This window comes from Polypterus senegalus, chromosome 3 (assembly GCF_016835505.1).
Source record: "Polypterus senegalus isolate Bchr_013 chromosome 3, ASM1683550v1, whole genome shotgun sequence".
Lineage (NCBI taxonomy): Eukaryota > Metazoa > Chordata > Cladistia > Polypteriformes > Polypteridae > Polypterus > Polypterus senegalus.
In genome coordinates this window covers 39,669,577-39,813,755 of record NC_053156.1, presented here as the reverse complement: position 1 = coordinate 39,813,755, position 144,179 = coordinate 39,669,577, and the positions used below count along the sequence as shown (strand labels likewise).

General features: G+C 39.7%; 1 protein-coding gene across 1 annotated transcript; it reads left to right on the top strand.

Annotated features, from left to right (window-relative positions):
- Positions 1-54,469: 54,469 nt before the first annotated feature.
- On the top strand, positions 54,470-122,481 carry grk1b (G protein-coupled receptor kinase 1 b). The gene is made up of 7 exons (XM_039749626.1): positions 54,470-55,168; positions 89,935-90,062; positions 93,649-93,806; positions 108,579-108,662; positions 112,318-112,442; positions 117,999-118,200; positions 122,192-122,481. The coding sequence occupies exons 1-7, from the start codon at positions 54,470-54,472 to the stop codon at positions 122,479-122,481; spliced, it is 1,686 nt and encodes a 561-aa protein (XP_039605560.1).
- The last annotated feature ends 21,698 nt before the right edge of the window (positions 122,482-144,179 follow it).

Genomic DNA, 144,179 nt, shown 5'->3' with positions numbered 1-144,179 from the left:
ATCTCCATTTAAAATCAATGGAGGTAACCAGGAGTCTGTCCCCAGTTTTACATTTCTGGCAACGTACATCACCAAGACTTTACATTTTATCATGTGAAGTACTGTTAACTGAGTTCAATTTATCATAAGTGCAATGCTTTTATTTTCTAAATGTATATTTATTGTGCATTTATAGTTAGTCTGTGAATGTTCTATCTATCTATCTATCTATCTATCTATCTATCTATCTATCTATCTATCTATCTATCTATCTATCTATCTATCTATCTATCTATCTATCTATCTATTTGGTATATAGTGCCTTTGCCTCTCAAATCATCTGACCATAACATTGGACTTACCTTTAGAGACTTAAAAACAAGGTAATGAAAATGTGCTAAACAAATAAATGTTCTGTGATGGTCTGGTGTCCTGTCCAGGGTTTCTTTCTGCCTTGTGCCCCATGCTAGCTGGGCTAGGTTCTAGCAACCCAAACCCGTGACCTTGGTTTGGATTAAACAGGTTAGAAAATTAAATGATTTATTGTTGTTTTTACAGTACTTTCTTTGTTAAATCCTTGTAAAGATCTGAAGTTCCATGGATCTGGAAAATGAGAGTGAGGTTTGAAGGTTTTTAAAGGTTTTAAAAAAACAAAAGAAAAAGCAACATACTGTGCTCCTTAAAAGTAGTAAATTAAATTGTTTCCATATTTCCCAAGTGTGACCCCTGGATGTTAAATGAATTCTTGTCAACATCACATTATGTTTTAGGGCTGTTAATGTAAGCTGATTGGAGACATGGTCAGTCTATTACTGGGACTGTTGGCTGTATAAAGGTGTATTTTGAGGTAGTTCAGTGGGCAAACCAATCTGCTCATAAGACTGGGACAGAAGTTAACTAGGGGTGTGAATGTGTAGTTGAATAACTCTGTCGTAACCAGTATTAGAGTACTGAGGTCAGGGAGAAAATATGTTAAGGAAAAAAAAACTTGCAATAGAGATTCATGTGCTCACTGACCACAATGATGCAGAACATGACACTCCAGCCCCAACAAGAAAAAAGATGTTGGTTGAAGATGCAATTGCAAATTATTCTGCAAATCATTATCAAATTATATTGCAGTGGGCTGTGCTGCTCAGGTTGAGTTGTTGCTTTTCACAATCTAGCTCTGCATTCTGCAAGATAAACTTCCAATTTTAGGGTGTAGAAACAATACAAAATGGTTCCCAAAAATGAGTTCCCACAACCTCAGTGCTCTTTATAAGGGTTTTTTTTTTCGCTGCTGCTATTTCTACCAACAGACTGAGACGTAGACTTTCTTCCAAGCAAAAATAAAGTAAACAAAACAGACCAAGAGTTGGGGAGTTGTGCCAGTCTTAAAGATTATGCTTCTGAGGGTCAGGAGCTCTTGTTTCAAAATGTCTGCCACAGTGTCTGGTTGGGGCAGAACATTATGGTCACTGGTCTAAGTAAGGCCCAGTATCTTCCTATGGCTTCTACCACATTCTAAATAAAGGAATGGAAGATGCATCCTTAGTCTTCCACCTTATGTTTCCCTTAACCAGCACTTGTGAGACCAAGTGGATATGCTGGCTTCCATAAACAGGAGTTTGTAATTTCACATACTGGAAAAAATAGTGCTAGTTTGCCTGCATTTGTGTGAGTCATGAGTGTGAGAAGTGCACGTGGCCTATAACAAGGCTATATCCATTTTGACATTCAGTAAAGACTGATTGGTTTACGGTATATTTTATATTCTGATGCATTATTTCTCTACATTACTATTTTTAAACACCATTTGCATTCAAATCAATTTATGAAACACTGATAATTGGCGGAAATCTTTTTGTTTTTCTCGTGGTTAGCTTAAAGTTCATTTTTAAAATCTTGTACTCCAAATCAGATCAAGGATGTCCAACTCCAATCCTGGAGGGCTGCGGTGGCTGCATGTTTTTTTATTCTAACCCTTTTCTTAATTTGTGACCAGTTCTGGCTGCAAATTCACTTATTTTGCCCTAATTTTAAATTGAGATGCTATTTACGATTCAGAATCCTTAATTGTTTCTTTTTTCCTTGATTAGAATCCAAATAATAATGAGATACAAAGCGAGCCATCACATGACCAGCTCACCTGTGCCCATTTTGCAATTTTTGAAAATAAAAAAAGGTGAAGGTCTCAATAATGCTGATCTGCTCAAGTCCACAAAACACTTTGATGGTGTTCTTAGATAAACCATTTTGGAAATGTCTGCTGTGACAGAATTAGAGCGCTAACTGGCCATGGAGTTAAATGCATTTAATTAACAGCAAGAATCCACTTCTAATTAAGAAACTGGTTGGTGTGAAATTAGCTGGAGTTAGAGACCCCTACTTAGTTGGCCATCTGTTGGCTCACTTTATATTTAATTTCTGTTTGAGGAAAAAAGAAGCAATTCAGAGGACTGAGTCTTAAAAAACAAGGCAGTTAAAATGAAGGGAAAATAATTAATTAACAAAAATTCAAGAATGTGGCAGGATGGAAAACCAGTGTTGTGGAGAAATTTTCAGTAAAATCAAGCAGAGTCTTCAGAATTGCAGTCAGAATTTAGACTTTATTGCAGAGCACATGAAGCCTGTCTCAGTTCATGAAGTGAGCCCTGAGTGTTTGGTGAGCCCCAAATTTATTACAATTCTTATCACAAAATGTCCCTCTTTCACATCAGTTTCCCAACATCTACTGTACAGGGTTTTTCATGTTGATGACCTTGCTCAGCACCTTTTCTCATAACAATCACTTGGTGTAGCAGACCTTCTCATACCAATACCCTTGCCCCTGTGGACATCCCCATAATAATCTTCTTTCTAGTCGACCTTCTCATAACAAATTTCCTTCCCAGTCCATCTTCTCATAACAACTACTTTGGCTCGAAAGACATATTGGCCACCTGGAGGTGAACATCACCTAATTACCCCTCCCTTTGTTCTCTCGTCTTAATCCTAAGCTTTTAAAGATCAATGACATTTTGGTGAATCAATTCTTACAATTAAGTTCGGATCAGGAGGACCCACATGTGAAAACTGGCCTGCCTAATTAATAATTTAATTAATTGTTCCTTATTGCACTAGCATCCCTGTGAGGCTATAATAACAGGCAACTGTGCCAGTAAGCAGCAGCATGCAGCTTCACTGATAAGGGCCAAGCTGCGGACAGCCTTGACGTTGTGCTTCATGCTTGGAAGAAGGAAAGACGACAAGCCTTTAACAGTTGATTCTTTTAGCTAACTAATGTGTTCTGCTGTAACTTTATTTATTATCATTAGGATATACAAAGAAGCATTGGCATATAAACTTAAAAGCTAATCTAAAATATATATGTGTGTGTCAATATAAAAGCCTGTGAATGTCTAACAGATGCTAAGCTGCTGCTTACTTCATGGACATCTATGTGCAGGGAAAGGTCCCTAACCTTGAATAATCAGCTCTTAAGCCTGACTAGGTATCATAATGCATTTTATTTTACCTTTATTGCCCAAAGTATTGATGAGTCCTAATAAATCTAAATGCCATTTAAGTGCTTAAGTGTTTTATGTGCTAGCCCAAGAGTATTCACACAAGCAAAGGCTCTGCATGCAGTTTCTTCAGTCTTCTGTCAGTGAGAAGCTCAGAACTTGCGTTCCCCAAACAAAATCTGCCTGCTTGCTTCTTCAGACAGCATAGCGACCTTGACTAGCAGAAGTTAAAAAACAAAGCAAGTGAAAAGGCAGGCTGGCTAAAATAAATGGTGTCCTTTTAAAGCTGCCTTAGGCCTAGACGTTTCATAGCTAATAGCACTAAAACTAATAATAAAGCATATTGATCTTTAAATGAAATTCTCAACACCTGCTGTCACTGCAGCCTTCCAGGATAGGAGATGGACATCCACATGATGTCTTTATGATAGTTCTCATTGTGAAATCATCAATAAAAGTGAATAAGACTTGTTCGTTCTGCACATTTAATTAATATGCTACATTTTTTCCTTTCCACTATTTTGAACCATGATATTTTCCTTGTATCCCTAGTCCAAACAGAAGAATTAGATAAAAGTGGAAAGCTGGTTGAGAAAAAAAAAAAAAACAGTGGTATAATCTACATAAAAAGTAAACCAAAGAATGATGAAAGCTGAGTGAAAGTTGAGCACTGGGAGATACTAAGAGGTGACTAGCAGAGATCCTCTGTGGGAAATCCATCTGGCAGCCATAAATAAACGTCCTCTGCCCCTTCTCTATCAGGATTGGGCTATACTTGTATTCATTAGAAAGTGGCTTGACCGATGACTTTCACAGAATTACCTTTAATTCGCTTATGTAAAACTTGGGCTCGCCGTGTGATGTGTTTTAAGGACGACCAGCCTTGCAGTAGTTTCATTCTACTCAATCCAGGATCCTGTATATCCCATTAGAGCATTACGGGGCACGTCAAGCTGATTCAGAAAATTGGACAGGGCGTTACTATTTTTAAGTCATAGCCTATAAAAGAGAAGGATCAAACTCTGGGGGGTGAACAAAATCATCAATTTACCATTTCATTAAAGACATGGGATTGTGCAATGTGGTAATTAAGCACAGAAGTACTACAGACTTGCTTTAAGTGTGTTTGAGAATTTCATGTTGTAATATGGAAAGCTGTCACCTGTCACACAGCTTTATGGATGTGGAGATGGCAGACTCTCATTTTCTTCTTTTGTGGCTTTCGTTAATGCACTTCTTTAGCCATTCATGTTGTTTGATTTCCTCTGATTGCAAGGTCAGCTTCCCTATTGCCATATTTTGCAAGTTTTTATTTTTCTCTCCTTTTTCATCCACCATATATGTATATTACCTATGCTCAGGCCTTTTGATTTGTTCATAGGGTCAAGAGTGATCTTTTTATAACATTAAAAAAGTGTTGGTCACCAAAATACAGCATGCCAAGTTCCAGTGCGGTCTAAGTACACTAAATTATTTTAATAGTGTGACTCAGCTGTCAGCATCTAGCGATGCTTTTAAACTTTTCACACTCTCAATCTCCTTCCCTTTTACTTCAGTGACATAAGGCACTAGTCATTGTTTTTGAAGCTAATGCCAGTTAAGGGTTTCTCTCAAAATTTAAGGTTTATTATTTCCTCATCTTCCTTTTTCTGTTACTAAGAATTTACCATATAAACTCACGGATAAGTTCCCCCACAGATAAGTCGGGACTTGATTGTACAGTATAATTTCTGGTATTTTATAATATTGGTCATATAAGTCGAATGTGGAAAACTCACGCTATTGGTCAAAGAGATTATGATATGCTAACGCCTACCTTCGAGAGTAACCGCAGAGCACGCTGCCTTTTTGTTCTATGTGGGTGTGGCAATGCACTGTATCAGCTCTGCTCCTAACCTCTCTCTGTCTTTATTGGGCCTAATACCTAAACTATTCCGAAGCAACATTTGCACTGATTTGTGTTTTTTTGTATCTCACACCATTATACACCTTTATCGTAAGAGCTTCCCTTATCTACGATGGAGAGTTCGATCAGAAGAAAATATGAAACTGGTTTTAAATTAAATGTTGTTGATGTACCAAAAGAAATTGGTAACTGCGCTGCTGTAACAAAATTCAATGCGTCTGAGAAACTGATGTGAGATTGGAGGAGGAAAATTTAATTGTCGCATTTTTGAACGTACGTATAAGCCGGGGTCTGATTTTCTGATCGATTTTTTGGGTTTCAAGACCTGACTAATACCTCTCCTTTTCTTACTTCCATTCCTTTGCTTCCCCACATTTTTGTACTTCTAGACTTTTCTTCATTTCATTTATCTGTTATCCAGCAGAGGCTATTTGTTTTAGGGACAATTTCAGCAAATGATGCCCTTACCTCTTGCTGGAAATTACTCCATTCCTTTTCTCCTTCTGTCTTTTTTAATTTGATCCTTTTGGAACTGTTAGTAGTGAGGATCAATGGGGCATCTGGCTCATACGTTGATAAATGGTCTTATGTGGATGCCTCACAGTCCTCAACTTTGCTTCTGATGCTGTGTTATTCCCTTGAATGGCAGGTCTGCTCAGCTCTTTTACTCTCCTTGTTGTTCTTAAGTTGAATTTGGCAGTGTTGGGTGGTGCTGTGTTAAGGGGTGAGGATGTGGGTTTTTATTGTAATTCTTGTTAAAATGACTTATGTTTGTGTTTAAAATGCTGGCTTTTGTACTTCAGTAAAAATTTTAATCACAAAAAACAAAATTATTATTATTATTAATATTATTTACCAGATGTCTTTATCCAAGATGACTTTCAAAGTTATAATATACTAGATAGCTGACGGCGTAGCATACGGTAGGTGTAAGAATAGGAACAGAAAACGGTGAGAAAGGAATTCAGAAATCAAGAAGAAAGAAATAGTTCTTGAAAGACGCGGTTGTGACTAGGTGTTTTGCTAGAGATGACAGATAATAAGTCGAAAGATATAATCTCGGAAAGAGCTTGAATTTCAGCTTCACCACTATAAACTCCAGATTTTGCCATGTATTGATAGCACTCTTGACTTGTTGTGATAACTCGACTTGCGGTGGAAAGAACAACAGGAAGAACGTCTTCAAATCTGTCCCAATGTGATGCAACGAAATCTATAGCCCTATGTCGTAGTGAAAGTGCATTGCCTTCGTCAACCTTTGTGTCAAGAAATAACCTACTGATAGGAACAGGCAGTTGCCGGATCCCGGAATACGGATGACGTTGTACAAAAACCCATCGAAAGAGAAGATACTATCGTTCATTTTATTACAAAGGCTTAGGAAACAACTGTTGCAGTATAACGAAAATAGCAAGGAGCAAAACCAATGGCAATGGTCGAGAGAGAACCTTCCTGTAGCAGGCTATGGAAAAGACTCCCAGACGCAGACATAGCCGAAGTGAAAGGTCACGCGGTCAGGCTAGATATCGGGCGGTGATGTGACACCAATGGGGTCATGAGAGAGGAGTGGGGAATGCGGTAGTCCGAAGGAGGAACAGAACTCGAGAAAAGTGGCGTGGGGGTGTATGGAACTTGGAAAAAGACATCAGTCACATAATAAATAGTAATAATATTGAGTCACTAAAGTTCATACTTTTGAACATGCTCTACACAATTTGCCATGAGTAAAACATTCCTGCATTTGTTCAATTCCTGTTTTTCCTGGTGACCTGGCTTTAGTTGATGGTCATTACAAAAAATAGTTTTACAGGAATGTGTATTGTTTTCAATTGAAATGGGTAATCAACTATGTTCATGCTAAGATGTGCACTTTTTTCATAGCACTTTTGAAATGCTGCACATCTGGTATTGCGCTGCTCACTCCCCCATAACTGCGCAGCACTGTGGAAGATCTGAACTGCTGTTATGGCTCCTTTTGCCCTTTGTCAGGGCTGGCTCAAGGGTACATGTTGCTCCTTGGCAGTGTTGGGTGCAAGCAGCCACAATTCATAAACGACATTTTGAGATCACGATTCTAAGTAAAATTGAAGAAACGGGGGTGGCTTTTTGAGACTGGTGCGCTTGCATCCTCTTACTTGGATTAAGCTGGTTTTATAATGTGAGTATATATGTCAGTGCTGTCTTATCTTTTCTGCATTCCTAAAATGCAATGGCATTTAACAGTTGTATCCAGCAGGGAGTGTTAGCTCCAAAGACGGAGTGGGTACAATGCTGGGAATTGCACTGCACAAAGATCAAAGCTACAACAGCAACAAAGTAACCAAAAACACAAATTAAATCACAACAAAATACTGTAATTATCCTTAGTTTGTATTAAAGAAACGTTTGGAATACAAATCCACACTCAGGCATTGTGGATAATCTGACGATAAAACCAGTGGAAGAGACTGTTGCCTTAAGACCCCGTCGAGTCAATACAGTATATATATTGACAGCAGTCGGTTAAGGGAATGTCCTCTGAGCAGATTTGTCACAGAATGGTCCCAGAGCAAAGTTACAGTCCCATATTTATAAAGGAATTAATTTACATAACAGTGCTGAATTAAAACTTACAACACATCTGACATTTATTCTGATTGGTTCATTAGCTTACACACCACTTATACATCTAAATTAAAGTCTCATTCTGCTACATTCTTTGCCCTTCTTAATATCTCTTAAGTTCAGCTCATTCCCTTCTATGGAATTCTGGTGTACATAACAACAATCAAGTCTTATAGTTACCACTTTCTTTCATTGTGACCTAAAATATTCTGTCTCCATGTTGCTCACACACCCTTGATCTGCTTTCTTAACCTTTCATGCTACTTTTAAGATACGTGATATAGTTTAATGTGGAAAGAATACCAAAACACTTTGTACGCAATAACTATATTACCCCTTAATAATGACATTACTCTTTGATTGCCTTTATTTTCTTTCACAAAGTTGACATACGTGAACACGGGAGTTAGAGGTGCCCTCAGTGCTCCTGCCCTTATCTTCTCCAGATCCTGCCAGAGAGTGCAGAAGACTCAAGGCTAGAAACTCAATTCAAACGTCCTGGGGTTGGACAGGTCAGCAGCTGTGGTGCTCTGGAATGTCTGGGATCCAGCAGTTCTGGGGGTCTCAAAAACAGTGCATAGTAACACCTTTTGTAACTTTAAGATAGCATTATTTTTGGTATAATAAAACAATTAATATGTAACTAACAGCCTCCTCACCCCTTTTCAGAAATGGATGTTTTTTGTCAGATTTTCAGAAATGGTTTCTCACAGATATGTAGTACAGAGCACAAGAATTAAAACAAAGGGCTTGCAATGCATAATCAAAATGTAAATGAAGCACAGTGATAATAATAATGATATTAAAAACACATTCATTGCATATGAAAGAATAAAATGTGATAAGCAGGATATTTATTTGAAAGTTTTTTTAATACTTCAACCACAGTGACACACTGAATGTTATTGATGTTCATTGCTGCCAAAGCTGGATTAAGATTCCCATGGGCCCCAGGGTTTCAAAAGACCCCCTCTTCACCCCACCAGGCACATGCATATGTATAATCACAAATAATGACCACCACATGTGTCAATAATAAATCAGATACAGGGATTAAAGTAGACAAAATGAACTAAAACTTTATATTGGGTTTTCCTTTTTGGTTCTTTACTGTATTACAATGAATCTAACTAACTGATAAGTGAAACATCACACATGTGGAAAATCAGCTTTATTCTGTAGTGCAGCTAATAAACAACAATTAAACATTTCTTTTAAAGCCTATGTCACTTTGTGGCAAAATTTTGGGTGCAACTGTCTTCATGACATCCACCATTAACCCCGAGCCTTAGGGAAAAGGAACATTTGTGAGCTGTGATACTGTAAGCCTCCTGGCAGGGACTTTTGAGTTCGCAAAAGCCAATTGCAAGCTATGGTCGCCTGTGAGAGATTTGGCTAATATCCCCTGACAAGTCTCCTTCCTAAAGATACAGAAGCCTAATCCCTTCAGCTAATGAACTATCAGCTAGGATTTCAGGTTCAGATGCACTGCTTTTACCGATGAGTATAGAGCAGAGATTGAGAGACAGAGTGAAGGAGAGCCAGGAAGGGCAACGTGAGGCATGAGCAGGCCAAGAAGATTGTGGCACGTTGAATGTAATTAAAAGATATGGCCCTATAGAAAAATAAATTAACAACTACAGACGATCAAAACATTCCATTTTGGATTAAAATCCAAAAGAACACTTGATTTTTCATTGATTATTTGGATCTACAAGACAACTTTAGGTAAGCTTTAACACTCTCTATCTATTTATGTGTCCATAATATAGTGCCTTTTCATCCTATCTTTATTATAGTGCCTTATTTATCTATATTGAGTATTTCATTATCTGTTTATTTTGGAATGTTGTGTCTGTATGAACATTATATGATGTTATCATGAATATCGTAAACAGGTATCAGAATTGTACAGCTTTCAGCTAGTGTCAATCCAAAAATACATAGGGGTTAGTAGCCGATCGATATACTATAACTATAGTGTAAATCAGATGACAGCATTACAACTTTTATATTATTACTGTTAAAATGACCGGGTCTCATAAGGTGATCTCTAAAGATTCATTTTTCCATTTACTACAATATGTACAGTTTCCTTTAAAAATTCTGTAAAATTAATACTATGTTTGCCACTTTGGCTTTCCACTTTTTAAAATTAAAATGGACACAGTTTTAATATTTTTCACATACACAAAACACTGAGATCACTAATTTCTGGTGTTTAATCGTGGACATTAACTGAAGCTCTAGACCTGCATCTGTATGATTTTATGCATTATGCTGCTGCCACGTGATTGGCTGATTAGATAATTGCATGGATAAGGAAGTATGAAGCTTTTCCTAATAATCTGCCTAGTGAGTATAGTCATGGCAAACAGATGTTGGTGGGGTCTCGGAGGGTTCAAAGGACTAATCTGCAAGTGCAAGTTATCCCTAAGAAATATTTTAACCAATCTGAAATAAATAAATAAACTTACTTAACCTAAAAATGTTGCATTTTATGGATTTTGGGATGCTTATAATTTTGTTTCAGTTTGGTTAAAATTATTTTATTATTACTATAAATTCTGAGGAAAGTCCAAGTGTTCCAACTTCCACAAATGGGCAGTTTGTCCTCCTTGTACAACAGCACTTGCTCAGCTCGGAACCACAGAAAACTTCAGAGGGTGGTGAAGTCAACAGTGGCACAAGGCTGTCTTCAGTTCGAACATATACAATGTATGTCAAATGCTACTCTTAAAGATCTCAACCACAATGCACAGTCACTCTTCTCTTTTCTGTATATAAGCACTTCACATACAATAGACCAGAAAACAGTTCTTATTCTGAAATTCTAAGGCTACAAAAGGGTCACTCAAATTGACAACAACCTGAGTGTTTCATCAGAGGAAATTATAGCCATTTGTCTTATTTATTTAGGATGGTTATATTTTCAACTATTAAGTAAATAATAGGTGACATCACGTTTGTTGGCATATTGTGAAATGTGTGCACATGGGCTGTGTAGATGCTTTGTTCTGCCAGACAGAGAATTTAGCAAACCTCAAGGGCAAAGGAGAGGTTTTTATAGCAAATGGGAGATAAAGGTCTTTGGAAAGAGCTAATTGCATACAGAATTGAGTACGAGGCAAATGTCTAATGCAGAAAATCAATGAGAGAAATGAGCAGCATAGATCAAAAAACAAGGAGTAACAAAATAAAGTCTTAGGTCTGCTCTATTGGCCTTTCCCTGACTATATATAAAGTTGCTTGTGATGTTTAAAGTGGATTTTGTATTTCTTTATGTTTTGTTCCTTTTCATTCATTTAATGTCCTATCCTATTTTTAGTTCCTTTGTTAGCTGATGTTTGTTAATGAATTATCTTTTGGTAATCCATTTTAAAATGCATTTGGTTTCTGTTAACAATGAAATGAATTGTCAAACAGCTTTTGATACAATTGAGACAAAGGCCTTAAATAGACTCTACAGGGGTCTATATACAGGTTTAAGCCTCAGTTAAGCCCTTATAGAGACATTTAATTTTTTGTACATTTTTCTAGTCTCAGTTTTTTTTTTATATTTGTGTTATTAGCTTTTTATTTATTGGTATGACATGGAGTCTCAAACATGGCAAATAAGGGGTGTAGGGCTTGCAAAAGGCTTCACTAAAGATTTACAAGCCAGGCCAGGTCTCCTTCACTTGCCTGGAAAAAAGTGTGGCCCTCAATGGGGCTTAATCCCTGCACCAATAGCCTGCCTTAGGCCTAGCAAGCCCAAAAGAGATTGAAGCCTTTAAATTAAACTTAAAAGTTCTAAAAATATATCAAAAAGAACTGACCCCAAGGAACACAACTCTTAACATCAGCCGATTCTGATAAGAATTCTCACATGTTTACCCTCTGCTTCCTGTGTCTATGTCAATTCTGCACCCATCTACACACCACACCCCAAACTAACAATTATTTTAGTTTGATGCCCAGTCTCTTATGTGGGTCCTTCTCAAATGCTGTCCAAAAGCCGAGATAAATAAAATCCCATGCTCCACTCTGATCTGCTGACTGTTCAGTAAAACGTCTGTTCTTGCCATGTGATGCTCAATCATCTCCTTAACAATCCCTTCCATTAATTTACCTGTGATGCACATTAAGCCTAATGGCCTATAGTTGCTTGGATCTGCTCAATCCCCCTTTTTGTACAATGGGATAATATTTGCTATCTTCCAGTCCTTAGGAATTTTGAAAAATATGAGTGAAGGGTTTCCATTTGTACTCATTAATCTCACTTGAGGATAAATGCTATCTGATCCTGGTGGTGTGTTAGATGTCAGCCTATTTAATCTAAGCGCCACGTCTTCCTCTACAATTTCCTAATCCTGCAGTATCTCCTTAGTAATCCCTGTTACTGCTGGGAAGATATCCACTTCTTCACAAAACGTTCGAAAAATCCAAGTTTAGAACTGTGTGTATTCTGGCTCATTTTTACCGTCCCTAATGGTTTTCACCTTTGCCTTGACTGTTCATTTTCTACTAAAATACTGCAAGAATCTCTTTGGGTCATCTTTCACTTTATCTGAAATACTCCTCCCTAACTGCCTTTTAGTTCCCTTAATATCCTATTTAATGGTTATTCTGATAAGCTCTATGATTAGCCCTGAAGATATTAGTTTTATACACATTATAATATGGCTGTGAATTGTTACCTATAAATAACAGGGTACCCAAGGCAAGTTCCAGGATGAGTTCTGACCCCATGTGGCTAATGAGATGAGATGTAAAAGCTTAAATAAGATATGGTGCAATGGCTACCACTCTAGTGGGTGATAATAATGGAAACATTTGTGAGACAGCACACTAGTCACAGTGCCAGAAAAAAAAACAACAACATTTATTTATATAGCACATTTTCATACAGGACAAATCTAGCTCAAAGTGCTTTGCATAATGAAGAATAGAAAAATAAAAGACACAGTAAGAAAAATAAAATGAGTCAACATTAATTAACATAGAATAAGAGTAAGGTCCGATGGCCAGGGAGGACAGAAAAAACAAAACAAAAAAAAACTCCAGACGGCAGGAGAAAAAAATAAAATCTGCAGGGGTTCCAGGCCATTAGACTGCCCAGTCCCCTCTGAGGAAGAGAAATCCAGGGCAGCTACTTAAGTAGAAAACATTCTGTAAAATAAAATTAGCATTAGTAGAAAGATACAAGGCAAAAGGCTCAAAAACCAGAGGGTATACGATGTAAAATTAACATACATGAAAGGGTTGGGCAGGTAAACTGGTCAAAAGTTAGACATAAGAGGAAAAGAAATCTGGTACCAGCAAACCTAAAAAGCACACAAATTCATAAAATTTAGGAACCAAGGTAACAAACTGAAAGAGGCGTTTGCCCATGTCTGCATTGCAGCTTAATTAATGATCTGAGACTGCAAGAGCTGATAACTTGAGATGTCACAAAGCAATGATAGAGGACACAGAAGATTGAAGGACAAGGTAGGGAGCACATGGCAAGGATGTTATCATTTGTTGAATGAATAAATATTAGAGGAGATACAGGTGACAGTGGAAGCCCACAGGCCGAAGCAGAGTGCAGTTCTGCCTGTAACTTCACCCTTCCAGTACTCATACTTTTATTTTAACCTGCACTTTTATTTCAAGGGTATCACAACTATCTAGGATGCAAGAAAATTTGATAGCTACCATTGTTAGTGTTGTTAAAATTTTTGTGAGACTGTACGAGAGCAGCACCATATGGCACACCATAGTAGGTGAATAAAATTGAGAGTCATTATGCAAGAGAGATCAACAATGGACCATTTATTCTGAACCATTCAGTTCAACGCTTAGGGGCTTGCATTAAAGTTTATCTATACTTTGACAAACATGGCCTATACATTTACAAGTCATCTTTCAATGGAACAGAAAGGCTTTGTTTGCAAGCAAGTTTGATTCTTTGGAAAAAAATCTGTGCAAACTAAAATGCGTCTATTTATACTTTGTGGTGTTCTCTGTCACCAGTTCAGACTGTCATTAAGTGCTGCAATGGAAACCCATCCTGCATTGTTCCTGTTCCAAAGAAGGCAGACAACTCTTCACCTAATGACCTCAGACCGGTGGCACTTACATCTCACTTTGATGGAATGGTGCCCGGTCTAGAGAAGGCTGCTGGGATAGACTTAGACTCATAATGATCCTGAATTGGGTCTGACAATGCTATATTTTCAGTTACTGGAAATGTCAGAGTGTGGCATTGTGGTAGTCACAGACAAAGTTACAATAGATATAAGCAGCATGTTGTTCAATTTTGGGAAACTTTCATAACGAATTTGCCTTCAGTCCTAAAATTATTTGTGAAATAATTATCAAAGCATTTATCCGTTTTAAAAATACAAAAAACAAGGAAGAGGGTTTGTTTACCGCAGAGGAGTGCTCTGCATAATGATTAAAAGGAAAATCAGTAAATAACAAAAATGACCACACAGGACAAATCACCTCTGGCATGTTTATTCTCACATTCTGATGCAGAATCACGTTTGTTAAATGGAATGATTTGTAAAGCATTGCATTTGTCAGACCTGCTTAATAAGCAGGTTTTCTAGATTCTTCACAGTAAGAAACTCTTCATCCATCATTTTCTCTATATATTGTATCTAATTCAGGACTTCTTTTGGGGGAGATAGGGATATTAAATGTTAATTGCCATGGACTCACACCACGAAGCATCTCAGTTCAAAGATCCGCATCGTCACATGTGGTCATCCGCAAAACTGCAATATTTGACTCAGAAGCTGAATCCATGCAGAATGAGCTAACAGGGGAGCTCATTTAGTCAGCTGTGCAGACTTCTGAACACTGTGAGTGTCTTCTATTGACATCAGATGATCATTCTCTAGGTCAGCCTACATCATTTTTGCACAGCATTGCCACTACAAGGCATAAAACAGGGAGAGCATCTGAACACTGAGAGCAGAGCACTTCCTGGTGATGTCAGCTGCCAACTTTACCGTGCAGTGTTGTCACTACATTCCACCCGTCCACAGTGCAAATCCCATCCTCATCGCCAAGTGAATTGCTGTGGACCACAGCTCATCTCAGTTCAAAGACTTGTGCTCTGGTCAGCTGCGAAACTGCAACATCTGGCTCAGAAGCTGTTTCCTTGAAGCATGAGCTAAATAGAGAACTTGAGCATGGGAAAGGCACTATATAAATAAAAGGTATTATTATTATTATTTAACTCCTTAAGTCAGCTGTACGGAGACCGCGTCTGAACACTGTGAGCAGAGCTTCTCCAGTGCCACCACCACCTAATCAACCCACCATGATGTTCCCACATTGATGGATTAAAGGCCAGAAATCCACATGACCATCATCAATTCCTTCCATGAGAACCCTGAATACAATGAAGACTGATCATTTATATTAGGTAGAATGCCCAGAGGGGGCTGGGTGGTCTTGTGGCCTCTGAACCCCTGCAGATTTTATTTTTTCTCCAGCTGTCTGGAGTTTTTTTTGTTTTTTCTGTCCTCCCTGGCCATCAGACCTTACTTTTATTCTATGATAATGAGTTTTGTCTTATTTTAATTCTTATTTATTTTGTCCTTTTTATCTTTCTTCATCATGTAAAGCACTTTGAGCTACATTATTTGTATGAAAATATGCTATAGAAATAAATGTTCTTGTTGTTGTTGTTGATGTCAGTTGCTCATTCTCAAGGTCAGCCCCTACTTTTTCTGCACAGCATCCCCACAGCAGAGTGCAAAGCAGGGACTAAACCTGGACTGGGCATTAGTAATAATAATAGGCAGAGATACTCACTTTTTGGGGCCAATTTAATTACAAACAGTCCTAAATGGAATGTGTACTCTAAGAGACAGAGAAAGTAAGAAGTGGAAGTATATGTATTTTATGAATAAGTCCAGTCCATAAATTAAAGCTGGAATGTCAATGTCTGAATGCACTTTCCAAATCTATACCATTGTACACGATTTCCAGTGTCACTAGTGAGAAATTTGCTCAGGGCACGTTGGTCCTGCCTCCCTCACAGCCATTACGGGTCCACCATGAGATATTTTGTAAGTGCGCTTCTATCACAGCGCCTGTTTTAACATGCTGAAACAAAAAGAAAACTCCCTCAGCTAGCTGCCAGTAAGGTTTCTGACCTTGCAAGGGTTGATGTCATGTGCAGCTGCAAATTCTTTCAGTCCACCACTCCCAGTCCAGGCAGATTATGAAGCCAAATATATTTTTTTTTTCTGGATGATCTTTACATATGCTGGCCTTCAGTGAACTAAAATAAAGAAATTCTCACGTAACATTCTCAAACACCCCTAAATTGATTCAGAGATGTAACTGTTGCTTATTCTGCAAAGAGGGAAGTAAAATCCTGGACAGGACAGCAGTTCTTCTAATGACTCACACAGAACAAAGTTACTGTAGATGCAGGGAGAAATGCAAACAGTACACATATAGGCATGTAATATGAACCTACAAAGGTGAAATAGTACTAACAACTGCACCAGAAAATATTTTAAAGAGTTATTGTGACAGATAGGGGGCATTGTCGTCCCCTTGAACCCTCAGACTAGACGCCAGACACCAGATAAAAGTCCAAATATAATTTTTATTCAGACAAATAAGTGCCCAAAGCACCCTCCACTCCACTATACAGTATTCATAAACTCTAATAAATCCACAATAACAATAATCCTCCACTCTCCCAGACGAGTTGCCACGCTTCCTCCCAGCTCAGCTCAACTCTGGGATTTCCCATAGTCCTTTTCATAGTCCGAGACACGGGACAAAATGAGTTATTTTATAGGGATTTTCCATTAAATCCATGGCACGTACATTGTGATGGTCGTCCTTCTCCGGAGGCCCCTTTCGACTTGTGTGGCCGCTCCGTAGCTTATCCCGAGCGTCAGCAATGATGAGCTCAGATCCTCCACTGGTGCTGTCGCTCTGCTTACTCCTTTTCTTCCCCATGATGGACTTGGTGAAGGTGGGTTCAGGCGATTTTTTCTGCATGCCTTGATGCTGTCCTCTTTGGGTTCTCTGTCCACAGAAATTTATTTTCAGGTCCTCTGCCAAACCGACGGCCAGAGAATCCTGCCGACTACGCCACTGTGACAGATAGGGGGCGCTGTCGTCCCCTTGAATCCTCAGACTAGACGCCACACACCAGATAAAAGTCGAAATATAATTTTTATTCAGACAAATAAGTGCCCAAAACACCCTCCACTCCACTATATTCATAAACTCTAATAAATCCACAATAACAATAATCCTCCACTCTCCCAGATGCATTGCCACCCTTCCTCCCAGCTCAGCTCATTTCTGGGATCTCCCATAGTCCTTTTTATAGTCCGTGACCTGGAAGTATTTTCTGTCTCTGTCCATGTGACTGGTAACACTTCCGGGTCAGATAAAAACTCCTCTTCTTCAACCCGGAAGCACGTCATTTCCTCTGTCCATGTGACTAGGATGCACTTCCGAGTTGTAGGCAAAACACTCGCTGCTCTTCCCTGCAGTGCCTTCTAGCGGCCCCTGTGGTATCCAGCAGGGCTGTGGATGAAAACTCCAATGTCCATAATTGCCTTCTGGCATTTGGGACACCTCCATGCTGTAGGGAGGGCTCCACCTGGTGGCCTGGGGGTATTGATCGGGATGACTGGCCGGCCATAGTCCACATTACAAATACATTTTTTACTTCAGAGAACGCACACCACAACTTTAGGGTTCATAGTATTATGAAGAATTTTCCTTCATTATCCCAAATCTTTTTATTTTTTTGTTCAATTTAAATTTCATCTCATTAAAGCAGTTGGCTAATGAAACCCCTTTTACTGTATATTAAGCAACTGCTGTAATGACCTGAAATCACAAACATAAGATGGGTGTTGTGGGGTACAAAATCTGTAAATTTTGTTCTGTATTTTCATTATATTTTTCTCAAGACAACAACAGATGAACTTATTTCAGGACAAATTAAAGCATATCCTCTTCTCAATTATACCTCACTTAACAGGTGTTCCAACAAAAAACGGAAGACATGCTGGTGCCTAAAGCGATCCATTAGCTTATAACCTGGGCATCTGGGACAACAAGTTGCTAAACTGGTTTACAGCCTGGTAAAGGAAGACATGCCAGTAGTACTAAGCAACATCAAAAGTTTTATTATTTGGGAAAAACTGACATGTTAAAGATTAAAGAATCTGAGCAAAATTCATCCATCATATTGACAGCCAGCCACTCAGGTGTATGCAACAATCATGTGTTGTGAAACCCCGACATGAAATTTTATAATAAATATGCCTTGTCTGAAGAGTGACATTAGATGTCAGGAGGGAAGAAGAGAACATAGCGATGTCAGAAGAAAAGCGACGTTAATGTGTGGCTGTTTCCATCTGATCGTCAGAAAAGCATCTAATGAATAATTACACTAAATCACAAGTCACCTGCAACATTCATCCTTGTCATCTTTAATTTTTCGTAAGCTTTTTCTAAAGACTATATATATTCAGACTTTACTATCAGTCCTATTTTCTGGTATTCTTTGTTCTACTATGATTATTATTATTCCTGTAATAAATACCATGCTGTTTTTAACTTTCTATGCTTTGTCTTAATGTCTAGAGTGATTGAAATAATAAGGTAGATTTCTTTGAGCACCTGGTGCAGCCAAAGGTTTGCCATTACCTCTGTGCTGCGAGGTTTATTAAGGGCTGAGGGTGTAAGCTCCACCCAATAGTAGGGAACAGTACGTAAAGTAAGGGATTCTTGGTAGATAAATGGCCTATAGTCAGGGATGCTGAGCCTTTGTATGTTTAAATATATTCTTGGAGACCAAAAAGTAATATTTAGGTCTGAGATATGTTTAAAACATTGTATGTTGTTCATGCCGATAATAAGTAAGTCTCTTGAAGTGCCAGAAGAGTGATAGGCTGTGTTATTCCTAAGGTACTTGTGTGTTTTAAAGTGCTAGAGGCTAACCAGCTGTGTGTGTGTGTGATTCATGGAGCACTGTTTTGGTTAGGGTCTGTGTGTATCTGTATATCTAAGTATGTGTGTCATAGTCTTAAGATGCGACAGTAGACCAACCCAGTAACAAATCTGATGAGTATACTTATACCTAGGTAAAGGGTAAGTAGAGGGATATACCATGATAATACAATGGGAGATGGATGTTGTGTCTTTGAACACTCTTTTCATTCTGTTAGCTGGCTGTAGGGAGCCCAGTCGGGACCAGCATTGTGGATGTCATTAGGATAACAACTAAGACTACACTGACAAAGACTACTAATTTGACTGTGTCAGAGTAGTCAAATTGTTGCCACTTAGGGATGAAAAAATATACAGGAAGAATACTATGGGATGAATAATTAAGGCAATGGGAATTTCTCAATGCAATATGTAGCAGCAGGAAGTATGTAACACATTCAGGAAAATGCATCTAAGTTTTAGGAAAAACTGAGAGCACTTGGAAGACGTTAAGCAAACATTCACAACTCAGACTGAAACAGACGGACATCTGGCATCTACTGCAGATGGGACAGCAATGGCTGCAAATTCCGAATGCAAAAAACTCGGAGACAGACTTGCTGCACTGGAAGATGGATGCAGAAGGAGTAATATTAGAATCACAGGTCTCCCAGAGAATCGTGAAAGTCCAAACCCAGTGAAATCTGTAGCTGAGCTATTGTCTAAAATAATTGGAGAGGACTCTAAATCTGACACTGAAATAGCAGCAGTTTACCACATACGGGGTTCAAATACTGCTAAACCTAGGAGTCTTATCATGCACTTCGAGAAATTATAATTTAAATTACATGTAATGTCACTTCTCAGACAGAAATAAGAGATTATATTTGAAAATAACGACATTTACATTTTCCTGGATTTCTCACCCTCAACAGCTGCAAAGTGTGTAGCGTTTTACAACATTAAACAGCACTTACAGAAAGCCGAGATCAGATACAGCCTCTTGTACCCTGCCAAACTGAAAGTGGATATTCAAGACAAGCATTACATCTTTACCACTACAGAAGAAGCAGAAAAAGAGTTAAGAAAGCTGATCCCAACACTTTTTTGAAATACTATTGTGAGTCACATCTTTGTCATGGCATGGCAAAGAAAATCTTGCCGCTTATTTGATCTGCTTGCAATGATACTGGTACTGTAATTATACATCCTTTTCCCTTCTCAGACACTTTTTGTTAATGCTTTAGTAACAATTATATGCGTATTATATATGCTGGGGGGCTTGTTGTGTTTTGGACGTGCTCTGTCTCTAGGTATGTCAGAGGACTGGGACTTTGGGAAGTGGGGTCCAGCCTCACGTGGGGAGGCAAAACAGGGGTGGGGGGGTTACTAGGGGGAGAGAGAAATAAGTGCAAACTTTATAAACTTCTTTAATGAGAAAATTGACAGTATAAAATCCCAGATTTCAGCGTCACCTCCTAAACTTAATACTAGATTAGCAAACCCTGTCTCATCTGGTGTACACCACTTTAGACATTTAATTTGGTAACAAAACAGGATGTCATATCTTTAATTTCTTAAATGAAACCTACTACAGGTAGTCCCCAGGTAACAGACATCCGACCTACAACATATAAACGGGGCTGCAGCTGCGATGCATGTACCTCAGTAACTGCTGCTCTGTCATCTTCTGCCTGGGGACGCTGCAAGCGGTGGCTGGACGGAGGCTGGAGGGGGGTGATTTCGCTGCTCGCGCAGGGTAGCGTTACCTCGGATGGCTCCCGGCTGCAAGCTGTTTCACTGTCCACCTACCACACACGGCTGCCTGTTCATTCTAGGTGGGTGGCTGGTAATGCTGCAAGCGGTGACCCGGTTGTGGCTGAACGGAGGCCATTTAGGGTGAACGGGGCAGCGTGGGGTAGCATTGTAGTGTGCCTCAGATGGCTGTGTGTTTAATGGTGGCGGTGGTGCAGCGGACATTGCAGGCAGCATGCTGTAGTGGAGGTGACTGTGAGGTGGGTTGGTGAACCACCCCTCGCTGCCCCCATTCATGCTCAATAGCAAGCCTGCTTGTACTTTTACGCACATAGCAGGAAGTTGTCTCTTGCCAGTATAGGGTGGCCCAGATCTAATTATGCAGATCCAGATCGTCTGGATGACTTTGATTTATGCAGGGACGATTGCAGTTCAGCGCAAAGACGATTTTTCATGTCGTCAGTTCACACACTTCTCGATGGTCTGGGATTTTTCGGGTGATTTTCTATGTAGTAAACTGAATAAGTTATAGCGTAATGAAAATTGCATAATTGCATAATTAGATCTGGACCACCCTATACATGTGTTGATGTCTGGTGCCTTCCTGCTGTGATAACGTGCACAGTGCTGTGCAGAAGAGCTCATCTTAATCTTTTGTCTTCACCCTTCAAGAATGTCTCTGAAACACAAATCTGATGCAAGTGCTGGTGATACAGTAAAGAAGGGAAAAAACATTATCATTGAAAATAAATTAGAAATAATAAAAAGGTCAGAAAGAGGTTAAACTCCATCATTCATTGGCAGAGCACTTGGTTACAGTTGGTCAACAATAGCATTTATTAAAATAATGTACCTGTTCCGACTTACATACAAATTCAACTTAAGTACATTCGTATGTAACCCGGGGACTGCCTGTATTTGTTACTTAGACAGTACCAACTAAACAAGTAAAAAGCTCAGTGGTTGTTCTGGCAGTACCCATTTTTAGCATATGCAGTTAATTGCTGAATGCCACAGTAGTATCAGTTATCAAACCATTACTTAAAAGGTCAGAGCTAGACCAACATATGCTTAATAATTATAGAGTTATTTCAAATTTTCTCTTTCTCTCTAAAATACTTGACAAAGTAGTTACCAGTCAGCTCCAGTCTCACCTAACACAAACACATTTATTTAAGAAATTCCAGTCTGGCTTTCGCAGTGGTCACAGTATAGAAACAGTGCTAACACACGTTCAAAATGACATTCTGATATCGTTTGACGAAGGAAATTGAACAGTAATGATGCTGTTAGATTTGAACCCAGCATTTGACACCATTAACCATTCTATTTAGCTGGTAAATGACATTGGGCTCACAGGCACTGTCCTTGCCTGGTTTAGTTTTTATTTATCAGATCATTACCATACATACAGGAGTGTGCTGATAGTATTCCATCATTTTATTCAGAAGTTAAATATGGTGTCCTGCAGAGCTCATTACTGAGACTTTTACTCTTTTCACTTTACATGCTTCCATTGGGAGCTATCATTAGAAAGGTTACGACTAATTTCAATATCCTCCTTTTAACTTATAAAACCTTAATTTACCAAGGCCCTGCAAACATATCTGGACATATCATTACTTTCAAACCAGAGTGCACATTGGGATCTGAACATACAGGCCTGCTTATGATTTCAAAGGTTAATAAAATAATAGCAGGAGATCAAACTTTTAGTTACAGGGCCCCAAAGTTATGGAATGATCTGCCTGCCACTATAATAGGCATCCCTTCAGTCTCTGCTTTTAAATCCTGGCTCAAGACTCATTACTTCAGTTTAGCATACCCTGACTAGAGCTGCTGATTTAGTGGTGCATACTGCACCTCTGTTTGTTTGTCATTTGTACAGAAATATAAGTCAGAAATAATTATTACTCTGCGCCTGCACTCAGTGAAGAGCACTATACAAAAATAAGCTTTTGTTTTTGTTGAATACATTCTGAAGGCACTGCAATTTAAAATACAATTTGAACTGTGGCCATGTCAGGTAAATTGACCTTACACTTAAAAATTGTCACACACTCACCTTTCAGGTACTGACAATTATGGGACACGTGCTGTCTCTGCTGACACATCACTCAGCGTGAAGGTTTTGGTTTTTTTTTTCTTTTACCATTGTTATTATTTTTTATCCTTGCTGTATTGCCATTTTGTACTTGTACTTTGTGCTGTTTTTCATGTCCATGGCCATCTTGCTTAACATTCCTGTGACTTATTTTTAATGACATGATAGGCAGTAATACATCATGGGGATGTCACTTCCTGATGCTCTAAATGATAGAGGGACACAGCTCATGATGTCAAGTTTTTGTTTCACGTGATATTTAGTTTGCAACAAAATCTCTTTAGGCAGTGAGGACTATGTGCGCTTTTTGATATAGAGTTTGGTATTTTTGGTGGGATTGATGCTTTTTTTCATTAGACCTCAAGTTGTTTCAACTTTCGAGCTCATCTCATTCTTGTTCTTTCATAATTTTGCTTTCATAATTTCACCCCAAAACCAGTTCTTGCTTTTTACAGGTTTCTTCTGCTTTGTTATGGTAAGCCATTCTGGAAAAAACTCCAGAATTTTTGTAACACTGATACATATAGTAATTAACGATACTTTAAATAGAAAATAAAATTTAAGAGTTCCTTGGAGTCAAATAAAAGCCCCAAAACACCAAAATAAAATTCATTCAATGATAACATTAGTCATCAAAACAAAAAAGCGATAAGGTGTCCTTCATTAAATCCTGTTGAAGAATGCTGTTTGGCTACGCTTCATCACTTCAGGTTTGGTATTTGGTATTTCTTTGGCCTTTCCAACTATTTATTATCCTTTTTTGGAGCTAGTACAGCCAAGATAATATGAGAAGGTACAGTCATGTGAAAAACTAAGTACACCCTACATACCCCCTGTGTAATATTTTTTTTAACATGTGGATATCTCAAGATTTGATCTTCATTTAAACAGTACCATAGATAAAAGTGATGCAGTTTAAAAACAGCAACAAAAAATGAACAGATACGGCATTTCTGTCATGTGAAAAAGTAACTCCCCTGGCTGTAAATAGCTGGTTTTGCCACCTCAAACAGGCGCTCCCTCTAAATGTCTACCAGTCTCCCACATCAACTGGTAGAAAGCATTTTCCACTCCTCCATGCAGAGTTCTATCAATTGTGTGATGTTTAAGGGGTGTTTTACATGCACAACCCATTTCAAACCCCCCTACAGCATCTTGATGGGATTTTTTTTTATATCTAAATTTTTATAAAGTGTTTGCTCATAGTTCAGGGGATGCCTGAATTTTGTTGTTAATCTGTATGTTATCATTCCTGTATGTATGGCCTTGTTTACACCTTTGTGGTCCCATTTGTCTCATATGCTTTTTAGAGCTGCTGCTCATCAGCACCCTCTACAGCTTTTTGTTTTAACGAAATACAGTTATCCTATTTGATTTATGGGGTTAAGAGCACAGGACTGAATGCGAAAATCTGCAAATTCATTTTGGTGCCTCTACCTTACCTTCTAATACTGTAATGTTCACTACAAGCCTTATCAATAACATACAGTTGATTATTTAACAAATTCTAGACAATGCACTACTTTTATATATACACTGCTCACAAAAATTAAAGGAACACTTTAAAGAAACACATTAGATTCATCAGATCTCAATATGAAGTTGGATATCTATACAAATAACGACAGGGCAATGTCTTAGGAACAAAAGGATGCCAAGTCTTTTAATGGAAATAAAAGTTTTCTGCCTACAGAGGGCTCAATTGTGTAGACACCCTAAAATCAGAGTGAAATGAAGATGTGGCAGGCTAGTCCATTTTTTCAAAAACTTAATTTCAGCTACTCAAAATGCTTTTCAGTATCTTGTGTGGCGCCCACGAGCTTGTATGCATGCTTGACAACGTCGGGGCATGCTCCTAATGAGACGACGGATGGTGTCTTGTGGCATTTCCTCCCAGATCTGTATGAGGGCATCCCTGAGCTGTTGTACAGTCTGAGGAGCAACCTGGCGCCTAATGGACCGAAACATAATGTCCCACAGATGTTCTATTGGGTTTAAGTCAGGGGATCGTGAAGGCCATTCAATTGTTTCAATTCCTTCATCCTCCAGGTACTGCCTGCATACTCTTGCCACATGAGGCCGGGCATTGTCGTGCATTAGGAGGAAACCAGGACCTACTGCACCAGCGTAGGGTCTGACAATGGGTTCAAGGATTTCATCTCGATACCTTATGGCAGTCAGAGCACCATTTCCTACGCAGTAGATGTCTGTGCGTCCCTCCATGGATATGCCTCCCCAGACCATCACTGACCCACCACCAAACCTGTCATGTTGAACGACGTTGCAGGCAGCATATCGTTCTCCTTGTCTTCTCCAGACTCTTTCACGTCTATCACAGCTGCTCAGGGTGAACCTGCTCGTCTGTAAAAGTACAGGGCGCCAGTGGCGGACTTGCCAATTCTGGTTTTCTTGAGCAAATGCCAGTCGAGCTCCACGGTGCTGGGCAGTGAGCACAGGGCCCACTACAGGACGTCGGGCCCTCAGGCCATCTTCATGAAGTCTGTTCCTGATTGTTTGGGTAGAGACATTCACACCAGTGGCCCTCTGGAGGTCATTCTGTAGGGCACGAGCAGTGCTCAGCCTGTTCCGCCTTGCACAAAGGAGCAGGTATCAGTCCTGCTGATGGGGTGAGGACCTTCTACAGCCCTGTCCAGCTCTCCGAGAATAACAGCCAGTCTCCTGAAATCTCCTCTATGTTCTGGAGATTGTGCTGGGAGACACATTAAACCTTCTTGCTGCAGCACGTGTGGATGTGCCATCCTGGAGAAGTTGGACAACCTGTGCAACTTCTGTAGGGTTAAGGAATCGCCTCATACTGCCAGTAGAGATGATTACTCAAGCCAAAACTAGCACGAGTGGAAATCCAGCCAAAAAAGATCAAGAGGGAGAAACTTGAAATGACCTCCACATGTAAAACCAGTCCTGTTTTGAGGGTTTTGTAATTGTTGCCACTTTAGTGCACCTGTCGTTAAGTCCATGAACACCAATACAGCTGAAAGTGATTAACAATGACCTCAGCTGCTTAACCAACCTGAAAATTATCAGACAGGTTTAATTAATTTCATGCCAGGCCCAATAAAAAAAGTGTTCCTTTAATTTTTGTGAGCAGTGTATAACACCAAAAAATAGTAAAATGATATGTAATTACTGTACGCTGTACTTTACTGTACTGAAACAGCAACATACAGAGCTGGCGTAGCTGCATTGATGCCTTTAAGAATTTCCTGCTTTTTTCTTGATGTACCTTACTGTCAACTTGTTAAAAGTACACTCCACCTAAAAATGAAATGAAATGTTACTTACACCAAGTAGTTTATAGAGGTGGCTGAGAAAAAATTTCAGTCTTATATTTTTGTAGAGGAATTATATCTTGAATGTTCAAACTCAATGGCACCCAGTGGAGACAAATTCTGGACAATAACAAATGATGTGAAAGAAACATCCATGGGAAAACAAAAACATAACTTGTTCAATATCCAATGATATGGTCAAAATGTGCAAAATGTGTGCATTTTTGCTAATGTATTATTACCAGTTACTTTGCATTTGTCGCCACTTGCTTTTGTCATGCCAGCATTGGAAAAAATGAGATTGTGAGAACAAGTGGTCCAAATGAGGTTCCTAGCCCCTCTCTCCATAACAATTCAGCAGCATATGTAGAAGGACCATACGCAGAATTATTGAACACCAGTAACGGCGCAATGCAAGATAACGTGCAGTGATTACACTTGACTTGAGCATTCGTAGTTTTCATCCTCTTTCTCTGTACGTTTAGCATTCGTTTGCTCAGAGGTTGATGCGCTTGCTGCTTCCTGAGCAGCTCCTCTTTTCTCCACCCTAGCAGCCTGCTGCTTCTCTTCTTTTCATGTTAAAACTGATTAAGTCAGTGTTTGTGTTGCAATTACTTAGTACGTTTTCTTTAATTTTTCACTTTTTTCAATCTGCCTTAACAATGATTTAAGATATGAACATTTAGGGGAAGTGACAGCAAAAGTGTAAGGGATGAGAACGGCGCCAATACTCATGCGCCCGCACGACCGTCCTGCTGGCTGCTGCAGAGAGTTGATTCTACAATGAAATAAAATAAAGATAAAAAGAGGAATAACCTTGGAGGTCAATCATCACCCTGATAGCGGACAGTAGACGTCACGTAGTATATTTGTACCAAATTTCAGGTCAAAAGTTCAAACAGTTTGCAAGCTACAGATGATTTAACATCCTGGAAAGACAAACGAACAGCCACAGTAGCGTATTTTATATATAAAGATAAGTAATCACTAAGTCTAATGTATGACTGGCGTCCTTGAGAACACGATTCACGGCTTACTTGGAAGAATTTTGTTGGACGTACTTCATCAGTGCCTTTGAGGATTTTAAATACCTGGATGTGGCCCCCATGCTGTCGCCTCTGCTTGAGACTAAATACGTTTAATTCTCTGAGTCTGTCAGAGTAGGACATCTCTTTAAGTCCAAGTGTGTATCTTGGTTGCTCTCCTCTGCACAGCTTCAAGTTCTGCTATGTCTTTCTGGTAGCGTGGTGACCAGAATTGCACATAATATTCCAGATGTGGTCTCATGTAGGCATTGTATAGTCTACACATGACATCCCTTGATTTATATTTAACACTATGACCTAACATTTTATTTGCCTTTTTAATTGGTTCTGCACATTGAGTAGACAATGAAAATGTGGTGTCAACATAAACCCCTACATTTTCTGGATCAAACGCAACCTTTTCCAAAGGACTGAATCAGGATCCATTAATACTTTTGTTTAAATTTCTTCAAACTGTATTATTTAAGTTGTTGTTTATAATTATAATAATTAATTTTGTGACCGTTCTCATCCTCATTTTGTTTATTGGGCACCAGTGTTCAGTTCTTTTTTTTCCATGGTCACCACCACATTGTTTATAGCAATGGCACCCTTGCTAGCCATGGCATATGATGTCATCAAGCTGCTACTATGAAACATGGTGGCACATACACAGAAGTGTCAGGACATGGGCTAATCCTCAAAGAAAACGACTAGAGTAGCAGAGGCTAAAGGGCGCTTCCAAAAACATTTCATAGAATAGGATATTGGTTTTTAATTTGTTTTTTTAAATTGCTTTGTCTCTCTGTTTTGTATTTTTGACATTTTTGTCATGGCTTTCTTCTTTATGTACATCAATTCCAGGTTGCTTTATCACAACATCTTTAAAGTCTCATTTTGAAAACCTTTAAGTTACAAATACTTCTTTTGAAATACGTGATCTTAACAGTTCGGGCATATACTGTAGTTAGAATGCCCCCATTGCACCTCCATGAAATGTTTACCAAGTATGACCTGCTAGGAGAAGATGCAGTCGGAGACCCAGGGCATGATGGAGGACATCATTTTTTCAACTAGACTTGGGGCTTCTGGAATTCCAAGAAGCTTTTGTAAGATGTTTCTGAGTGAAAATGATAAGGCTTTCTAAATTTAACTGTGTCTGTTTTGTGAGAAGTTACATCAGTCAAAGCCTGCTGTCAATCTGGTTACAGCTCTTTTTATTACAGTACATAGTGTTGCTTATACTGTATCATAGAACTACATTCTCAAAGCTACTTAATCTAATTCAGGGTCACAAAGGCTCCACAAGACATCATTAGGCATCAAAATACTGTTACATTACAGTTTTCGCACATTGTACTGGTTCTTACTTTGCATGATAAAACATAACTAAGTGCAAAACTGTTTCATTTAAAACATGAAATATACTAGTCACAGAAACCCGAAGTGGTTTAACTGGCCCGCAGCACAGATGTTAGCCGCCTGCATTTTTATCTAGACGAGAACAGAGAGAAAGAAAGCAACTGTTAAAATTTAACACAAAAAAAAGTTTCTCCAGAGACTGTTATCTGCTATGAAAGCCAGAGAGCTACGCCATTACAGTAGTCAGGCGCTAACTGCAAGGAGTTATTTACTTGAGCACCAGATCCAAAAAGCTGAGACAGAGAACTGAGTAGAGATTAGAAAGATATGAACTGTAAATTGTAAACCAGGATGGCAGAACCTAAATCACTAAACTGCACTTTTTCACCGTTTGACCAAACGGCTACTGATGTTGTGCTGAAATTTATAAGTGAGTCTTCATAATGTAAAATATGCGTAGTAAATAGCAAGATCTCCTAGTAAGTCTTAATGGTAAATGGTGGTGTGATGCGCTTAAAAATTAAATGAAAAAAAAAAAGATTTCAGACAATTTAAGAAAATTAAAACACACACATTAAAGTAAAACCTAAAATTTTTGTTTTCAGAATATTAAACTCTTATGAACAGAAAACAAAGCAACAATATAATAACTAGACCTACTATATGTGTGACTTTAGATGTAGTTTTAGGAGGGATCTGAAGTGTCATCATTCAATTTTATTAATTATTAATCAATTATAAACAAAAATAGTTCTTTTCATTTTGTTATGTTTAAATAAATTTAAGTTTATTATAGGGTGGTATGGTGGCACAGTGGGTAGCGCTGCTGCCTTGCAGTTAAGAGACCCGGGTTCGCTTCCTTGCATGTTCTCCCCATGTCTGCGTGGGTTTCCTCCCACAGTCCAAAGACATGCAGGTCAGGTGCACTGGCAATCCTAAATTGTCCCTAATGTGTGTGTGCCCTGTGGTGGGCTGGCACCCTGCCCAGGGTTTGTTTCCTGCCTTGCACCCTGTATTGGCTAGGATTGGCTCCCTGTAGTTAGGATATAGCGGGTTGGATGAAAAAAAGGTTATTACACAGATTTTATTTAAATTTTATAAAGGTAGCCTAGTTAATTTTATACTGATCTATTTTTTGACCGGCTGATGTGAAAAAGAAAAAGGTGCATCAAAGACACATACATCAAAATAAATTATCGGGTCAGTGAACTGAAAACAAAAAAAGCTGGTTCTGGTGTAGCGGGCGCATATGCTCATAAACAGTACAATACTGATGGGTGAAATTGGCCAAAGTGTTTTTTGCAGCAATTTTTGTAGGCTCACTGATGACCTTGTTCATTGAATTTTTCCTTAAAAATTGACCATGCTGCTGGCTCAGGCAAACTTTTATCCTTTATCACCCCATGATGCTTTGCAAGGCCACTGTGATATTACAGAGCTCTAGTTTTCATAGCAAATACTAGTCTCTTATGGATACTTTCCCTCCAGAGATAGAGATGTCTTTGTTAAATCTTAGCACTTTCTTTCTTTCTTTCTTTCTTTCTTTCTTTCTTTCTTTCTTTCTTTCTTTCTTTCTTTCTTTCTTTCTCTTCTTATGAGTCAGATTATTATAAAGGGGAAATTGGAGATAAAAAGGTAGACGGTTAACATTCATGCTACAGTAAAGCCAATTTTTTTTTTCCCATCGCCCCATGATGCTTTATGAGGCCAGAGCAACATGACACACTCTAGTACCTAAAGTTTTACAGGGATGTTACTACCCACTCTGTCCCACCGCCCAAATTTATGTCATGCATGTGAAGAACTTCAACTCGTGTGCACTGTAAACATACACCACCTCATGCTTTACGGTGATGCCTGATCTTTTCACACATATGTGAATAATTTATGGCATATAAACACATGCGTGATGTCACAAACAGTTTTTCTTTACACAAAGAACCATAATCACATGGAATAAGCTACCATGTAGTGTGGTAGACTGTAGGGCTTTAGGGACCTTCAAAACTCAACAATTAAATGAATAGGAAAGTGAGCTTTGCTGAGCTGAATGGCCTGTTTGTTTTAATATTCTAAGGTTCTAATTAGCCTTTGTTTAGTTTTATCCTGTTTAATACCTCTTGCTTGCTCCGTTGGTGTCTCCTGTTGCCAGTTCTGGGTCCAAAATTGCAAAACACCGTATTTAAATGTAACTGTCCATTCACTTTAATATTTGATATCATAAACATTTAGAAATTTCCATAAAACAATGGAGATCAAACATTTTGATACTTTAAAGATATGCTGCAGACATCAGAGCTAAAATAATAAGCATTGTTAGGAAATTAAGAAGGAGAAATCATTTGCCAAATATTAGTGGGCAAAAGTTGCAAGATGGCTCAAAGTCAATCACTGACCTTACTCTCTTCTTGTTTGCAAACTTAAAAAAAGCATATGAAGATTGCCTTCATCCTTAATTTATACACTTGCATTCAGTCCCAGTACGCTGGCATTAGGCAAAGTGTTGTAATCAGCACTGCTCAGGAAGGCAAGGAGGTCTGATGATCGATGGAGTGAAGGCTACGCAGGGTTCACAGGGATGCCATGTCTAAAGAGCACATATAAATGAAATTAATGTGTCCATCCTACTCGTATAGGAGGCCGTGCAAATCAAACACAAACTAAAAAATAGGTTATCTCAGTTATGTTGACCTCTTTTGTAAGTTACTTTGAATAAAAGCATCGATTAATCAAATACATGTAAAATATAGATGTAAATATGGCTTACATATTAAAATGTGCCACACAAGTTAGGCAAGTGCGGTTCTTTCCCAATTAGAAGTTACATAAAGGCAAGTGCAGCTTTTCTATAATTCACTAGCCATGATTTTTGAGGTGTACTGACTCAAAACCCACAAATCCAAGGAGCAAATTAGTGAAATTAAAAAGAAAAGGCAAAAGTAGCATAAGCCTTTAAGGCTATGACAATAGCCATTCTCGTATTTCTTGGAAACTTACGCAGGCCAGTTAATTAAACAATGTGACTAATTCAAAGAAAGAATGACGTTCTGATTGTGAAACTGTTTGTAATAAAACCTGCAGCCATGGGGTCTCCAAAATGGAAGCTGACCACCAGTGGCCTAAAGGATTAGGGAATGAGAGAAAGCTGTGAGACAGATAATGAGTTTGCAAAACAGTTATATATATTATACAGTTATATATTATATATAACTAGCAGATTACCCGCGCTTCGCAGCGGAGAAGTAGTGTGTTAAAGAAGTTATGAAAAAGAAAAGGAAAAATTTTAAAAATAACGTAACATGATTGTCAATGTAATTGTTTTGTCATTGATATGAGTGTTGTTGTCATATCTATATATATATAGTGTGGCATCCGGCCTGAGATGCCCAGGAGGACCGGAGGAGGGCTTGTACCTCCTCCAGACCGCGAGGGGGCGTCCGCCCTGGTTATGTTGGGGGCCACGGGTAAAGGGCTTAGAAGCCCAGCCCTGTAGGGACCCGTGGCCACCACCAGGCAGCGCCCCGGTGCCTGACTATCCCTGGAGCCCAGCACTTCCGCCACACCAGGAAGTGCTGGGGGGGAAGACGACAGGGGACACCCGGACAACTTCCGGGTGCGCAGCTGGCACTTCCGCCACACTGGGGCGTGGCTATGGAGGAGTGCCGGGAAGCAGCTGGAGCCCATCCGGGTTCCTATTTAAGGGGCCGCCTCCCTTCAGTCGAGAGCAGAAGTCGGGTGGAAGAGAGACGGAGCTGGAGAGAGGACTGGAGGCGGCCAGGAGAGAGGCATTGAGACTGTGAGGTCTGGACATTGGGGAAACGGTGCTGGAGGCACTGGGGTTTGTGGTGCATGTGACTTGTAAATATTGTAAATAAACAGTGTGTGGTGGAGCCAACGAGTCATTCCCGAATATATAAAGTCAAAACTTGAATATATAAAGTCAGCGCTGGAATATATAATGTCAAAACTTGAATATATAAAGTCAGCGTCGGAATTTATAAAGTCATTGCTGATTATATAAAGTCAAAGTCAAAATATATTGATTGAAACGACTCTGAACTAAACTAAGTTAACAAAGACGTATTCAGAAAAATAAATAAAAAAAAAACTGTTCGGTTAATGTTTTGAAAATGATGCATGTGCCCTGCCCAGGATTGGTTCCTGCCTTGCGCCCAGTGTTGGCTGGGATTGGCTCCAGCAGACCCCCCGTGACCCTGTAGTCGGATTCAACAGGTTTGGAAGTGGATGGATATTCCAGCGCTGATTTTGTATATTCCGACACTGACTTTATATATTCAAGTTTTGACTTTGTATATTCCAGCGCTGACTTTATATATTCAAGTTTTGACTTTATTTATTCCGACAGTGACTTTATATAATCAAGTTTTGACTTTATATATTCGGGAATGACTTTATATATACAAGTTTTGACTTTATATAGTTAAATTTAGTCATCATTGCATAACTTTTTCTTTACCATAGAAATATAAAGACTAAATTCAACTTCCATTCCTACCAAAGATATTTCTGGCGACTTAATAGAACCTACTTATATCCAAATTAGAGCTATTGAGCTGTTGCCTGCCTGCCTGAATAAGTCACCCTCGCTTCGCTCTTACTTTTTTACCGTTCATTTAATCATGGCTAGTGGTGGAAAAATTATAAAATGGAAGGAGGATTACACTGAGTATGGCTTTACCAAAACAATTACTGATGGCGAATCAATTATTCATAAATCTTCAATTGATGATTTGTTTTTCTGTGTTAACGTCATATTTTTTCATACTTCTTCTCAAACCAAGGGGGTGCGAGGGTAAAATGAATCGGGTATCGCTGATCATTGTAATCGGTGTACCAGGAAATCTTGAATTGACAGAAGTTCCCCTTTGCTTGTAATGCAAAGTGTGATTAAATGCATTATTTTTTAACGCGTTATGGAGCACATGCATCGAAGCTTCTCAGCTATGCTTGTGCTAAGAAAAGGAAAGATTTTAAAAATAACGTAACACGATTGTCAATGTGACCTTTTGTAAGTAGTGCCTGGAGGATTCAGTGTGTAGAAACTCTAGAGACAGCGTGTGTATTAACTTGTGGATTTTTCTGTGAATATTTGGTGGCAGCGTCACAAAGTCGCTTCCGTAACACTGCGTGCGTTAGCCGCGGAGCTCAGCTCAGAGCGAAATGAGGTGAATGGGAGGGGAGATGATGACGTGACTCCCCCACCTGCCTTAACTGTCAATCCCCCACAAACACAGTCTCGGAATTTGCATAAGCACACCCCTTCACCTACAATTTTAACTTAGTTACAAAGTGATCAAAACTCTTGTTTATATCCTGCGTCCTCTCATTAAACTTGTATCCCACATTACCCATGGGCATGACAAACGCCAGCCGCAGCCTGTCTATGAACTTAATTTAAACTTTAGGTTTACACCTTGCTTTCTTTCCGAGGTAGCAGCACTCATGAATATGGTAGTATATGTCACTCTCTCGCTTCTTATTGTTTCACTGCCTTCTCAATTGTGTAATGCATGTTTTCTTCAGCGCTTTTTGGAGGTCTTCCTGGTTTTCTACGCACTGCGTTGACAGTCAGTTCACGTGATTATGTGGGAGGCGTGATGATGTCACACGAAACTCCGCCCCCCACGGCTTTCGAGCTCAACTCCATTACAGTATATGGAGAAAAATAGCTTCCAGTTATGACCATTAGGCGTAGAATTTTGGAATGAAACCTGCCCAACTTTTGTAAGTAAGCTGTAAGGAATGAACCTGCCAAATTTCAGCCTTCCACCCACACGGGAAGTTGGAGAATTAGTGATGAGTGAGTGAGTGAGTGAGTCAGTCAGTCAGTCAGTCAGTGAGTGCTTTGCCTTTTATTAGTATAGATAACCATACAAACATATGGTTTCTTCTTTGTGGATTTTCATCTATAACGGGGGGGTTCTGGAACGCAACCCCTGCGATCGAGGGGGGATTACTGTATAACCAAATATTGTTGGTGCACAAGTTTGTGTTCAATAAATGTAATTAATACATGACAAGTGGTTTTATGAGTTTTGTAGACTTTTCCATGCCTAAATTCTGAAAGGTTTTTTATTGCTTTTTTCATAGGAGAATGTCTGTGTGGTGAAGGGAAATTAAGGTTAGGGGCAGTGGGAATATTTTAAAGAAATAAAAGCAGTGTGTTCAGGCTCCAGAGGGTTGTAGGTGCATATTGTAGTTTGAATCAGTGTTCCCGGGGTGTTAATGAAGGAATTGGTGGAGTCTGCATTCACATGCAGACATGTGCAGTTCAACCAATTTCCTCATTAGTGCTATGGGGTCTGTAATTAAGGCACCGGTGCCCACTCAAGTATAAGAAGAGCCTGAATAGGACAGAGAAAGTTGAGATCAAAAGATCCAGAAACAAATGAAAAGATATAGATTAGGAGGTTAAAGGAGAGAAAAATCAAAAGAGAGACAAAAGGTAAGAGCGTGGAGATGCTCAGTGCATCTACCAATGTCCAGGGTTCAAGGACAGCTGCGGCAACCTGAGCATCACTGTCTAATGGGTTAGAAACTTCAACTTTATTTTTTCATTGCATTTAAAAAAGTAAGCATAATTTGAACATTTCTGGTACAATATCTATGTGTGTATATGAGTGGCGTCCCAAAAATTCCTGGAAATGGTCAATAGCATGGGAGTATGTTGTAATTATCAAAAATGCCACTAGACAGTATATGCTAATGCTATATGCTAACTGTCTGGTTAATCAGTCTGCCCAGTGGCAATGTGCTGTATTGATTGATTTCATATTTCTGCCATTTATTCTGCAATTGTGCTGCTGGCTCTTGAGGTTTTTTTCTCCAACCCACCACAAAAGATTTTTGAGAGACAATGGTGATCGAGTTTTTCGACAATGACAGACTCAAAGAGTTTGTTCCATGTGGACAGACTGTTACTCAGCATTACATTGAGGTGCAGAGGCGTCAGTCAGAGGTTTTGATCTCAAAAACAATGTGGTTGTAGATTTGCACTCCTCATATTTGCCAAATTTTGCTCCCTATAACTTCTTTTTATTTCCAAAATTAAAACTAAGACAGAACTTAAGAAGATTTGCTACTGTGAAAGAAATAATAATAAAAGATATGTACAAGAAATGTAAAGAATCTCAAGGAGAGTATTTTGAAGATGACTAAAAGGGAATTGCTGTGAATTTTTTTAAGTGAAGGTTTTTTTAAACAATTCTGGGAATTTTGGGCGCTCTTTCATATGTGTACCATGTGTAACTGGTGAATGAATCAATCAAATATGCTTTAGTTGTACACCCTTGTTATACTCCAGAAATACTACACACTATTGATTTGGAGAAAAATCTACTCACAGAAGCTGTACATTTAACTCAACTTTTCTCAAAGTACAGTCCGCGGCACACCAAATTTTTTAACAAAGTAAATATCTGATCTGGTCTCTTCTTACTAAGCGTTCTTTATGTTTATTGCTGCCATGCGCCCAAGGGGCACCAAGTTTCAGGTGGACCGAATAGCTCATCACCTGGGAACCCCCAACCGCAGATGATTTCTTGTGCCATTGTGAGACGTTAGTTTACATCGCTTAGTGAGAAAACCACGCGGTATTCAGTCGTACCACACTTACCATACATTGTTTTTATCAGTGTTGATGGAAGCGTAGTTCGGAATAGTTGTCTGTTTGTGTCTCATGTTTTAGAGGATTGAGAGTTTACTTGTGTCAGTACTCACTGTAAGTACTGTAAGTCTATTAATTTAAATTTGGTTTATTAATATCTAAGTGGTTTGGTTCATTAATATCACTATTAATTTAAATAAACTAATTTGTAGTGATAATATTATGGAATACTGGATTAAAACTGGTACGTTGAAGGGTAAATATAGCGAAGGTTGTGAAGAGAATAGTGAAAAAATATTCCAAATAGTGGGAACACAAGGAACAGTCAAGATAAACATGAGCAAAACATGGTGAATACAATGAACAGCCAAGAGAAAAATGTGCTGAATGTAAATGATTATTATCCTGTTTGCGAAAATGAGCGTGAAAAGATTTTTACGGGGATATTGCAATGAATAGTAATCACCAAAACAATAAAACGACAGTTGAAAAGAAAAACAAAAAAGTAAAGAGAAATAACAGTGATTTTTTAAAACTGGGATTTTCCTGTATAGGAGATAAAAAAGATCCCAGCCCACACTGTGTTTTATGTTACAAAACTCTTTCAAATGAGGTAATAAAAGTTTCCCAATTAAAGCATCATTTTGAAGCTAAACATAAGGAGTGCATTGGAAAGACTCTGCAGTTTTTCAGAGCAAATGCAAACAGCTCAAACACAATAAGAATTGAATGGATTTCATTGCTGCTGGTGGAGAAAATGTTAATGCTACGGAGGCTTCATGCAGAGTATCGCTACTGGTAGTCAGGTACTTGAAAGATCACAAAGTGGCTGAAAACTTGATAACACCTGCTGCAAACCTAATGGCAAAGATTATGCTTAGGAAAAAGCAAAAAAATGCAATCTCGAAAGTATTCCTTTTTAATAATTGAATTAAACATTGAATAACATGCATGGCTGAAAATGTGAAATGTCAGGTGTTATTGCAATTACATTAACTTTTCACTTTGACTTGATAAGTACACCAATTTGGTTGGCAAAGCTCATCTCCTTGCATATGTCAGACATGAATGTTGAAAGTACACAGTGATTTTTTATTCTGCCAAACCCTACCTGGTAGGACTGCAGAAGCAGATATTTTCAAAGTATTAAATGATTTTCTGATAAGTGCTGAAGTTGACTAGACATGATATGTCAGTCTTTATAGGTTGTTGGATAGTTTGATTAGTTACTTGGTGGTTTTCCTGTCTACTGTTTCACTGCTGTTGGCTTCTCAGGTATGAACAGACGCACCCAGGCATAGGTAAAATATTAGAGTAAAATATTCTTGTAACTTACTTGTCTTCGAACAGTCAACATTGTAGTTCTGCCATGGAAAAACAACAAAAATGGGTTCAAGTCTCAAAAGCAAAAGCCAGACCTGCTCTACAACAGAGGTCTGAACCAACGAAGCAGGCCTCACCACCAAAGACGACCTAGCCTCAAACTGAAATGGCAGCCTTCCGGCCTGTACAGACTCAAAAACTGAGTTAAGGCTTCTAAACAGTAATAGCTTCTAAATGTTCTGATATGCAGGAGAGGAAAAACACAAAACTTGTGATTATAATATGGACCAAACAGTGTTACATTATATTAAATAATATATTCAAGGAAGACAAAAAATGTAAGGCAGAACTAAAGAAGCAAAGCATAGGTTTTGCGTAAAAGCAAACAAATCAAAATAATTTACATCCAGACAAAAATACTTTTAGACAGATAGATAGATAGATAGATAGATAGATAGATAGATAGATAGATAGATAGATAGATAGATAGATAGTCTTGAAAGGCAATATATTATAGATACTGTGGATAGATAGATAGATAGATAGATAGATAGATAGATAGATAGATAGATAGATAGATAGATTTGAAAGGCAGTATATAACAGATAGATGGATAGATGGATAGATAGATAGATAGATAGATAGATAGATAGATAGATAGATTTGAAAGGCAGTATATAACAGATAGATGGATAGATGGATAGATAGATAGATAGATAGATAGATAGATAGATAGATAGATAGATAGATAGATAGATAGATAGATAGATACTTTATTAATCCCAAGGGGAAATTCACATAATCCAGCAGAAGTATACGGATACAAAGAAACAATATTAAATTAAATAGTAATAAAAATGAAAAAAAATAATAGCACCTTCACCAGCCATTCCAGAAGAGGCTGACACAACATCAGCGAGCTCCAATTACCACTTATCAGCTCTAACATAAGCAGGCCCAAAAAGTGGAGCAGGCCTTATAAAGGTGAAAGTGCAATAAAAATTTCAAAAGATATGAAAAAGATAGAAAACAATAAAACGTTGGCTTGTAGAGAGGATTCAAACAGGAATTTTATCAAATGAGGCAAATATTCAGAAAATTTGAAAAATTAGGAAAAGGTGTAAAAATATGTTCAAATGGATTTGCCTAAAAGGAAATCCAAAGCTAACAAGTCCCAATACACAATCCAAACAGCAGAATCAAAGAACACAAGCAATAATCCCCTAAAAGCAGTAATATTTGAGGAAAATAATCCTCACAGGAATTTCCACAAACTCAGTGCTTCACTGCTGGATTAATCTTTATGACTGAATATAAAACCAGGAACAGGACCCAGCATCAATGCCATCAGGGTGGCCCTGCCTACTTGGGCTCAACCCACAAAGTGCAGAAAATCTCAGCACATTAAAAGAGACAGAATTTAAATAATAATTAATAAACAAATCTAAAATCACGAACAATAATAATCCATTATTAACAAAACCATCCATAAAACACAAAATAAATACAAGCCAGGCAAAAAACCCTGGCTGTAACATAATAATGAGCAGCGGTCAAAAACCAGGATACCCAAATGTCAAAGAACCGCAAAACCAAAAGACAGGAATCAAACAAATAGCAACGGCCAAGTTGTGGTTGACACTTCCACTTCTGTACTTATACTGCTGGGTGCCTTTCTACAGGGTGCTGCAATATCAGGTGGCCACACATCCTTGGGTTCAACATAAAAGAGAGAGGGCAGAAAACAGAGAAAACCACTACATACTGTACAGTATATTGTTAATTCAATGCCAAATTGTACATCAATCAATAGACACAATAGCAATAAAAATCATATTACATAAATATAACAAAAACAGAATTCACACTCTGGCTACCACAGGCCGATTGTTACCCCTCCAACATGAACCAGCAACATTTGCGTTACTAAGTTGCAAAGAAACTTCTTGCATAGTGGAGAGGATTAAGAGAATTTCCAATGTAGTACAAGGTGCAGCTCCTAACCTTCATGCCGAGTGCTTTCATGTGTGAGACCTGAGGCTGAGCTCCCCTAATTCTCCAAATGCCCCCTTCCCCTACACCTGCGCTCACCTCCATTCAGTGTTTAAATGAGTTTTTCAAACACTCTGGTCCCCATGAAAGGTGACATTGAATATTATGATTCTCCATCCATCCTCAGACCTTCTAATTCAGAATTGTAAGGCCAGAGGCTCTAACTGCATGAACAGAGAAAGGCAGCAGCCAAAACCCTGGATTGGTTATCACGGTACAAGGTACACTCATTCAAACACCTACATGGGGACAGCTTCTGTCCATTCTTCTATTTCAAAAGCTGCATACCGTATGCCATTCAGACTTTTTGTATGGACATTATTAGCCTTCAATTAACCTAAAATGCACATCTTTAGGACAGGAAAGGAAAATCCAGTTTTCCAAAAGAAAACAGTAACGTTAAAGCAACATAAAAGACACAGTATATAAAAATTAATTGTATTCCTTTTTTTAAAGAGCTTCTGTTAAAAAGTCAGATTTCCCCCAGGGACAAATAAAGTTCTATCTATCTATCTATCTATCTATCTATCTATCTATCTATCTATCTATCTATCTATCTATCTATCTATCTATCTATTTATCTATCTATCTGTCTATCTATCTATCTGTCTGTCATATAGTGCCTTTCACATCTATCTATCTATCTATCTATCTATCTATCTATCTATCTATCTATCTATCTATCTGTCTGTCATATAGTGCTTTTCACATCTATCTATCTATCTATCTATCTATCTATCTATCTATCTATCTATCTATCTATCTATCTATCTATCTGTCTGTTATATAGTGCCTTTCACATCTATCTATCTATCTATCTATCTATCTATCTATCTATCTATCTATCTATCTATCTATCTATCTATCTATCTATCTATCTAAACTTATGCCATATTAGATGGCTTCAATCTATTGTGGCTTACATTTACATAATCTTAGCAAGTCCAAGGTTAGGCAGTTAGCAGTGTGTTCCCATGAGCACCAGAGCAGGCTCTAGAAAGATACAAAAGGGTTCAGATTGCTGCTGAACTCTCCACAGCTGATAGCCCGTTGGCTGTCACAAAAAGGGGTGAACGTGACTCTGCTCGATGGTGATCACTACTGTGACAAAGCCTGTGATTTTCATTTGTTTAGATTGATATGGTCCTGTGACAAGATCTGCAACTGTGGTCGTCAAGTTTGACATGCCCCATAACTAAAAGTCACATGGTGTGACATCAGCTTTAAACTCATGAGGCCTAGCTAAAGTAAAAATGCTAACCTTGATTTGTTGTTTCTAGCACTCGCCTCACACGTCTTAATTACAATATGAAGTTCTGCTTTAAATACAAAGGGCTTTGAGGTGGTGCTCAACATAAGCAGTGAAATAAAATGAGAACATGGCTGCCACTCAATTATTGCTTCTACATCTAAGACATAAAAAGATTTTAAAGTTTACTATGTTTTTTTAAATTTCTTATTAGAAGAGAATTTATTTTCTCAAACAGTGACCATGTCTTCTTTTTTACACCAGACCCAGTACTTTTCTTCACTCAGTCACCATGCTGCAGAGACTCCATCCCCCTTCCATCATGGAGGTGCTCATACTAATGAGTGTTTCAGTTAATCTGTGGCTGGTGAGCTAATGACCACTGCACACTTAATCCCAGCTTTAGCAGTGGGGGGCCGGCAGTAGTGCCTTGTATAGTAGACCTTTTCAGGATCATCTGCTCTTTGATCAGGATTCTCACTCTTATGGCTGTGGAGAGCCTCACATGAGGTTTAGAAAGTCTGCTGTACACAGATCTGGCAAAATAAACTGTCTGCAAAACCTTGAACAAATTCAGAATGCCATGGCCCACCTTCATAATGACTTTTCTTTAAACCCATATGTCAAAGCACCAATACAATGAAAGGTTTCATGGGGAAGGCACTATCTAAGTACTAAAAATTTTTTATTATTATTATTATCTACCCAGATTAATGTAAAAGTGTCCGTGTGTTCATCTGTTGCTATGTCTCTGTCATTCCAACAAAATAAAATGCATTGAATTTGTCATTCCAACAGATGGCTCTTTACAAACATTAAAACTGTTTTTACGAACCCCATACCAAATGGCATATGACGACACAAGCATTGCATGGTGCACTGCAAATGTGATTACTTGGATTCAAACCTGTCTTAGCTTACTAGTTTCTTTTAATTTAGCACGTGAAGGCTACTAAACCTTTACAACTGAGTGATCATAAGTAGTATATATTTACAGTTTTCTTAAAGACGTAGATGTAAAAGGTGGGCTCTGATTTGGATGTCTCTTTTTTGCCCACATGCAACCAACTCTGCCAAGGGGCGCAATGTACCCTTAAGCTGGCCCAGTGCAATACGCTTTGAGCAGACATAAAATAGTATAAAATAGGTACTGTAAACCTTTAGATGCAGTGATGACTGAGGAGCAACTATTTAAAATAATCCATCCATCCATCCATTATCCAACCCGCTATATCCCAACTACAGGGTCACGGAGGTCTGCCGGAGCCAATCCCAGCCAACACAGGGCGCAAGGCAGGAAACAAACCCCGGGCAGGGTGCCAGCCCACTGCAGGGCACACACACACACACACCCCAGGCACACACTAGGGACAATTCAGGATCGCCTAACATGCATGTCTTAATCCTTCACTAAATGAAAGATTATTTTATATCACAAAACATAAACACTATGGTTAACTGTTAGATTTCCTTAGGAGATGAGTAATATAATAAATGTGAAATGATAACTTTTTAACATATATATGAAAAAATAAGTCTTTTTAATTAATGAATAAACCCAGCTTTAGTAGTGAAATTGAAATTACTCAAAGAAAGTCTGAGAATATTACTGCTATGAAAGTTGCTCCAGGGGTGCTATACAATGGCTGACCACAAAGGTTATGCGAAAAGAAAATTTCCCCTTGAGGATTAACAAATATATCCAAAATAATAATAATAATAATAATAATAATAATAATTTTGCTAAAGTCAATTCTAAGTGATTTTTAATATATCTATATTAAGTGAACTGTCAAGGAGCACTTTATTTAAAAGAAGGCTCACCCACAAGTGGTATCTTTTTCGATGTTGCCCATGTAATCTGTAGAGATGGCAAAGAAAAATGTTTTCATGCAGAACAGAGATAACAAAGTTTCACTTAGAATAGACATCTATGGAGATCAACACTGGACAACAGCAAAAAATATTAAAAATGTCCATAAAAAAAATCTCACGTTACTTGTGTTGCACAATCCATCCATGTGTCAGTCATTCCATTGTATACTCACAGCATCCCAAACACATGAAATTTAAGATAAGAGAAACACTCTTGTAAATGAAAATGGAACGCTAAAATGCACCCAAGCATTTGAATTGTAGACCCGCCTCCCTGCCTCATTCATTGGTCAGGAGTCCAGCCCAGTCGTATGATGTCACCAAAAGAATGTGCACTGAGAAAGGAGTACAAATAAAGATTAAAAGTACGAAAAAATGAATGAAAATATTAACAGGAAGGGATTATGCCTCTTACTTGTTCATATCCAAGGGACTTCTGTAAGCAGAAGGTCATTTCACCTGTTCAGTTTGATCGACAAACGTTAAATAATCCCAAGGTACTTAAGTTGTGGATGTGAATGTCCGTGAGGTAGCACACTATTGGCTATTAGAGAAAGGGGCCAGCATGACTGTACGGGTAAATGTGACATGGCAAGTGATTTTCCATCATTTAAGATGACATGGTCTGCTGATGAGATCAGTGATTGCGGTTGACAAATCTAATTAAATGTTGCATAATGTGACATTTGCTTTAAGCATTTTAGGTTTTGGCAAAAATGCCCATATTTCAGAATTTTTTAGAACAGGAAGTTGGAAAATGTAGAAGTGACATAACATTAAGGTGTGTTCAGGGATTCAGTTGACTGTATGGACAGCTGGAGCAGTTATAATTTTTTAATTGTCATTCATCAGAGAGACAAATAGTACTGTTTTTTTAAAAATAATTTTTAACACTGTAAAATCCAAAAATAACAGTGAGAAGAGAAGGCAATTACAAGTATTAATAGAGTACATAAAATGTGTGTATTTTTGAACATTTTAAAATATCATGTACTTAAAAATAAGTCAAATCTTTCACGGACATCACATTACAAATCAAGTAATGTAAAAATTGCACTGTATTATTAGCTGTTGACTGTTAATAATAATAATAATAATAATGTTTGATTTATGTAGCACCTTTCATACACTGAAGGACACTTTACAATTCAACACACACATTAACAAGACAGTAGAAATTACATACACGAAAAAGAATAATACTCATTGAAAAGATGTGTTTTTAACAGAAGTTTGAAATTAATAATAGATTTTTCCTCACAAAGGCTGAGAGGGAGAGAATTCCAAATTTTAGGGGCTATCACTCGGAAAGCTCTGCCACCCATAGTTATTAACCTGTATTTAGGTACAGTGAGTAACTTAGCATCCGATGATCGTAATGCACGGGCAGGAGTGTAAGGAAGCAGCATTTCTGACAGAGGGGCTAACCCATGAAGGGCTTTAAAGGTGAGAAGGATAATTTTATATTTGATTCTTGAAGAAACTGGTAAGCAATGTAAATCATAGAGGACAGGAGTGATGTGAGCAGATTTTTTAGTGTATGTAAGTAAACGAGCAGCAGAATTCTGAACATATTGTAATCTATTGATATATTTAGTCAGGAGGCCATAAAACAAAGCATTGCAATGGCCCAGACGGGGAGTGATGAAAGCGTGAATAAGTGTCTCAGTATCTTTCACACTGAGGAAAGAATACAGATGAGCAATGTTGCGAAGATGAAAAAAGGCTGTCTGTACTATTGAGCTAATGTGTGATTGAAAAGGAAGAAGCTGATCAAAGATGACACCCAAATTATGGACTGATGCTGAGGGCTCAACCAGGATCCCATTGATGTCAACTTTTATCCCATAAAAGGTAGAGAGGGCAGATTTGGTATCAACTAATAAGATTTATGTTTAATCAGGATTGAGTTGTAAAAAATGATCTGCAATCCAATGATTGATTTCCCAAATGCAGTCAGTCAGTTGCATCAACACTTACATAAAATTGTGTGTCATCGGCATAGCAGTGGACGCTCAGACAATTCCGATGAATAATCTCACCTAATGGGAGCATAGAGATGTTGAAGAGTATTGGACTATGAACTGACCCTTGAGGGATACCCTGTGTGAATGAAGTAGTGGCAGATTTGTATTGAAGACGTAATACTGGCGATCACTGAGGTATGATGTGAACCAAGAAAGAGCAGCACCAGAGATACCAGTAGCTGAGACTGTTGATGGTGCATGGCGAATCTGCAGTACTTCCTAAACATTAAAGACTTTGAAAAAATTATCTAATGGAGAAGTTAAATCATTGTTTAAATTTCCAGCTAAATGTTTGATTGCAACAGACCATGATGGAAAACTGGGCATTGTGATGCTTTGCCAATAAATTATAATGTCACAGAAATATTGAAAAATTATGATTATTCCACTAAGAGGTTTTCTTAGTGCAACATACTGTAAATATTGAGGATATTTTTATTCATTGGATACATTACGGCTTACAGAGTTTTTTCTAATGTTCCACACATTTCTTGATTGGTGGCTTTTGCTTTCCTCATTTGCATTTTTTACTTTTATGTTTATGAAGGTCATTTAACTGCCCTGGTATGGCTGCAAACAACAGCAGAAGTGAGTCGGCATTAAAAAAGTTGCTGCTGCAGTTTATACAGGCATCATGAAGCACAAGGCCGCTGTACTGGGGATCTGTTTAGCCAACAGGAACAGCTTTCATACATGTTAAAGAGCAACATATACTAAATATAAAAGTTGAAGTAACCCCTCTCAAACCTTTGAAGCAATAAAAAAATTGTAATTGAAGTTGGACAGAATGTTTCACTGTTTAGTGTTCAAAAAGATTTTCTTCTATATGAGTTTTTGAAATTTGAAAAATGTGTACAGCACTTTCTAGTTGAGATATCTCACCAAAACATTGCATTTTTATGGTAAATTTCTTAGATAAATAAGGGCCCTTTCACACTTAAATTTCTACTTTTTGTTTAGAATGTTTCAAGAATTGTAATGGCTTTTTCAAGCATTTCTCCAGCATTTTCAAAGAAACGTTTTGCAGGGAAGATTTGATTGACATCATTTCCATTTTGTAGGTTGTGAGGTGATGGTTGTGTCTCCAGAATGACTTCTATGACTTTAGTGCTTGTAATCCTGGCAATCACAGTATCGAAGAGTAGGTGTCATCAATGTCGTGATCGTACATATTGGGTTCACGATGTTCGTCAGGAAAGGGGGTCAAAATAGCAATTCTGGACTTTCTATGAAACAGGCAGCATCCTCAAAAAATTTCAGGAGAACACACAACTGTTGATAAATACGTAAGAAGTGATATGTGACAAAAAAAAATCATTGTGTCATTTCTCAAAAAAATGTCTGCTGTTGTCAGTGCAACATCATGTAAGCTTGTGAATCAGTCATCTAGTGACTGCTGTTGAAGAAGGGTTCATTGTGCACAGTGGTAATCAGCACAAAGAGTTAAGCCTACTGTACATTGTATTCATATACTATGAATCCTCCATGTGCTGAGGGGTACATTTAATATGGCCAGTTTAGTGTCTCTGGGAGCCAGTGGTCATCACAACAACACTGGGTTTAAAACAAGAAGCAAATGTGGTGGATGGTGCACCGATCATTTTCAGGGTTCAGTTGCCCAGCCAAACAGAAAAGAGTGTGCTGTGTCCAATCCGGTAATAGAAACATGTTAATAAAGTTAGTTGCTTAAGATATCTTGAAACAGTGTGATGTGGTGGCGGTGTGGCCAATGTTCTCTCATGGGCTTGAATTGAGAATGTATACTATTAAAATACATTTTCTTAATTGATAAGTAACACTGATATATTTTATGTATTTAGTGTTAAAACTGGTAATAACACTCAGCTAAATACACTCAATAATACCCATTGATCCAGAAATGCTTGAACACATGCGAATCCCATATGGCACTGTGAAGAACTGGAAGAACTCCAAGCTCCCACTTGAGCCACGTGAATGAGGTTTATAGCTGTAATGCTAATGATAACTTTGTGTGGTGGACAATGAATGAGTGACAGTAATAATAAATCGATGTGCACGTCGAGAGACCAAAGACTTGAAATGACTAGTAGAGTCACTAAACATTGCCAATGTGGTAGCAGACAACGCTGCATTTTCCAAGTAAAACACTTCAAATATAAGAGTGGTCAGTTTAAAAAGTGGCACAGAGAGAATCTGATTAAAAATGACAGCTTTGTCTGAAGAGGAAAATGTCACAGTGAGAGAAATGGATCTGGTGTGTATTATTATACCAGACCAAATGGACAACCCATGTATTAAATAAAAAACATGAGGTGTGTTTGGATTACTTAGGTTTCAATCCATCTTCAACGGCTAGCACAGCTAGTTTATTTTAAAGTAACAGCTGGGATCCACTGTATTAATCTTTTCATAATTGTAAATACAGTGGAACCTCGGTTTGAGAGCATAATTCGTTCCAGAAATGTGCTCGCAGTCCAAAGCACTCATATATCAAAGTGAATTTCCCCATAAGAAATAATGGAAACTCAGATGATTCGTTCCACAACCCAAAACTATTCATATAAAAATGATTAATACAAAATATAAAGTAAAAATACATAAATCAAATTAACCTGCACTTTACTTTTGAAAAGAATCATGGCTGGTGTGAGTGAGTTTCTAAACTCTTGTGGGATTCCACCCAACGGGACAACACACGGAAGAGTGTCCCAAAGCAATCGCAGTCTCCCAGCGCTGTAGCAGTTCACCGTATAAGTGTATCCAAAAAAATCGTGGACATGCTGTAAGCGCCTGCCGTTGATGGGTGATACAAGGAACATTATAAAGATCCCGCTACAATAAATAACCGAGCTGTTGCTATTTCAAGTTGAATAAAGCTGGTGTTTCTAAAGTACTGAGACTCAGCTTCATGTTTTGGGGTGCAAGACGGGGACTCGCACTTCACAGCACACACACACACACACACACAGTCACAATGCTGTAGTAAACAGTATACACTCGTACGGCTGTTGACTATATGAGTGAGGCACGCAGACTCAGATGGAGAATAGGAGACGATTGCCAAGAGAGAGAGAGAGTGAAAGAGAGAGAGAGACAGCGCGCGAGAGAGAGAGAGACACCCCCGCTCGCGAGTAAGAGAAGAACCATCAGCTCAGTTGTGATCACATGACGCTCAGCAGACAAAGTGTATCCATACTACTCGTATTGCAAGACGTTACTCGTTTATCAAGTCAAAATTTAGTAAAAAATTTAGGTCGTCTTGCAAAACACTCGTAAACCAAGTTATTCGCAAACCGAGGTTCCACTGAACTTCAGTCACGTCATCTCTGTTTGCTTAAATTGATAAGGTTCAGCTCCTTCGGTCTCTTCTCATGTCTCCCACCTCTTAGTCCTGGAATGTGCCTAGTTGTTGTTCTCTGAACTTTCTCTAGTGCCGCTATAATGGTTTGTAATGTGGAGAGATAAACAAAACACAGCACTGCAGATGGGGCCTCACTAGTGTGTTATATGACATACCATGAGTACAGTATTACTTGCTTTCACTTATATTCCATATACCATAAAATATAACATAACACCTCATTAGCTTTCCTGATCGCTTTAGTGCATTGTCTGGATATAGACAATGGTGAGTCCTAGGCTCCTTCTCATGAAGTGTACTTTCAATTGTGTATTAAAATCTAACATTTCTCCTTTCTACATGGAATATGTTACATTTACTTACATTAAACTTCAGCTGCCAGGCCTGTGCTCCGTCCAGGTCCCTTTGTAACAATTCAACTGATCTTCCATTTCTTTGCCCCTCCACCCAGTTTAACATCTTTGGCGTACTTGACTAGCATGTTATTTATATTTTTATTCTGATCACTTATGTATATAAACATTTGCATATATGAGACTTTCAACAAACACTATTACATACTTAGGGTCTTTAGAGGCATTTATATATATATCAAGCCACAAATAATCATAACTGTCCAAACGTTTGTTGGAAAATCATCCCTGAACACTATTTTTCTTTATAAACTAATTTTTATTACTTTAATATTTTTAAATCATAGTCTGCTACTCACCAAAATAATCAGAGCACAGTTACATCGTTTTTGTGGTCATTGCAATGTGGCTCCTAGCCTCGTCTGATCTCTGCCCCTCTACTGTTTACTGCCCACAGCATTCGTAATCTGATGGCATCAGAAACGTCCCTCTGGATTGCATCTCATCTGTAATCTGCTATCAACAACATCGACTCTTTCAAGGGCTTGCTGTGTTGATAAGTCTTGTGGGATTTCTTTTATCTCTCACCTCGCTGAACTCTTAAATGCTTACATTAAAAGTAACAAGATAGTAACAAAGGTGTAATGAACATATAAAGATGCAAAAAAATCCTGAAAAAAACATGTTTTGCTCATTTGCCATTTACAAACACCACTTAAATTACACATGTAAGTTGACGTCATTCACAGTCAATAGTGACCCCATATGTTTTAGGCGAATAAATGATCATAATAAAATATTTTAATCATTATGGCATATTTATGGTAGTAAATTGTCACAAATGGAATTAATGAGGTATACCCGGGGAATTGTGTTCACACTGTATTTTATGATCCTGTGAGAGCTTTAAACATGACGTCATGGTTTTACTAGAGACCCAAGCATAGTTTCACGAGGGTTTTAAAATAGCTGTGGCCCCAATACTCATCCCAAAGGGACGTCACTTTTAACATAATCTAATTCTGAAAAGGTTGCTCTCACCATAATGACTTCTTTCTGGTTTAAGCCAAATTTGAAAAAAAATTCAAAATCAGCACCCTGAATGACCCCTTCTTTATAATAATACTCTCCCCATCTGAGTCCATATTAACTGTTCCCTAAAACTCCTGTTCTTGCCATGTGTTGCTCAATCTTTTCCTTAATAAATAATTCCAGTAATTGATCTGTAATGTATGTTAACCTTACTAAAATTATTGGGACCAGCCCAATTGGCCTTTTTATGCACAGGAATAATATTTGTTGGCCTCTAGTTCCTAGGGATTTCTCCAGTTTGTAGAGATTTTTGAAAGATACATCAGGGTTTGTACTACATACTGTACGTACTCACTAACCAACTTAAAGAGTCAAGGATACATGTTATTCAGTCTCAGTGGTTTGTTACTTCTCAGCCTATTTAGACTAAGCAGCACTTATCTGTCTACAACTTCCAAATCACCTCCTTATCAGCCACTGTTACTGTTGGGAATTATCAACTTCTTCACATGTGAAAATGTCAGAACAATGCAGTTCACAACATTTCCTATTTCACTGCCTGTATATTCTAGCTTGCCTTTATCATTGATAATCTTCTTTTGTTCTTTCACTACTACAATATCTTTGGGCCATCTTGTGCCTTTTCAGCAATATTTCAGTCCAACTGCATCTTAACTTCCCTAATAATTAATTTATTCAAGGTCACTATAAACAATGAAGATTTTGAAACATCACATGCATGGTAATATGGCACCATTAAACTAAATACATCTGGAATATAACAGGCCAGTTACCGTAGTTTACCTGATATTTCATATAAATGAAAAAATAACTAGAGTTGTCGCTAACCAGCACTGCTGTAACAACATATTGGGTGAACAGGTTTAGACAAGGAACATCCTGTTTCATTTTATTATCCGGGACTTAGTAGGAATTAACTAAAACACTGGTTAACATCAGAGCTCATTGAATAATCCCTTCACTCTTTTGATGTGGTAGAGAAAGTCAATAGCTGGTAAGAGGGCAGGATTTACAGTGTGATTCATAAAATGGTGCAGAACAATGAATCATCATACAAGGATTTTTTACTGAAATAAGAAATGTCAGCAGTGGTGTCTTGATGGGCCTACTCCTCTATTTTGTATAACTGAATTCAATGCAAGTGTAGCAAAGACAAGAGTAAGTGCGAAGTTAGGCAAGTTAGTGGATACCCTTTAGTTGGACCTGATGGAAAACAGATTCGGGTAGTTACTGCATGTTGCAAATGTAAGTAAATGTATATTCTTCTGGCATATAGCCGGTACATTTTCAACATTAAGCGCATCAGGGTGGTTTGAAACTAGTTGCATTCCTCTTGAGAAAGACACAGAGGACCTGCTGGACATCTAGGCCCCATTAACAGTGTACTGAAGAAATTAAAAAGGCTAGTAAGTTGATGGATATTAGTCCAGATGTTTATGATAATTAATACCATAGCAAATACACACGTCGTGGAACTATGAACATAAAAATAATTTTGATAAGAACATGCCATTCTACCCAAAATAGCTTGTCGATTAAATTCACTTAACTTTTTCAAAGTATAATTTGTTGAATATTTGCACTACTATTACATCAGAATGTATATAACCTCCATTAACTTGTACTCCATACACCATGAAATACAATCTACTGCAACATCCTATTAGCCTTGTTGATCCTCTACCTGAAGGTCGATTTTTCAGACCTCCTACTGTGTATTCAAACCTCACATTTTTACTCCATACATGTAATACTTTACATTTCCTTACATTAAATTTCAACTGCCACAAATCTGCCCAAGCCTGTATGCTGTCCAAGTCCCTCTGTAATGATTGAACACATTCTAGATTATCTGCTGCAATAAAAAGGCAAAACAAAGATTAAAGGCTGAAGTTAAAGTTCTCCATGACTATAATATCCCCCTTGCCTTTTTAATATTACTAAAAAGAAGCACTTTTAAATTACTGTCTGCATTGGGTAGTCTATAACACTTCCCAAAAATAAGGTCTCTCTCCCTAATGCTTTCCAGTTGAATCCAGACATCCTCACTAAGATGGGACTCATCGTCCAATTCAAGAAGACATGCATTAAAATTCTGTTTGACATAAATGGCAACCCTGCCTCTTTTTCTTTTTGCTTATCCTTCCTAAAATTGTATAATCATAAATGTTATACTCATCTCAATGTTTGTAATTTTGCCAGGCTTTTGTTATCACTATAATATTATAATTATGCTTTGTTATTATTATTATTACCTTACTTGATGATACAGTGATCCCTCGCTATATCGCGCTTCGACTTTTGCGGCTTCACTCCATCGCGGATTTTAAATGTAAGCATATCTAAATATATATCACGGATTTTTTGCTGGTTCGCGGATTTCTGCGGACAATGGGTCTTTTAATTTATAGTACATGCTTCCTCAGTTTGTTTGCCCAGTTGATTTCATACAAGGGACGCTATTGGCGGATGGGTGAGAAGCTACCCAATCAGATCACGTGTTACGTATTAAATAAAACTCCTCAATGATATACGATATGCTTCCCGTGCGGTGGTCTGCACACTTAAAAGCTCTAACAGCACATATTGATTTTTGATTGTTTGCTTTTCTCTGTCTCTCTCTCTCTCTGACATTCTCTGCTCCTGACGGAGGGGGTGTGAGCAGAGGGGCTGTTTGCACAGAAGCTGTTTGCTTAGAAGATACGGACGCTAATCTAAAGAATACTGAAAGACTACCTTCACATTGCTCCCTTCATTGCGGCCACTTTATCGCGGTGCTTCGCATACTTAAAAGCCCAACAGCACGTATTGATTTTTGATTGTTTACTTTTCTCTCTCTCTCTCTCTGATATTCTCTGCTCCTGACGCGCACTCCTTTGAAGAAAAAGATATGTTTGCATTCTTTTAATTGTGAGAAAGAACTGTCATCTCTGTCTTGTCATGGAGCACAGTTTAAACTTTTGACTAAAGGGTGTTATTTCATGTCTAGAGGGCTCTAATAATGTTAAAAAAAGTATTTAGAAGGTCGTAAACAGGTTTTCAATGATCTAACTGCGAAAATATTAGATTTATAAATAAACAGTCCTACTTCGTGGAAATTCATTTATCTGTCTGGAGCGGATTAACTGCGATAAACGAGGGTTTACTGTATAACTGTGCGGAGAATATTTATAAACAGTGTGGGAGAGTTTCTAAGGACTTAAAATATATAAAAATAACCATACAAACATATGGTTTCTACTTCACGGATTTTCACCCCCGCGATCGAGGAGGGATTACTGTATATATTATTCAATGTAATTATGTGACTAACTATGTAAAGAAAAAACTTTGACTCACCATTTACCATTAGCTCAACATCTGCTCCCTCATAAAATATTTTACTTATATAGCACACTAAAATAACATAGTCAACCCTAGGCGCTTAAATAAATTGAGTAAATGTTTCGTTTCCATATTATGAAGACATAAGAGTGTCAGAGAAAGGCCAGAGATTAGCACCTTTAGAATGAATACAGGATTGTGGGAATTGAGCAATGAGGAAAAGATTGTAGACTGTGAGGAGCATATGGGTAGTGACGTCTATCATGACTGACAGAGGGTTGTTCCATTAAGATGCAGGGTCTTTTCAGACCTGGAAACAAGTTGGAGCACCCCTGTTAATTTCAAGTTCCCTAGGTCTTATGGCGGCAATATGTTACAGCCTCAAAAGGCTACCGAGTGATCAGCTCATCTTGTCATCAACTGGTTACATCTGTGTTGTGGGAAAAGTGCAGGGACACAAAGTACTGTTACAGGGTGCTATACCAATCAGTCCCGCGTCTGCCGGGTGCATGCATTAAGGTGGCCAAACACAGAAGGCCACAAAATGCAACAAAACGCCAGCACGGCGCGGGGCTCGTCTTTTCCCGTCGAATGTCGGTAACTTGCTTCAAAGAAAAACGGGCAAGTCACAACACATGAATTGTAGCAGCTCAAATATGCAGCACATCAATCAAAAGTTTTTGTGTTAATCGGAATTTTACTGATGAATTAATTAAACTTGTCGCAGATTCGTTAAATGCGTAAGTCAAGTTTTCTTCTACCTACGAAGACATTTTCTTTATTTTTTTTTTTGACATTAAGGAAATTGCAAAAATTTTTAATTTGAAATACGCTGGTTTAGAAATCGAGTAAAGGTATTATAGGGTGAGGGGGCAGCTTCGCCTCTAGAACCAGGCCTGATATCAATATGGCACCAGGGATTGGTGAGGCAATCCAGGATCCCAGGAGTACTTTCAAGGGAGTATATGGGAGTGACTATAGGCCCTACTGTTAAAGTCTTTCCTCCTTCTTGGTCGGAGAACTGACAGTTGGCAAAGAACAAACTGATTAGGAGAAAGGAAGGCTGATTTGGTGGAGAGTGGTGGTTTTTGAAGACAGGACAGTGACTAGGGTGCAATTATAGTGTACATTAGTGAAGATTTAAGCTTAGTCTTGGCATTTTTATTTCTTTATGTTTTACTACTCTTTAGTGTAATTAATCCCTTGTCTTGTTGTTAAGACCACTGTTATATTGTGCTATTTTTCTTGTCTCTGTCTTTTTAGTTTGGGGTCTGGCCTGAGTAAACTCTGTAGTGAACAGTATAAGACACATGTAACAAACTACCAAGTAGCACATCTGAAAACAATACTTTTTTCAAATCTGAACTTGATGTTATCTTTGAAATATTAGGTTAATGAAGTCTTCAAGAAAACCTTGGAGTGTAAAATGAAAAGCAAGTGAATGGGGAATTTTGTAAGAAAGTTTTATTATTTAACACAGAGAGCTGCAGACAAATAGAATATGCTGACCAGTAAAGTAGCTGTTTAAAGTACCTTGGAGCCCAAAGATATTTTTGATACATTAAGTGAATAAGAGTTGATGAGCCATGTTGGCCTGAATGGCCACTTCTCCTCATCCTCTTACATGGGGCCTAAACAGACCTAGAGACTAGCATATGTTCAAATCAAACATAGTCTGTGCCAGAAACCAGAGACTTGAAATCCAGCTTGTCTGTTACTTTATTACTTACATTCCCTTCTTTCTTTTCACTTCCAGGATCCAAGCTTCACTAACATGGATATTGGAGGTTTGGAAACCGTGGTTGCCAACTCTGCATACGTAGCAGCACGTGGTAGCGTCGATGGCAATGCAGCAGCAACTATGCGCGACAAGAAAATGCGTGCTAGGCTGAAGCTTCCACACATCACGCAGTGCGATCATCTAAAGAACACAGTGAACACGTCATTTGATCAGCTATGTATCAAACAACCAATTGGAAAAAGACTATTTCAGGAATTCTTATCATCTGAGGAGACTTTTAAGAGTGCTGCAAACCTCTGGAAGGAAATTGAGGATTACAACTCGGCCGAAGAAAAGGATCGGCCAAAAAGATCACAGAGGATAGTCAACAGGTATTATGACTCCAGCAGTAAGACCTTCTGTAGTTTTCTGGATGAGAAAGCAGTGACACGAGTGAAGGAGGACCACAAACATTGCCGCAGTGACCTCTTTAAGGAGAGTGAGCAGCTTCTGCTTAAATATTTGGAAGGAAATGCACTAGAAAGCTTCAAGGCAAGTCTTTACTTTCTACGTTTTCTCCAGTTTAAGTGGCTAGAGTCCCAGTCTGTGACCGAAGAGTGGTTCATGGACTTCCGTGTCCTTGGAAAAGGAGGATTTGGAGAGGTGCATGCCTGTCAGATGAAGGCTACGGGGAAGATGTATGCCAACAAGAAGCTCAACAAGAAGCGGCTGAAGAAACGCAATGGATATGAGGTATGTGCCTAGCTGAGGTTAAAATCCACATTTTGCATTTTTTCACAAGCAAGCGCCCCTATAGTACCACCGTGTCCTACCACAGTTCAAGGAGGAGGTAATGCAACACAAATGATTCATAGTGTTTGGTTTGCATTAAATGTAGTTCAGTCTGTTCATGCCAAATTTGCCCATCTTCATTTCACCAGACCACAAAAGCTTTTGTCACATGCCTAACAGAAATCTCCAGGTGTACCACAAAGGGGCTTTTTCCAGGAATTCCTTCTGCATAGTCTCTCTATCAGAGGAAATGCACCAATGAAATGCTGTTTTCCTGTGTATGGGCACTTCCATCTCAATCACCTGAACTCTGGAGCTCTTTCAAGATGCCTGTTGGATTAGAAACCAATCCCCTGAGTAGGATCCACCTTGTTGCGATGCTCAATATAAAAGATTCAATTTGTTACAGATGAATTTTACTGTGTTCCTGGAAACATTTAAGCTCTCAGATCTTTTTATTCCTCACATGTACAGTGCATCTTCCTAGAATTATGTCATAACATTACTTTGGCCTTTAAGTTTCTGCTCCAGCATACACCTGTCCACTTTAGGACTTTAAGTAGATAAGCAGATTTCTTCTAAAACAATCCCAGACCTCTAAAGTGTCCTCAGGTGGATTGCCTCTTGTGGTCACCCTATTAGATGACCTGCAAAGTCATAGCATGGGGTGAATGCTTGTTAAATTTGATCATTTTGAATTATAAAAGAAAAAAGTTCAATTATTATTATTAATAATTACAATTATAATTATAAAAGGGTGATGGTTGACCATTTGCATCTGTAATATGGTAAAGTTTGTGAGACTTACCAGGGATGTTTACTGGGTTCAGCTGCTCCTGCCCTTCAAGATTAACACAAACACAGATAAAGTCTTGGGTGATGTCAGTTAGACAGTCGCCGCACAATATTCCACATAGAATTCTCTCCACACACATACATATAGATATCCTAGCCAGACAAAATCTCGAGTGGTCACCAGTCACCCCATAATATTCCACATACGTCATTAACTAATTCAAAAAGAAACTGACTGGAATAGATACGTAAATTATTGGTACAATAAAATAATAATGTTTATGAACATATGCTTGCAATGCCTGCAATTAAATGCCAATAGACAATGTCAGCAAACCTTCTAATCTATAAAATGTAATGTGCGTTTATGTGTTTCTTTGTCCAGTATGCAATTCTGCACCATTTAACCTCTCGCCATCAAACTCAACATTGATTCCTCATTTGAACAGATGAAGACCAAAGGCTATATTTCGTTTTGAATTTTTTTCTCTCTGGTGAACTTTGTTCAATGAAAACATCTGCACTTTTATTAGAGAGGTGCCCTAGGAGGCATTTGTATACCATGGCACAGGTATGACAAGTTGCTTCCTGTGGTGGGCTTAGTCAGTGAAATTTTGGTTTAGGGACCAAATATTTCCTCCTGGGGAATTTATTTTAGTGATTGCCCCTGCACTTTATTCCACCATATGCAGTGCTGGGTACCCCAGCTAGCCCCTTTCTAAAAACTAATATTGACAGTCTGTAATTTGTGGGGTTAGGTAACAAAAGATCTCTGTAAGTGCATTTTAGTTCACAGCACTCTCTGTGCCACAGAGCACCTCCATCTTGGCACATTTGGTCACAACAAAGAATACTTAACAACAACATTTTATATAAAATATGCGTATACATTTGTAATGCATGTGTTTTACATAATTAAAATCTACATAATGAAAATGGACTGAAAAATAAGTTTTTGATGATATTGTAAAATGTTTTCCTGGACAGTAATGCACTGTAATTGTGGTTGGCATGATTAAACTTTGCCAACAAATGCACTAACATTCAAGTCATCATCTGACTTTATTTGCCAGATATTCCTTATTTATGTTTGCCAGGATGCTGGAAAGACCAACTTCCCAGGGGTGCAGCTTGAGCACTGTTTCCCACCCTTTTTTCTTTGGCGGCACACTTTTTGTAACCGAAAACATCCCAAGGCACACCACTGTCGTACTAACTGCAGAAACCTTATAACTCATACATGTGCTCAGCTGTCCAAAGGGCTGGTACTACTGAAGAAGCCAGTGAAAAAGCAGCTCCAAGATCAGCGTTTACAGACACGCCACTTTGTGACCATTTTGCTGGCATCTCCCAGCTGCTTTGTCCCTTTGCTCACCCCTCTTAGCCTCAGAGGCAACTCGTATGCCCACTGTCCACTGGTCCGGTGAGCCTTTTGATGACGTGCTCACAGCTTTTGAAGAGCTTGCTGATACTTCCTCTGCAGAGCTACATTAAAACATGTCAAGTTCAATCGCTGCCTTTGAGGGATTGCATATAATATGGAGTTATAAATTTCACTTACTGTACATGGTTTTATGTTTTTCTCTCTTTATGTATGTGGTTTCTTTTTGTGTAATATGTTTTGTTTCTGGTACTTTTTTCATTTTTACCAAAAGGGTAATCTTTCCAATAAATAACTACTATATAAGTAATAATAATTTAATAAAAACAAAATAAAGTAGACAATATACTACAGGCTAGTATATATAAATTACATGCACATGTGTACTAAATATATAATGGAGAAAATAGCACTGGTGTTAATGTTAGATTATTAAGCTGATTACCTGTGCAGAAATTTTTTTTTCAGACTGATTGAGCTCAATACTTCACATCAAGAATTCACCCGTTTGTGTGACCCGACATTTGCGCGATAGACATAATAGCGCCGATTAAAACGCGCCGACAAAATCGCGAAAGTTTCATTAAATATGAATTACTAGTTTAAAGCATACACTCACCTAAAGGATTATTAGGAACACCTGTTCAATTTCTCATTAATGCAATTATCTAATCAACCAATCACATGGCAGTTGCTTCAATGCATTAGGGGTGTGGTCCTGGTCAAGACAATCTCCTGAACTCCAAACTGAATGTCAGAATGGGAAAGAAAGGTGATTTAAGCAATTTTGAGGGTGGCATGGTTGTTGGTGCCAGACGGGCCGGTCTGAGTATTTCACAATCTTACTGGGATTTTCACGCACAACCATTTCTAGGGTTTACAAAGAATGGTGTGAAAAGGGAAAAACATCCAGTATGCGGCAGTCATGTGGGCGAAAATGCCTTGTTGATGCTAGAGGTCAGAGGAGAATGGGCCGACTGATTCAAGCTGATAGAAGAGCAACTTGGACTGAAATAACCACTCATTACAACCGAGGTATGCAGCAAAGCATTTGTGAAGCCACAACACGCACAACCTTGAGGCGGATGGGCTACAACAGCAGAAGACCCCACCGGGTACAACTCATCTCCATTACAAATAGGAAAAAGAGGCTACAATTTGCACAAGCTCACCAAAATTGGACAGTTGAAGACTGAAAAATGTTGCCTGGTCTGATGAGTCTCAATTTCTGTTGAGACATTCAAATGGTAGAGTAAGAATTTGGCGTAAACAGAATGAGAACATGGATCAATCACGCCTTGTTACCACTGTGCAGGCTGGTGGTGGTGGTGGTGTAATGGTGTGGGGGATGTTTTCTTGGCACACTTTAGGCCCCTTAGTGCCAACTGGGCATCATTTAAATGCCACAGGCTACTTGAGCATTGTTTCTGACCATGTCCATCCCTTCATGACCACCATGTACCCATCCTCTGATGGCTACTTCCAGCAGGATAATGCACCATGTCACAAAGCTCGAATCATTTCAAATTGGTTTCTTGAACATGACAATGAGTTCACTGTACTAAAATGGCCCCCACAGTCACCAGATCTCAACCCAATAGAGCATCTTTGGGATGTGGTGCAATGGGAGCATCGTGCCCTGGATGTGCATCCCACAAATCTCCATCAACTGCAAGATGCTATCCTATCAATATGGGCCAACATTTCTAAAGAATGCTTTCAGCACCTTGTTGAATCAATGCCACGTAGAATTAAGGCAGTTCTGAAGGCGAAAGGGGGCCAAACACCGTATTAGTATGGTGTTCCTAATAATCCTTTAGGTGAGTGTATATAATAATGTTTATTTTAGAAGTCAATATTATGAGACGCGGCATGGCATCAGCACGGCACGCAGATAGTCCTTAAGATCACGCCCTGCATATGTAGGAAGAATTGCAGCAAGACGTCTTGATAGTTGAGCGTATTTAGACTTGCTGGCCGCCTGACTGCTGGTAATTCTGCTTTGTATACGACGCGTTATGCCAACCCTCGACTGAGTTATTTGTTCGCGGCATGCCATCAGCAGTTATAACAGTTATAACTTGGCACATACATAATGTGTACATAATGCGCACGCACGCGCCCAACTCTCTTGGCCTCTCTCGCGATTTTGTCGGCGCATTTCTCAAAAACCAATTAGCGGGCTTGTTGGCGCTCATTTGTCCGTAGCGAGTTTGTTGGGGCGCATATGTCTATCGAGCTTTTGTCGGTGAACCACTGGTTTGACATCTGCCTTTGGATATGTGTGTTCTGCACCGTCAATATCCCACATCAGCCGCGGTACACTTTTACTTTAGATAAGGCAAAGAGTTTTGTTAGTTAAATATTAAATTCATAGTGCATTAACAACATTATTTTAGTAGCCTTTGTGGACTGATGGATGTGCTCCAGCTCTCCAAAACCCGCCACAAGTCTCTGCAAACAAAGGCTTTTTATTTTGCTGTGGGAACCTCTTCCCATGCATTTCTAGCAACCAAAAGCACAGTACAATCAAAAAAGCACAGAGCAATGCCTTTTTTCTTCTCTCTTTATTTTCCTTCTTCTTTTCTTTCTCTCTTATTCTGCTTCCACTCTTCCCAGCAAACTTCATCTCCTTCCTCCCAACTCGGACTCCTAGAACTGCAGCAGCGGGTTTCATTTACGACACACCTGGGAGTACTTCTGTTCGGAAGCACTACTGGGTGAGACAGGAACCCAACTTTGTTTCAGTCCCTGAAGCTACCCCTGGCAGCACCCCCAGGAACCCTACAGGGCTGAGCCCACAAACTCTAAGTCCCAGCATGCCCTGGGGGAATCCAGGGTGTTGTAGCAACCCATGGCAGCTGTCACCTAGAGATCCGGGGGAGATAACGCCCTATGCATGCACTCCCTTCCCCGGTCCTTCCATTATGATGATATCTCAGGGGGGTAAGAGTACCAGCAGCCAGTCACATGGCCCCTACCTCAGCTAAACTTTGTGAGGTGAAGTGTCCCATCCCGTGAGGCTTGTCTTCCTCCAGGACAGGCTGTCGATGTCATCTAGTCCATGGCTCTGAAATATATAAACAAGAATTTGATGAGAAGAAACTGTGCCATTGCCATATCATGGCACCTGTCCTTGCCATGCACAAGCAGAATCTCCAGCCATGTTCTGGCCTGTGGCATGCATAACACAGCCCCCACTCCTGGCACTCACGACCTGCAAGACGTGAAGCATGATGGGAACTCCTGCCGCTGATCCTGCCCAGCAAAGGTCAACTTATCTTTTCGCCTGAGTGGAGATAGGTCATCCACTGCATGTGAATGCTTGGACTCGCACAGTACAATGTCAAGAGACCCAGTGTCCATTCCTTTCTAGGGTACAGTGGCAGTCTGGGCCTCCCCAATGAGATAAAGAGAGACCCCACGCTTTTGTACCTCCTTTGACTTGTGTGCAAGCGCCACCAGACTTTGTTAGCTGCAGGCAGCAGTGGCTAAGCTACAGACTACATCTGTTTGTTTAATTTTGTTTTATTTTATATTCTTCTATGGCACTGTACAGTATATTAAGTGCTGTGTGTTGGGTTATGGGTGCCACTTAACGTGTGTTTGATAGACATAGCTACTGTTTGGCTTTGGGTTTGTTGAAGAACAGAGCAAACCTGCAGTGTGGTGTTGTTTAGAATGAAGTTCTGTTTGTTCCTGTCTGTTATCTATGCATTCCCAAACATACCTAAAATAAATCTAAAATGCTGTGGGTTTTATTATTCCCATTCTCCGCCAATAAAAACCTAAGGCTAGATTGTTTCTGGTACTTTCTTGGGTTTGCAGTTTAATAGGACAGGGCAAATCCAAGTGAGAAGGTACCCGCTGGCACTGAATTGGTTTTCTTCTACACATTGGGGTACAAGTTTCTCTCAGTGAAAACCAAATAATCAGCCCACAACATGTGTCTTCAAGACGCTGAATGTGTCTACGGTAATTTTATGGTAAAGCCCTTTCTCGATTCCCACTCACCTTTCATCATTAACACTGAACCCTGTTTTTCTCCTTAGTCACAAATTAGACTCTTCACCTGGAGGTCTCTTACCGAAAATGCAGTAGTGTTCCCAGATTTTTAAATGCAATGGTGCCTTATTTTTTGAAACCTTTCCCATTTTTCTTTCCTCCTATAGCAATACCACACATCCAAGTCCACGGTAATCTTAATTACTATTACATGGCTGTCTTTAGCACTTCAATGGTCAGAAAAGAAACAAGGTTTTCATTTCTTTTCAAAAGGATGTTCACCTGTGATCTGTTCACATTGGCCTTTCTCTCCTGTTATATTGATAAGATTTATATCATTGAGTCATTATAGTGAGGTGGGCCGACACTTTCTTCTGTCAGCTTCACTTCATCTTAATGTCAGTCAGACCTTTGAGATGTGAAGTCTTTAACTCTTAACAGATTGATCCCGACTCACCAGCAGAGCAGTTACAGTTACTCAAAGAATGTAATCCATTACAAATTACTAATTCTTTCAAAATGTAAAAGGATTACTTTAGTCATTGCTTCCTGTGTAAAAGTAACCAGACTATTAATTCTTTTACATCCATCCATCCATTATCCAACCTGCTATATCGTAACTACAGGGTCACAGGGGTCTGCTGGAGCCAATCCCAGGAAACAAACCCCCGGCAGGGTGCCAGCCCACCTCAGGGTACACACACTAGAGACAATTTAGAATTGCTAATGCACCTAACCTACATGTCTTTGGACTGTGGGAGGAAACCCACGCAGACACGGGGAGAACATGCAATGAAGCGAACCTGGGTCTCTGTGACGATGTGGGTTCTGGCTCCACGCTCCCTTTGATGTTTGGGAACCCTTGAACCCAACACCGTCGATAATGTTACCGAGTGAGCTAGTCAGTGAAGGCAATAATTGAGCATCTGAACAAGGGGATGGTTAAAAGTGAAAACAGTGCTTTTATTTAAAAACAGTCAACAAAATAAACAGTGTTCATGTAAAGTGCAGTGCTCCAAAAGTTCTTCATTAAATAATCCAATATAAGAACGTGGGGGATAAAACCAATAAATAGAAAAAAAAACACATCCTTAAAACCAGAGGTTAGAATCTTCTCATGGAAGCAGTCTTTAAAACAATAACAAATCCGGTGCATCGTTTATTAGCGTTTCTGTTAGCGTCTCACCTGCTTATCCCGTTTGGGCTTAGCAGCAGGCAAGACGCTCTCTGCAGCTGCCCTCCTACATCACACATTCGAGACTGGAGACCTCCCGATCCCTGGCTTCGGTCTGGCACTCATCCCAGTCCCCGAGACTTGATTACCCCAGTAGCGAGGACGCACACATTGGGGACTCCACCACCAAGCCTCCCGACTTCCGCTGCCTTTCCACGGCCTTCTGCGGCTCGTCGCTTTCCTCTAGGCACTCCGCTACCTGGTCACTCAGCGGGAGCAACCTCAACTCAAACGCCTGGGTGTCGGCCTAACACCCAGCTTCCTCGCAGCTGCCCACGAGCGCTCGATCGCGCGCTCACCACACTCACGCACCGCCTGCTTCCTCGCTCCCTGTAACCTCCGTCCTCTTTCCTCATCTCCTTTTTTACACCCTCCACAACCGACTCGCTTCTTTTTAAAACCGTGAGGGGCCATCACAGCTGTAGCATTAGCCACGGGAACAATCACGAATGTGGGCAGTTCCTCACCTGTGCACACGGTGAGAAACGCCCACATCGACGACCGCCCCGCGGCTCGCTACAACAACGCCCCCCTCACGAAGCCGCCTCGGGTGCGGTGATTATTTAATTAAAATGAATGGCCTTTTCTCCACGAGCTGTGGATCCTTACACCACAGACTCCTAACTGCGAGACAGCAGCACTACCCACTGTGCCACTGTGCCACCCTTTACTCTTACATTACTCTCTAAACTCATGCAAACATGTACTACTCAGGAAGCTTAGCTATGACACCCACATGTCCTCCTTTCAGTATTTTAATAAGGAAGTAATCACCAATAACCATGAACATGGATTCAGGTGCAGAACAAGTAAGCCTTACATTAGCACCGTGCCATCCCATAGGAACGAAAAATCAAAAAAAGAGATCTCCTAAATATCTTTTTGGTATCTCCAAGACAACAATGAGATCAAAAAGAAATGAAACGGAGACTTCTTCTTTGGTCTCACGCTTCTCAGGTTTTTCTCCTGAGACAAAACACCCCGGTATCCTCACAAGCGACATCTCAGCAAAGTCAGACGATGGACTCAGTAGTGTCTTGAAATTGTTTTCTCAATTTGAAAGTCATTTCATTGTGTGCTTAGTAATATATGATGAAATCTATGGGCAGTTGTTTGTGGTAATAAAACACTTTATTATGATTACAAAACTGTAGTCCTTGCTTCTGAATATTACTATTACTTGCTCTAATTTATATTGTTGTGCTCCAATTAGATCATAGTCACTCTAGAAACAAAGACAGGCAGCGGTTAAGACTTTAGATTTCAAACCCTGAGGTTGTGGGTTCAAATCCCACTTCTGACACCATTGTGTGACAATAAGCAAGTCACTTCATCTGCCTGTGCTCCAACTGGAAAAACAAAAGAAATGGAACTGATCGTATGTTGTAAGCCACCTTGGATAAAGGCATCAGTCCAATAATAAGGAAAAAGATGGTCCTGAAAGAGACTAGAAAGACATCTCACAAAGCCTAACATGCTCTTCCAAAGAAATTCTTAATTTTGACTCCTTTAGCTTTAGTTGTATCACATGTCTCATTTTTGTCTGATGTTATGTTTCCTAAGAAAATTTAGTAGAAATATCTGTGACGTTGTTGATTCTTAAATGAAATGTAAATGAGAATCACTTTAACTTTTTACAAGGCATCAAAGATCAACCTTTGAGTAGTAAAGTTTTCCTATGGCATTTCAAACATATACACCAGCAAGTAGAGGCCTTTAGTTCATATATTTCTTAATTAAAAAATAATCTTAATAATTAAAAATTAAACTCACTTAACCAATCAATCGCTTGGAAATATGGAGTTGTAAACAGTAAAATTATTGCTGGCCAGCAGACAAGAGCAGTGGGGCCATTTATTTGCAGTGTATGTTGTGTAGCACAATCAATATATCTGTAGTATCAAGAGAGGAGTGAGACTTGCAGCACTGATTGCTAGATTGGTCTGTTGTCGAACCATAACACATACACACATGCACACACACATCCTATTCACACAATTACGTATGAGTGATGCCTAACTACCAGTCAATCTGTACTACTCCACATAGGATCCCATCCACAGAAGTACTCATTGGGTGATGCCTACAATGCCTGTCACTCATCAGTACTCCACATATGGACTCACTATCTCCAGCACTAGCAACATACGGGTATCGTTAAGACACATGAAAACTTGGATACTTTTTTGTCAGATGCCCTTTACCAACCAATGATGTGTTACTTCTACTACACTTGCTCTTCATATTGAGGTTTGAACTTTCGGCCTTGATAAACCTGCAAAGATGAGCAAATTGGCAATCTACCATGCACTGGGTGTCAGTTACTCTAGAAATACAGACAAAGTATAGACATGTAAAAACAATGCGGTATTTACTAAAAGTATAATAATAAGAAAAGAAAAAAGTATAATAGAACTAGATAGCAAAGTCTGGATATGTACAGTCTTAAAAAAGCTTACTGTCAAGTGTGGATGGTGTCCTTGGAGGCTTTGTTATTCAGCAATTTGCATGACACATATGTTATATTACCGTCGTTTGTGAGACTCAAGGACTGTGATTCTGATACCAACACTGGAGCACCACAAGGAGCAGCCCTGTCTCCTTTTCACTTCACTCTGTATGCCTCTGACTATAAATATAACACCAGGTCATGGCACTTGCAGAAATTCTCAGGTGATTTTGCCCTTATGGGGTGTACTGATAAAGGGGGTGAGACAGAGGAGAGGATTCAGGGGGCACATTGCTTCTTGGTGCAAAGAGAATTGTCTGCATGTCTCTATGTCTGGTCACTATTCAATGAGTGAATGTAGAGGTGGTCCACTCCTACAAGTACTTAGGGTCCACATCAATAACCGGTTGGACTGGTGTCGGAACATGGAGGAACTATAGAAGAAGGGGCAGAGCAGACTCTTCTTCCTTCACAGCTTCCACAATGCTGTAATGGTCAATGTGATTTTTCTATATTGTGGTGTGCTGAGCTAGTAACATCTCTTCAGGAGAGGCCCATCACATCAACAGGCTAATTAAAAGGGCCAGCTCGATTATAAAACCTGAGTGGCACTATGAACAGTGCTGCACATCCTCTCTCTCTGGCACACTAACAATGAGGACATTCAGCCAAAGAATTATTCAGCAGAAGTATGTTAAAAAACACTATGGGGGCTCCTTTACACCAACAGCAATATGTCTACATAATACCTCACTGGGACTGTGACAGCCAAGTCAGATATTTTCTTTGGTTTTAATTTTTTTTGTCATTCTGGTGTTTGTTCAGACCATAGTGCCTATGTGTTTATATGTATTTATCCACAACATATTTATTTATGTATTTATTTGAAGAACTTCTGTAAAAAGCAAAATTTCATCCTGGGGACAAATAAAGATCTATCTATCTATCTATCTATCTATCTATCTATCTATCTATCTATCTATATGGTGCCTTTTCTATCTATCTATCTATCTATCTATCTATCTATCTATCTATCTATCTATCTATCTATCTATCTATCTATCTATATAGTGCCTTTTCTATCTATCTATCTATCTATATAGTGCCTTTTCTATCTATCTATCTATCTATCTATCTATCTATCTATCTATCTATCTATCTATCTATATAATGCCTTTTCTATCTATCTATCTATCTATCTATCTATCTATCTATCTATCTATCTATCTATCTATCTATCTATCTATTCTCAGTAGTCAGGATGAAATAGTCTCTCTCGTCGTCTCTCTCAATTAACAATGTGTCTCAGTCTCTGATGTTGATTCCTATGTCGTTGTTTTTAGCCCTTTGACAAACCATATTTGAACATTCTGAGGTTTGAAGCACGAAAGTCCCTAAAATACTCAAAAATGACCACAGAGGGAATTACTATCATTATTAGTTTGTCATTATTTCAAGAGGTTCCAAGCATGAAAATTCCAAAAAATACTCATAAATACTCACTTATTAGTAAACTAATTGTAGTTGAAGTCTTCTAAAACCTGTGTTTGTTTTAAGATAGATGCGTATGTGATATTTGCCACTGCTTTTCAAGTGGAGAATTTGAAAATGTGTACAATGCACTATAGCTGAGATATCTCAATGAAAGCTGAACTGTTCTGACAAATTTCCTTGAAGAATAAAGAATAAATAAATAAAGAAAAGAATGAAGAATGTGCCCAATTTCATCAAATTTGATCCACTGGACGCCCAGTTGTGGGTGCAGGTTAACGTCATACCCAGGACAGAGCAATTGCAGTGTGTCACTTTAAATCCCTGCCTGATTAGAACACGGTAATAATCTGGACAAGAGCGGGCCATTCAGGCCAACAAAGCTTTCCAATGCTGCCCACATAATTCATCAAAAATAACATCAACTGGAGTTTTGTATGACCTTCAGTGCCTACTGTCTACTGCACTACTCGGCCCCTTCTTCCAAATGTCTATGGTTCTCTTTGTGAACAAAACTTCCTAATGTTTGTGCAAAATTTGCTCTTAACAAGTTTCCAACTGTGTCCCCGTGTTCTTGATGAACTTATTTTAAAATAACCATCTCTATCCACTGTATGCTTCAATCATGTCTTCACTTAATGTTCATTTTCTTAAACTGTAAAGGCTCAGCTTTTTTCATCTTTCCTCATAATTCATCCCCCATAGCCCTGGAGTCAGCCTAGTCGCTCTTCTCTGGACCTTTTCTAGCCCTGCTATGTTGTTTTTGTAGTCTGGAGACCAAAACTGCACACAGTACTCCAGATGAGGCCTCACCAGTGTGTTATAAATCACTTCTTAGACATGTACTCTAAACATCAGGGTGCTATATAACCTAACATTCTGTTAGCTTTCTTTCTGAACACTGTCTAGCAGTTGATAAGAGTCCACTATGACTCCTAAATCCTGTTCATACTAAGTGCTTTTAATTTTTCAGACGTCCCATTGTCAATTCAAACCTAATATTTTTACTTCTTACATGTAATACTTTGCATTTACTTACATTACACTTTATCTGCCACAAATATGCCCAAGTCTGTATGACAGATAAAGTATGATTAGATTTTTAATATTCAAAATAATAGAAGGTTTGTCATTTGATTGATGTGACAAAAAAGAGTTACATTTTGTTACCCAGTGCAATCTAACGTACATTACTTGAAAACTCTACTTTTGCACTACTTTAATATTATCCATGTACTCATTTTCCAAACATGCTTAATCCAATTTAGCACTGCAGGGGACCGAAGACAATTCCATTAGCACATAGGGGGATCTAGTCCTAGATGGGGTGTCAGTCATGTGTACAAAAATTGGTAGAATGTGCAAACTCAATTCAACAGTGAGTGGAAGCCCCGGGTCCTGGACCTGCAAAGCAAGCAACTGTGGCAACTGTGCTGTTCCTCCTAGGCTTTATTCATTCATTTATTTTCCAAATGTCTTTATGTCAACATGACAGTGATAGGCATAACATGGGATCGAACTCTGGATCTGATGCCAGCCTGTAGCCAAGTTTCTCACTTACTCACAGAGCCACATTCACTCATACCAGGTCAATTTAAATCTTTTAACTCGACTCGATGTCGACTTTTGTCAAAATTCAGGAGTAGAGGACAGTAACCAGCTGTAAACTGTGACAAAACTATATTACATAGTTACATAGTGTGGCAGGTAACCTCTGACACAAACAGGTAGACAACAAGAGTTTCAAAACACACACATTAAATAAGTTGTCCCACATAGCACACAGTGTCCTCGCACCAAACACCCTTAAGTCAAGGTCTTTCAAACAACCCCCAGCCTAACCGTCACAAATGCTTTGTTGATTTAACATCAATTCCCTACGCGTGTGTAAGTAGCGAAGAGCAAACAACCACTAAAATGGCATCAGCATCTGGCGAGAGACCAAAGTGAAGGTACAAAGCAAAATACTCCATGGACGTTTTACGTCATTTTGTTAAATAGGACTCTTACTTGTCGTACTCCGAGTTTGATGCAAGTGATCTGGAGATGGAAATTGAAAACGAAAGTGAGATACCAGCATCATCTGATTGGTCGCCAGCTGATCGTGGTGCTCAACACGTTCGTGTAGCTGATGCGCCTACAGCAGCGTTCACCTGGGAGGACCACCACTTATGATGACAAGATGTACAAACCATATTGTGTCACACTGCGACCGCCACCACCACCCACCTACTGTGCGAAGACAGCAAGCTCACCGTGCATTCCTGCCGAGTACCGAGATGCATCTGCACAGAGACTGCTGCCAGAGATGCTGAACATACGTCTACAGCGGCTCACAGCAACAGCTCTTTTATGTTGATTTATGTGTGAAACCACTGCTTTGTGTGCTTTTCAGAAAACTGAGTTTTTTGGAAAAAATATTCAGCCCTCAAAGAGTTAATCCACCCATCATGTACAGTAAGTGATCATGTAGGTGTTTGTGATGTGGTAAACATTCAGACTCCCCAATGGTATGTGGGTAAAGCATAATTGGCAGGGCAAGATCCCTTGAGTTAAGAAGAACCTCTAACCTCTCTGCCCCTTGTTCCCAAAAATCACTAACGGGCATCTATACCTGGAGAAGCTTCATTTTTACTGCAAATAACTCAATGCTGACACCACCCAGAAAGAGTGGTAGAATGAAATATAGGAAAGCTCTTCGCAAACATACGCAGTTTTTAATATCTGGAAAAAAATTGGAATTAACTTGCTTAGAGGTCTTTATATAGACAACGTCTTTGCATCCTATGAACAATTACATTCCAAATGTAACATTCCAGCTACACATTTCTTTCACTATCTTCAAATCAGGAACTTTGTTAAACAGAACCTTCCAGATTTTCCTCATCTTGCACCCTCATCCACGCCGGAAAAAATATTGCTCAATTTTAAGGAGTTAGACTCCATCTCTACAATATATAAAATCATTTTACAATCCCTTCCTTTCAAAGATCCAAGAGTACACTGGGAAAAAGATCTCTCAATTAATATATCAGAAAAGGATTGGAAAGTAGCAATGCAGAGAATTCACTCGAGCTCCACATGCGCAAAGCATACAATTATACAACTCAAAATTATATATCGAGCACATCTGTCTCGACTAAAACTCTCCAAAATGTTTCCAGGACATGATCCAACCTGCGAACGTTGCAACCAAGCCCCAGCCTCACTAGGTCACATGTTCTGGGCCTGCACCAAATTAACATCATTCTGGACAAAAATTTTTAATTACCTGTCAGACAGCCTTGGACTCACAATCCCTCCTAACCCATTAACAGCTGTGTTTGGGGTTCTTCCAGAGGGGCTTAAAGTGGAGAAGGACAAACAAATTGTGATTGCATTCACTACACTGTTGGCACGCAGACTTATTCTGATAAACTGGAAGAATCCAAACTCTCCTCTTTTAAGTCAGTGGGAAACCGATGTGTTATACTATTTGAAATTGGAAAAAATCAAATACTCAGTTAGAGGATCTGTACAGACTTTTTTCAAAACATGGCAGGATCTAATCAGTAATATTTTAAAAATAAGTTTATAAAGCACAGAGAATTTATTAAATTAGGTAGGTTTACAAGCCTTAAATTTTGCACCGTTTGGCTTGCTCTCTCTCTCAAGGGTGGGGATCGATCTGTTCTTAGCATAATTCTTTTTTTTGTAAAAACTTGATTGCTATGTATTGATTGTAATAAAATTAATAAAATAAAATAAAAAAAAAGAAATATAGGAAAGCTGGCATACCAAACAGGTGGCATGTAAATAAGAGATGATTTCAAAATCAAAGTAAAGAAATAATGTGTGTGATGAGCAGTTTCTCTGCTACCAGTCTGCCATGAAAGTTCTTGCGATGGGTGACAGGGCAGAGCTGAAGAGGCAATAACCTCAAAACATTTGTGGACACAACATAATGTACTCAATCTTCCATGTCTAGAGCTTTGCCTGATTTGGTTCACAATTCTCATGGTGGCATTTGGTAAAAGGCAAGAACCAGTCCTGCATGGAAGGGCATTCCATGGCACATCAGGACAATTTAAAGTCATTACTCACGGTCACTAATTTCTATGGACCATAGAACAGTGCTGGACAAACTCCAGCAAGAGAACCACATCCGGCATGTGGCACTGATATGAGCGGCCCACAGGCTTCTCGTGCCAGTATTGAACATTCTAACCTTCATCAGGTCTTCTTATCTAGATGATGTTACAGGTGGCTGGTGTAAGCTTAATAAGTTGTCATGCAGTGTCACCCAAAAAATAATTAAATAAACCAAACTTTAACCACTGCGGTGGGCTGGCACCCTGCCCAGGATTGGTTCCTGCCTTGTGCCCTGTGTTGGCTGGGATTGGCTCCAGCAGACCCCCGTGACCCTGTATTCAGATTCAGCGGGTTAGAAACTGGATGGATGGATGAACTTTAACCATACGCATAGGGACAGTCTGCAGTGCTGAAATGCATGGGGCTTTAGCTGCTTGTTTGCCTTTGTCCTGCTTCTACGCTTTTTAAGTTTGCACATGGCTGATCTTATCAGCAACTGATTGGGTAGGCAGTGGCACCCGTGAAGGCGGAGCTTTGCGTCTGACTCGAATCAGTATAAAGAGTGCCCTTTACAAATAGGAAAGAAGAAGGAAGATAGAAGGAGAACAGTTTTCCAACAGCAGAGCAACCAAAATGGATTATTCCTGTAGTTGAACCTGTGTGTTTGGTGAGTTCAATGCACTTAACTGACAGTGCCAACTGGACCATACCTTCAGTCAACTTGTGTGCTTTTAAGACGCTTTATCACTGAGTCACAAGAGTCTTTCCAGGTACGATTTTCTATTCCAGTATGGTGCTGTTAATTTGATCTTTTTCTCCATTTCTAAATCGTTATGATAATATGAGTTAACTGCAACAAGTTTCCCTACTTTTAATGATTGGAGTTTGCCACATATGCAGCTCAGTTAGACATCTTTCATCATAAGAACATAAGAAATTTGACAAATGAGAGGAGAACATTCAGTCTGTATGTTTAGCTAATAGCTAAGCTGTCCCAATATCTCATCCAGATCCTTGTTGAAGGTTGTGAAGATTTCTACTCCCACTACATGTCTTGGTAGTTTGTTCCAAACTCCCATACCCCTTTGTATAAAGAAGTTCTTTCTGGCTTCCGTCCTAACTTCCACTGGTGATTTTGGGTATGTGATTCATGCTTAAGGTGAAAAAATATTGCTGGATCTATTTTATTATCGCCTTTGAGAATTTTGAAGCCCTGGATGAGGTCCCCATGCAGTCTGCTCTGCTTCAGACTAAACGGGTTTAATCCTCTGTGTCTGTCACAGTCCTGGGAGACACCAGATTGCTTTCTACACAGCTTCAAGCGCTGCTATGCCTTTCTTATAGTCTGGTGACCAGAACTGCAGACAATACTCCAGAGATGTGGTCTTACTAGTGCGTCATTTAATCGGAGCATGCCTTTTAATCACTTCTGTAGATTGCTTAGATGATGAAAATGTTGCGTTAACATACACCCTGTCAGAATCACGACAAAAGAGCCAAAGAAAGGTTTGGGGCAGCCAAACAGCCTACAGCCTCGAATTTCAGAATTAATTGGTGGTGTGGGACTACAGTAAGTCAAAGAGTTTTTTTTTGAAAGTACAAGTAAATTAGGTTTTGGTCAACTATTCCAACTGTCTATTTCAAAAAAATATAAAAGATTGGCTTGGCAGGAACTTTCTCTCATAAAACCATGCTGGATGATATTTAATGTGTTATTTTCAAAGAGCTTCTTTTCTAATCTTATTATAGTTTCTCTAATTTTGCATGGTATAAAAGTAAGACTTAAGAAGTAATTCTCAGGATCCATGTTTTCTCCCTTGAAGATTGGAGTCACATTTGCCACTTTCTAGTCCTCCAGTACTTTTCTTTTCATTATGAATTTGAATCTCATTATCAGGATTCACAAGGCGGATTTTGCTGAGAAGGACATTAGCACAGTGTTCATATCCTGTGCTTGGTTACTGTCTGTGTAAATTTTACATGTTCTCCTGCTGTCTGTGAGGGTCTTCTTTGAGGTGCTCTGTGTTATAGCTCAGTGGGCTGGGGTTCAGACTCTTTTTTATGTTTTACAGTCATGGCTGAAATTATTGGCACCCCTGGAATTTTCCCAGAAAATGCACCATTTCTCCCAGAAAATTGTTGTAATTGCAAATGTTTTGGTATACACGTGTTTATTTCCTTTATGTGCATTGGAACAACACAAAAAACAGAGAAAAAAAAGCCAAATCTGACATCATTTCACACAAAACTCAAAACCGGTGTGGTATATGGCTGGCTTGTCAATACCCCCAGGCTGCCAGATGGAGCCCTCCCTGCAGCATGGAGGTGCCCAGAAGACCAGAAGGGAATCAAGGACTATGTAGTTTTAATACACGACCCTGCTCGATACCACAGGGGCCACAAGAGGAAGCTGCAAGGAGGACAGAAGAATCATTTGTGCCCTATAACCCGGAAGTGCGTCATAGGAAGAGCGACAACAGAAGTGATGTGAAGAAAAGGACTTGTACCTGACCCAGAAGTGATAAAGAATCACATGGACTGGGGATTGGGAACACTTCCGGGTCAGGGAGTATAAAAGGACTGTGGGAGCTTCCAGACGGTGAGCTGAGCTGGGTGGTAGGAGGGCAACGCGTCTGGGAGTGGAAGATTATTATTGTATTGATTATGGGTTTGTTTATGAGTATAGTGGAGGAGAGGGTGCTGTGTGCACTGTGGAAGATTAATAAAGTCAACTATTGGACTTTTATCTGGTGTCTGGAGTCTTGAACAGGGGTTCAAGGGAGCGAGAGCGCCCCCTATCTGTCACACCGGACTGGACAAAATTATTGGCACCCTCAACTTAATATTTGGTTGCATGCCCTTTGGAAAAAATAACTGTGATCAAGCGCTTCCTGTAACCATCAACAAGCTTGTTACACCTCTCAACTGTAATTTCTGATCACTCTTCTTTTGCAAACTGCTCAGGGTCTCTCAGATTTGAAGGGCACCTTCTTCCAACAGCAATTTTGAGATCTCTCCAGAAGTGTTCAATCAGATTTAGATCCGGACTCATTGCTGACCACTTCAGAACTCTCCAGCACTTTGTCTTCAACCATTTTTTGTGCTTTTAGAGGTATGTTTGGGGTCATTGTCCTGCTGGAACACCCATGACCTCTGATGCAGACCCAGCTTTCTGACACTGGGCCCTACATTGCGCCCTAATATCTTTTGGTAGTCTTCAGATTTCATGATGCCTTGCACACATTCAAGGCATCCGTTGCCAGAGGCAGCAAAACATCCCAAAACATCTTAGAACCTCCACCATGTTTGACTGTAGGTATTGTGTTCTTTTCTTCGTAGGCCTCATTCCGTTTTCTGTAAGCAGCAGAATGATGAGCTTTACCAAAAAGCTCTACCTTGGTCTCATCTGTCCACAAGACATTCACCCAGAAGGATTTTGGCTTCCTCAAGTACATTTCGGCAAACTCCAGTCTGGTTTTTTTATGTTTCTGTGTCAGCAGTGGGGTCCTCCTGGCTCTCCTGCCACAGCGTTTCATTTCGTTCAGATGTCGACGGATACTTCGAGCTGACACTGTTGCACCCTGAGTCTGCAGAACAGCTTGAATATGTTTTGAAGTTGATTGGGGCTGTTTATCCACCATTCGGACTATCCTTCGTTGCAGTCTTTTATAATTTTTCTCTTCCGTCTACGTCCAGGAGATTAGCTACAGTGCCATGTGTTGTGAACTTCTTGATTATGTTGCACAGTGGACAAAGGAACATGAAGATCTCTGGTGATGGACTTGTAGCCTTGAGATTGTTGATATTTTTCCACAATTTTTGCTGTCAAGTCCTCAGACAATTCTCTGCTCTTCTTTCTGTTCTCCATGCTTAGTGTGGCACACTCAGACACACAACAGAAAGGTTGAGTCAACTTTTCTCCATTTTAACTGGCTTCAGGTGTGATTGCTATATTGCCAGCACCTGTTTCTTGCCACAGGTGAGTTCAAACAAGCATCATATACTTGAAATAAAAAGATTTACCCACAATTTTGAAAAGGTGCCAATAATTTTGTCCGGCCCATTTTTGGAGTTCTGTGTGACAAGATGTCAGATTTGGCTTTTTCTCTGTTTCTTTGTGTTGTTCCAATGCACATAAAGGAAATAAACACGTGTATACCAAAACATTTGTAATTGCAGCAATTGTCTGGGAGAAATGGTGCATTTTGTGGGAAAATCCCAGGAGTGGCGATAATTTCGGCCATGACTGTATGTCCTTTTTGTTCTTTGTTGTGCTGTTTAATTGTGTTAATGTTACTTTTGTTGATTACATGCATTATTCTTTGTCTTTGCTTTTAACTACATATGTAGGTTGTGCTACATTTCATGTGTTTTGTGGGTGGCTCCCCTAGAGGCGAGGCCACCTCTCAATCACCACCAGGAACTGCACTCCACCCTATTAATCCAGAGGGTCTCCTTCAGTTCCTGGCGGCTCATTTCAAATTAGCTTATGAGTGATGAATTGTGTGCTTATTCTAAATGATTTACTGAATTTTTTTAACCTATTGCTCTGTTTTTCGACAGTTCTTTTCATTTCATATTGGGATTTTGGATTTGCAGCTAACAGGGTTTATATGCTTACTGCATTCTCAGTGTTACAGAGTATTTCCTTCTTGTGAAGAATAAATATTTTTATATATAAAGATTCTTTGTTTGCCCTTACTAGCTGGTTTGATGATTTCACCTGTAGTGAGCATTTTTGGGACTACATACTTTGGAACTCTTTAGTGCTTCAGGCTCCTAGTTCATCACACCCTGTTTCTCCCATATTTTCGAAACTTGCCTGCCATATTAATTGATCATTCTAAACTTCTCCTGAGTGGATGTGTGCATGACACTCAACCCAGTATTGGCTGCTGCTGGGATGTACTCTGGCAGCCCCACCACCACCGACCTGAATTAAATGGTTTTAACAATATTATGCTATTTTCCTGATGACATTGTGATCTGTAGCGATAGTAGGGAGCAGGTTGAGGAGACCCTGGAGAGGTGGAGATATGCTCTAGAGAGGAGAGGAATGAAGGTCAGTAGGAACCAGACAGAATACATGTGTGTGAATGAGAGGGAGGTCAGTGGAACGGTGAGCATCCAGGGAGTAGAGTTGGTGAAGGTGGAGGAGTTTAAATACTTGGGATCAACAGTACAGAGTAATGGGGATTGTGGAAGAGAGGTGAAGAAAAGAGTGTAGGCAGGGTGGAATGGGTGGAGAAGAGTGTCAGGAGTAATTTTTAATAGACGGTTATCAGCAAGAGTGAAAGGGAAGGTCTACAGGACAGTAGGGAGACCAGATATGTTATATGGGTTGGAGAAGGTGACACCGACCAGATATCAGGAGACCGAGCAGGAGGTAGCAGAGTTAAAGATGGTGAGATTTGCATTGAGTGTGATGAGGATGGACAGGATTAGAAAGGAGTACATTAGTGGGTCAGTTCAAGTTGGACAGTTGGGAGACAACGTCAGAGAGGCGAGATTGCATTGGTTTGGATACGTGCAGAGGAGAGATGCTGGGTATATTGGGAGAAGGATGCTAAGGATAGAGCTGCAAGGGAAGAGGAAAAGAGGAAGGCCTAAGAGAAGGTTTATGGATGTGGTGAGAGAGGACATGCAGGTGATGGGTGTAACAGAACAAGATGCAGAGGACAGAAAGATATGGAAGAAGATGTTCCGCTGTGGCAACCCCTAACGGGAGCAGCCAAAAGAAGAAGAACAATAATATTACACTATTTGTTCATGCCAACTGACTGTGACATTTTCAAATCTTGAAGGAAGTCAAACAGCTGTCCACCATGCCAAAATGGGGTGGCAGTAGGTAAAAGGAATCCAATTTTAAACTTGTTTTGGAGAGATGGACAGAAAGTTCAGGGTTTATTTTATTTCCCCTTCCCTACCAACCCAGAGTAAGCCTGCTGAAGCCATTGTTAGAGATCCAATCGAACCCTGCACTGTCTTTGTAAAAATGAGCTGAAAGAATAAATCCAAGCAAAGGCATGGACTTTTGTCATTGACTTATAAAATAAAACATGCTAACATAAGGCATATGTGATCAACTCCTGGCCTTGTTGTGACTGCTGATTGATGAGAAAATAACTAAGAAAGGCATCAGAATGCTTTTAATATAGAGGAGGTATTTTTCAAGTGTAGGCCCAGGAGAGGTTCACAAGAGATAAGGTAGGGAGAAGGAGGCTAAGACAGGAGATTGCCTGAGTTATTTAAGTGCAATGAATTAGCCATTGCTAATTAGGGGATATTTACTCACTGCAAAGGAGCTTGCAATTTTAAAAAACTGAAAAGAAGCTCAGAGAAGGTGAGCAGGAGCAGTGGAGAAAGCCATGTCAAATGCAATCACTGTTCAGCTTTTCAGAGAATTAGTGGGGAATGGAGATTAACCTTACACTAACACTTAAGGAATAAACCATTCTCCTTGCAGAGAGAGGCCAGAAAAAAAAAAGGTGTGATCCACCGTCGATCTCGAAAACCACTGCAGGGGTTCGGTTGGCTTTTGCCTCTTGAATCATGGTCAGGCGTGCTTGTTGAGCAATGGGAGGAAATGCAGCTTGAAGCCGGGTCTGGCGTCTGTGCTTGCAGCCTCACGTACCCTTCCTGGGAAAATATGCCTGGCATCGTGCATCGTGCAAATCTGATCAACGACCAATTCGGCGAATTCAAGATCTCAGGTAATCCTGCACATCCTGGAACTTTTGCCAGAAGCCAAATGGCCCCTGCATTGAATGATTCCATAATTAGCAATGCATCAGGTAAGGAAAAATATGTTCAGAGGAGATTTGAGCAGCCAAGAATAATATTGTTCTGTCGAACAAAGAAAAATGCCCTGTATTGAGACAATTGTATTGACATTTTAAGTTTCACAATAATTACCGTCAGACAATATAATGAAACTGCTAAAGCAGGTCGTTTTTTTGTTTCATTGAACTGCTGTCTTCAATACAAAGATGGGGGGATAGAAATCCACCTCTGCAAAATCAGACTCAAAGTAGAAGCACAAGCCTTTACAGAGCCATACTCGTTGATAACAGGCAGATTTAGAGCCATCAATCAATTGTGAATGGCAACAGCATCAAATCTAAGGTGGACAGTGTAATGGAAGAAGATGGCTAATGATTCCTGCCCCAGTTGGAGCAGTTGGGGTGTAGTGAATGGACTGGGACAGTTTACCCCCCCAACACCGGAGGTGGCTGTGCTTCCCATGGGACCTGTGGTCTTGAAGGGCAACCCTGTTGGGGTCTCTGGATACTACCAGATGCGCTCCTGAAAGAAACTCTCCCTATATTAGGGAGCTTCCGCCTTACCTGGAAGAGCTTCCCACAAGCTACACCCTGACACTGGAAGTACTCCATTGTTTGGTATAAAAGGAGTAGCTTCACTTCTATTCAGGACTCAGAGTCGGGAGGCGGAGGACGAAACTCACTTGGAGGAGTATAAGAAGGGGGAGTTAGGGCAAGAAGGAACAATTGTGCATGTGTGATGGCTTAGAAAAATAACCTTTGTGAAAGTATTTGTCAAAATAAGTTATTAGTTGAACCCAGGATTTGTGAAGTTGTCATTGTGTTTTGTGGCTCAGTGGCACCCCCTACAGGTTACACAACCAAACCTGCACATGTCCAGGGTGTGGGAGTGAAGAAAACATACATGGAGATTATACAAACTCCTCAGAATCAGTGCCCTGGATTGCAATTGTAATGATACTTTGTGTTATGAAATGTCACGATGTAAAAATACAACGATACACATCATGGATATAAGCAGGGCATTCAGAAAGTACTCAGACCCCTTTTAGTTTCTCCATGCTTTATAGTGTTGGAGATTTACTTTTGAATGAATAAAGTTGCCACTTTTGCCCATCAATCTACAGTCACTAGCCCATAATGACAAAGTGAAAACTGGTTTATAGGAAGGTCTACAGATTTATTAAAAATCAACATCTGAAATCTTTCATTCATAAGTGTTCAGACACTTTACTGCAGCACTCCAAATTGTGGCCAGGTGTCTCCTGTTTGCTTATCTTTGAGATGAACCTTCAATTGGAATCATAAAATGGCAAATTAAATTGATTAGACATCACGTAGAAAGGCACACGCCTGTGTATAGAAGGTTCCACGGTAAAACGTTAGTTTAGGTACTGCAAAAATGCATCTATTATGCAATAAGACCTTACTAAAGGTATTTTTTGGTCTTTACAAAGCTTGCTGTATAAAACCTCAGTAGAATGGTTATTCACCTCTGTGTGGTGAGACATTCTGACGTGATGGCAAAACGACTTGTTGATAGGAAGGATTCATAGGACTTATACTAAATACACTGACGATCCCTCACTGAGGGTATGGTGTTCTTTTGATGATGTCCTGTGTCATTTATGCACCAGACATACCTTTTGGAATAATGGCCAAATAGTTCAACCTTCTTCTCCTCAGACCATAATACATTTTTCTACATGGTTGTGGGAAATGGGTACCGGTATACCTTTTTGCAAAGTTTAGCCAGGCTTGGATGTTTTCCTTTGTGAGAAAGGGCTTTGTCTTGCTATTCCACAACTGAGACATATGAAGAATACGACAGATTATTGTCACATGCAGGGAACAACCAGCGCTTGCCAGGAAATCCTGCAGCTCCTTTAATGTTGCTGTAGGCCTCTTGGTGGCCTGCCTAATTTGTTTTCTCCTTGTCTTCTTATCAGTCTTGGAGGGACGTCCTGATCTTGGAAGACATTGTTGAGCCATATTTCCACCACATGTTGATGACTGTCTGTGTCATGGGATGTTACATTTTTTGGAATACTTTGAATACTTATGTTTTAAAAGCTCTTTGCACACCATGGCTTTTGGAGTAGGTTGCAACCAAGAGGGTATCAGAATAATCCTACAGGAACAGCCAAACGTTATCTGAGCTCAATCAGAGCCACTTTAATTGATGCCAAGTGTATACTAACCACTACTTGAAATGAGACTTATTGTGATTGGTTGATTCTGAACGCAGCCACATCCTTGATCATTAAAGGGTGTGCACACTAACGCAACCAAGGTGTTTTTTTTCCTTTTTTCACTGAACAGTTTTTAATTTGTTTTCACTTTCTTTGGATAGATTGCAATTTTGCAATAACGGTGGAATAAGTTCTGACAGGATTTATCTTGGTTTCATTTCATTATTACACAAAATCTGAGAGTATGGCAAGGGTGTATAGACTTTTTATATCCACAGTATGTAAAACATGTAATCCGTAACACCTTCTCTAGCCAAAGGAAGTGGATAGATCAGGGTGGCAATGCCTTCTGAGGCTCCACTCGCAAAGCAACAACAACAACAACAACAACAACATTTATTTATATAGCACATTTTCATACAAACAGTAGCTCAAAGTGCTTTACATAATAAAGAATAGAAAAATTAAAGATTAATTAACATCAAATAAGAGTAAGGTTCAATGGCCAGGGGGGACAGAAAAAACAAAAAAACTCCAGACAGCTGGAGAAAAATAAAATCTGTAGGGATTCCAGACCATGAGACCGCCCAGTCCCCTCTGGGCAATCTACCTAACATAAATGAAACAGTCCTCTTTGGATTTAGGATTCTCACGGAAGGGCTTGATGATGATGGTCACGTAGACTTCTGCCTTTTAATCCGTCCATCATTGTTGGAGCATCATGAAGCTTTGAGTAGGTGGTGGTGGCGCAGGCGGAAAAAGAAACAGAAGAGAGAGTAGGGGTCAGTACCGATTTTAGAGCCACCATGAATAGTTATTATGAGGAAATTGAACATATAGAGTATCAGGATTAAGTTAAATTAAATTAAATTGAAGTTATAGAAGCACAAAAGAAAAACATTTAAAGAGACTGTACATAAGTAAAAAGATAACAGAAAATACATACAAATATGAAAATTACTTTAAAATTCAAAACAAATACATAAAATACACACTTTAAATCTATTAACCTCCGAAGCGTTAAGGCAAAGAAAGACAAAAACATTACATTTTTTCAATAAGGAAAAATGTAACAAAAAGATGTAAATACCAAAACATCAGTATAATCACAGTAGGTAAGGTGTGTCCGGTGTCCACTGCTGCACTGATGCAGAGTTAGCACATGTCCTTTGTGTGACATGTTTTAAAACAGTCATCAACACAACGGCTGAAAGTGCAATCGGGACAGCAGAAGTGTGTTACTTTGCATACTTTTCTAATAATATTTTTTTTCTGTTTCTTGCACATGGGAGTTTAGAATGTCAGCGCCTGATCCATATGATCAACATGTCCCTTGTGTTATTGTAGGCGACCACAGCACAAGGCTTCCACATTTCCTCTGACATGAACATTGACAGTTGCTACATTGTGAACAGTGCTTAGGGGGCTAATGTCTTTCTTGTTCTTTGACTTGATTGCAATCACTTTGCCTTTTTGCTATGCAGCTACACGCGCCATGGTGAAGTTTCATGCGACTGAGGTCACCATGCAATTCATGATGGTTCATCAACTGAGATGAGCCAAGACAAATGAGGACACATGAACAAGCAAGAGGTGGTGCAAAGTGCTGAAGTGCTTCTATTGTCTCAATTATGAACCATGGAAAATCACTAAGGGGACTGAAATCAGTCGGACACAAATGCAAGAGCAATTAGCCCCAGTCATCCCACCCAACATCCCAGGGCCACAGAAGTACTGACACACCCTTGGAACCTGAGCCTTGGACTGTAACGCGTTTCACCAGAGTGCATCAGTTTCACTTTCTGTGTCAACGCCCAATTCACATTGTCATCACTATCACTCGATTCTGGTTTGGTTTCAGTTTGTCCTAAAACCAACATTACAGCTTCTTGTTTACAAACCATTGTGCCTTTTTGTTGAAGTTTAGGTCCCACTCATGAATACGATGAGTTACCATATATTGTTGTGGCAGAATAAATATATAGATGTTTTTTATAACATGATGTTAATTTAACCCCAAGAGGGCAGAATACTGTCCAGAGTGTAATTTGGGTTTAACACTATATCGACCCATAACAGATTTTCCCCGATTCTGGGTTAACCATTTTTACTTCAAACTATGAGGCAGAGGGAGGCTTGGGGTTCGCGCCAAGAAGGTTAAGGTATGTGTATGCTGGAGAATGAAAAGATACTCAAACTTGAGTACCACATATTCTTCTTATGTCACTGTTTATTTGGACCAAAAGTGAAAGAAAAATGATCCTAGGGTAGTTGCAGCGGTTGTCTTACCTGAAGTGTCACTGCCCCTTCTAAATTTCATAAGCCCCTTATAAACCTTTCCCTAGCTCTGGCCCTACTGCAGCTTTTCCCTTTGTCTGAGTGTTTCTTTGAGCACTGGAGTTTTTATCCCACATTCCAACAATGTGTATGTTAGTGTGAGTTTGTTTGTGAGCCTTGCGGGAAACTGGTGCCTTCACCAGGACTGGCCTCATTCATGCTCTGACCCTGAACTGTAGGTGGGAGACACTTTGTGTACTTTGTCGCCTGGAGATAAACTTACAATTATTGACACAGAACCTGGCAATAAACTTGCAGATGACACTAAAATTGGAGGAATGGTAGTTACTGAGGCTCAAGCAACAGAATTTCAAAAGGACTTGAACCTGCTTCAGATCTGAGCAAACACCTCGAAAATGCAATTTAATGTAGAAAAGCAAAAACTGCTACACATGTGCTAAAGGCATGTCAGTTATCATTATATTATTCTGATACATCGAGACCCCACAACCTACATTCAAGAGTATCTGGTCATGCTCTGCAATTGAGAGTACACGGTCATGCATGGCATTATAACACCTCTCCTCTGCATTCTGGGGTTCTAGGAAAGGTATAAGGTGCCAGCATCTGAGCGGGTAGCCATTATCATCATATGTACAATACAATACAATACAATACAATACAATTTATTTTTGTATAGCCCAAAATCACACAACAAGTGCCGCAATGGGCTTTAACAGGCCCTACCTCATGACAGCCCCCCAGCCTTGACTCTCTAAGAAGACAAGGAAAAACTCCCAAAAAAACCTTGTAGGGAAAGATGGAAGAAACCTTGGGAAAAGCAGTTCAAAGACAGACCCCTTTCCTGGTAGGTTGGGCGTGCAGTGGGTGTCAAAAAGAAGGGGGTCAATACAATACAGTACAATACACAGAACAGAACAAATCCTCAATACAGTATATACAGTCATGTATTGGTTACAATGAATAGCACAGGCCATATGAAACACTGATGGTTCAGTTAGTTATCTTACCAACAAGCCTGACATTACATACAGCACCATCATGTCTGATAAGCTACTTTGCCTCCAAATAAATGAATCACGGGTTGACACAGGCCACTAGGACATAACGTCTGTCAGCCACATGTTGGCATCACATATGACTTGTGTATTAATGGATTGTCACTGCTTGTGGTTAACAAACGCAGCTTCATTCCTGCTTGGTGCCCTTTTTGCAATATGAGTGCAGTAAAGTGCTTCGATTACGTTAGTACAAGACAAGGCTGCAAACTGACTTTTCATGTTGGTAGAGACATATTATGTTTAATGTACCGTTTGTAAACCTCATCAGCATATGAAAACTGAACAAAGTGCCTTGTCAGTTGTTCAATGGCTTCCAGCATAGCAGGCATGATGGATTGAAGCTTGGCTGAGATACCCCTGACTTATCAGCCAGTTCCCTGAGAAGTGGCAACAGGTAACCGACATAAACTGACGAAAAGCCAAAAAGTTTTTAAATGCAAATACGCAGCACTGGTCCTCTTAAAAGTGAACAAAGTTACAGTCTGTACATCACATTCAACACTTATGAGGTTTAATATGTTTGTCACGTTGGCACACATCCTTCTATATAAAAGAGGTCAGGATTGTCCTTCTGTCCCGTGAGTGCTACGCAGGCACGGAGTTTCACACACGCCCCGTCCATTTTGCAATGCACGATGGGATTTGTAGTTTTGTTTTTCCAGGTAAAAGATGATTTTCTACTCCAGACTGTGCGATATCTTCTTCTTCTTTCTTACTATATAAAAGCGGTCGGGATTGTCCTTCCGTCCCGTGAGTGGAAAGCGTAGCGGTATTCCGCTTATAACAGACTTACTATTTGCAGCTTGCGGTACGAAGCGACATGATGTGAGCAGAGTTCTGGTGCTCCCATCGTTCCCTTGCTTTTGTGCGCGATGCGCTGGAAAAATAGAGAAAATTATGTCTCTGGAAATAATTAATGGTGATGGGAGTACAAATGCCTCACCGCGTAGTAAATATCAGGGGGGTTCAAAAGGGCGACCTCAATATAGAAAAAAAGTTTAAACTTCATCACAAAAATAACAGAAACTACAAGTATTAAAGTAATACCGCTCAAGTGCAATATAACCAAATTAATGAGTTTGTATAAAATATCAAATTGATCTACATATTGAATTGCCTTAAGTGGTCAACTTAAAAGTCGGTCGCCTTAAAAGGCGGGTCAGCCTAGTTATAATAATGGCTCTGTGATAAGAATTATTATTCATACAAGTTTTCATTAATCTGGTTTGGCTGTTTTTCACAGCTTGATCAAAGGTGTCGTCATTTCCCAGTTTATCTGAAACATGGTGTTCACAACAGTCTGAATTGTCATAAATATATATATGTTCTCCCATCAAGGTTTATTTTATAAATCCCAACATTTGCATGGGAAGTTGTGTCTGCACATTTTGAACTTCTTTTTGTACATATGCAAGCTTTATAAATGAGACCCAAGGTCACCATTCTACAAAAAAGACAGCTGGATTTGAAGCTGTGCAGAGGAGAAGAACCAAATGCACCCCAGGACTTAAGGACATATCCTACTTTGACAGATTCAAAGAATTAAACCAGTTTAGTCTCGAGCAGAGGAAAGTGCGTGGGGACTTTATCCAGGTCTTCATAATTCTCAAAGACATTGATTAAGTGGATCCCGCAGAATTCTTTCAACTAAACAATGAATCTTGTATTCAAGGACACCAGTGGAAATATAGAGCTGTGGGACTCTGGCACAAATTTCCAAGACATGGGATTGAAGCAGAAATCTAAACAACCTTTAAAAAGTATCTAGAACAGATATTGGGACAGATTAGCTATTAGCTACACAAATGAGGATGATGGACTGAATGGCCTCCTCTCGCTAGATACGTTTCTTACGTTCTTATGCGCAATATGTTAGTAAATCCATCCATCCATCCATTATCCAACCCGCTATATCCAATCCTTTGTAAAATGTTTCTGCATCTAATGAGCACACAAGTTTAAAAGCGTAGCTAGCTTTGTGAATTCCTTAGATTATCTCTGTGACCCAGAAAGCAGTTTATGGGGCAGATTGATTAAAAAGGAAAAGTTGATTTGTGCTAACATTATAGCTGCATTTGTCCCAAATTACCAAGCTTTTACTTTTCTTCATAGAACAGTTCTGGTAATAATGTGACGCGTTTTAAAAAACTCCACAAACAAAATATCTTTGTTTTAAAAGTTTTAGTAAAATTTAAAGCAAAACAGTTCACACTAAAATAAAGAAAAAATTGATATTAGAAAGAAATAAATAAATAAAGTCATGTTTAAGACTTATTTAGCTTGTTTCATGTTTCTCTAAGTTTGGTCATACAGTCGTACTTTTAAATGTTCCTATCAAAATATGTAGTATGGTCATAAAATTGTATGTCAATATCCTATTTGCAGACTTATCTATAACAGTCCATGCTAGCAGTGAGATAGATACATTATCACTCACTATTACAGATATAGCCACGAAAGTTCTATTTCATGTTAATGGCGGTAAAAGACTGTACCATATTCTAAGTAACTATAAGAAACTGATATTCAGTTACAGTATTAAAATTAAGCAATTCTAACATCAACATTAAACATTCTAAGATTGGCTCTTACAGATACAAGTCAAGTCAAGTCAAGTCAGGGAGCATGAACTGGTACAGTGCGTTGCCACACCCAGCACACGACCAAACAACTCGGGATCCCAGTTGGCAACCCCCCAGGCAGACACGAGGTCCAGTCCCACCCTCCGAAAATGACCCTCTCTGTGCCGCAGCCAGGTGTTATGTGCACGACCCCTTGGCCTGGTCCAGCCACTCGGGTCCACAACAGTGAGGATCTTACGAGCTGGATCACCCTCGGGGAGACGCTCCACATGGCCATAGTACCGTAACTGACGCTCCCTCACAATGTAGGTAATGTACCCCATTCGGGACTCCTTGAGAAGCTACTCGATCGACAGCTTCACTAAAGAGACACAGTACCAAAAGGGTCCAGTCTTCATCTCAGGTCACTAGACAGCGTCCATGACTCGCAACCATATAGCAAGACAGGAAGCACCAGGACTCTAAAGACTTGGACCTTCGTCCTTTTGCGTAGATATCGGGAGCGCCACACACCCCTTTCCAGCGAACTCATGAGCCCCAATGCTCTCCCAATCCATCTACTGACTTCATAGGAAGAGTTACCAGACACATGAATGACACTGCCAAGGTACATTCAATATTTAACTAATTTTAGTGAATTTACTTTATTGAAATATGTTCTTTTTTTTCTTTCCAAGCAAGCTTCAGATGAATGTAAACTGGAGAACTGTTTGATTGGCTCAGCTTTTGTGTAGCTCACCAAGTGCCTCCTCAATCGTGTCAGTCAGCCTTCTTCCTTTTGGGTCCCTGACGCATCTCGAATACTCCACACTTCATGCCTACCATTACTGAGGCTTTTTGATCAGCAATCCTGGAGTCACCTTTGACTTCATCTTGAACTCCAAGTCTTTGTTTCTGGAAGAAGTATACAATTCATAACATCATTTATCAATATCAACAGTACAAGAGTCACATTTTCCTTCTATTAAACTTTTTGAGGTTCTAAATGGTAAGTGCTATCTGTCCAATCCGCCATTTTTTTAAGCTTGAAATATTCATAGTGCATTTGAGCTTTTTCCACTGCAACCTGTTCAAGGCAAGGCAAATGAGTTGTGAGGATCTGGAACAAACTACCAAGACATGCAGTTGAAGCAGAAACCTTGATAACCTTTAAGAAGGACATGGATGAGATACTGGCAACGACTCAGCTAGCAGCTAAAAAAACAAGCTTGATAGACTGAATGGTTTCCTCTCATATGTCAAAGTTGTTATTTTCTAAAACAAAAAGCAGTCTGTATGGGAGATATGAGGAGACATCACCTCAGGACACACTTATATAATCACCCACACACACTTGCAGAGAGTCAATTTATAAGCACTGCTCAGATTAGCTTTGTGTATTTGAAACTCCAGGTCTTTGCAAGCAGCACCCAGAGGTCCCTGAAACGACTTAATGAACTGACATAAATGAAGTTACAGTGCATTTCCATTGTGGCCCTCTCGTGATAATGCAAAAAATATTCAGACCAGGACAGGCCTATCCTCAATCCCTAAATTCTTTCCTTTTCTGACTCTTTTCACTGCTCTTGGACTTGAGGTGTCTCTTGGACCTTTGTCACCATCCTACACATGCATCCATAACATTGAATCCTTAAGGAACCCCTTTTATAGGGTGTATGAAGGCTAGGGGGCACCAGTGAGCCCCAAACCTCAAACACAAACACACCAACACGGGTTCAAATAAAGGGTGTTTTATTAAATTATCTTGTAAAAACAAGCACCACAACAAGTTGTCTTTTCTCTCTTTCTCCTCCACTCCTCTCTCTCGCTTTGCTTTCCTCCAGTCGAATGTTGCCATTCTTCCTCCCAGCTCCGACTTGTCTGGACAAGGCAGTGTGGTCCCATTTATTGAGGACCAGGGAGTAAAAGGGGTCCAGCCAGTTGGATGCACTTTGGGGTTATGAGAATGCCAGGGAGATCCTCCCCTGGCAGTTCCCTCTGTCATCTGCCAGGGATCCCTACAGGGCTGCTCCTCCTGACCCCAACTCCCATGTAGCCCTGCGGGTGTCCAAACTGGAACTCTATTAAACATTTTAAGCATTTGTTTAACACTGCAATTTTGCAGTGTACCATTTATTTTGTCTTCTTGCTTAGGTTGAAAAGGTTTACATTTTTTAGCTTTTCCTACATCTTACAACCAAGTCCTCAGTCGCATGTGGTAGGTTGTTGTCTTAATGTCCTACTCTGTCATTATAACGTAACATTCCCAATGCCAGTCAGTCCAATTCATGATCACAGGGAAGGCAACATCATGCACACGACAAGATCAAACTTTGGGCTGGGCATCGGTCCATCTCAGTAGACTCGGTAGACCCTTCTGGTAATGGAAAGACGCACATGTTGCTTGGTTTTCCAGAAGTGCATGATGCACCTTTAAGGAAGCATTTCTTTGCACTGGTCCTCTGCATTGACATACTAAATATGTCACATCCTTATTCATTTTCATTCACATCCACACATGGTTTTGAAGCCAACAGTGATGTGCCTGCTAGGACTCGACATATCTTTTTGTAAAATGTGAGTCTTTCTTTCTATTATGTGAAACTTTATATTGTCAACATTAAACTTAATTTTCCAGATATTTGTTTAAATCGGGTCTGTGTGGTATGTGTGCGATTTTTGTTTCACCTTCCTGCCAGGACACCAAAACTATGAAGAGATCATATGTAGTTCATACATGGTGATAAACTATTTTTCAAAAGATAACCCAAACAGGCTTATCGCAATAAACCAATAATACAATTTTTTAATGGTAAAATGGTTTTAGTGTTTTCAACAGGAAATTCCAGTCTATCAGCACACTGGACACCTGTTTTCCCTGTCTACTAACATGCCAGTCCTGGAACACTACATGCCAACTGTGTGCTTTACAATCCATTAAGGTACCTCATATGCAATTAAAGTCAGCTTGCAGACAGACAGACAGACAGATAGATAGATAGATAGATAGATAGATAGATAGATAGATAGATAGATAGATAGATAGATAGATAGATAGATACAACAACAACAACAACATTTATTTATATAGCACATTTTCATACAAACAGTAGCTCAAAGTGCTTTACATATTAAAGAATAGAAAAATGAAAGACACAATTATAAAACAAAATAAATCAACATTAACATCGAATAAGAGTAAGGTTCAATGGCCAGGGGACAGAAAAACAAAAACTCCAGGCGGCTGGAGAAAAATAAAATCTGTAGGGATTCCAGACCCTGAGACCGCCCAGTCCCCTCTGGGCAATCTACCTAACATAAATGAAACAGTCCTCTTTGGATTTAGGATTCTCACGGAAGGACTTGATGATGATGGTCACGTAGACTTCTGCCTTTTAATCCGTCCATCATTGTTGGAGCATCATGAAGCTTTGAGTAGGTGGAGGTGGCGCAGGCCACCACCACAAAGAAACCGGAAAAAGAAACAGAAAAGAGAGTAGGGGTCAGTACGGATTTTAGAGCCACCATGAATAGTTGTTATGATGAATTGAACATATAGAGTATCAGGATTAAGTTAAATTAAGATTAAAATGAAGTTATAAAAAGGCCATGTTAAAGTAATGTGTTTTCAGCAGTGTTTTAAAGTGCTCTACTGTATCAGCCTGGCGAATTCCTATTGGCAGGCTATTCCAGATTTTAGGTGCATAGCAGCAGAAGGCCGCCTCGCCACTTCTTTTAAGTTTTGTTCTTGGAATTCTAAGGAGACACTCATTTGAGGATCTGAGGTTACGATTTGGAATATAAAGTGTCAGACATTCCAATATATAAGATGGGTCGAGATTATTTAAGGCTTTATATATGAAGCCTTAAATAATATAGATATAGATTTCATATAGATAATGAAAGGCAATAGATAGATAGATAGATAGATAGATAGATAGATAGATAGATAGATAGATAGATAGATAGATAGATAGATAGATAGATAGATAGATGGGAAAGGCACTATATTAGATAGATAGATAGATAGATAGATAGATAGATAGATAGATGGGAAAGGCACTATATTAGATAGATAGATAGATAGATAGATAGATAGATAGATAGATAGATAGATAGATAGATAGATAGATAGATAGATAGATAGGCACATGGAGATATGGTTGGGCATTGGATCCTGAATATGTGATACTGAAACAGACCATTGTCGGTTTGAAGTGAAATTTGAACAAACAAATGTTACACTGACAGTGTGACACTATGATGGATCAGATCAAACAGACATGTAAAGGACTGAAGTTTACTCTCATGCTTCTTTTGTAGTGACACAGATTCTTTCCATGGCTGTTTGTCAATTACATTCTTGTTAATACAATACAATCAATTTTTCTTTTGTTTTTCTTCTAGGGAGCCATAGTAGAAAAGCGCATTTTGGCCAAAGTTCACAGCCGCTTTATTGTGACACTTGCATATGCTTTTCAGACCAAAAATGACCTTTGTCTGGTAATGACAATCATGAACGGAGGAGACCTCAGGTAGGTGACTCTTCATATGGTGTGTAGCAAAAGGGAACCAGAGATAGTGACAACTACTCCAACCAGTGGGGGCCACCAATGCAGTCCTGGTTTGGGCAAGACCTAAGATTAATTAAAAATAATTACATTCATTTGTTTTCCTCTAGCCACTAGAGGGCAGTATGTTGCAGCCTCACAGAAGTACTGGGGAGGACAGCCAGATAGCCTGGTGCTACTAGGGGGTGCTCAACACAGATGGCACCAGGATTTTGGATGGAAACCCAGAAGTGATAGGGGGCCCAAGCTTAAGGTTCTCTCCTGGTCTAAGGACCTCTGAGTTTGAAGTTCAGAGAGAGGCAGTTTGGATAGGGTTGTCAGACAATGAGAAGAGTGGCCAGAGTAGTTCCAGAAAAAAGTAGAGGGGAATTGAAAAAGAGTGTTTGATGACTTTCCAGTCCTCAACCTTGCCTTTTCATTTTTGTTTCTGACTGATTTGGAGGGATATTGATGATGCAGCATGACTAGCTTATGTCACTACGCTCACTTTGACCACAGTGTAAGATTTGTAGGTTAAACCACCACATCTAGTCTCCCCTTTTCAGTCCCTGTCCAGTTTTCTTTCTACACAGCTGCTTCTGTTTCACTTTGTCACTTTGATTCAACATGCACATGATGACATTGATCCTTAGCACCTTAATCAAGACTGGGCCGTATAACAACAAAGATGTCACGTTTTTAAACTGTGAAGTGCTCTATTTCTAGGTTAGTTTCTTTCTCTAAGGACATTCATACAGTGCCTTCAGAAACTCTTCAGACCCCTTCGCTTTTTATGGATTTTGTTATGTTACAACCTCAGCTAAAATCATTTAGATTAATTTTCCCCTTCACAAATGTAATAATAATAGTAATTCTTTGCATTTATATAGCGCTTTTCTCACTATTTAAAGTGCTCAGCAATTGCAGGTCAAGGGCCTTGCTCAAGGGCCCAAAAGAGCAGAGACCCTATTGGCATTTACAGGATTCAAACCGGCAACCTTCTGATTGCCAGTGCAGATTCCTAGCCTCAGAGCCACCACTCTGTATTCAAATAAAAACGGAAAAATTCCATGGACACAAGTATTCAGACTGTTTACTTGGCACTTTATTGAAGCATCATTGGCAGAAATCCTAGTCTGCAGTCTATTTGTGTCTGGCACAGTAAGCTTCACACACCTACAATTAAGAGAATTTCTGCCATTATTCTCTGTAGATCCTCTGAAGCTCAGTCAGGTTGGATGGAGACCATGTGTGGACGGCTATTTTCAGGTCTCCAGAGATGTTCGATTTGGCTCAAGTCCAAGCACCACTCAAGAACATTCACAGAGTTCACCCTGAACCACTCCTGTGTTGGTTTGGCTTTGTGCTTAGGGCCCAGTCTGAGGTTCAGAGTATTCTGAAGGAGGTTTTAGAGCATTAGGACGATCTAGATGAGAACAGACCATTCAGCCCAACAAAGCAATTCTTCCATCCACTCAATTCTTCCAAAAAACATCAAGTTGATTTTTGAAAGTCCCTAAAATTCTACTGTCTATTACAGTACATGGTAGCTTATTCCAGGTGTCTATCACTCTTTGTGTAAAGAACAACTTCCTAATGTTTGTGTGAAATTTATATTTAAGTTTCCTACTGCGTTTTTGTCTCGATACACTGGACTAATTCCTTTCATAATTTTAAACACTTCAAACATGTTTCCTCTTAATCTTCTTTTGCTTAAACTAATTCATCACTGTAGCCCTGGAATCAACCCAGTCACTTCGCTGGAACTTTTCTAGCGCTGCCTTATCATTTTCTGTAGACTGGAGACCACAACTGCACACAGTACTCCTGATGAGGCCACACCATGAATAAAGCTTCAGCATAACCTCATTGGAGTTGTACTCAACACATCAGGGTGCTATATAATCTAACATTCTGTCAGACTTCTCAACACTGTCTGGAAGTTGATAGCTCTGAGTCCAGAAAGACTTCTAAATCCTTCTCATAAGGTGTACTTTTTATTTTCAGACCTCCCATTGTGTATTCAAATCTCACATTTTTATTTCCTATGTGTAATATATAAAATTTCATCTGCCAAAGCATGTATACTGTCCAAGTCCTTCTGTAATGATTTAACAGATTCCAAATTATCTGCCAATCCACCGACCTACCTTGGTATCATTTACAAACTTAACCGGCTTGTTATTTATATTCTCATCCAAATCATTTATATCCATATCATCAGACCAATTAATCTTGTTTCTCTCAGTCTGAAAGTCCTTTACGTGCCTTTTTGCAAATTCCAAGTAGACTTGGAATTAGTATCTCCCATTTCCACACAGGTTTTCTGGAGCTCAGCCAGAGTGATCATTGGGTTCTTGGTCACGTCTCTTGCTGTGGTCCTTCTGCTGTGATTGCTCAGTTTGGCTGAGTGACCAACTCTAGGAAGAGTCATGGTCGCTACAAACATCTTCCATTTTAGAATTAATGGAGTGAACTGTGCTCTTTAATGATGCAGATAATTTTTGATGTCTTCCTCACATCTGCTCCTCAACTCAATCCTGTCTCTAAGCTCTGCAGATAATTTCTTTGACCTCATGTTCTGGTTTGTGCTTGACTGTGAGGCATTCTGTAGACAGGTGTGTGTCTTCCCTAATCTTATCCAATGAACTGGATTAACCACAGGTGGAATCTAAACAAGGTGTAGAAACGTCAGTACTGTTTATGTCAGTAAGTAACGTAATGTTAATTTAACTAACTAGATCATAATCATAATTTACTCTTACTTTTATATACTGTAGATTACATACCCCATATCAGTATCCGATTATAATTATTAAGAAAGGCAACTATATGTGATACTTTCAAATTGGAATTTGGCAAATCGGTATTTAGTAGGCCAATGAATGATCTGATTTCTGCTCTCTTTAATAAAATATTATTACACAATCCTGTTGTTATATAACTGTTATACCTTGTAATTTGAGTCTATGATATTCACTGCCACTATTTGGCCACCCCACTAAACAGATTCTGGAGGCACCCCTGGTTGGATGTAAGAAAAAAATTAAAAACTTTAATGGCTGTAGCATAACAAAATATGAAAACGTGAAGGGGGTCTGAATTCTTTCTAAAGGCACTATTACTTACATGATGGACATGATTTTTTATATTTTGAGAAATCCTAGTCATGCACTTAATAGAATTGGTTCTGTTTTTTTAGCTTTTAGCCTGCAGAGGTCTATTAATTTTTTTACATTTAAGATGACCCAAATGAAGGTTTCCCAATGGTGTATCTGTCCTGGTGTCTGTATAAACACAGGCCCAGTTTCTGTATTACAGTACATCTTGCCTGTAGAAGGGGCCTGAGCTGCCTCTAAAGCTTGCATATTGTAATCTTTCTAGTTAGCCAATAAAAGGGGTCATTCTATTTGACTCCTCATTGTGACCATTTAATAATAATAATAATAATAATACATTTTGTTTATATAGCGCTGTTCCCATACTCTTGTCACTTATTTAACAGAATTAGCCGACATCGTGTGTGCCTTCATCAATCAACATGTGCTGAGTGACTGCCCTTATTTTACAGGTTTCATGTCTACAATGTGGACGAGAAGAACCCTGGGTTCAATGAGGAGCGAGCTTGTTTCTACACTGCTCAGATCATCTGCGGTCTAGAACATCTTCACCAGAACAGGATTATCTACCGGGACCTCAAACCAGAGAATGTGCTGCTTGATGATAAAGGTTTGAAAGAAGGGTGAAGCTTTCATACATGCGCTGCTGGGAAATTTAAAAAAAGCAAATGCTGGATCCCGTCACAGAGGATCTTCTAAAGAAATGTGCAGAAGCCTCTGCTGACCAATTTAAAAGATAGCGGTCTACAAACATAAAAATGTTACAAACAAGAAGAGATTATTTAGTCCATAGTGTTGGTTGGTTAATATACTTCATTTAGGCTGATTTGCCTTTCTTAATTTTGTTGTTTATGTATATTTTTAATTATTTAATTACACTGCTTAGAGTATAAGATGGTAAGGTAAATGCAGAACTTCTAGAGATAGGCTGGGAGCCCACATGGAGATTCTACTCGTACAAAAAACGTCATAAAACTCCACTAGGTAAACATTTAACAACACTAAGCCTGCCCTAAAAGAAACCTCTAAAGAAGAAATTGGGAAATGTGATTAGCACTAAAGAATCCAACCAGCTAGTCTAAATCATAAAGTAATAAATTACAGAGAGAAAGAGTGAGAGAGTCCAACATTGTTAAGAAAGCTGTACTGAATTCATTCAATAATCCTGTAGAAGAATATATCTCTATTATAAACAGGACAGTGAGACTAAAGGGCAGCTGCTGTACAGGCTTTTAAATGACTGACATGCAGCGCAACAAGCAGAGCACTCAGCTCGCCAGAAGCAGCAGCAAGCCAGCAGCTGATCTGACTGCATCTCCTTAGCGTGCGTTCAGTCGCTACATCACAACATGAGCAGTGTTATACGTCCTGTGAGAAAGAGATTTAACCACGCCCGGGAATGGAAATAAAGGACAAAGAGTAGATGACAAAGTAGAACGTCATAAAGAATTCAAAAATGTTGGTGGAGTACACATGCACAGCAGGTTAGAGATAATGGAAGTACGAAAATTCCAAAGTCTCTAAAAAAGGATAGGAAAGATCGCATTAGCACAAACAAATGGAAATTATTACTCGGTGAAATAATAGAAAAAAGCTTGAATATATTGTTCGGATTTAAACTTTAAGTCGGAGACTTGTAGCGTCTAATTCGTGTTGCCAGCGAGAATTAAAAGATTCTAAAAATGTTGGTGCGGTATGAAGTCCCGTGAGACGGAGACTTTTAACATGAGATTCTTTCAAGTCACACCCTACTTACAAGTATTTTCAAAGACCACGGTCATCTAACCTCAGTTATGTGAATGCTTTTGTCTCACACACGTCCTGTGCTCTCAGCTCTTATAAATTTTATCAGCACAATAATTTTATACTTTCTAGATGACACATCAACGACAAAGCAAAGAACAAAGAGCATGGACAAAAATTAGAGAAAGTTGTTTTATTTATTAGAGACAAAGAAATTATATTTACTCACAGGCAGTTTTATGTTGCATTGTCACGTTGTAAGTCCAAACATGGAATCAAAATTCGATGCGATCTTGAAGAAAAGTTCATTCCAAATATTGATTTTACTAAAGTTTTAAAGTAAAAGTGAAAATGATGTATATGTAACAATTCCCATGAAAATAACAATATCTTTAAATTGTATATCTGATAAACCAAACCCAGGCGCAGGCAAGCAAAGCCCCCTAGTTAATGATAAAATTGTTTTTGACATAGGGTCATGCTCTCCAGAAGAAATTACATAAAATTTCATCCTTCATGAAAACTGCTAGGTATTTAAATATAATTTGAAAGCAATGAGTTCTTGGACACTGCCAACCCACAAGGTGGCCTGACCTTATATGGAAAAAGCAAATAGATGTGTTGGGTATTAAGGTTGTGTGTGGAGTCTTCAGTATTCCTTTATTAGCCAAAAGATAAATGATATTTAGCTGAACAAAGAACTTGGTATGAGAGAGGGGTTGGGAGCATGCACTGATATAAATTGTTGCCATACTCACCATCATGAGATAGATAGATAGATAGATAGATAGATAGATAGATAGATAGATAGATAGATAGATAGATAGATAGATAGATAGATAGATAGATAGATAGATAGATAGATAGATAGATAGATAGATAGATAGATAGATAGATAGATAGATAGATAGATAGATAGATAGATAGATAGATAGATAGATAGATAGATAGATAGATAGATAGATAGATAGATTAGATAGATAGATAGATAGATAAAGTATCTATCTATCTATCTATCTATCTATCTCATGATCCCAAACTAGGACCAATTAGGACAGTAGTGCAACAGGTGACACCTCACCGCCACACTAGTTTGAATGGGATGGAACAGTGTGAGGTTTTTTACAGTGGCTGGAGTGCCAATCCTGCCACCAAGCCCCAAGTTCTCTCTGCAAGGCTGGATGCAGATTAACGTCATACCCGGGACTGAGAAATTGCAAGTAAACTGCATTGCTCAAGGAAGCCCAACAGAGTGGAATCACTTCTGGCATTTACAGGATCTGAACCAGCAACCTTCCGATTACTAACGCAGATCCCTAGCCTCAGAGCCACCACATGGTATGAAGGTCTTCACAAATAATGAATAAACAGCCTGACTGATTTCACAGTGCAGGAGAATCACCGATTAATGTCAGGCTATATACATCCAGTGCCGGGGCAGTTGTCCACTGGGGTGCTTCATTGTTTGTGATATCAGGCCACGCATCAATCATCAGGTTAGAAATCTACTAGTATCATGAGGAAATCTTGTTATCAAGTTGATGGCTGTGTAATCCTGCAGTGCACAAAACAATATATACTGTATATATCATAGATACTGTGTATGTAAATAGCATATGGTATTAAATTGATTGTATGTGGACCACAAAAGCACCCAAAGCATACAGTGAATGTTATCTTTAAAGTACAGAAGTACATAAACGCTAACAAATTATATAAATAAAAATAACCTTCTCTGAAAGTGCTAATGAATTAATGAAATAAAACTGCCATTCTATGTTTATGATACCTCTGAATGCCGGATATTTTTCTATTCCTCATAAAATATTTTAAGAGACTCATTTTGATTTTTGGCCAACTCAAGAGACAATTTCCCCCCAGGGATTAACGAAGCTTACCAAAGAAAAAAAAATTGTGGGAATGATTTACAACGCATGTGCATGGTTTAATTCAAATGTTCACATGTTTTGTGTTAAAGCGTGCAGAAATCTATTTGTTCCACTAGTAAAAACATAATAACACAATGATATGCATGCAAAACTATAATTAAATGTGCTATGTTTTTGTTGCTTATTTCTTTATGTATTTATTCATTTCTTCCTTTACATCAATGACATCGCATTCAACATAAAATACACCTTGAAATGAGGACTGTCATTTGCACTCATCAATGTTGAGAGGGTGACCTTTAGCCGGTACTGTATTTTAATTTGTGTATTGTCGAGTGGATGTAAATCTTCAGCCATCGAGTGCCATCTTTACAGCAGGTAATTCAGATGCATAGTCCTGATGATAAATTCATAGCTTCTTGAAATAAAGTAGCCGCTTCACACAGTAATTCTGGACAGTTGTACATGCACTCATATCTACCACCGAGGCCCAGTCACAACTTTGAGCAATGACTGTTCACTAATCAAACAATAATACTTGTCAGAGCCCACCCACATACCCTGAATAGTCTGTTAAAAATCACAAGTAAAAATGTTTGCAGAAACTTAATAAACTAAATTTATTTAACTTTTTTGATCTATGCTATTGCAGAAACGTTTTACAATGTGTTTTCCCAAATTTTATCACAAACGTTTGGGGCAAACATAAAATTTATTGTTAAGGTTGAAGTTGACATTGAGGCTGATTGTACGTAAAAACATCGACATCTTTCTCAAATTCAGCATGTTCTTGTTATTTTAGCACAGGAATGCCAGACTCAGAGGGTCAGTTGCCACGTACCTGAGATCCTACCATACCAGCTGCAGATCAAGACCAGACTATGTAGTATGGGACTAAGAAGAGATGATCTTCAGGTCTAAGTGCTGTTGCTGTGAACAGCAGAACAAGAATGATGCTAAGTTTAACTAATATGCAGCTAGCCTTGTGTTTCTTCTAGGTATGCTTGGCCGCCGTTAAAATTGGCACTTTGACAACTATGTCTCACCCTCTTTCAGTTAACAACATGCTGCTACACATTCTTCTTGATATAAAGGAGCAGAGCACATGGAAAAAGTATGCAGCTATGTTAAATTATTAAAAAACTAGGGAGCTCTGCCCCCTGCTTGCGTCGTTTGCCAACCACTGGGGGTAGGTGCCCACTATCTCACGTCTGAGCCACTCAAAGGGCATTGGGGTGCTCCTTTGTTGGAGAACGCAATTGTATTTAAAGAGATGATATACACTGTAGAAGAGTATGCAGGGTGTGGGAGGAAGACAGTTTGGTCCTTAGTTATTATAGGCAAAAAGTCAGTTACTTGAGTATTTCACAACAACTGTCTATTTGGAATACCAATGAATAATACAACGTAGTAAAAAGTAAAAGTAAAAGAGTAAAACATAATAAAAAGGAAATAAAAAATTAAATTACATTAATGCCAATCAAAAACAATATTATGAATTACTTGATCCTCTAATGTACATTCTATAAATGTTGCTTTTTTGCATATTGTTCGGGATATTTTTCTTTTCGTTTATTGGACAATTCCCCATGTTCTTGATTTTTATTATATGCAGCTCTTTTTTGTTCATTTTCTTTTTTTCAAAATTCATTATCAGCTCTTGCCACTCTGTTTCCATCACAATGTAAAATTTGACGTTCTTGAATAGATAATTTGCTGTTCTGCCTTGCCATTATAACTGACTGCGTTGAGGGGAGAGTTAGCACTGAGAGAGTCACAGGGTGGTACAGAGAGGATGTGCGCACTAAGCGTAATGATAGGTCGAGTGGTGTGGAGGGGAGTGGTCAAAGCTGTATAACACAGACATGATGGAAAACTTTTCAATATAATAGAGAGATAATTCCAATTATTAAACTACATTAGATTAGCTTTTGTTATTGTACATTTTACTCACTTTGAATATATGAAATTCCTATACGGAAAGTAATGACAAAGAAAGGTACATGTTAGTAGAATCATATCTAAAGTATACCTATCTCTCTACAGTCAGGGTGGCCTGGGTGTGTGCCTCAAGTAATGCCGGCATTTTTCTTTTTTAGCGGTACCTCACAGTACAATACAAAAACTTGATTACTCATAAATTATATTGCTGTCTTGTAATCACATATATGAGGGATCAAGGCTTAAATCCCCAAGGAAGACCATTCCCCTGGCTCATTTTATTTTAATATGTGATATTCATGTAGTGTAAATAGATATGGGTGACACCCTGGAGCCTATGGTGGGGTCTTAATCTGGTCTTGCTGCAACTCATTTCCCAATTATGTAGATAATACAGAAGACTTGATAATTGTCAAAAGTTTCAATCATGATTTAAAGAGAAAGAAAGTACTCATTCACTTAACAGGTTTAAATGCCAACGTAATATTTTTACAGGAGTATCACATAAGTAACAACCAGTTTCGATTGCAAAGGGATTGGACTATTCAAATGTTTCAGTCCAGCTATACAAAGAAAATTAGTGTTGTGGGAATCTTAATCAACAGAACTATCCCATTTGTAGCGTCAGATGTAATATGTGATCCTGAAGGGCGATATGCCACGGCGATGGGCAATTTATTTAATACTAAAGTGATTCTGATAAATATTTTTGACCCCAAACGTGGATGACAGAGATTTCATTTTAAAATGTATTCGCATCTATTCCTAATATGAACACCCCATAAAATTATAATGGCCGGAGACTTTAATTGTGTTTTAAATCCAGACCTGAATAGGTCTTCAGCTACAGTCGTGATAACATCTAATACTGCAAAAATAATTACACAGAACTTATCAGACCCCTGGAGGTTTCTAAATCCTAAACTTAGAGCATATTCCTTCTGCTCACAAGTCCATCAATTACTCAAGAACTGATTATTTATCATAGACAATATTTTTTTGCCCATTATCAAATCGTTAAGTACAACACTATTATCTTCGACCACGCACCTTAGATAATGGAGCTTAACTTACTATTCCCTACACACTCATCTCATAGCTGCCGTCTTATCCCCCTGTCATTAGCTGATGAGCACTGTATAGAATTAATATCTAAGAAGAGTTGATTTTTTCATTCATTATGCACCCATCTTTTGCTAATCAAATTAATCCAACTGTCACCAAAACATATAAAAATAGCAAGTAAGAGGCTGGACAATATTCCTGAAGAATGCCTCCTCACAGCACAGACTTCATAGCCGAGCAGGGTCGCTATACAATACTTACTTACTGTGAGAAATGTCACAACAGATTTAGAGGACAGTGTCAAAGTACCATCATGGCACTCCCAAGGAATGCAGCATGGAAGAAACTGGCAGTGCACTCTCTGAATCTGCAGCTGAGCGATTTCATAATTAAGGACTCTGCATCTTTTTATTGAAGATTAATAGATAAATGTGTGTTCACCTGTATTTTCCTATTTCTTACATTATGTGATATACATATTTGTGTGCATTACTTGTCTTCTTCATTGGCACTGAGTTAAATGTATTTGATTCAATATCACACTGTACTTCATTTCAAATATAAACGATTATTTCCATGTTTTGCTAATAGCATATCAATGCTTTTTCATGTTGGTAACAGGCTGACTGATTCATTTTGTTACATTACCTACCATACTAAGCCCATTAAACCTGCTTAAAAGGTGTTCTAAGTTTATACGCAACTCTGTTCCCCTTCTTCAACTCCCTGAAGCCCACTGTTACCGCACTTAGTCTTCGCCATGGTCTGCTTCTAGTCCGCAGCTCTGAGGCACAATGCAACAGTGCTAACCCAAAACTTAGTCTTGTTACTGTAAATAAGCATTAAGACCGAACAGCACAGGACCACCAGGAGCTCACAGCACACTGCAGCTGGCCCTCAGAGGCTGCAGGTTTTTGTTCAAGACATTTCTTTAATTCATGAGCAGTTACTGCTAATGCAAAAGACACAGTTTGCCTGAATTTTTGTCAGAACACTTGGTTTTGAATCTTAAAATGCAAATAAATTAAAAATAAGGCAAAAGAAGCAGTTTCCATAAGGAGCAGTAAGTAGTTACTAATTAAGAAAGTGGATCAAATGGAAACCTGTAGTTTGATTCAAGAGAAGACCAGAGTGTTGCAATATTTTAATTTTATATTTCACTTGTGTTAAACTGTGTTATAGAAGTGTCATTTTGGTGGCAAATTTAGTGTAATAGATCACTATATTTAGAGTGGACAGGGGAAAGGAACACTCGTAGTTCTTGAAAACTGCTGGGATGCCATCCGGGTCACCCTTTTTATTTTGCTTGCAGACATAGTAAACAGGTGCTTGATGGTGCTGAAATAAAAATAAATTACCTCAATAGCTACAGTGCTGAATACTTTCTTCAAAAGATCTGGGGAGCTCTGTCCTTCTCAGAGGTTCAGGTCCAAATGGGATGCCAACATTAGGGGCGTCTCCATTTCTTACTGTTCCCACTGGAAGGGCGTGGTCAGTTGCCCTCAGGGAGTGCCACTCTGGGCTGAAGGAGACAAAAAAAAGACACAAGCCTGTTTAGTGGCAGAGCTGCTGAGGTAATGAAGCTGCATAATAATTATGGATACCTTAATATACAGGGTTAATTACTTTTAAGCCTAAAATACAAGATAGGTTTATATTTCCTTAAATATGTGGGTTAGCATAACTTAGTGGCTTAATGTTTTTAAGTTGGGCACACACATTTATTAAAGTGATGGGTGAAAATGACAGTTTTCATTTCATTGATTATCTCATATGGCATGTTCCTGAAATAAATAAATGACAAATATTTCATGACAAATTTAATTATTTATACTTACATACTATTATATTTATATTTAGTGACACTTTTCACAATGCACTTATTTATTTGCAAATGTATTTATTTGTTTAATTTTGTCTGAAATATTCCTCCAGATTGGAAATGGCTTTAAATTTTCATTATCTATATAAATTTGTAGAGGCAGCAACAGCCTGCTACTAATTTTGTTTTTTTTGTGTGCAAGAAACATTGTACATTGAAAGCACAGCACTTTAATCCAACAACTGAGGAACATTTTGACTTAATTTAAAAACTATGAGATGCAATTTAAAGGAAGTCATTAAAATTAGAGAACTATGAACTGGTGTGGTCCCCCCAAACACCCCCAGGCAGTCACCAGTTTGAAAAACATAGGGACACCACCAGTAAAAGAAAATTAGCAGCATTCTTACAGTAGGTAAAATCTATGGGAAAAAGCGTCATAGAAAAACAGAAGAGCTTTAGGAGATACTGAAGAACAGACGATGAAGACTGATGTGGCCAAAGCATAATAAAGAGATTGAAAGACATCCATTAGCTGACACATACTGTAGATAAAGAGATCCATTAGGTGATAGATAGATAGATAGATAAGGCATTATATAATACATAGATAGATAGATAGATAGATAGATAGATAGATAGATAGATAGATAAGGCATTATATAATAGATAGATAGATAGATAGATAGATAGATGTGAAAGCCACTATATAATAGATAGATAGATAGATAGATAGATAGATAGATAGATAGATAGATGTGAAAGCCACTATATAATAGATAGATAGATAGATAGATAGATAGATAGATAGATAGATAGATGTGAAAGCCACTATATAATAGATAGATAGATATTTTATTTTTAAAAACAAACTTTATTGACAAAAACATCAAATATACAACTTACACATTATTATAAATATATTTACATGTTCTTTTTTCAAAAAAAAAAAAACACACAATTGAACCAACAAAAACCCCCTAAAAAACAAACCGCATTTCCTCATCATCACATTCACACAGTACACTATTCACACACCATATTGTTTTAAACTTTTCCATATTCTTTGTGGATTTGTAAAAATTAAAATCAATCAAAATGCGACTAAGGCACAGTATTTTAAAAAACACAATCGGATCTTGTAAACCATTCCCTTCAATTTTGTGCTTTCTCGTTTTCCAAATAGCTAATTTACTTTGCCCCATAATAAAGTTTGCCAAATTCACATTATCTGTGTTTCTTTTAGTTTTTTTAAAACCAAACAGAAAGCCCACCCTAGTGTACACCATTTCCAATCCCCCAACAAGCCTCTCTATTAAATTAAACAAGGACTCAAGCCTTGGACAAAACATAAAACAGTGAAACACGGTCTCTCTTTCCCCACAGAAACAACAACTGTCAGACACCCCAGGTATAATAATTGACAAGAAGGAGTTCACAGCTAAGATCCCATGTAAGACCCTCCATTGTAAATCACCCACCCTACTGGTCAATGGTGGCTTGTATAGCGACCTCCAGGCTGGCTCTGAGAATTCTGTGCAGTCCATCTTTCTTCTCCATGGAGTGTCTGTTATCGTCCTCAGGGAGTCTCGATGTCTAACTTTTACGCACAGCCAGTACAATTGTTTCCCTGTAGCCGTTGGCAAAGGCAGGTCCATCAGCCTCTCCACGAAAGAAATTTGCTCTGCTCCGCCGTTGTCCAGTCACCCCCGGGAGATACCAAAAGTGTAGGAAAATCAGGATCCTCAGGTGGATGAGTCCGTTCATTAAACATGTCTCTCAGGAGTGCCGATCTCTCAGCTGACAGTGAAGCCTTCACTTGTGTTAAAAGGTCTGCACCACTCTCACTGACCGCACTCCAATTTGGTGTGCAATTTCATTTGCGTTCTTCCAACAAAACTTTTCACAGTCAATAACATGTTTTAGTTTTGTGCACACTCCATGTTTAAGATGATTTATGAAAGTTTGAGACAGTGCCACTGAACTACTGTACTTCACATTATTAACAATGGGCTCTTCCAAAACCCAGAACAATGACAGGCTGTCCTCATCCCCTTTAATTGTCACCATCTGCCAGGCTCTAAAAGACTCTTATAAAAGTCCGGTATGTCCGACATATCAAATTTATTCACCTGGCACAGCAGCAGAGTTTTTCCAAATTTCAGGTTTTCAATGTGGTCAAAAAAACGTTGTGCCAAATCCATCCACGGCTGATGCTCAGAAGGATACAACAATTTCTGTAAAGTCTGTAGCCGAAATGCAGCAACTCTCCCGAACACATCTATAATGCCTTGCCCACCTTCATCCAGTGGCTGAAACAGGACACTTCTCCTAAGCCAATGCAGGCCATCCCAAAAAAAATTGATTAAAACTTCCTGAATATTCTGAAGCAGCTGTGCAGGAGGCTCTAAACAAATGCATTTATGCCACAGTCCTGAGGCTATGAGGTTGTTAATGATGAGCATCCTGCCTCTGTAGGATAACTGAGGTAGAATCCACTTCCACCGAGCAAGCCGATCCTTCACCTTCTGCAGTACTCCATCCCAGTTCTTTCGTATGAAGTGTTCATCCCCAAGAAACACTCCTAAATATAACAATCCTTCAGAGGACCACTGCAGGTCACCAACCAGTTGTGGTGGTTTTAAACCAGTCCAGTTGCCCAGTAAGATAGCACTGCTCTTTCCCCAGTTTATTTTAGCTGATGAAACAATTTCAAAAGATCTCTGGCATTGAAGCAAAATGTCAACGTCCTCCTGATTTTTAATGACGATGATGATGTCATCAGCGTATGCTGAAACCTTAACAGGCTCCGCAGTGCAACATGGAATTGATAGACCAGTCAACACTCCTCTCAGTTTAACCAGAAAAGGTTCTAAGGCCAACACGTAGAGCATTCCAGACAAAGGGCACCCCTGCCTGACTCCTCTTCTGACATCAAAAGGTTCGCACAAACCACCATTGACCTTAACTACACCAGAAATGTCACTATACAATAGCTGAATATATTTAACAAAACGGTCCCCAAACCCAAAAGCCTGCATGACTCCCATAAAATGAATGTCTGACCCTGTCAAAGGCCTTCTCTTGATCTAAAGAAATAAGACCAATTGGAAAGTTAAAGAGTTTGGATACTGCAAAAATATCTCGAATTAAGAAAATATTATTAAAAATCATTCTATGAGGGACACAATAGCTCTGATCAGGATGCACCACCTGAGCTAAAACAGTTCGCAATCTGTTAGCTAGAGCCTTTGACAGGATTTTGTAATCAGCACAAAGGAGGGACACAGGCCGCCAGTTTTTGAGATTTTGTAGGTCACCTTTTTTTGGCAGTAGTGTTATTACCGCCCTCTGAGGTAACATACCCATTTTAATACTGTAGAGGAATACCTCCAATACATCAGGACCAATAATATCCCAGAAGTCTTTATAAAATTCCACTGGAATGCCATCAATGCCTGGGACTTTTCCATTATTCAATTCATTCAGTGCATCAGTGAGCTCTCCTAAGCACAACTCCTTCTCCAGCTCTTCGGAGTCTGCATCACGAAGGTGAGGTAAATCCTTCAAGAAGGTCTGCTGTTCCTCAGCCTCACCTTCCTCTGTTGCAAAAAGAGTCTCATAAAACCTCCGGACCGCCCGCCTTATCTCACCCGGGTCCTGAGTCTCCTCACCGTTATCCTGTCTTATGCAATGTAAGACTTTATGTTGAGAGTTCTTTTTCTCAAGTCCAAAAAAATACTGGGTTGGTGCATCCATGTCAGTTATCTGTTGGAATCGCGCCTCACTAGAGCCCCCGAGCCCTTGTTTCCAATAAATGGGCAAGGCCCTTCTTTTTAACCCCAAGAGTTTCCAACAATTTGACATCTGGACCCTGCTGTAGAAGCTGCTGAATCTGAATGATTTCAGTTTCTAACACTGCCATGTCAGCCTGTAGTGACTTTGTGACATTTCTGGTGTACTCCTGACATAATAAACGAATGTGGGTCTTCCCAACCTCCCACCACTGTTGTAAACTGGTGAACTCCTTCTTCATGAGTCTCCAACTTGCCCAAAAAAATTTAAATAAGTCTTTAAAACTTTGGTCTTGAAGGAGGAGCGTATTAAAATGCCAGTAGGCACTACAGGGCTTATAATCAGTTAGGATCACAGAACAAGACACCAAACTGTGATCTGAGAACCCTGCAGGGGTAATGTGACCGTTTTTAAATAAACCAATATGGTGCTTGAAACAATAAAGACGATCAAGCCTCGCCATTGAAATAATCCCCCCATTCATCCTCCCCCATGTATATTGTCTGGTGCCCCCATTTTTATTTCGCCACACATCTTCCAGTCCCATCTCGCTCACAACTCTCTCTAATTCCTGGGCTGATCGTGTGTGTGGCTCCAGCCCGTTATTTCTGTCTTTTTGTGTATCAAGGGTGCAATTAAAATCCCCACCTAGAACGAGGACTTCATTTGTGCAACATTGTGTCAGCACACCCTCCAACTTCTTAAAAAAAGCGATTTTCTCATTCCCATCGTTCGTATACATTAATAAAAGTAAAAGAACTGCCTTGAAGTTTGACGCACTTTGAGCAGCCTCCCCTTCACTATTTCTTCAACATCACAAAGAACTACGTGAACATTCTTAGAAAACAGAATGGCTACTCCAGCACTAATATTTGTACCGTTACTGTAATAAATGTCCCCTTTCCAATCCCTACTCCACTCCCATTGATTTGCGTGGTCTATATGGGTTTCCTGTACAAAGGTAACTTTTAAGTCTTTTTGCTTTATGAATTCAAACAAAGCTAGCCTCTTATTATTATTTCTTCCACCATTAATATTTAAGCTTCCTACATTAAAGCAAGCCATGTTAAATGAAAATATAAAACATTCAAAATAAACAAAATAAACCACAGATCCCAGAATATACAGGATCTTGGAAATGGTGCAGTTGCCCTCTCCATTACTGCTTATTTAGTTTGAACTGTTTCTTCAGCCTGCTTGACAGATTCTTTAATCTGAGAAGCTCTTTATCAGTGAACAAGACAGAAGAGGACTTTTCTTTTCTTAGGCTTTGTATTGAAGAGATAAAAAGTTGCACATCAGGAAAGTAATCGGTCACATCTACACCCCTTCTGCCCTCAGTTTCCGTCACAAATGTTCTGATACTTTGAGCACTGTAACCCCCTCTACCTTTACATTCTTGTAGGTCAGACACAGTTGAACTATCCGACATTTCCCCCTCCGCCTCCTCGTCTCCCTCACTCAGCCCAGCCGCGTTTTCACTGTCTGCCTCAGCTAGGGCCGCGTACCTGCCCTGCGTAACCGGTGGGGCTGCAGCGGGACCTTCGCCTTCCTCAGCAGCACAAGCCGTAACATTACTGCGTTTTCGCGCGGTTCCTTCCTCCTCCCCAGCTTGTCTTTTTTTAGCAGGCCGTTTAAACCCATCGTATGGCTCAGGTGCGTTATCATCGCCTTCCTCCATTTCAATCTCTCCCCACACACTTCCCTGTGCTGTAGCAGAATCTTCTGCTGCATTTTCATTCCGATGTCCCCCATCGATGCTGGTCTGTGCATTTCCCCATCAAGCAACTCATCTCCCTTATTTAAAGGTTCAGAAACATTTACACTCTCCTCGGGCCGCGCTTCCTCTGGTGTCTTTGTGTTTTCATTACCATTAAGCTGTAAAGGCCGATCTTGTAAATCGTCATTAGTGACATGCAGGTTATCACGAACAACTGCTCTGTTCACTTTCACTGGACAATTTTAACTAAATGCCCCTCACTTCCACACCCAAAACATTTCATTTCATCCGAACTCAGAAAAATCACATAATCGAAACCATCAATCTTAAACCTCATAGCAACATTTAAACTTTCATCCATTTTGTTGAGCACCATGTAAACTTGTCTCCTAAAAGACATTACATGTTTTAACTCCGGCGACTTGCACCCCAAAGGAATATAGCGGATTTTTGAAACTAAACGACCGTGACGTACTAATTCTTTTCTATAGTCTCATTCCTCAAAAATGGGGGGACATTCGATAACGTTACTTTACGTGCTGGCGCCGCCAACGGAGACACCTGCACGAACGAGCCATCGATCACTACACCCTTTTCTACAATTGTCTGCACCAGATCGACAGAACTCAAAAATAATACGATTGCGCCGTTCATTCGCGAGGCGGACTTAATGTTCTCACAACCGATCACATTGCCTACCGCCAACACCGCACTTTCTAAGGGGAAAAAAACATCACACAGAAGTTTTATCCCATGGCGGCGACTCAATCGTTCTAAATTCGCAGCCATTATGGCTGCTGTGGCCAGATGCCACTTCACACAAAAGAAAACGGAAAAACTTTCAAACAATTCACCAAGAAAATGAAAATGGGAAAGGGGGTAAAAAAAGTTAAACAAAACACTTCACTCACCAGACTCAGAGCCCACCACCAGCACTCGCGCCAGATCAACCACCCAACATGCACTGCGACAATGAAACAGGAAGGAAGCAGATAGATAGATAGATAGATAGATAGATAGATAGATAGATAGATAGATGTGAAAGGCACTATATAATAGATAGATAGATAGATAGATAGATAGATAGATAGATAGATAGATAGATAGATAGATAGATAGATAGATGTGAAAGGCACTATATAGATAGATAGATAGATAGATAGATAGATAGATAGATAGAATTGTATTGTCCCAAGGATAAATTTGGCTTTTTACTGAAGCTCAATAAATAAGCACATACTTAAACAAATACATAAATATTATAACAAAAACTACACACAAGAAGTACTAAGAAGAAAGAAAACTAGATTTAAAAAAACCTCTGACATGGCTAAAGAGAAAAAGAGCTGTCACAGTGGGGCATTATGACTTCAAACTCATTGTTGTTCTCTGTCTTTCTTCTTCCAGGACATGTGAGAATCTCTGACCTGGGTCTGGCTACAGAGCTGAAGGATGGAGAGGATAAAACCAAAGGTTATGCAGGCACTCCAGGTCAGTCCCGCTTTGAGTATGATGGCAGTTTACAGGACGTTGCAGTCACTTTTGGTTTTCCATGGTAGTGTAGTTGCTCACTACTTCCGAGATCTGATGCACTCTAAGCACATCCTGTAACTCTGGAGTGGACATGACCACCTACAGGCAGGTTCAAAGAGTATTCAGACCCTTCACTTTTTCACATTTTTTTATTTTGTGGCCTTGTACTAAAATCATTTAAATATTTTTTTTGACATGAAGAAACTCTCTATATCCCCGAATGATAAAGTGATAAAAAGATTTTTAGAACCTTTTGTATATTTATTAAAAATTAAATAAATTAATTGTCACATTGACACAAGTACTCAGACCCTTTGCTATAACACTTGAAATATGGCCCTGGTATACCCCATTCTATTGATCATTGTTGAGGTATTTCCATACCTTGCACGGAGTCCATCTGTGGTCAATTCAATTGACTGGACATGATTTGGAAAGGCGCACGCCTGTCTGTAGAAGGTCCCACAAATGAACAAAAACCAAGTCTTGAGGTTGACGAAATTGCCTGCAGAGCTTAGAGACTGGATTGAGGTTCTCATCCATAATTCTTAAATGGACCAACTATGACTCTTCCTAGAGTTGGCCACCTGGGCCAAACTGAGCAATCAGGGGAGAAGGGCCTTGGTAAGCAATGTAACTCTGGCTAAACTCTGAAGAGCCTGTGAGGAAAGGAGAGAAACTTCTAGAAGGACAACCATTAGTGCAACATTCCACCGATCTGGGCTTTATGACAGAGTGAGCAGATGGAAGTCTCTCCTCAGTAAAAGATGCATAATACAATTTGCAAAAAGGCACTTAAAGGACTCTTAGGGCTGGTTTATACTTCACGTTCACAATGAGTATGCACACGGATCAGGATTGTCATGTATTCCCATGCGCAAGTTGCAGTACCAGCAAAAAATGGAGGGGTGCAGTGTTTTCAAGTTGGAATGTGACATCAGAGTCTCTGTTTACTATCAACATGTGACAGTAAGTCACTTTGCAGATCCTATCCGGTGTTTGAAGAATGGTTCAATGTGGTGAAGCAAATCATCAAACTTAAATGCAGACATAAAAATGTATTTAAGGTGCTTTTCTTCATCTATTTCTTGCATAGGTGATACAAGTGTCTCATATTCCTGATCGTAACGATGCAATATATTTTAAAGGTCTCACATACCATCTTCTGTGCCGTCTTTTGTCTTTTTTTTTGCACCTTCTCAACAGCATCAGAATGTATTTGAGCCACAGGGATTTGAGCCATTAGGGACATAGTGAATAGAAAAAAGGTCTATTTTATGATTAAAGTGGAAAATTCAACTTTAATCTTGTAGTTTATTTTGTAATGTAACTGTAAAGTAGAACTTCGTAAATGTCATCTTAAAACTGACCCACTTGTTAATGCTTGTACGTGCTTCTGGGGCTTCCTCCTGCTCTGACAACAGTGGCAGGCAGTGATTGCCACACAGAACATATTACATTTAGAATATTCCAGCTCTCTGTACATTTACAATCCTGATTTATACTTGATATCACTTTCATGATGAAATGTGCTAAAGCATGTATGTTACATTTTACAGCTAAATCGCTAACTTCATTTAAATAATTAATACTGTTAATATTTACACATAGGGGGGTGGCACAGTGGTGGAGCGGTAGCGCTGCTGCCTTACAGTGGAGTCACACACCTTGTGTTCCCTGCCTGAAGTTTGCATGTTTTCCTGGTGAGTTTCCACTGTGCACTCTGGTTTCCTTCCAATGACATACAGGTTTAGAGATTTAGTGATGCTAAAATGACGCTAGTCTGTGTGTGTGCTTGTATTCACCTTGAGATGAGCTGATGTCCCATCCAGAGATTGTTTCTGCCTCACACCCAATGCTGTAATGGGCACGTCCCTGGACTGATGGATAAAATCATTAAACATCAATCATTTTCAGAGAGAGATATTGTGGCAAGGTGTCCTGGGAATTTAATGGATGTTTCTGGCAATTCACAACACGGCGAAACTGAACGTTGTATTCTCACTGTGTTGATATCTTTGCCACCTAGTGGAATCCTCCAGATTTACATAAAGTACGTGCACAAGTACAAACAGTACACCACTTGTGTATCAGTAGCGTCCGCAGATGCATGCGCCACGTCGCGTAAAGTATAAACCCGGCCTTAGGCTGTGAGATTCTCTGGACTGATGAAATCAAGATTAGTGTCATGTCTGAATGAAACTTGGTGCTGCTCATCTCCTGTGCAATGCTATTCCAACAGTGAAGCAAGGTGGGGTCAGCACCATGCTGTGGGGTTATTTGCCAGTGACCAGGACTAGGAGACTTTTCAGGGTTAAGGGAAAACTGAAAAGATCATCTAATTAAATTAACAGGTAACTCTAAATGTGTGACTGTTCTCCAAAATGATCTGACATCCCATCCTGGGGTGGTTCCTATCTTGTCCCCTCTGATCTTGTCAAGATGAGCTCAAAATTAGAATGTGTACGTTAGACATTGTAGCACTAGGAGACATAAGCAAATCTAAATTTATTTATTCCTTTTTTATCAGACATCATAGCGATTATTCCATCCATCCATCATAGAAATCATTAAGATTAGTATGTCTATCATATTTCTGACTACAGTATTCTTATTGCAGCAGCTAACATCCTTAATGCAGGGAACTCTAAAATACACACGGCCACAATCAGGATCAACAGTTAATCTAACAACGTGCATGTGGGTGAAGTAACATAACTCAGCATTTGGAGAACAGGCAAAGTCTGCTGAGAAATTAGAAATACAGCTGTAATCCAAGTTCTAAAATTTGTTGACACCATCTGTTGCACCATCCTGTACTTCACTTGATGAATTAAGAATTTCAATGAAGGGGGCCATTAACAGCCCCCTATTTTGTCTGTTCCTCTACTGGCTAGTACTTACTAGGAAGGAGATTGCCTGCCCTTTCTTAAAAAAGCAGAAACGACAGGTTGTGTGTCTTGTGGGACCGTAAGTGGTCCTTGGTCAGATGTGACATGGAAGTCCTGTAGGACTTGAGTTCTAGGTAAAATCAAAAATCTTAATTTGACTTTCTGAAAACCCTTTTTAAGACATGTCCTAAATGACAAGGCAATGGAGTTAAATGCAGAAAGCAATTGTGCTGCTTTGCCATAACTAGCGTCCCTTACGGTGTACTGAAGACTTGGAAAGAATAGCAGAATTACGAGAAGTGCAATCATTGAACAGAAGGTGTCAGATATGGGGAATAGGAAGACATTTAGTTATACAAAAGAAGCGAAAGAAGACTGTGGGAGCGAGAAGTGAATGCAAATTAGGCCTGGTTACAGAAGAGTTTAAAAGGATCATAAAGCTGAAAAGGTGTCGGTGGGAGTGGTGAAGGAAATCCTTGTCTCCCTAGTCATGCACCCGCACTCGTTCAGGTAACTGGCTGAAGTTCAGGGTCTTCACATGCTGTCTTGTTGTCCCACCCCTCTTAGTAAAGCCAATGGCTACTTCAGAAATAACAGTTTGCTCTTCTTTTCTTCAAGCTTCTGCTGTCTACCTACCGGAGAGTCTTTAACATGAGTCTAAAAATTACCCTGTTACACAGAATAGTTTTGGAGAAAGAGTCTTTTTGTCTATTCTTTTTCAGGATTCATGGCTCCAGAGCTGCTGAAAAACATTGAATATGACTACAGTGTGGACTACTTCACCTTGGGGGTCACCTTGTATGAAATGATTGCAGCCAAGGGGCCATTCAGGAGTCGAGGAGAGAAGGTGTGGAGACAAAGCATTTCATATTTTTATATCTATTCTCAGGGGCAAAAAAGTCATTGGGTTCACATAAAATTAGAGGAATAACAAAAAATAATCATTCTACCTATCTTTGTTAAATGTGTCTATCATCCCATAAATTCCTTCATCCATCCAACCCGCAAACATTTATCCATTCATACATCTGTCCATGCAGACTTCCATTTGTTATTCCATTTATTTATGCATCCTTTAATCCAATCTTCTTATCTACAGAATCTTTGTGTATCCATACATCTGTCGATCCATACATCCTGCATTCATTTAACTATCTAGCTATCAATGTTAGTTTCTGCATCTATTAACCCATCTCTCTAGACACTCATCTACTTCTCCATCCATCATGCATAGATTATTTCATTTATGTACCTATCATTTTTACAGCATCTTCCTGATCTATTTATCTATCATGCTATCATATTCATTAGCCCATCTATGATCTATCCATTGTCTATTTATCCAAGTTTATTCATCTGTACAGTAGAACCTCTGGTCACGAACGTTTCCGAACATGTACAAATCGAGTTACGATCAAAAAGTTTGCCAAAACTTTGCATCTGTTCACGACCACACGCTCTGGTGGCGAACAAAAACACAGACGGCCAGTTTCCCTTCCGGTTCGTACGTGCTAATGATTTCCCATTCTCTGTTTCCCATTTTCGTTTGGTTGCGTATACAGGGCCTAACAAAGCAGCTGATTTTGCAAAAGGAGTTACAATGTTAACCAAGCAGAGACCTCAGGTGCTGGAACAGGTGGAAATTCTGTTGCTAGTGTTGTTTGAACGAATAGCAACTTGCAGGGGATAGCGTAAGTGAGGTGATCATATACAAGAAAGCCAGGAAGATTCATGGTGATTTGCTGAAAAAAAAATCCCTCTTCGAGTGGCGAAGGTGAGGAATTTAAAGCCAGTAGAGGATGGCTTGAAAAGTTTCACAAGAGAAGTGGCAGTTAATTTTTTTTTCCCTGTGCTTAAAACTCATAAGAAAGTGTTTACAACGAGCAGTTTGTAAGGGTCTAGCACGAACTCTTACAATGTTACTTTTCTCTGTTCAAGGTTTTCGCAGTGTTATTCAATATTTTTACATTTAGTTTACTATTACACTGTGCATTTTATGGTATAATTATATATTTTTATAATATTTTTGTGCTTAAAAAAACTTAAGAAAATATACACTCATCTAAAGGATTATTAGGAACACCTGTTCAATTTCTCATTAATGCAATTATCTAATCAACCAATCACATGGCAGTTGCTTCAATGCATTTAGGGGTGTGGTCCTGGTCAAGACAATCTCCTGAACTCCAAACTGAATGTCAGAATGGGAAAGAAAGGTGATTTAAGCAATTTTGAGCGTGGCATGGTTGTTGGTGCCAGACGGGCCGGTCTGAGTATTTCACAATCTGCTCAGTTACTGGGATTTTCACGCACAACCATTTCTAAGGTTTACAAAGAATGGTGTGAAAAGGGAAAAACATCCAGTATGCGGCAGTCCTGTGGGAGAAAATGCCTTGTTGATGCTAGAGGTCAGAGGAGAATGGGGCCGACTGATTCAAGCTGATAGAAGAGCAACTTTGACTGAAATAACCACTCGTTACAACCGAGGTTTGCAGCAAAGCATTTGTGAAGCCACAACACGCACAACCTTGAGGCGGATGGGCTACAACAGCAGAAGACCCCACCGGGTACGACTCATCTCCACTTCAAATAGGGAAAAGAGGCTACAATTTGCACGAGCTCACCAAAATTGGACAGTTGAAGACTGGAAAAATGTTGCCTGGTCTGATGAGTCTCGATTTCTGTTGAGACATTCAAATGGTAGAGTCAGAATTTGGCGTAAACAGAATGAGAACATGGATCCATCATGCCTTGTTACCACTGTGCAGGCTGGTGGTGGTGGTGTAATGGTGTGGGGGATGTTTTCTTGGCACACTTTAGGCCCCTTAGTGCCAATTGGGCATCGTTTAAATGCCACGGGCTACCTGAGCATTGTTTCTGACCATGTCCATCCCTTCATGACCACCATGTACCCATCCTCTGATGGCTACTTCCAGCAGGATAATGCACCATGTCCCAAAGCTCGAATCATTTCAAATTGGTTTCTTGAACATGACAATGAGTTCACTGTACTAAAATGGCCCCCACAGTCACCAGATCTCAACCCAATAGAGCATCTTTGGGATGTGGTGGAATGGGAGCCTCATGCCCTGGTTGTGCATCCCACAAATCTCCATCAACTGCAAGATGCTATCCTATCAATATGGGCCAACATTTCTAAAGAATGCTTTCAGCACCTTGTTGAATCAATGCCACGTAGAATTAAGGCAGTTCTGAAGGCGAAAGGGGGTCAAACACCGTATTAGTATGGTGTTCCTAATAATCCTTCAGGTGAGTGTATATTTACATACAGTTTGTATGGTCTGGAACAGATTAATTGTATTTACATACAATCTTATGGTGAAATTACGTACGGGTCGTGACCAAATTGGGTCGCGTCCAGAGTTTTGGAACGAATTATGGTCGTGACCAGAGGTGCCACTGTATCTATATTCATTTATAGTCTATAAACAGTATCTATCCATCTCTCCTACCTGTCAATCCATTTGCAATCAGTCTATCCATTCATCTACGTTCATTTCTTTATTCACCCATCTTATTCATTCCTCCAACCAACATGCATACATCTTCCATTTGTATAACCTTTTGGGGGCCAGAGCCCAGGCTGGGCCATTAAACAGCACACCTGGAGCAATTTTTCGGGTTAAGGGCCATGCTCAAGGGCACACCAGAGTAGGATCCCTTCTGGCAGTAGTGGGATTTGATCCGGCAACCTTCCAGGTACCAGCACAGATCCTGAGCCACAGGACCACTACTCAGCCCAGATTCATGGTCTAACAATCTTTGACCATTCATGTAATTATCCATCAACAGTCTACATGTTCATCTCTCCACCTATCTATCCAGGACCATTTGTGCATTTATTTAACCTTCCATCTATCTATCCACTCTCAATCTCCCTCATACTCCACACATTTTTCCATTTGTGTATCTATTTATCTGTCTGTCCATCATTCTGCCACATAGTGCATTTTCTATCTATCCATCTAGCTATTCAGTTCTGTATTTATTCATTTGTATTCATTCACACATCCGTTTTTCAACAACTGTTCCTCTGCCCATCCAACCTGTATACAACTGTCCATTCAAGCATCTGTTTCTCTGTTAGCCTGCCATCAGTTTCTCCATCCAACTATCCACCCACTTTCAAGTATAGCACCATGGTGAGGAGGGATAGGGCTGTGATCATTCCTAGCCCATTTTTCTCCTTTCCAAATTTCTCACACCATCTTGTGTCTCCTGTTTATAATTTTCACGCCCTACTGCTGTCCACAAATCCTTCTTATTTCAAACTGAGCCAGGACTGTCAAGTGTCTTTTATTTTTTCATCTTTTGAAGTATTGTATAGCCTTCCCTGAAGTTTATTTCAGTTGGCTGCTAGGTGAGGATCAGGATGGCCTGTGGCTAAAGTGCTGTAATGTAAACCACAGTATCATTAGTTAAAGTTCTACCTCTGACTGACTGCGTAACCTTGAGAGAACAAACGTGAGGTGCCTGTGCTGTAATATGTAAATATGTCAAACAGGCTTACAAAGAGCCTGAATCTCTGCAGCCAGTATAACTCAGTCCCCGGAAAGTAAAAGCCGTGGGAATAATTGCATGGCCAGCCAGATCCAAATCTACCAACCATTATTTTTGCCACGAATCCATCCAATCTCCATTGATCTATCAATGCATCTTTCCTTGCATCTGTTTATTTGTCTGTCCATTCACTCACTTATTCAACTACTTACAGTATCTATCCATCCATTTATTTTTCTACGACCTTTGTAAGTACAGAGTATTATGGATCAGACAGTGTGTTTGGCTAGAACACGCATTACGCCCCCATTGCACCAGTCTATTATATGACTAACTCACAAACCTTCCCACAATCGGACAGTTTACACTCTATGGCCAAATGTTTATGGACATCTGACCATCACACCAATTTCAGCTTATTGAACATCTCGTTCAACACTATGGACATTAATAATATAATTGGCCCCGATTATAGTTTCTGCTCTTCTGGGGATGACTTTCCACAAGATTTTGGAGTGTGTCTGTGGGAATTTGTGACTATTCAGCCAAAAGTACACTTGTGAGGTCAGATACTGATGTTGAACAAGAAGACTTGACTCACAGCTGGCGTTCCATTTCATCCAAAAGGTGTCCAAGTAGGACAGGACTCTGTGCAAGCCACTTCAGTTCCTTCTCAGGTCTTTACGGTCCTAGCTTTGTTCACAGGGGCACAGACCTGATGAAACAGAAATGGGCCTTTCACAGACTTTTTCCACAACATTGGAAACACGCAATTGTCTAAAATGTGTTTGTACACTACACAGTTAACAGGGCCCTACACTGGAAACAAGAGGCCTAGCCCAAACCCTGAAAAACAGCCCCAAACCACACCATTATCCCTCTTGCACCAAGCAGTTGGAACTGTGCAGTTCAGAAGGTAGTGTGCTCCTAAAATTTGCCAAATCCAGATTCATTCATCAGACTGCCAAACAGGAAGTGTGATTCCAGTGGTGATGTTCTTTATACCAGTCCAGTTAATGCTCGGCACTGCACATAGTGACACCCATTTCACAAAGCTCCCAATGCACAGTTCTCGTGCTGATGTTGCTTCCAGGAGCAGTTTGAAATTCTGTTGTGAGTGATCCAACAGACAATAAGTGATTTTTATCCGCTATACACTTCTGCTCTCTGAGTTGGCATCGTCTACCATTTCATGGTTGAGCTGCTGTTGCTACTTGACGGTTCCTCTTCACAATAATAGCACTTACATTTTACTAGGGCAGATGTAGCCGGCTAGACATTTCACGTACTGGCTTGTGACAATTGGGGCATCCGATGACAGTGCTGCATTTAAGGTCACTGAGCTCTTTAGTACAACCCATTTTACTGCCAATGTGTGTCGATGGAGATTGAATGGCTATGTGCTTGACTTTATGCACCTGTGAACAAACAGGTGTGGCTGAAATACTTGAAATCAATAATATGGAGGGGTGTTGACATGTTAACCATAAGGTATAGATTCATCAGACAACTGAAGGACATCATCGTGGACTGCAAGACAAACGCTATGGCATTATGGGTAGAACTTGTGAATTCCGTAGATCTGCAAAGGGCTGTGACATGCAACCCTACCCCTGTTTAAAATCTGCTCAAAAGTCTCCTTGCATTCAGCTGGTCAGAAAAGAATTAGGAAACATCATTAGAAAGACATTCAAGCAGGCAGATGAGATTGTTAAGAAAAGCCCAAGGTCCACCTGAGACCTAAAGAGCGGATTACTTAACCTGCACTCCAGAAATAATGATGACACTGCGTGTATTGTGTAATTAAGAAAATAAAAAAAGCTGAGGTGAAAGGGGATGGTAAGCTAGCTAAAAACTGACCCTGCTTCATGTGTGTCTCCAGGTTGAGAACAAAGAGGTGACTCGCCGAATCCTCAATGACCCGGTCACATACCCAGACAAGTTCAGCAGTGACCTCAAGAGCATTTGTGAGGCGCTGATGGAGAAGGACCCCTCCAAGCGACTTGGCTTTAAGAATAATGAGTGTGAAGAGCTGAAGAAACACACATTTTTCAAATCCATCAATTGGGGGCGGTTGGAAGCAGGTAGGCTAATGGGTTAAATCAAGCAGCAAAAAGTAATTATTATGGTATGCTGGAAAATGTGCTGACCAATGAAATATGCACGTACATTGAGCAAAGGGCTGCAGTGTCTACAACTGCATGTACTAAACATCTCTGTATGCTCCTGGTCAAAGTGCATGTGAAACTCGGAGCTTACCTGAAATTTGATTGGGGTGTCCAATATTTTCCACACAATTGGGGTAGCCTTTTACAGAAACGTACTCTCTGCTGACTTTTTTTAGCAATTAATGATTAACGTCAAGATTAAATGTGATCTGCCACCTGGCTGCCACTATAAATTTTTAAATGGGTTTGTAAATTGAAGATATGCTGCTGACTTTACAAACCCAAGCGTCGGCTCGTCTCAACTGCCGTTCAGACAAGCTACAAGCATGGGCGATGTCACAGGGTGAGCGTAGATGATCTGAAGGCTACCTTACATTTACTAACATCTGAGAATGTAGGAACTCTAAAGAATGTAAAATGGGATATGTTAAATGTTCCCATACTCAGCTGGTAGCACTGCAATCTGTACTGCCTAAGGGCCCCTGATATACACTTTATCGCAAAAACAGCTCGTCTGAGGACCAAAATAAGTGGCAAATGTTTCATGTCTGGCCTGACTCCGTGAGTCTCTAATGAGGAGTGTTTCATCTCTTTTAAATAAGCGTGACAACCTTTTACGCTTCATGGCAAATTATGATACTGTGGCATTTTGGGTACTGAAGAGAACTCAGCTTAACCTTCTTATTTCAGACACTATTTTAATGTTGGACAGGTTTCATTTGATATGATATGGCAGAGAAGAAAAGAAAGAAGGGGACTGGACATCTGTATGAATGAGCAAGTGTTAAAAAATGAGCACACAGTAATCATATATAACATTGAGCTATGGTCTGTCTGTTCTTCATGTGATTACATGCAAACTGGAGCAAGAACCTCAGCAAAGTCATATATTTATTATGGCAAAGTGACTGAAAAAGTGACATGACAGAAAGAGTAAGAACAAGAGCAACATCTGCTGAGTGTCAAGCAAATAACAGAAGCTGATTATGGCCAAAGAACAACATAATAGGAAGAAAGCAAAAGAAGACAGCAACATCTTATGAATGCATCACAAAAAAGTGATTAAGCGATGAAGTCCTCGAAAGAATATGCAGACAAGACAAAATCCTGAATATAGCCTGATATGTTCTGGAAATTAAAAAAAAATAGGTTGTGGCAACCTGGAGTCACTTTACATCATAAAATAGAAAGGTCCCCACAAGGTCATCTACTGATACTCCCCCAGGACACAAGATACATAAAGTACATGTTCAGAATTCATAACTGAGTGTGAGTTTTGTGTTTATTGAGCATGAAACAAGATTAACAACATCGTAATGGGAAGAAAGAAAAAGAATCGCAGCAACATTAGTGGAGCATCAAGCGTATCACAGAAGACTGAGAGGACACGGTGCATATATTTTTTAAAAATTCATAATCATCAAATATGAAACTTTACTACAAACCTTATTTTACTTTTCCTACATATCAATGAAGGACACCATAGTGGCAGAAAGAAAAAGAACAGTGGCAATATTTGGTGAGCATCACACAAATACCACAACTTACCAAATCAGTGATGTTAAGAGGAAAAGAATGTGCATTACTTAGGACTAAAACATGTAATTCAGACATTGAAATGCTGACTGAATTCATCCATGTAACTGCCTAATGAGAGAAGTTTCATCATTCTTGTTAATGTTTCTTAACTCAGCAACAGGAATGAATCATTTTGACCCAAGAATGCCGGTGACTTCAAACAGGGAGACTGAAAGAAACAAACAGCATGTTTCACTTGTGGATGCAGCAACCTGGAGCCTCTAAATTCAAATGCTAAAGCCATTAACTGTAAACCTGTGGCACTGGTGGCTGCCACCTACAAGCCTGGCATCAGATGGCAGAAGCTCTCTTATTATCCAAGCCAGACATTTCTGTGTGTGTAGTGGGGGCTATGGTTTCTTATAATATTTATATTTTATTCTTGAGCTTCTAAAAAGTTTTAATTTCTCCTTGAGGATGAATAAAGTATTGCCTATCTATCTGTTGTACAGTATAGTGCCTTTCATGGATATCTATCTATCTATCTATCTATCTATCTATCTATCTATCTATCTATCTATCTATCTATCTATCTATCTATTTAACAGATAGATAGATAGATAGATAGCCATGAAAGTCAGTATATAACAGATAGATAGATAGATAGATAGATAGATAGATAGATAGATAGATAGATCGATAGCCATGAAAGGCAGTATATAACAGATAGATAGATAGATAGATAGATAGATAGATAGATAGATAGATAGATAGATAGATAGATAGATAGATAGGAAAGGCACTATATAACAGATAGATAGTGTGGACTTGAACCCGGACACAGACAGACGGACATCTTATGTTCACCCAACACACGTTTATTATACTAATATTTATAATTTTTCCTTCAGTGCACTTCCCATTGCCTCCAGCACCGTTCCCCCAAATGTCCAGGCCTCACAGTCTTTGTGCCTCTATCTTGGCCGCCTCCCATCCTCTTCCACCCAACTTCCACCATCGACTGAAGGGAGGCGGCCCCTTAAATAGCAACCCAGATGGGCTCCAGCTGCTTCCCGGCATTCCTCCGCAGCCACTCCCCAGTGTGGCGGAAGTGCCGGCTGCGCACCCAGAAGCCGTCCGGGTGTCCCCTGTCGTCTTTCCCAGGGATATGCAGGCATTGGGGCGCCGCCTGGCGGTGGCCACGGGTCCCTACAGGGTTGGGCTTCCAAGCCCTTTACCCAAGGCCCCCCTACATAACCAGGACGGACGCCCCCTCACGGTCTGGAGGAGGCACAAGCCCTCCTCCGGTCCTCCCCCGACCGGGGACCACACTATATTCATTTATAGCCACACCAGGAAGTGCTGGGTTCCAGGGATATTCAGGCACCGGGGCAACACCTGGCGGTGGCCACGGGTCCCTACAGGGCTGGGCTTCTAAGCCCTGTACCCGTGGCCCCCAACATAACCAGGGCAGATGCCCCCTCACGGCCCCCCCCCCGGCCAAGTACCACAATAGATAGATAGATAGATAGATAGATGTAAAAGGCACTATATAATAAATAGATAGATAGATAGATAGATAGATAGATAGATAGATAGATAGATAGATAGATAGATAGATAGATAGATAGATAGATAGATATGAAAGGCACTATATAGATAGATAGATAGATAGATAGATAGATAGATAGATAGATAGATAGATAGATAGATAGATAGATAGATAGATAGATAGATAGATTCTATTACACTGTGCCTTTCATGGCTATCTATCTATGAACCTTTCTGTGCCTTCTTTCACTCTAAGCTCTGCATGAAACTCCTGCCTTCTGTCTCCGTCAGCTAATATGTTGCACAGCCATGCTTCTCTTTCAGCCATCTCATGGGGATCTCCGCCCTCTCCGTGTCCTTCCACTAAGCCCTGCGATCCCTCACCCCAGTGTACTGAGGCGTCCCCCACTGGTTTCTTGCTGTGCTGACCACCCTGGTTGTTCTTTTCTGATTCATCTGTTTTCTCACTCCACATTCTGTTTGAGCAGGAGACCTCAGCCATTCTCTTTGGATCATTTTGCAAAGATCTGCTGTCACTTTGACTTTAAAGTCTTTTTTACTGTTGTCAAAAAAGCCAAAATTAAATCCACTGTGATTCAGTGTTGTTTAACAGTAAACTTTGAAAGGTTCCAAGGGGGTGAATACTTTTATAGGAACTGTAGTTGGCCTATCAGGCACTGTTCTTAGTTTATGCACATCATGCTTATTAAAAGGTTTCCATTGAATGCCTTAAGTGGTAGCATTATAAAAGCTATATAGTACAATTGCTGCTGTAGAAAATAGCAGTCTGACCAAAACCTCCATTAATCAGGCTTCTTTCTTTTTTTCTGTACTGTAGGTCTATTGGAGCCCCCTTTTGTACCTGACCCCAAGATGGTGTATGCCAAGGACATTAGCGATGTTGGGGCTTTCAGCACGATAAAGGGTGTGGTGTTGGATGAGAAGGACAAGGAATTTTATGACGAGTTCTCTTCGGGCAACATTCCAATCCCCTGGCAGGAAGAAATGATTGAGACTGGCGTATTTGGGGAGCTCAACGTTTGGGGTGCCAAGGGCACCACGCCAAATGATCTGAACTATAACTATGTTCCAGAGAGCCCCAAATCAGGAGCGTGTGGCATTCTGTAAAGAATGTGGGAGTCCCTATGGCTACAAAGATGGCAGATGCCTTTGTTGTTATAAGTAGCAAACGATTGCCTATCTTGAATGAAATGATATCCTCTAGGCAGCAATTCTGAGAACATTTAGTACATGTAATTAAAAAGCTGCTAACACTGCTACAGTACATGCCAGAGGAACCAAGTGTTGCAGCACAAAAAAAACAAACTCTGGTTAATTTTAGGCGTAATGTTGATGTAATATCCAAAAAGTTTATGCTCCTGTTTAGAATCATTACAACTGCTCCTCTGGCCCCACACTATGTGGGCACTGTGGCACATTGCATTTTAGCTGTTATGGATTCCTTTTCCCTTTCTTCGATTTAAAACGCAGCTTGTCCACCCGAGTTCATTTTCACCTTAAGCCAGTGGTACATTAGTGTGCGTTATGCCACACTTGCCCACTGAGATCTTCTCACCAGACATTGTCAGTTTACACAACTTAAATTTGCTGAGCATGTCATTTTTACCCAATGCATGCTGACATTCCAGCACAGTTGCATTTATTTGCGCCTTTATGTGACAGCCAATAAGATGGTGCCTGACGGAGCAGGTGCTGTACAAAGGGTTAAAAGGGTATAACGGGTTCATCCACAGTCTGCCCCTTTGTTTGCTTTTTAATATTCTGATATGTTATTTAAAACATGACACATTAATTAAACAAGCGTCTCTTCTGTTTGTGAGGTCCAAAACACCTGTGTTCCTCATCAGGGCATTCAATGCATTGTAAAGAGCACTCATTGGTTGTCAGCATGCGTGCACACAGCACCTGCCCGTACAACTAAAAGCAAAATCAAACCTCTAGGGTTGAGGCCTAGTTAAAGTGACTTGCTGGGTATGTCACACTAGGGGACTGTCCTTCACGGGAGTGCGCCGCAGACTCACTAAGATTATGTGAATGAAGGCTACGACTGAAAATCTAATGTGACCTGGCCTTTATACGTACGTTGCTCAGGGTTGGTATTCTAATTAGGGTCTGTTTTTAAAGATAAGCTGTATAAAAAACCTGTATATAGACAGCATATGAGCTTTTATGAAATATTTAGGTAATATTACAATTAAAGGTTTACTTTGTAAGGATTAAGGTGTTTATGACAACCTAAATACTGTAAGCACTGCACTCTTAGAAAATACCACATTATGGCATAAATGTATACAATTGAGTACGGTTACTTCTTGTTTAATTTGTACTGTTGTATACAAATAATAAGTTTTATTTACTGAATTAAATTCATTTACTCAATTAAATTACTTAATTAAGCCAAATGCTCTCCTACCAACGACTGGCGCAGTCTGATTATACGCTTAAGAAGTCTACCACATCCTGGAGCTGTGGGCTCTCATCGAGGGCAGACACGAATATCAGCAGAGATTCTCTGCAGCCTTTGTTGATTTTCGTAAAGCGTTCAACTCAGTTGATCGAGCTGCCCTGTGAGACATTCTGAGACTTTGCGGAGTCCCCCCAAAGTTGCTGGATGTCATGGCCGGCCTGTACACTGGTACTGTGAGTACTGTGCAGAATGGAGGCAGAAACTCTGTGTTTTTCCCAGTTGATTCAGGGGTTTGTCACAGGTATGTTTTTGCTCCTACTCCTTGTTCAATGCTTGCATGGACTGAGTGTTGGGCAGGATTGTTAGGTTTAATAGCTATGGGGCATCTGCTGGTGGAGAAAGGTTCACTGATCTTCCTGCCAATGTTGTGATCTTTGCAGAGTCAATGGATGCACTGATCAGGGCTCTTGAGAGACCGAGTGAGGAGTCTGAATGTCTGGGCTTGCGAGTGTCCTGGAAAAAAAAAACAAAATCCAGGCTTTTAATGACCTCTTGGGCACAGCCTATGAAGTCAGTAGACGAATTGGGAGAGCATGGGGGGTCATGAGGTCACTGGAAATGGGTGTGTGGTGCTTCCAATATCTTTGCAAAAGGACGAGGTCCATGTCTTTAGAGTCCTGGTGCTTCCTGTTTTGATATATGGTTGCGAGACATGGGCACTATCCAGTGACCTGAGACGAAGACTGGACTCCTTTGGTATTGTGTCTCTTTGGAGAATCCTTGAGTACCGCTGGTTTGACTTTGTGTTGACTGAGCAGTTGCTCACGGAGTCCCAAACAAAGCACGTTACCTGCATTGTGAGGGAGCGTCAGTTACAGCACTATGGCCATGTGACGTGATTCCCCGAGGGTGATCCAGCTCACTGTTGAGGACCCAAGTGGCTGGACCAAGCCAAGGGGATACCCACGTAACACCTAGCTGAGGCAGATAGATGGTCATTTCTGTGGGGTGGAACTGGACCGTGTGTGTGCCTGGAGGGTTGTCAGCCAGGATCCTGAGCTGTTTCGTCGTGTGGTGGGTGTGGCAACGTGCTGTACCAGTGCACACTCCTCAACCTGACCTGACCTAAATATACAGTATACCAAATCTCAAATAACCTTGCAATGCCTGTGCCATTCACTAGTCATATCTGGGTTTTTAGTTGATACTTGTGACACAAAAGAGACCATTGATCATTTTGAAATGCTCTATCCAATGTGACAGAGAGAGGGCGCTATCGTCCTCTTGAACCCTCGGATAATATGTCAGACACCAGGTAAAAGTCCAGAAGATTGACTTTTTATTAATAAACACAATACTCATAAACAATCAAATAATCACAATAATACAATCCTCCAACTATCCCAGACGTGTTGCCACCCTTCCACCCAGCTCAGCTCAACGCTCTGGTGTTTTCCCCAGTCCTTTATAGTCCTTGATGCAGAAGTGTTTCTTCTGTCTCCGTCCATGTGACTGGTAACACTTCCAGGTCAGATAAAAACTCCTTTTCTTCAACCTGGAAGCACGTCATTCCTCTTGTCCATGTGACTCAGACGTACTTCCGGGGTGCAAGGCAAATACTCTTTGTTCCTCCCTGCAGCGTCCTCTAGCGGCCCCCATGGTATCCAGCAGGGCTGTGAATAAACACTCCAATGTCCATGATGCCCTGCTGGAATTCGGGGCACCTCCATGCTGCAGGGAGGGCTCCATCTGATGAATGGCCGGCCATATATCACACCAAGTATATAGCATTTCCAAAATGGCATAGTAAGTCCATCAATGTTTGTTTCCATTTCTGTTTTTAAGGTTCAGTCTTTAAAATATACTACGATAAAAACACATGCAGCCTGTCTCTTGAGATCCCAGCCTTTTCTATAAGGCTTTCTAATCGGCTCTGTCATTTTTAGCATTGGGCAGTTGGAATACAGTGGTCCTGACCTCCTTTATCCACTCTTTGGGCCCAGCTGATAGGGTAGGTGTGAGTTCCTGAAAATAATCTGTAAAAATATGTAATGGTGTCATAAGCCGCTCAGTGTCCTCTACTGGGTTTTATAGCAACCAACAGATAGCTTGCAGTGATTAGCACTGCTGCTTCACAGATCTAATGTTAAAGGATGAAAACCTGTGCCCAGTTATTGTCCCTGTAGAGTCTTCACATTCTGCTAAAGTCTGTGTTGGCATTTCTCCCATATCCCCAAATGACAAGCAGGTTAGGTTAATACTTTCTTAAACTCAGTCTCGCATGCACCGTTCAGCACCTTGGGCAGCAAGGTTCCATCAGATCCTCTTTGCAGGTCACTCATTAGGTCTTAAGAAGGTGGCCTTGCTTCTTTTCCTGATTAATGACCTTCCAGTGTAATGCTGTTTTGGGGATCTGATGGTCAATTAGCCTGAGTACATGGCTGGTGAGAGAAATATTTTGGACATTGATGATGTCCAATAGCTTTGGTAAGTCGCTCCATCAAAGGATTTCTCTGATTGTGATGTGATCGCAATAGGTGTTGCCAAGAATCTAACAAAGGATAAGATGACGGAATACATTGAGTCGTGAAGTGATGCTCTGTGTTGCCCTTGACACCTCACTAGCATAAATGGCTATTGGCACTAAAATGCTATTGTAGTGGCAAATTTTGGCCGCTTGACTTATCAATGCTGTCGACCATACTCGACGTAACTATTGAAGCACTGCCGTTGCATGGCCAATCTGTCGCCATGTGATCAGGGCCTCTACTTCTGGTGATAATGCTGCCTAAACAGGCCAACTTAGTCACCTCATGTGTTGTTGTCTTTTTTAAAAGTGCTTTACTCGTCATCTGAAAAGCACTGGCTGCATGGTAAGAAAGAGGCCTGACGAATGTGTCAGCTCATTGCAGAGGCTCACACACACACACACTCTTGCAGTCGCACAATTCGGACTTGCCTGAATGATGCCAGGCATTACCAAGGACAACATGCTTCTTGGCATAAATTGTGCGTCATTAACTGTCTGTATTTAATAATAATAATAATAATAATAATAATAATAATACATTTTATTTATACAAGTCGCCTTTCAGAGAACTCAAGGACACCGAACAAACAATAAATAAATAAATAAATACAAAACACAATTATAAACAACTTAAAACATCAGAAAATCTAAAAATTAAAACAAAACAAAACCACTATAATTAGGAGGAAGAAGAAAAAGCCATTTTAAACAAATGTGTTTTAAGTTTACATTTGAAAGATGAATATGATTTGATATGTCGAAGATCCGCAGGTAATGAGTTCCAGTGCTTGGGAGCAGAACGGCTGAAATATATTTATATACACTGAAAAGCCACTTTACTCGTAGTAGGTCCAACTGTCCTTCCCAAGTCAATGACTGCTATCTTATTTGAGCAAACTGTTTAAAGTAGGCAGGCTGGTTTCAAAATGGTGTGTAGTTGTGTAATTCATAGGCAGAATAGCCGAGACTGGAACATCAGAACAACTGTGATGGAAACATGCCATTCAGTCCATTAAGCCTGTCCATCCTATTCACCTAAATTGTCTAATGTTCAAACGGTAGCAGCATGGCACATCACCATATGTTAGTCAAGAACAGTATAGCCTAGCAGACATCTAATACATGAAAGCGTCACTGCTGTATCGATGAGCCACAACCCCAATACAATTAGTCAACTGACATTAAAAAATGGCAGAATATTAGAATATATCATTAAAACCTACCTTGTCAGGAACAGAGAGCAACCATCCCAAACAAGTTCTTCTGTTAGCAGAAAACAGTAAGAGTGTGCTTTTAAGGAGGTTTTTGAGGAATGCAAATACTAGATGTCTGGAAAGCCATTGCTTGGAGATGCTTCCCATCTCATCCTCATTCACACTGATGGCAGAACCGAGATGTATAAAGAAATCCAGGGATCTACCCATCCAGACTATCAATAACGCAAGTTAGAGTGAGGAGTGTCTTTTAGTGGTCTCTTGGAAACTTTTGTGAGCCACTGCTGATCAGGTGTTTCCTTCGGTAGAGACTGGGTGACCATCTGTGACTTGAATTTTTCACTTGGGAAAGCTTAGGAGTGTTTCTTGATGGCGACACTTTCTTTTTGGGGACTCTTCGTCACAAATTTCATTCCACTTGATCATCTGTTGAATAAATTGGAAAAAGCATTCACCACAAGGGAAATTGTAATAACGGGACACAATCAAGATGGCACTTACTACATTTTTTAAATGCCATCCAAGCCTGATGGAGACTCAGAAACCAACTGTGAGGTAGACGGACATCAGAATTTTGCTGCCCAGTGTTTTGAGATTCTGCTCAAATTCCACAACTCATTTAGTAGCAAATAACTTTGCATTATGGCAGACATCACTGGCCAATTGGGGTGGGCTTATAATCTTCCATCCAAAGGATAAGTGTCTGTCTGGTTGATATGTCTCTATCATTCCAACAGAAGGCACATCACAACCATGTGTAGTAATAAAATGCATTGCATTTGCCACTCCAACGTCAAAAGCATTCAAGAATAAGCTGAAGTTATTTCTTCAGAAACATATGTATTTGCCACGCATAATTGTTTTCTAAAATTAAAACATTTTCTATAAATGTTAAAAGTTATGGCCCATCCTGGCATTTAATATTGAACCCTATGGAGCATGGGGCATAAAGGCTTACCAAATACATGCATTTTTCAAGCCAAGATAATTGCTGAGCATTGATCCGTGTCTTGCGATTACTCACATATTGTAAAATAGCTTATTCATGTCCTTTTTGAACAAATTACAATATAATGAGATTCAGCCACTTTAAAAGAAGACCAGCTGCATACTCCAGCTCAACGTTGAACTTTTCCCACAATAACCTTACAGCCCCAACAGGGAGCAGTTTCCTCTCAAAACACAAAATCTCACAGTAAACGTTTTATGCCACGTGGTTAGTTTTGTTTTGATTAACTTTGGTATTTTTTAAAATCTGATATACTTTATTAATCCCCAAGGGGAAACTGTCTTTTTGCATGACCTTCATCTATTAATGTGAGAACTCAAACAAGCTAATAGAAAAAATACCACCAAGACTATGATTAGTGATTATTTTGAGATCCCTTCTGTTGTCACATATATCCATGGTCTCTTTAATTGAAACTCAAAGAATATGTATTTGGTGAGTTTTTATGCTTTTATTTTCCATTGGAGCCTTTTTTTTAAATTTATAGAAAACTTAACTTTGGAGCACAATTTCATGTGGCAAATACATATATACCATGTTTATGAAGAAAACATTTGGACTTGAAAAATACTGAAATAACTTCTCATTTAATACTGTTTTGGCAAATCCCATACCAAATGCCATATAACAGAGATGTGCAAATGTTAATGCTGAGGTCTACAGTGTGTTGATTACTTGGCCCATGCTAAACGAATAGCACAGCTAGTACAGTTATACAAAAACAAAGCTATAAATTTGTGCAAATATTCTTAAATGTCAGGTTTATTATAAAAAAAAAATATTTCTTTGCATGTTAAGTCTGTAAATGTGCTCACAGTGTGAGAGTTGTAAATATGGAGGTTGAAATACGATTTTGTGAAGAAATGGAAAATGACAGTATAAGCAACTATAGAGATACTGAAACTCTACAGAAATCTACACAATAATGAGTTAAAGTAGCATTGACATCTATGGTTGTACAGTAACATCCTACTTGTACATTTCACTGTTCATCTGTAATGTAAAGGAGCACACAGCTGTGATGTACACAGCGTAAAAGTAAAGACATAACGCTTTAAAGGGAAGAGGAATATATTAAAATGAAACTATTGTAAAAAAATATAGTCACAAGTTTAACTTGGGTTGATGCTTTTGCCCAAAGATGTAAATATAAATTTAGCCAGTGGTGTATTTTGTGTGTAGGTCATGCTATAGGCAGCAGCATGTAAACTGGTTAATTTGTTTTTTCTGCTCAATGGGGGCCATTTAATTGAATTTCCGTGTCCTTCACAAATTGGTTTGTGTAAGAAAACCTTCAAAAATGATATTAACATATGTCACTGATGACGACTCCTCCAGTTAGCCCAATCACAATGTGCACTGGGGTTATTCATGGGACCAGTCTTTGTGGCCACCAATCAGGATACAGAAGTGACCTCTGGCCACGTGGGAAGTGCTGCCTGTAAAGATATTGCTTCACTTTCTTGTCACACACTCAAGTACAGATGGATGTTCACTAAATAACCCGAGTGTAGAGAAACTGTCCATGAAATGTCTACTGGTCTGCAAACATGGATTTAATTGTAGTGCTACATTTATTAGCACAATATGAAATAAAAGTTTTTAAGCCCTCTGAATGATTGTTTTTCTATGCTGTATGTAATTTGTTTCTTTACCACATTCCTTTAAGGGTTACATCAGGGATTTTCAACTTCAATCCTGAGGGATTCCTCTGGCTACAAGTTTTTGGTTTAATTAGCTGCTCTTTCTTGTTCAGATAATCTGTGTTTTCCACTTCCACTTCTATTCTACTGCCTTTCATTTTGCCTCTCACTATTCTTTCCATGCTGACAAATGTTTTAGATCATCACTCCACATTCCTTTGTCCCTGTTCTGTCTGTTCATCCTTCTGTCACCAATCGTGCCATTTTACTAGTTGACCCTCTCAACATGCGACTTACAAATCTCAAAATTCTATTTATCTTCTCCTCCACCAGACTATTTTTAACAACCATTCCCCTTCATTATTTGTCACATTCTCTTTTGTTTGGTCATGTCGGGGTCCTAGGGTGACCCTATTCCCCTTCTAGACTCTTTATTATGTACAATTTAAATGTATGTCTCAAATCCAATAGCTCTACCACACTTTCAGGCTTGACTGCCACTGTAGCTCAGTACTCACTCTTCCTTTTACATCTGCAACCCCAGGCAATTATACATAGAAAAGCTACACATGTTGTGCATTATAGCTAATGTTTTAATCTTCAAATACTATAGCTAAGGCCATAAACAAAAATCAAATAGAATGTGGCTTTGCAAACCACACAACTCGATAATGCTAGGTGTGTGGTTTCAAGTGGTGCATAAACTTGTGTTAGACTCAGTTCTCTTCTTAGTCAGCTCATTGTCTGCACAGGGACAAGCAGACATATGGCCGCCTAGCGGGACTTGGTCTTCTACTCCATGGATGGATAAATTGAGGGAGAGATAGACAGTTTCTTTGTTAACCTTTTCCCTAATGTCCCTTCTGGACTAATAGGATAAGATGACTCCCTACTTCATACCAATCCTATTCAGCCACAAACCAATCCTCCAGTCCCACCTCTATTCTAGGCCGGGATTTCCTCCTGGAAGGTGAAGGGATGTCTTAAAGTCTACCTATCTATTTGTTCAATCCCAGGCTATATTGACCTGTTAAGTTCAGCACACCTGTATTCCCTCAGGCTAGCTGACCAGTCAAGTTTTTCTGGGATTTTATCCTTACTAGTTTTAACCTGGCGGCACGGTGGCGCAGTGATAGCGCTGCTGCCTCGCAGTTAGGGGACCTGGGTTCCTCCCTGCGTGGAGTTTGCATGTTCTCCCCGTGTCTGCGTGGGTTTCCTCCGGGCGCTCCGGTTTCCTCCCACAATCCAAAGACATGTGGTTTAGGTGGATTGGCGATTCTAAATTGGCCTTGGTGTGTTTGTGTGTGTCCTGCGGTGGGTTGGCACCCTGCCCAGGATTGGTTCCTGCCTTGTGCCCTGGGATTGGCTCCAGCAGACCCCCGTGACCCTGTCCTCGGATTCAGCGGGTTAGAAAATGGATGGATGGATAGTTTTAACCTGCAGTAGGTTCTAAAGTATTATATTTAGATATAAATAGTATTTTTTTACCATAATATTATCATACCATCCTTATGACATCTGTCCAGCTAATTTTCATCATTTTCCTGTAGCAACATATCTCAAAGCTTTTCAGCCTCTACTAGTTGTATCCATGTACCTCTACCATAACCTAACACTGGGTTCTCAGTAATTTCTTTTTTAGGTTAATTCTCAGACTCTTTCTGAGGAATAATTTGCAGTTCTAGAAGCTCTCCATTGCTTTTTCATCTGCATTAACCAATCTAATGGTACTCCAGCTTTCATGATGTTCATTTTACTTTCATTCTCTCCAGAGGACCACACAGACTCAACTAGAATCTCTGCATGTCTCTCCAACATTGCAACCTGGGTGAATACTCAACCTGGAAAACCTGTTATTTCAACTCATTCACCTATTCAGCACCCCAACTTTTTTTAGCTTGACACCCACCAAGTCAGTATGCAACTGCAGGGTGCTGATCGATGTCCAGCTGTCTTTCATTGACCATGATGCAATAGTATCTTGATCTTACAAATTCACTGTATACAATATCTGCAAGATCTGATGAAGCATGCAACACAACTCCTGGTCCTGGCTTTGATCTTCTCACATTTGGACTACTGTGACTCTCTGTTGGCATGAGTACCAGCATGTGTCACCAAGCTGCTGCAGATGATTCAAAATTCAGCAGCATGTCTGGTGCTGCTCAGCCAGCTCAGGATGGCACGTCACTACTCATTTCAGATCACTACAATTGGCTCCCTATAGCATTTATTATGGTAAAATCCTTGATGGCTGCCTAAAGAGTAGTCAGTGGGTCAGTACCAATACATATGGAAACGATTGTGAAGTGCTATTTTCCTTCTCGCCTTCTTAGGTCATCTGATATACCACATCTGATGATGATACCTATACGTGGCATCAAATATCAATGGAAAGTCCTTTCATGTGTAGCTTCTGGATGGTGGAATGAGCTGCCCATCTCAACTTGAACTTTTGACTCCCTCAGCATGTTTAAGAAGCGTTTGAAGGCTCTTTTGTTTGGCTGTTTGGTTTTTGTAACCAAGAAAGTGTAACTCGTTTGAATTTTGTTCTGAGCTCTTTACTTGTGTTGATCAATTTTGTACCCTTGTCCTGTAACACTTGTTTCTAGTTGATGACCTTCCACTTTTAATATTTATCTGTAATGTTCCCTTCTTGTTAATCACCATTATTTTAGTCTTCTTTGCATTCCTTTCCATTTTCATAATCCTTGCATAATTTGCAGATCCCTTCTACTATCTCTTGCAAAACGTCCACTCTTGATGCCAATATTATAGTATCATCTGCATGAAGTACTGTATGTTCGTAATTCCTTCTCCAAGCATCTTTATCTTCTAAGGCATCTTTTATCAGGAATTAACTACAACCCCAATTCCAATGAAGTTGGGACGTTGTGTAAAACGTAAATAAAAACAGAATACAATGATTTGCAAATCCTTTTCAAACTATATTCAATTGAATACACTACGAAGACAAGATATCGAATGTTCAAACTGATAAACTTTATTGTTGTTTTGCAAATCTTCACTCATTTTGAATTTGATGCCTGCAACACGTTCCAAAAAAGCTGGGACGGGGCAGCAAAAGACTGGGAAAGTTGAGGAATGTTCAAAAAACACCTGTTTTGAACATTCCACAGGTGAACAGGCTAATTGGAAACAGATGATTGTCATGATTGGGTATAAAAGGAGCATCCCCAAAAGGCTCAGTCGTTCACAAGCAAGGACGGGGCTAGGTTCACCACTTTGAGAACAACTGCGTGAGCAAACAGTCCAGCAGTTTAAGAACAACGTTTCTCAACGTACAATTGCAAGGAATCTAGGGATTTCATCATCTACTGTCCATAATATCATCAAAAGATTCAGAGAATCTGGAGAAATCTCTGCACGTAAGCGGCAAGGCCGAATACCAACACTAGATGCCCATGACCTTCGATCCCTCTGTGGCACTGCATTAAAAACCGACATCATTCTGTAAAGGAAATTACCAGTTGGGCTCAGGAATACTTCAGAAAATCATTGTTAGTTAACACATTTCATCTCTACATCTACAAGTGTAATTTAAAACTCTACCATGCAAAACGAAAGCCATATATCAACAACACCCAGAAACGCCGCCGGCGTCCACATTTCAGATTGTTTTTAGAAATCATGGACAGGTAATTAATTTAAAAATATTTCATATGTCTCTTCCCTTTTGTGTAACAAAATATTTAATACGTCTCTTGCCTTATGTGAAACCTCAGTGTTCTGCCTATGCCTTTCTCCAACTCAGTCTAATTCCTATAAACCCTGCATCTCAGACTCTGACATTATGAGGTGGGAGTTACAGACTGAAAACCGGAAATAGCATGACATCGCACTTTTGATTTTTCATATGCTCTTGCATATTACTTTGCAAAACAACAGCAAATATTTACAGGTGACACATCAGTACTTACAGTAGATTTTACTAATCAAAACAAGTCCAAGAACATTATTATACAATGCATAAATCATGAGATATCCTCCAAATAAGAGGCGGCACGACACTAGTTGTGGCACATCCCACCTCACATTTCAGAATCAATAGCTTGGACTCAATAGGTCACACACTTGCAAACCCTATACAACTGGATGGCAGCGACAGCGGCAGTGATGTCTCCAACTATAAGTAGATGTTCATATGTGAACATAATAAGACACAGCTGGGGGCGTACGTAATGAACTAAATGAGTGTCCCAAAGTTGCATGGTGCTTCATCACACAGAGTAGTAGAGCATCGGACAGCATAATTGAGCAACGTTTTTAGAAAAAAAAATGGCTTCAAGTTGTCCACAATGCACTTTGATCGACATTTTGGGGACTATCACCGAAGACAGAGAGAAAGACCTGACTGATTTTGACTCCAACTCAGACAGCAGTTCAGAAGAGTTTGCAGAGTAAGTAAAATTACTAAACCAGTTACTCTGTGTAATTCAAATTTAGTTTCATTTTGGAAAGTTACTCGAAATTATTGCATAATGTATTGTAATGTTATATTGACAATGGCACCATCAAACAGCCATAATGTACATTTTGTAATGCCTAATATGTATATATGATATATAATGTGTATGTTTATTATAGTTCATATCTCTTTATCACTGTTTATTAGTGCTGCATGATATTGTCCACACAAAAGAATTTATATTTTTTACATAAAACTGTTGTGTGTTCAGGGCAGCACAGTGGCGCAGTGGTAGCGCTGCTGCCTCACAGTTAGGAGACCCGGGTTCGCTTCCCAGGTCCTCCCTGTGTGGCGTTTGCATGTTCTCCCCATTTCTGCGTGGGTTTCCTCCCAAAGACATGCAGGTTAGGTGGGTTGGCGATTCTAAATTGGCCCGTTTGTGTGTGTCCTGCAGTGGGTTGGCGCCCTGCCCAGGATTGGTTCCTGGGATTGGCTCCAGCAGACCCCTGTGTTTGGATTCAGTGGGTTGGAAAATGGATGGATGTTTTGTGTTCATAAGTACGTGTGTATGTGAGAAATACTGTTTTTATTTATATGCGTATGTATTTAAACAAAACTGTTTTTGTTTATGTGTGTGCATGTGTATGTACATATAAAATATATGTGTGTGTGTGTGTGTGTGTGCATAGTTGTTGTCACTGTGCTGTCTTAGTGTCATTGCTGGTACATGGAAATATACTGTATCACAAAATAAATAAATAAATAAATAACTGAGTGCCTAGTTTTTTCATAGTTTAGCAGCAGGTTCTTTTTAGAATTTTTAGAATCTGTGTTTTGTATCAAATTTAATAACATTTGGAAAATTACACCAGGTTATTTTGAAAAATTCACTGTCCTTCCTTTATCTTTGGAATAATAAAGCTTTATTTTGTGGGGAAAAATGCTCTCAGGATACCCATTTGGAGAGTTTTTTGGAAAGGTTTTGGACAGTAGAGGAGGACCCATGTGCCAAGTGCTGTAACTATGTATTTCTTTGTGTTATCAACATGATACTTTACACAGATACAGTTGACATGTCTGGGAACACCTTAGAGTTGACAAAAACGGACCTGGCACTACTTGTACATCAGATATACTGTATCAGTAAACAAAAATTTCAAAAAACAAAAAAAAATCAGTGTGAGTGCATAATTTTTTCCTAGTTTAGCAGCAGTTTCTAAGTAAAGGAAAGCTTAAATTTGACACAAACACATATTCTATAACATTTGAGAAGTTATCTGTCAGGTTTCAGTGAAAAACTGATTGTTGTGGCAGATGGCCGGGATGCCTCCATTCTGGAAGGACTGGAAGAAGTAACACAGCCAGAGCCCTACCTCCCCCCAGAGCGCCAGATGGCAGCAACGCCACCACCACCGCCTCACCTGGAAGTGCTGCCGGAAGAAGGTCACTGGACACCTCGAGCACTCCTGGGTGCCCTATAAAAGCAGCCAGACGCCACTACTAGGGGAGCCGGAGTCGGGAGGTGGAGGGCAGAGCTTGCTGGAGGAGGAGTGGAGGCAACAGAAGAGAGAGAGAAGAGAAAGAAAAGAGTGGCCGTGCTTGTGCTTTGACTGTGTTGTGCAGGTGGGAACAGGGGGAGACATTTACCTCGTGGAAAAAGAAAGAAAAAATAAACTGTGTGTGCTGAACTTGTGCACTGCATCTGTCTGTGTCGGGTTTTTGTGGCAGGGGTGCCACAATATTGAATATATTGAATAATAAGCCTTTATTTTCCCCCTCAGGTGGTGACTGCAGTAAAATGCCCTCTGGGTCTAAAGGATTTTAAGAATAGTGACCTGAATGAAGCCTGATCATTTTCAATGATAGGAGTGAGTTCAAGTGACGGGTCTGCAGCATGTCAGTCTGTAAATATCTACTTCATAATGGTACAATAGAGCATTTTATCATCGGAAACAAACTGTTTAAAGATAAACGGAAGCAGATGCTGTGAAGTCACTGATCACTTAGCCTTCAGCTGTAGATAGGGGATACAATAGATTGAATCATTTTATCATGAGCTGTGCAAGTTCATTACTAGTTTCCTCTACTCCCCTATCTTAAGCTTAACACAGACACATACAGATCCTATTTATGCAACTATGTATTAGTGATGCCCTACTGCAAGTCACTCTGTAGTGTTCCACACAGGAAAACACACACAGAGATAATACTCACACAAATATATATGAGTGATGCCCTACTGCCAGTCTGTAATATCCCACACAAGATCCATTCCACCTGAGTACATAGGAGTGATGCTTCAAGCCTGTCACTTCTCAGTACTCCACATAGGCAGTCACTATCATGCTAACAATTGTACAGATGTCCCCAAAACACATGAAGCTTCAATATCCTTTAGGTTATATGCCACTTACCAACCAACAGAGTCTTACTTCTACTGCACTTGTTCTTCTATTGAGGTGCAACCTCTCAGCCTTGGTAACTGACCGGTCAAGAAAGCAGCAATTTTCCCACATCAGGAGCCCTAATATATACTTCAACAACTCAATATATAAAGACAAAGTATAGAAATATAAAAGCAATGTGGTACAGGAAAGTATAATAGAAAATAAAATAAATGGCTTTGAAAAGCTTACTGAAAATCAGCATTGTCGGGGGGAAATGCTGTCCTGTGATGTTTACTTCTGGTATCAAAAATCAACAAACATTGGTACTGTACAATTTTAAAATTTGGGTTTTCCAGTTCTCCCTAATTCTGACATCATTAGACACATACAAGAGCCAACCCTACATGGGGTTGCCAGTGTATCGCAGAGCCCATTCATTGACATACTTATATAAATGTGTCACATTAACACACCCATCATGGTTTCAAAAGCACCCCCAGTATTTTTTTTTATTATTTTGGGGTGGCAGTCAAGTTCAGATGGCCACCAATCCTTCGGTCACTTCATTGGCCCCCTATTCACCTCCGTATCGAATACAAACTCTGTTTGTTTACTCACCAGTGTATCCATGGAAATGCTCCACGATATCTGAAAGAACTCCTTATACTAGAAACCACTGCAAGACACCTCCGTTTTGCAAATATCTACTGCCTTCACCCCCTTGTGACCAAACTTTGTACAATTGGTGACCGAGCCTTTGTAGCCACTTCTCCACGGCTATGGAATGGCCTACCGGAGAGCATAAGAACACAGCAGGCTATAAAACAGCTAAAGACTTTTCTATTTAAGAAAGTGTATTAACAAGAGTGCTATAATTATTGTTGTTTTATCTCTGTTTTTATCTTGCTTTGCCTTTGTTTAAACTTTTTATGTAGCATTTTGAGATTTACTGCTAATGTAAAGTGCCCTATAAATAAAATGCATTATTATTATTATTATTACTATTATTATTATATAGTGCCTGCCATAGACCACACCACCACTTTCTAAATTAATCTAGCCAAGTGCTGTATGTGATGCACAATTTTGCAGGTGAGATTTTGTACATGGTCCTCCCTGCGTGGAGTTTGCATGTTCTCCCAGTGTCTGCGTGGGTTTCCTCTGGGAGCTCTGGTTTCCTCCCGCAGTCCAAAGACATGCAGGTTATGTTGATTGGAGATTCTAAATTGGCCCTGGTGTGTGCTTGGTGTGTTTGTGTGTGTCCTGCGGTGGGTTGGCACCCTGCCCAGGATTGGTTCCTGCCTTGTGCCCTGTGTTGGCTGGGATTGGCTCCAGCAGACCCCAGTGACCCTGTGTTTGGATTCAGCAGGTTGGAAAATGGATGGATGGATGGATTTTGTACATTCATAAATAAAGCAACAGAAGCAGGGGTGATTGTAGGCATTAACACTAGAATTACCAGAGCCTACGAAAAAACTCGTAGATCCTTAAATCGCTTCTCACCTCTCCATCAGCGTCTTTTGTCCTTTAAATGTGTTGATAAGCAGCAAGCAGTCTGCTATCACATCCCCCATCGGCACACAGTTTTCTCAGCTCAAGTCTGTTTACCTGCGTGTCAGTTGCTTGGAGTTGTATAGAGTGAGAAGTCATGTAAAATAACACCTTTTATAAATACTACATCGTTACTTGGAATTCACTTGCATTTCATGTGTGTTCCGTGTACAACAATCTATGTAAACAAATCGTTAAAAAAGAAACGTTTTTCATGTTTTAGTAATAATTGACAAAATGTAGACATGAAGTCCAAATATCAAAGAAACACTTTCACAAAAAGTACAAATATAACAGAACAAGTGCGCTTTTATTCAAAAATATAACTGCAGAAAAACAACACACGTTAGGGTGCAACATTGACACACATTTACTATGACTGCTTCGGTGGCGCAACAGTATCAACTGTTGACTGGTAATCAGAACTTCATGGGTGTGATCTCCGACGAATCCATTTTGAGAAGTCAACTGTTTTTATTCTTACTATTTCAGAATAAAAACATACATTTGATTTCAGTCTGTAACAGCTGGTGTAAATGTATGATACTTGTAAAGGTTAGCTTTGTTTTTTTTTTGTATTCAGTTTCATTCTCTCAGCCGTGTTCACGGTCCTACCCTATATCTGACACTGCTGTTTTCACATAAAGACGTGCTATAGCTCTGCACTCTGTAGGAAGTAAGTAAATAAATCCAAATAAATAACATTCGATCTGGCTTTTATGTAAGTAACATATAAATGTTGTACAACCGTAATAAGTTGCTTTGAAAGTACAAAGAAAAGAAAAGAAAAAATCGTAACAGGACTGAGGCGTGGACAATGCGGCCTGCCTGTTTTACAGAGAGAATGTCTATAACATATGTAATTTGCCGTTGTATACTTATTTGTAGTTCTTCCAGTAAATGTTATCTGCCGAGATCCTATTTTTGTCATTAGCCATTTAATCGCGTGCGTGTTTCTGTACGAGTTTTGAAATCACAAATGTGAAAATGGTAACGGTAATATCTAATTGTCGATGTGATGCGGTCGCTGCACAATGAATTTTGATGGCGACACTGGAAAATCAGATCGTGAGACTGTTCATACTTGTGGGGTTGGATACTCACTTGACTCAGGACCCCCACTTAAGAGGCCGACTGCTCCGTTCGTGACAGAGTCAATTAAACACGCAAGTGTATCCGGGAGGTTTGCATTGCACTGGCACAAAAGGGAACGAAGACCAGCGTAATTTTCAGTATTCTTTATTAAATGATCATGCTACGTTCAAGTAACAAGTTCAACGGTGCAGTAATCTTCGTATGCCTATTTTATCCTTTCAGATATACGTATAAACCCGCGACAGTTGTAACTTAGTCATGAACAAACGGAACATTTATAATTATTCTTTAAATATAACATTGAATTGCAAAAACTGACCTTAACTTTGCCATAATGGAATCGCAACTAACTCAGCTTTAATGTTCTGCAAAATGCCGCCCGTTCCACACAAGCTATTTTGTTTAAGTACCCATAAGCTCACAGCATTCGCTTCCGCTGCATGCACATTTGAATGGCTTTGGCTTTCTTACAACACTGCAATACAGTCGATTCAAAATTCTTACATAGGATACTATACATTCTTCTGATAGCAAGACGATAGCCTAATCGTAAGATGCAACTGGGCATCGCAACTGCCCTCAAACTGCACATGAAACGACGACCGATGGACCTGAAATTCAATTGGTAGGCCTCGAAGTCACTCACGGGGAAAAAAGTGAGTCTTGACACCAGAAAGGTTAATAAAACCCTGAAGTAGGGGGCCCAGCCCTGGGCAGAGCGCCAGCTCATCACTATCAATACACACATTGTACTTAACTAATTTGGAGCCGTCACCTCAGACGGAACGCCTCTTAAATAGGGTTAGCTCTGGGACTCTAAACCTTGACTCGCTTTCTCCTTTGATGGTGATGATCCCTTGGGAATGCGTGCTTGTGTCCAGCGATCGGCTTGCTTCTCATCCAGAGCTGACCAATACTGCTATCCTTCACAAAGAATGTATGATGCGGGCTAATAAAAAATACTTGAGTAAATGACACTATGCTGCTTCGTTAAAACTGAGACCGACACCACGACTAAGCATGGAGTTTGCATTAATAGACTGTGTAACAATTATAAACAGTTGTACTGATCTGAACATTTCCCCAATCCGTTTAGACGGAAGTAACGACAAAATGAGGTGCTCAAACCCTTTTCCATCCATCCATTATCCAACCCGCTATATCCTAATACAGGGCCACGAGGGTCTGCCGGAGCCAATCCCAGCCAACACAGGGCGCAAGGCAGGAAACAAACCCCGGGCAGGGCGCGTACGCACACACACATACACCAAGCACACACTAGGGACAATTTTGAATCGCTAATGCAAGTAACCTGCATGTCTTTGGACTGTGGGTGGAAACCGGAGTAACCGGAAGAAACCCACGCAAACACGGGGAGAACATGCAGACTCCACGCAGGGAGGACCCAGGAGGCGAATTAATGAAGTAACAATGTACCACACTTTGTCATTTTGAATGTTTGTTTATATTGTAAGTATACGCCCAGTGGGTTTACAGCATTTTTTCTTTTTGTTCTGCTTATACCCCATGCGTGCTCACAGTTCTTTTTGTGCAGTGTTTGATTCTAAACGTGCTAATTGTGTGTTTTGCGTTGCTGACAAAGTAAGTTTAATGTCGCCTTTAATACTTAGTGCACTGAAAGTTTATAACCAACACTTTAACTTATAATAACATTTAGTTCTCGTGTATGTAAATACCCCATGATAACCAAGTTTCTGTTTGCGAATGAACAGAGTATTAATATTATTTACTCTTAGCATTCAAGGGCAATACGCTGTACTTTACTTTGTTCAGAGATGCTGATTTTTACATCTTTTGAGTACTGTATTCAGAATTTAATTAAACGTAAGGATTTTTCCTTTTTGCATACGAACGCCGCCTAGGGCCGTACACAGTGCCCGTGTTTGGAAATTGGGTTAATAGTGCCATCTATTGGTTGACGTAAAGAATAGCATTTCAAGTTTAAAGGAACTGGAATTTCGGTGGATGTAATTAATTACTCTGCCTTGGAAGTCTATCACGTTTTGGTTTTGCCATTTTGATTATGTTTGATAAGCACTCCATTAGTTCTTATGTACTTACTGTATTTATCTATTATTTTCAGATACCACGCATGCGCACAAATATCTGTCAAAGCGTTTGCTGCAGAGCCTGAAAGGGTATTCAAAGTACTTTCTGGTTTGCCTGCTGATCTTTCAAACCAAAGAATTAGAACGGCTGGTTTCCTCCCGCAGTCCAGAGACATGCAGGTTAGGTGGACTGGCAATCCTAAATTGTCCCTAGTGTGTGTTTTGTGTGTGTGTGCCCTGTGGTGGGCTGGCGCCCTGTGTTGGCTGGGATTGGCTCCAGCAGACCCCCATGACCCTGTAGTTAGGATATAGCGGGTTGCATAATGGATGGATGGTGTACGATTAGCTCAGTTACATACATATGTACGTACAATTGTCCCTCTCTCTCTATGTACACAGTGTAAGGTTGCATGAAACATCATAGATGTGTGATACTGAGTAATGTAATACTCCAATCTCTACACCCTGTCAAATAAGTGAACCAGGCACCCTGACGCAACATCAGAGGCTTAGCCTCAGGCGAAGTTCGAATATATATATTGTAGTGACTGAGAAGGGTGAGACTCAAAAACAGGTGCTTGGAACGTGGGGCTCCAAAGATGCTGAGTTTATTGAAAACAAGAACTGAACAGAACAGCAAAAAAACATTCCCAGCCCTCTGTTTATGATCCCTAAGCACACCTCTAAAACAACGAAATTTCACTATTTTTGTCTTTATCCTTTTCGTACACTGCTCTTTTTAATCACTTTCTTTGTTCACTTTTGAGGCTTCTTTTTTCCATCTCCCCAACCATACACACACGTGCAAACATACCTCCTTTGTTCCTGTCTCCTCCCCTCCTGCACAGGCATCTTGTCTTTCTATGTAATCATAATCACCCCAGAGCCTCTCCTAAACACAGTACATAGAAAACATTAATTACAAGACGTCACACTAAACCCCACCGCCCCCAAGTCCCTCGCCCAGAGGGACCACAAAATCCAAGAAACGTCTTAGTAACCTTCTTCAGTATCTGGGCCGTGGAGGGGCGTATTCCTGAGTTCTAGACCTGCCATCATTATGTTGTTTTCAGTTGGAGTAGAGAAGGGAGTCAATGGTGGGGCATCTCTGGCACCCATGTTGGAAAGAAAAGTTAAATGGGCACCTAAATATGGCACAAGCCGATCTCGATGAAGAACAAGTTTCTCCCCTTCTGGTGTAATTTGTACATGATAAACTATTTCCCCTAGGTGAGCAAGGATCTACAAGGGCCCTACCCATGGGCTATCCAGCTTGGGGCTGCACCCTTTTCGACGCTGAGGGTGGTATACTCAGACCTGTTCCCCCTCTCAAAAGTGCCTTCCTTGGGCTCAGATGTCATAGTTACACTATTGCCGCTCCCCTGCAGCCTTTAGCTGGTCCCTGGCAAAGGCATGGGCTATAAGCAAGGTTTGGGGGAGTCCTGATCTCCTGTCCGAGCAAAAAGAGTGCAGGTGTGTATCAAGTAGAATCTTGGACAGCAGAACAGCATGCCATGATGATGTAGTCTGAATCTTCTCGACCCCCAGCTGCTGACACACCTGCCAGAACACCAGACACTGAAAGTTGTGCCACTGATGTGAATGAAGTTCATTTGGGACACCAAAACGGCTAAAGATACCCTCAGTAAGTGCCTGGGCAACAGTTACAGCCTCCTGGTCAGGAAGGACATAAGCTTCTGGCCATTGTGTAAAGTAGTCCATTGCTACAAGAACATACCAGTTTCCCTTCTCTGATCTAGGAAAAGGGCCTAACACATCAACACCTACGTGCTCCATGGGAGCTCCCACCTGATATTGTTGTAGAGGTGTATGGGACTGTCCAGGAGGGTCTTTCCGGGCTTTACATACATCACACCTCCTGCAGTGATCTTCTACATCCCTCTGCCAGTAGTATTTCTGTTGTATCTGATGTAAAGTTTTTCTTATACCAAAATGCCCAATTCCTAGGGCCCCATGGTGATCTTTGAGAACTCGCCTCCTGATGGCTTTTGGAACCACCAGTTGCCACTGCAATTCACCAGTGGCAGGTATACACCAGGACTGCATTAGAACCCATATTCAGTACAGCAAGACTGTCTCACTGTGCTGGCAGGCCCTTCACTTCTAGGGATTCTCTGCCACCTCTTCCCAACTGGGATTACGCTGGGCCTTTAACCACTGAATGATCAATTGAAGAGCTGGATCTTCTTTCTGTCGGTCCTACCAATTTATGACTGTGTCTACCAAATTTAAGGCTTGACATCCCGGTTTTGTCTCACCTGCTTTTTCAGTGTCCTGGGCTTCTTGACGATCACAATGACCACAACCCTCGGCTGCACATGGCCTCCGGGACAGAGCATCTGCATTGCTGTGACACTGTCCAGCTCGATGTTCCACATTGAAATTGTATGCTTGAACCTGCTTGATCCATCGGGCAACCTGTGCCACAAGCTCCCAGAATGTCAGCAACC

Coding starts and splice junctions, on each gene's coding strand:
- grk1b (XM_039749626.1), top strand. CDS start 54,470: ATGGATATTGGAGGTTTGGAAACCGTGGTTGCCAACTCTGCATACGTA. Junction 55,169..89,934: donor AGAAACGCAATGGATATGAG/GTATGTGCCTAG, acceptor TTTTTCTTCTAG/GGAGCCATAGTAGAAAAGCG. Junction 112,443..117,998: donor TCAGGAGTCGAGGAGAGAAG/GTGTGGAGACAA, acceptor GTGTGTCTCCAG/GTTGAGAACAAAGAGGTGAC.